The sequence below is a fragment of the Calliopsis andreniformis genome, unplaced genomic scaffold, assembly GCF_051401765.1.
Source record: "Calliopsis andreniformis isolate RMS-2024a unplaced genomic scaffold, iyCalAndr_principal scaffold0017, whole genome shotgun sequence".
In the NCBI taxonomy this organism is placed as follows: domain Eukaryota; kingdom Metazoa; phylum Arthropoda; class Insecta; order Hymenoptera; family Andrenidae; genus Calliopsis; species Calliopsis andreniformis.
Window position 1 is genome coordinate 5,483,513 of NW_027480429.1, and position 144,179 is coordinate 5,627,691.

A 144,179-nucleotide genomic window follows, 5' to 3' on the forward strand; every position below is an offset into this window, starting at 1 on the left:
CATTTTATGGTTCGGGCGTTGACTTCTAAGGCCCTAACTATTCAATCTGTTGGAGCAACGCCCTAGGGTGAAGCCTAGGTTGCTCGGAAAGTAGAAATGACCATAAGTTTCATACTGGTTGCAATTCTTCGTTTTACACGATGGAAGAGCTGTTGTATTTATATTGTATTTTATGCTTCTGGCGTTGACTTCTAAGGCACTAACTATTCGATCTGGTGGAGCAACGCACTAGAGTGAAGCCTAGGTTGCCCGGAACGTAGAATTGGCCATCACTTTCAAACTGGTTGCAATTATTCCTGTTATATGGTGTAAACACTGTTGTATTTTTATTGCATTTTATGCTACGGGCGTTGACTTCTAAGGCCCAAACTATTCAATCTGCTGGAGCAACGCCCTAGGGTGAAGCCTAGGTTGCGCGGAACGTAGAAATGACCATAACTTTTACACTGGTAGCAATTATTCGTTTTATACAATGGAAAAACTGTTCTATTTATTTTGCATTTTATGCTTCGGGCGTTGACTTCTAAGGCCCTAACTGATTGACCTGGTGGAGCAACGCCCTAGAGTGAAGCCTAGGTTGCCCGGAACGTAGAAATGACCATAACGTTCACACTGGTAGCAATTATTCGTTTTATACGATGGGAAAACTGTTATATTTATATTGTATTTTATGCTTCTGGCGTTGACGTCTTAGGCCCTAACTGTTCGATCTGGTGGAACAACGCCCTAGGGTGAAGCCTAGGATGCCTGGAAAGTAGAAATGACCATAACTATCACACTGGTTGCAATTATTCGTTGTATACGATGGAAAAGCTGTGGCACCTTTATTGTATTTTATTCATCTGCGGTTGACTTCTAAGGCCGTAGCTATTAGATGTGGTGGAGCAACGCCCTAGAGTAACGCCTAGGATGGCCGGAACGTAGAAATGACCATTACTTTCACAATGTTTGCAATTATTCATTTTATACGATGGAAAAGCTTTTGTACTTATATTGTATTTTATTCTTCTGGCGTTGACTTCTTAGGCCCTAACTATTCGATCTGGTGGAACAACGCCCTAGAGTGAAGACTTGGTTGCCCGGAACATGGAAATGACCATTACTTTAACACTGTTTGCAGTTATTCCTTTTATACGATGGAAAAACTTTCGCATCTTTATTGTATTTTATGCCTCTGGCGTTGACTTCTAAGGCCCTAGCTATTCGATTTGGTGGAGCAACACCCGAGAGTGGAGCCTAGGTTGCCCTGTACGTAGAAATGACCATTACCTTCACACTGTTTGCAAATATACATTATATACGATGGAAAATCTGTTGTATTTATGTTGTATTTTATGCTTCTAGCGTTGACTTCTCAGGCCCTAGCTATTTGATCTGGTGGTGCAACGCCCAACGGTGAAGCCTATGTTGCCCCGAAAGTAGAAATTACGTTAACTTTCATACTGGTTGCAATTATTCGTTTTATACGATGGAAAAGCTGTGGCATCTTTATTGTATTTTATTCACCTGGGGTTGACTTCTAAGGGCGTAGCTATTAGATGTGGCGGAGCAACGCCACAGAGTGACGCCTAGGTTGCCCGGAACGTAGAAATGACCATTACTTTCACAGTGTTTGCAATTATTCATTTTATACGATGGAAAAGCTTTTGTACTTATATTGCATTTTATTCTTCTGGCGTTGACTTCTTAGGCCCTAACTATTCGATCTGGTGGAACAACGCCCTAGAGTGAAGACTAGGTTGCCCGGAACATAGAAATGATCATAACTTTCACACTGGTAGCAATTATTCGTTTTATACGATGGAAAAACTGTTTTATTTATTTTGTATTTTATGCTTCTGGCTTTGACTTCTAAGGCCCTAACTATTCGATCTGTTGGTGCAACGCCCTAGAGTGAAACCTAGGTTGCCAGGAACGGAGAAATGACCATAACTTTCACACCGGTGGCAATTATTCGTTTTATACGATGGAAAAACTGTTCTGTTTATTTTGTATTTTATGCTTCGGACGTTGACTTCTAAGGCCCTAACTATTCAATCTATTGGTGCAACGCCCTAGGTTGAAGCCTAGGTTGCGCGGAACGTAGAAATGACCATAACTTTTACACTGGTAGCAATTATTCGTTTTAAACAATGGAAAAACTGTTCTATTTATTTTGCATTTTATGCTTCGGGCGTTGACTTCTAAGGCCCTAACTGATTGACCTGGTGGAGCAACGCCCTACAGTGAAGCCTATATTGCCCGGAACGTTGAAATGACCATAACTTTCACACTGGTTGTTATTATTCGTTTTATACAATGGAAAAACTGTTATATTTATATTGTATTTTATTCTTATGGCGTTGAATTCTAAGTCACTAGCTATTCGATCTGGTGGAGCAACGCCCTAAAGTGATACCTAGATTGCCCGGAACGTAGAAATGACCATTACTTTCACAGTGTTTGCAATTATTCATTTTATACGATGGAAAAGCTTTTGTACTTATATTGCATTTTATTCTTCTGGCGTTGACTTCTTAGGCCCTAACTATTCGATCTGGTGGAACAACGCCCTAGAGTGAAGACTAGGTTGCCCGGAACATGGAAATGACCATAACTTTCACACTGGTAGCAATTATTCGTTTTATACGGTGGAAAAACTGTTTTATTTATTTTGTATTTTATGCTTCTGGCTTTGACTTCTAAGGCCCTAACTATTCGATCTGTTGGAGCAACGCCCTAGAGTGAAGCCTAGGTTGCCCGGAACGGAGAAATGACCATAACTTTCACACCGGTGGCAATTATTCGATTTATACGATGGAAAAACTGTTCTGTTTATTTTGTATTTTATGCTTCGGGTAGTTGACTTCTAAGGCCCTAACTATTCAATCTATTGGTGCAACTCCCCAGGGTGAAGCCTCGGTTGCCCGGAAAGTAGAAATGACGTTAGCTTTCATACTGGTTGCAATTATTCGTTTTATACGATGGAAAAACTGTTGTATTTATATTGTATTTTATGCTTCGGGCATTGACTTCTAAGGCCCTAACTATTCCATCCGTTGGAGCAACGCCCTAGGTTGAAGCCTAGGTTGCCCGGAAAGTAGAAATGACCATAACTTTCATCCTGGTTGCAATTATTCGTTTTATATGATGGAAAAACTGTTGTATTTACATAGTTTTTTATGCTTCTGGCGTTGACTTCTTAGGCCCTACCTATTCCATCTGGTGGAACAACGCCCTCGGGTTAAGCCTAGGTTTTGCGGAACGTAGAAATGACCATAACTTTCACACTGGCAGCAATTATTCGTTTTATACGATGGTAAAACTGTTTTATTTATTTTGTATTTTATGCATCCTGCGTTGACTTCTAAGGCCCTATCTATTTGATCTGGTGGAACAACGCCCTAGAGTGAAGCCTAGGATGCCCGGAAAGAAGAAATGACCATAACTTTCACACTGGTTGCAATTATTCGTTTTATACGATGGAAAAGCTGTGGCATCTTTTATGTATTTTATTCATCTGGGGTTGACTTCTAAGGCCGTTGCTATTATATGTGGTGGAGCAACGCCCTAGAGTGACGCCTAAGTTGCCCGGAACGAAGAAAGGACCATTACCTTCACACTGGTTGCAATTATTCGTTTTATACGATGGAAAAACTGTTCTATTTATTTTGTAGTTTATGCTTCGGGCGTTGACTTCTAAGGCCCTAACCATTCCATCTGGTGGAACAACGCCCTAGGGTGAAGCCCAGGTTGCCTCGAACGTAGAAATGACCGTCAGTTTCACACGGGTTGCAATTATTCCTGTTATAGGATGGAAAGACTGTTGTATTTTTATTGTATTTTATACTTCAGGCGTTGACTTCTAAGGCCCTAGCTATTCCATCTGGTCGAGCAACGTCCTAGAGTGAAGCCTAGGTTGCCCGGAACGTAGAAATGACAATAACTTCCACACTGGTTGCAATTATTCGTTTTATACGATGGAAATGCTGTTGTATATATATCGCATTTTATGCTTCTGGCGTTGACTTCTTAGGCCCTAACTATTCCATCTGGTGGAACAACGCCCTAGGGTGAAGCCTAGGTTGCGCTTAACGTAGAAATGACCATAACTTTCACACTGGTAGCTATTATTCGTTTTATACGATGGAAAAACTGTTTTATTTATTTTGTATTTTATGCTTCTGGCGTTGACTTCTTAGGCCCTAACTATTCCCTCTGGCGGATCAACGCCCTAGAGTGAAACCTACGTTGCCCGGAACTTAGAAATGACTATTACTTTCACACTGGTTGCAATTATTCGTTTTATACGATGGAAAAACTGTTCCATTTATTTTGTATTTTATGCTTCGGGCGTTGACTTCTAAGGCCCTAACTATTCGATCTGGTGGTGCAACGCCCTAGGGTGAAGCCTAGGTTGCTCGGAACGTAGAAACGACCATAACTTTTACACTGGTAGCAATTATTCGTTTTATACAATGGAAAAACTGTTCTATTTATTTTGCATTTTATGCTTCGGGCGTTGACTTCTAAGGCCCTAACTGATTGACCTGGTGGAGCAACGCCCTACAGTGAAGCCTAGATTGCCCGGAACGTTGAAATGACCATAACTTTCACACTGGTTGTTATTATTCGTTTTATACAATGGAAAAACTGTTATATTTATATTCTATTTTATTCTTATGGCGTTGAATTCTAAGTCACTAGCTATTCGATCTGGTGGAGCAACGCCCTAAAGTGATACCTAGGTTACACGGAACGTAGAAATGACAAGTACTTTCACACTGTTTGCAGTTATTCCTGTTATACGATGGAAAATCTTTTGCAACTTTATTGTATTTTATGCTTCTGGCGTGGACTTCTAAGTCCCTAGCTATTCGATTTGGTGGAGCAACGCCCTATAGTGGAGCCTAGGTTGCCCGGAACGTAGAAATGACCATCACTTTCAAACTGGTTGGAATTATTCCTGTTATACGATCGAAAAACTGTTGTATTTTTATTGCATTTTATGCTTCGGGCGTTGACTTCTCAGGCCCTAACTATTCAGTGTGGTGGAGCAACGCCCTAGAGTGAAGCCTAGGTTGCCCGGAAAGTAGAAATAACCATAACTTTCACCATGTTTGCAATTATTCATTTTATACGATGAAAACACTGTTGTACTTATATTGTATTTTATCCTTCTGGCGTTGAATTCTAAGTCCCTAGCCATTCGATCTATTGGAGCGACGCCCTAGAGTGAAACCTAGGTTGCCAGGAACGTAGAAATGACCATCACTTTCAAACTGGCTGGAATCATTCCTGTTATACGATGGAAAAACTGTTGTACTTTTTTTGCATTTTATGCTCCTGGCGTTGACTCCTTAGGGCCTAACTATTCGATCTGGTGGAACAACGCCCTAGAGTGAAGCCCAGGTTGCCTGGAACGTAGAAATAACCATTACATTCACACCGTTTGCAGTTATTCCTGTTATACGATGGAAAATCTTTTGCATCTTTATTGTATTTTATGCTTCTGGCGTTGACTTCGAAGGCCCGAGCTATTCGATTGGTGGAGCAACGCCCTAGAGTGAAGCCTAGGTTGCCCGGAACGTAGAATTGGCCATCACTTTCAAACTGGTTGCAATTATTCCTGTTATATGGTGTAAACACTGTTGTATTTTTATTGCATTTTATGCTACGGGCGTTGACTTCTAAGGCCCAAACTATTCAATCTGCTGGAGCAACGCCCTAGGGTGAAGCCTAGGTTGCGCGGAACGTAGAAATGACCATAACTTTTACACTGGTAGCAATTATTCGTTTTATACAATGGAAAAACTGTTCTATTTATTTTGCATTTTATGCTTCGGGCGTTGACTTCTAAGGCCCTAACTGATTGACCTGGTGGAGCAACGCCCTAGAGTGAAGCCTAGGTTGCCCGGAACGTAGAAATGACCATAACGTTCACACTGGTAGCAATTATTCGTTTTATACGATGGGAAAACTGTTATATTTATATTGTATTTTATGCTTCTGGCGTTGACGTCTTAGGCCCTAACTGTTCGATCTGGTGGAACAACGCCCTAGGGTGAAGCCAAGGATGCCTGGAAAGTAGAAATGACCATAACTATCACACTGGTTGCAATTATACGTTGTATACGATGGAAAAGCTGTGGCACCTTTATTGTATTTTATTCATCTGCGGTTGACTTCTAAGGCCGTAGCTATTAGATGTGGTGGAGCAACGCCCTAGAGTAACGCCTAGGATGGCCGGAACGTAGAAATGACCATTACTTTCACAATGTTTGCAATTATTCATTTTATACGATGGAAAAGCTTTTGTACTTATATTGTATTTTATTCTTCTGGCGTTGACTTCTTAGGCCCTAACTATTCGATCTGGTGGAACAACGCCCTAGAGTGAAGACTTGGTTGCCCGGAACATGGAAATGACCATTACTTTAACACTGTTTGCAGTTATTCCTTTTATACGATGAAAAAACTTTCGCATCTTTATTGTATTTTATGCCTCTGGCGTTGACTTCTAAGGCCCTAGCTATTCGATTTGGTGGAGCAACACCCGAGAGTGGAGCCTAGGTTGCCCTGTACGTAGAAATGACCATTACCTTCACACTGTTTGCAAATATACATTATATACGATGGAAAATCTGTTGTATTTATGTTGTATTTTATGCTTCTAGCGTTGACTTCTCAGGCCCTAGCTATTTGATCTGGTGGTGCAACGCCCAACGGTGAAGCCTATGTTGCCCCGAAAGTAGAAATTACGTTAACTTTCATACTGGTTGCAATTATTCGTTTTATACGATGGAAAAGCTGTGGCATCTTTATTGTATTTTATTCACCTGGTGTTGACTTCTAAGGGCGTAGCTATTAGATGTGGCGGAGCAACGCCATAGAGTGACGCCTAGGTTGCCCGGAACGTAGAAATGACCATTACTTTCACAGTGTTTGCAATTATTCATTTTATACGATGGAAAAGCTTTTGTACTTATATTGCATTTTATTCTTCTGGCGTTGACTTCTTAGGCCCTAACTATTCGATCTGGTGGAACAACGCCCTAGAGTGAAGACTAGGTTGCCCGGAACATAGAAATGACCATAACTTTCACACTGGTAGCAATTATTCGTTTTATACGATGGAAAAACTGTTTTATTTATTTTGTATTTTATGCTTCTGGCTTTGACTTCTAAGGCCCTAACTATTCGATCTGTTGGTGCAACGCCCTAGAGTGAAACCTAGGTTGCCAGGAACGGAGAAATGACCATAACTTTCACACCGGTGGCAATTATTCGTTTTATACGATGGAAAAACTGTTCTGTTTATTTTGTATTTTATGCTTCGGGCGTTGACTTCTAAGGCCCTAACTATTCAATCTATTGGTGCAACGCCCTAGGTTGAAGCCTAGGTTGCGCGGAACGTAGAAATGACCATAACTTTTACACTGGTAGCAATTATTCGTTTTATACAATGGAAAAACTGTTCTATTTATTTTGCATTTTATGCTTCGGGCGTTGACTTCTAAGGCCCTAACTGATTGACCTGGTGGAGCAACGCCCTACAGTGAAGCCTAGGATGCCCGGAAAGAAGAAATGACCATAACTTTCACACTGGTTGCAATTATTCGTTTTATACGATGGAAAAGCTGTGGCATCTTTTATGTATTTTATTCATCTGGGGTTGACTTCTAAGGCCGTTGCTATTATATGTGGTGGAGCAACGCCCTAGAGTGACGCCTAAGTTGCCCGGAACGAAGAAAGGACCATTACCTTCACACTGGTTGCAATTATTCGTTTTATACGATGGAAAAACTGTTCTATTTATTTTGTAGTTTATGCTTCGGGCGTTGACTTCTAAGGCCCTAACCATTCCATCTGGTGGAACAACGCCCTAGGGTGAAGCCCAGGTTGCCTCGAACGTAGAAATGACCGTCAGTTTCACACGGGTTGCAATTATTCCTGTTATAGGATGGAAAGACTGTTGTATTTTTATTGTATTTTATACTTCAGGCGTTGACTTCTAAGGCCCTAGCTATTCCATCTGGTCGAGCAACGTCCTAGAGTGAAGCCTAGGTTGCCCGGAACGTAGAAATGACAATAACTTCCACACTGGTTGCAATTATTCGTTTTATACGATGGAAATGCTGTTGTATATATATCGCATTTTATGCTTCTGGCGTTGACTTCTTAGGCCCTAACTATTCCATCTGGTGGAACAACGCCCTAGGGTGAAGCCTAGGTTGCGCTTAACGTAGAAATGACCATAACTTTCACACTGGTAGCTATTATTCGTTTTATACGATGGAAAAACTGTTTTATTTATTTTGTATTTTATGCTTCTGGCGTTGACTTCTTAGGCCCTAACTATTCCCTCTGGCGGATCAACGCCCTCGAGTGAAACCTACGTTGCCCGGAACTTAGAAATGACTATTACTTTCACACTGGTTGCAATTATTCGTTTTATACGATGGAAAAACTGTTCCATTTATTTTGTATTTTATGCTTCGGGCGTTGACTTCTAAGGCCCTAACTATTCGATCTGGTGGTGCAACGCCCGAGGGTGAAGCCTAGGTTGCTCGGAACGTAGAAACGACCATAACTTTTACACTGGTAGCAATTATTCGTTTTATACAATGGAAAAACTGTTCTATTTATTTTGCATTTTATGCTTCGGGCGTTGACTTCTAAGGCCCTAACTGATTGACCTGGTGGAGCAACGCCCTACAGTGAAGCCTAGATTGCCCGGAACGTTGAAATGACCATAACTTTCACACTGGTTGTTATTATTCGTTTTATACAATGGAAAAACTGTTATATTTATATTCTATTTTATTCTTATGGCGTTGAATTCTAAGTCACTAGCTATTCGATCTGGTGGAGCAACGCCCTAAAGTGATACCTAGGTTACACGGAACGTAGAAATGACAAGTACTTTCACACTGTTTGCAGTTATTCCTGTTATACGATGGAAAATCTTTTGCAACTTTATTGTATTTTATGCTTCTGGCGTGGACTTCTAAGTCCCTAGCTATTCGATTTGGTGGAGCAACGCCCTAGAGTGAAGCCTAGGTTGCCCGGAAAGTAGAAATAACCATAACTTTCACCATGTTTGCAATTATTCATTTTATACGATGAAAACACTGTTGTACTTATATTGTATTTTATCCTTCTGGCGTTGAATTCTAAGTCCCTAGCCATTCGATCTATTGGAGCGACGCCCTAGAGTGAAACCTAGGTTGCCAGGAACGTAGAAATGACCATCACTTTCAAACTGGCTGGAATCATTCCTGTTATACGATGGAAAAACTGTTGTACTTTTTTTGCATTTTATGCTCCTGGCGTTGACTCCTTAGGGCCTAACTATTCGATCTGGTGGAACAACGCTCTAGAGTGAAGCCCAGGTTGCCTGGAACGTAGAAATAACCATTACATTCACACCGTTTGCAGTTATTCCTGTTATACGATGGAAAATCTTTTGCATCTTTATTGTATTTTATGCTTCTGGCGTTGACTTCGAAGGCCCGAGCTATTCGATTGGTGGAGCAACGCCCTAGAGTGAAACCTAGGTTGCCGGAACGTAGAAATGACAATTCCATTCACACTGGTTGCAATTATTCCAGTTATACGATGGAAAAACTGTTGTATTTTTATTGTATTCTATGCTTCTGGCGTTTAATTCTAAGTCGCTAGCTATTTGATCTGGTGGAGCAACGACCTAGAGTGAAGCCTAGGTTGCCCGGAACGTAGACATGACCATTACTTTCACACTGTTTGCAGTTATTCCTGTTACACGATGGAAAAACTTTTGCATCTTTACTGTATTTTATGCTTCTGGCGTTGACTTCTAAGGCCCTAACTATTCGATCTGGTGCAGCAACGCCCTAGTGTGAAGCCTAGGTTGGCCGGAATGTAGAAATGTCCATAACTTTCACACTGGTTGCAATTATTCGTTTTATACGATGGAAAAACTGTTCTATTTGTTTTGTATTTTATGCTTCTGGCGTTGATTTCTTAGGCCCTAACTATTCAATCTGGTGGAACAACACCCTAGAGTGATGCCTAGGTTGCCCGGAACGTAGAAATGACCATCACTTCCATACTGGTAGCAATTATTCGTTTTATACGATGGAAAAACTGTTGCATTTATATTGTATTTTATGCTACTGGCGTTGACTTCTAAGGCACTAACTATTCGATCTGGTGGAGCAACGCCCTAGAGTGAAGCCTAGGTTGCCCGGAACGGAGAAATGACCATAACTTTCACACCGGTGGCAATTATTCGTTTTATACGATGGAAAAACTGTTGTGTTTATTTTGTATTTTATGCTTCGGGCGTTGACTTCTAAGGCCCTAACTATTCAATCTATTGGTGCAACGCCCTAGGGTGAAGCCTAGGTTGCGCGGAACGTAGAAATGACCATAACTTTTACACTGGTAGCAATTATTCGTTTTATACAATGGAAAAACTGTACTATTTATTTTGCATTTTATGCTTCGGGCGTCGACTTCTAAGGCCCTAACTGATTGACCTGGTGGAGCAACGCCCTACAGTGAAGCCTAGATTGCCCGGAACGTTGAAATGACCATAACTTTCACACTGGTTGTTATTATTCGTTATATACAATGGAAAAACTGTTATATTTATATTGTATTTTATTCTTATGGCGTTGAATTCTAAGTCACTAGCTATTCGATCTGGTGGAGCAGCGCCCTAAAGTGATACCTAGGTTGCCCGGAACGTAGAAATGACCATTACTTTCACAGTGTTTGCAATTATTCATTTTATACGATGGAAAAGCTTTTGTACTTATATTGCATTTTATTCTTCTGGCGTTGACTTCTTAGGCCCTAACTATTCGATCTGGTGGAACAACGCCCTAGAGTGAAGACTAGGTTGCCCGGAACATGGAAATGACCATAACTTTCACACTGGTAGCAATTATTCGTTTTATACGATGGAAAAACTGTTTTATTTATTTTGTATTTTATGCTTCTGGCTTTGACTTCTAAGGCCCTAACTATTCGATCTGTTGGAGCAACGCCCTAGAGTGAAGCCTAGGTTGCCCGGAACGGAGAAATGACCATAACTTTCACACCGGTGGCAATTATTCGATTTATACGATGGAAAAACTGTTCTGTTTATTTTGTATTTTATGCTTCGGGCGTTGACTTCTAAGGCCCTAACTATTCCATCTATTGGTGCAACGCCCCAGGGTGAAGCCTCGGTTGCCCGGAAAGTAGAAATGACGTTAGCTTTCATACTGGTTGCAATTATTCGTTTTATACGATGGAAAAACTGTTGTATTTATATTGTATTTTATGCTTCGGGCATTGACTTCTAAGGCCCTAACTATTCAATCTGTTGGAGCAACGCCCTAGGTTGAAGCCTAGGTTGCCCGGAAAGTAGAAATGACCATAACTTTCATCCTGGTTGCAATTATTCGTTTTATATGATGGAAAAACTGTTGTATTTATATAGTTTTTTATGCTTCTGGCGTTGACTTCTGATGCCCTACCTATTCCATCTGGTGGAACAACGCCCTCGGGTTAAGCCTAGGTTGGGCGGAACGTAGAAATGACCATAACTTTCACACTGGCAGCAATTATTCGTTTTATACGATGGTAAAACTGTTTTATTTATTTTGTATTTTATGCTTCCTGCGTTGACTTCTAAGGCCCTAACTATTTGATCTGGTAGAACAACGCCCTAGAGTGAAGCCTAGGATGCCCGGAAAGTAGAAATGACCATAACTTTCACACTGGTTGCAATTATTCGTTTTATACGATGGAAAAGCTGTGGCATCTTTTATGTATTTTATTCATCTGGGGTTGACTTCTAAGGCCCTTGCTATTAGATGTGGTGGAGCAACGCCCTAGAGTGACGCCTAAGTTGCCCGGAACGAAGAAAGGACCATTACCTTCATACTGGTTGCAATTATTCGTTTTATACGATGGAAAAACTGTTCTATTTATTTTGTAGTTTATGCTTCGGGCGTTGACTTCTAAGGCCCTAACCATTCCATCTGGTGGAACAACGCCCTAGGGTGAAGCCCAGGTTGCCTGGAACGTAGAAATGACCGTCAGTTTCACACGGGTTGCAATTATTCCTGTTATAGGATGGAAAGACTGTTGTATTTTTATTGTATTTTATACTTCAGGCGTTGACTTCTAAGGCCCTAGCTATTCCATCTGGTCGAGCAACGTCCTAGAGTGAAGCCTAGGTTGCCCGGAACGTAGAAATGACCATAACTTCCACACTGGTTGCAATTATTCGTTTTATACGATGGAAATGCTGTTGTATATATATCGCATTTTATGCTTCTGGCGTTGACTTCTTAGGCCCTAACTATTCCATCTGGTGGAACAACGCCCTAGGGTGAAGCCTAGGTTGCGCTTAACGTAGAAATGACCATAACTTTCACACTGGTAGCTATTATTCGTTTTATACTATGGAAAAACTGTTTTATTTATTTTGTATTTTATGCTTCTGGCGTTGACTTCTTAGGCCCTACCTATTCCCTCTGGCGGATCAACGCCCTAGAGTGAAACCTACGTTGCCCGGAACTTAGAAATGACTATTACTTTCACACTGGTTGCAATTATTCGTTTTATACGATGGAAAAACTGTTCCATTTATTTTGTATTTTATGCTTCGGGCGTTGACTTCTAAGGCCCTAACTATTCGATCTGGTGGTGCAACGCCCTAGGGTGAAGCCTAGGTTGCTCGGAACGTAGAAACGACCATAACTTTTACACTGGTAGCAATTATTCGTTTTATACAATGGAAAAACTGTTCTATTTATTTTGCATTTTATGCTTCAGGCGTTGACTTCTAAGGCCCTAACTGATTGACCTGGTGGAGCAACGCCCTACAGTGAAGCCTAGATTGCCCGGAACGTTGAAATGACCATAACTTTCACACTGGTTGTTATTATTCGTTTATACAATGGAAAAACTGTTATATTTATATTCTATTTTATTCTTATGGCGTTGCATTCTAAGTCACTAGCTATTCGATCTGGTGGAGCAACGCCCTAAAGTGATACCTAGGTTACACGGAACGTAGAAATGACAAGTACTTTCACACTGTTTGCAGTTATTCCTGTTATACGATGGCAAATCTTTTGCAACTTTATTGTATTTTATGCTTCTGGCGTGGACTTCTAAGTCCCTAGCTATTCGATTTGGTGGAGCAACGCCCTAGAGTGGAGCCTAGGTTGCCCGGAACGTAGAAATGACCATCACTTTCAAACTGGTTGGAATTATTCCTGTTATACGATCGATAAACTGTTGTATTTTTATTGCATTTTATGCTTCGGGCGTTGACTTCTCAGGCCCTAACTATTCAGTGTGGTGGAGCAACGCCCTAGAGTGAAGCCTAGGTTGCCCGGAAAGTAGAAATAACCATAACTTTCACCATGTTTGCAATTATTCATTTTATACGATGAAAACACTGTTGTACTTATATTGTATTTTATCCTTCTGGCGTTGAATTCTAAGTCCCTAGCCATTCGATCTATTGGAGCGACGCCCTAGAGTGAAACCTAGGTTGCCAGGAACGTAGAAATGACCATCACTTTCAAACTGGCTGGAATCATTCCTGTTATACGATGGAAAAACTGTTGTACTTTTTTTGCATTTTATGCTCCTGGCGTTGACTCCTTAGGGCCTAACTATTCGATCAGGTGGAACAACGCCCTAGAGTGAAGCCCAGGTTGCCTGGAACGTAGAAATAACCATTACATTCACACCGTTTGCAGTTATTCCTGTTATACGATGGAAAATCTTTTGCATCTTTATTGTATTTTATGCTTCTGGCGTTGACTTCGAAGGCCCGAGCTATTCGATTGGTGGAGCAACGCCCTAGAGTGAAACCTAGGTTGCCGGAACGTAGAAATGACAATTCCATTCACACTGGTTGCAATTATTCCAGTTATACGATGGAAAAACTGTTGTATTTTTATTGTATTCCATGCTTCTGGCGTTTAATTCTAAGTCGCTAGCTATTTGATCTGGTGGAGCAACGACCTAGAGTGAAGCCTAGGTTGCCCGGAACGTAGAAATGACCATTACTTTCACACTGTTTGCAGTTATTCCTGTTACACGATGGAAAAACTTTTGCATCTTTACTGTATTTTATGCTTCTGGCGTTGACTTCTAAGGCCCTAACTATTCGATCTGGTGCAGCAACGCCCTAGTGTGAAGCCTAGGTTGGCCGGAATGTAGAAATGTCCATAACTTTCACACTGGTTGCAATTATTCGTTTTATACGATGGAAAAACTGTTCTATTTGTTTTGTATTTTATGCTTCTGGCGTTGATTTCTTAGGCCCTAACTATTCAATCTGGTGGCACAACACCCTAGAGTGATGCCTAGGTTGCCCGGAACGTAGAAATGACCATCACTTCCATACTGGTAGCAATTATTCGTTTTATACGATGGAAAAACTGTTGTATTTATATTGTATTTTATGCTACTGGCGTTGACTTCTAAGGCACTAACTATTCGATCTGGTGGAGCAACGCCCTAGAGTGAAGCCTAGGTTGCCCGGAACGTAGAAATGTCCATTACTTTCACACTGTTTGCGAATACACATTATATACGATGGAAAAGCTGTCGTATTTATATTGTATTTTATGCTTCGGGTGTTGACTTCTATTGCCCTACCTATTCGATCTGGTGGAGCATCACTCTACACTGAAGCCTAGGTTGCCCGGAACGTAGAAATGACCATAACTTTCACACTGGTAGCAATTATTCATTTTATACGATGGAAGAGCTGTTGTATTTATATTGTACTTTATGCTTCTGGCGTTGACTTCTAAGGCCGTAGCGATTAGATGTGGTGGAGCAACGCCCTAGAGTGACGCCTAGGTTGCCCGGAACGTAGAAATGACCATTACTTTCACAATGTTTGCAATTATTCATTTGATACGATGGAAAAACTCTTGGACTTATATTGCATTTTATTCTTCTGGCGTTGAATTCTAAGTCCCTAGCTACTCGATCTGGTGGAGCAGCGCCCTAGAGTGAAACGTAGGTTACCCGGAACGTAGAAATGACTAGTACTTTCACTCTGTTTGCAGTTATTCCGGTTATACGATGGAAAGCTGTTGCATCTTTATCGTATTTTATGCTTCTGGCGTTGACTTCTAAGGCCGTAACTATTCGATCTGGTGGAGCAACGCCCTAGAGTGACGCCTAGGGTGCTCGGAACGTAGAAATGACCATAACTTTCATACTGGTTGCAATTATTCGTTTTATATGATGGAAAAACTGTTGTATTTATATTGTATTTTATGCTTCTGGCGTTCACTTCTTAGGCCCTAACTATTCCATCTGGTGGAACAACGCCCTAGGGTGAAGCCTAGGTTGCGCTTAACGTAGAAATGACCATAACTTTCACACTGGTAGCTATTATTCGTTTTATACGATGGAAAAACTGTTTTATTTATTTTGTATTTTATGCTTCTGGCGTTGACTTCTTAGGCCCTAACTATTCCCTCTGGCGGATCAACGCCCTCGAGTGAAACCTACGTTGCCCGGAACTTAGAAATGACTATTACTTTCACACTGGTTGCAATTATTCGTTTTATACGATGGAAAAACTGTTCCATTTATTTTGTATTTTATGCTTCGGGCGTTGACTTCGAAGGCCCTAACTATTCAATCTGTTGGAGCAACGCCCTAGGTTGAAGCCTAGGTTGCCCGGAAAGTAGAAATGACCATAACTTTCATCCTGGTTGCAATTATTCGTTTTATATGATGGAAAAACTGTTGTATTTATATAGTTTTTTATGCTTCTGGCGTTGACTTCTGATGCCCTACCTATTCCATCTGGTGGAACAACGCCCTCGGGTTAAGCCTAGGTTGGGCGGAACGTAGAAATGGCCATAACTTTCACACTGGCAGCAATTATTCGTTTTATACGATGGTAAAACTGTTTTATTTATTTTGTATTTTATGCTTCCTGCGTTGACTTCTAAGGCCCTAACTATTTGATCTGGTAGAACAACGCCCTAGAGTGAAGCCTAGGATGCCCGGAAAGTAGAAATGACCATAACTTTCACACTGGTTGCAATTATTCGTTTTATACGATGGAAAAGCTGTGGCATCTTTTATGTATTTTATTCATCTGGGGTCGACTTCTAAGGCCCTTGCTATTAGATGTGGTGGAGCAACGCCCTAGAGTGACGCCTAAGTTGCCCGGAACGAAGAAAGGACCATTACCTTCATACTGGTTGCAATTATTCGTTTTATACGATGGAAAAACTGTTCTATTTATTTTGTAGTTTATGCTTCGGGCGTTGACTTCTAAGGCCCTAACCATTCCATCTGGTGGAACAACGCCCTAGGGTGAAGCCCAGGTTGCCTGGAACGTAGAAATGACCGTCAGTTTCACACGGGTTGCAATTATTCCTGTTATAGGATGGAAAGACTGTTGTATTTTTATTGTATTTTATACTTCAGGCGTTGACTTCTAAGGCCCTAGCTATTCCATCTGGTCGAGCAACGTCCTAGAGTGAAGCCTAGGTTGCCCGGAACGTAGAAATGACCATAACTTCCACACTGGTTGCAATTATTCGTTTTATACGATGGAAATGCTGTTGTATATATATCGCATTTTATGCTTCTGGCGTTGACTTCTTAGGCCCTAACTATTCCATCTGGTGGAACAACGCCCTAGGGTGAAGCCTAGGTTGCGCTTAACGTAGAAATGACCATAACTTTCACACTGGTAGCTATTATTCGTTTTATACTATGGAAAAACTGTTTTATTTATTTTGTATTTTATGCTTCTGGCGTTGACTTCTTAGGCCCTACCTATTCCCTCTGGCGGATCAACGCCCTAGAGTGAAACCTACGTTGCCCGGAACTTAGAAATGACTATTACTTTCACACTGGTTGCAATTATTCGTTTTATACGATGGAAAAACTGTTCCATTTATTTTGTATTTTATGCTTCGGGCGTTGACTTCTAAGGCCCTAACTATTCGATCTGGTGGTGCAACGCCCTAGGGTGAAGCCTAGGTTGCTCGGAACGTAGAAACGACCATAACTTTTACACTGGTAGCAATTATTCGTTTTATACAATGGAAAAACTGTTCTATTTATTTTGCATTTTATGCTTCAGGCGTTGACTTCTAAGGCCCTAACTGATTGACCTGGTGGAGCAACGCCCTACAGTGAAGCCTAGATTGCCCGGAACGTTGAAATGACCATAACTTTCACACTGGTTGTTATTATTCGTTTTATACAATGGAAAAACTGTTATATTTATATTCTATTTTATTCTTATGGCGTTGCATTCTAAGTCACTAGCTATTCGATCTGGTGGAGCAACGCCCTAAAGTGATACCTAGGTTACACGGAACGTAGAAATGACAAGTACTTTCACACTGTTTGCAGTTATTCCTGTTATACGATGGCAAATCTTTTGCAACTTTATTGTATTTTATGCTTCTGGCGTGGACCTCTAAGTCCCTAGCTATTCGATTTGGTGGAGCAACGCCCTAGAGTGGAGCCTAGGTTGCCCGGAACGTAGAAATGACCATCACTTTCAAACTGGTTGGAATTATTCCTGTTATACGATCGATAAACTGTTGTATTTTTATTGCATTTTATGCTTCGGGCGTTGACTTCTCAGGCCCTAACTATTCAGTGTGGTGGAGCAACGCCCTAGAGTGAAGCCTAGGTTGCCCGGAAAGTAGAAATAACCATAACTTTCACCATGTTTGCAATTATTCATTTTATACGATGAAAACACTGTTGTACTTATATTGTATTTTATCCTTCTGGCGTTGAATTCTAAGTCCCTAGCCATTCGATCTATTGGAGCGACGCCCTAGAGTGAAACCTAGGTTGCCAGGAACGTAGAAATGACCATCACTTTCAAACTGGCTGGAATCATTCCTGTTATACGATGGAAAAACTGTTGTACTTTTTTTGCATTTTATGCTCCTGGCGTTGACTCCTTAGGGCCTAACTATTCGATCAGGTGGAACAACGCCCTAGAGTGAAGCCCAGGTTGCCTGGAACGTAGAAATAACCATTACATTCACACCGTTTGCAGTTATTCCTGTTATACGATGGAAAATCTTTTGCATCTTTATTGTATTTTATGCTTCTGGCGTTGACTTCGAAGGTCCGAGCTATTCGATTGGTGGAGCAACGCCCTAGAGTGAAACCTAGGTTGCCGGAACGTAGAAATGACAATTCCATTCACACTGGTTGCAATTATTCCAGTTATACGATGGAAAAACTGTTGTATTTTTATTGTATTCCATGCTTCTGGCGTTTAATTCTAAGTCGCTAGCTATTTGATCTGGTGGAGCAACGACCTAGAGTGAAGCCTAGGTTGCCCGGAACGTAGAAATGACCATTACTTTCACACTGTTTGCAGTTATTCCTGTTACACGATGGAAAAACTTTTGCATCTTTACTGTATTTTATGCTTCTGGCGTTGACTTCTAAGGCCCTAACTATTCGATCTGGTGCAGCAACGCCCTAGTGTGAAGCCTAGGTTGGCCGGAATGTAGAAATGTCCATAACTTTCACACTGGTTGCAATTATTCGTTTTATACGATGGAAAAACTGTTCTATTTGTTTTGTATTTTATGCTTCTGGCGTTGATTTCTTGGGCCCTAACTATTCAATCTGGTGGCACAACACCCTAGAGTGATGCCTAGGTTGCCCGGAACGTAGAAATGACCATCACTTCCATACTGGTAGCAATTATTCGTTTTATACGATGGAAAAACTGTTGTATTTATATTGTATTTTATGCTACTGGCGTTGACTTCTAAGGCACTAACTATTCGATCTGGTGGAGCAACGCCCTAGAGTGAAGCCTAGGTTGCCCGGAACGTAGAAATGTCCATTACTTTCACACTGTTTGCGAATACACATTATATACGATGGAAAAGCTGTCGTATTTATATTGTATTTTATGCTTCGGGTGTTGACTTCTATTGCCCTACCTATTCGATCTGGTGGAGCATCACTCTACACTGAAGCCTAGGTTGCCCGGAACGTAGAAATGACCATAACTTTCACACTGGTAGCAATTATTCATTTTATACGATGGAAGAGCTGTTGTATTTATATTGTACTTTATGCTTCTGGCGTTGACTTCTAAGGCCGTAGCGATTAGATGTGGTGGAGCAACGCCCTAGAGTGACGCCTAGGTTGCCCGGAACGTAGAAATGACCATTACTTTCACAATGTTTGCAATTATTCATTTGATACGATGGAAAAACTGTTGGACTTATATTGCATTTTATTCTTCTGGCGTTGAATTCTAAGTCCCTAGCTACTCGATCTGGTGGAGCAGCGCCCTAGAGTGAAACGTAGGTTACCCGGAACGTAGAAATGACTAGTACTTTCACTCTGTTTGCAGTTATTCCGGTTATACGATGGAAAGCTGTTGCATCTTTATCGTATTTTATGCTTCTGGCGTTGACTTGTAAGGCCCTTACTATTCGATCTGGTGGAGCAACGCGCTAGAGTGAAGCGTAGGTTGCCCGGAACGTAGAAATGACCATAACATTCACACTGCTTTCAATTATTCGTTTTATACGAGGGAGAAGCTGTTGTATTTATATCGTATTTTATGCTTCTGGCGTTGACTTCTTGGGCCCTAACTATTCCATCAGGTGGAACAACGCCCTAGGGTGAAGCCTAGGTTGCCCGGAAAGTAGAAATGACCATAACTTTCACACTGGTAGCAATTATTCGTTTTATACGATGGAAAAGCTGTTGTATTTATATCGTATTTTATGCTTCTGGCGTTGACTTCTAAGGCCGTAACTATTCGATCTGGTGGAGCAACGCCCTAGAGTGACGCCTAGGGTGCTCGGAACGTAGAAATGACCATAACTTTCATACTGGTTGCAATTATTCGTTTTATATGATGGAAAAACTGTTGTATTTATATTGTATTTTATGCTTCTGGCGTTCACTTCTTAGGCCCTAACTATTCGATCTGATGGAACAACGGCCTAGGGTGAAGCCTAGGTTGCCCGGAACGTAGAAATGACCATAACTTTTACACTGGTAGCAATTATTCGTTTTATAAAATGGAAAAACTGTTCTATTTATTTTGTATTTAATGCTTCGGGCGTTGGCTCCTAAGGCCCTAACTGTTTGATCTGGTGGAGCGACGCCCTAGAGTGAAGCCTAGGTTGCCCGGAACGTAGAAATGACCACAACTTTCACACTGGTTGCTATTATTCGTTTTATACGATGGAAAAACGGTTCTATTTATCTTGTATTTTATGCTACGGGAGTTGACTTCTAAGGCCCTAACTGTTTGATCTGGTGGAGCAACGCCCTAGAGTGAAGGCTAGGTTGCCCGGTACGTAGAAATGACCATCACTTTCAAACTGGTTGCAATTATTCGTTTTATACGATGGACACGCTGTTGTATTTATATCGTATTTTATGCTTCTGGCGTTGACTTCTTAGGCCCTAACTATTCCATCAGGCGGAACAACGCCCTAGGGTGAAGCCTAGGTTGCCCGGCAAGTAGAAATGACCATAACTTTCACACTGGCAGCAATTATTCGTTTTATACGATGGAAAAACTGTTCTATTTATCTTGTATTTTATGCTACGGGAGTTGACTTCTAAGGCCCTAACTATTCGATCTGGTGGAGCAACGCCCTCGAGTGAAGCGTAGGTTGCCCGGTACGTATAAATGACCATCACTTTCAAATTCGTTGCAATTATTCCTGTTATATGATGGAAATACTGTTGTATTTTTATTGCATTATATGCTTCGGGCATTGACTTCTAAGGCCCTAACTATACAATCTGTTGGAGCAGCGCCCTAGGGTGAAGCCTAGGTTGCCCGGAAAGTAGAAATGACCATAACTTTCATACTGGTTGCAATTATTCGTTTTATATGATGGAAAAACTGTTGTATTTATATTGTATTTTATGCTTCTGGCGTTCACTTCTTAGGCCCTAGCTATTCGATCTGGTGGAACAACGGCCTAGGGTGAAGCCTATGTCGCCCGGAACGTAGAAATGACCATAACTTATACACTGGTAGCAATTATTCGTTTTATACAATGGAAAAACTGTTCTATTTATTTTGTATTTAATGCTTCGGGAGTTGGCTTCTAAGGCCCTAACTGTTTGACCTGGTGGAGCAACGCCCTACAGTGAAGCCTAGATTGCCCGGAACGTTGAAATGACCATAACTTTCACACTGGTTGTTATTATTCGTTTTATACAATGGAAAAACTGTTATATTTATATTCTATTTTATTCTTATGGCGTTCACTTCTTAGGCCCTAACTATTCGATCTGGTGGAACAACGGCCTAGGGTGAAGCCTAGGTTGCCCGGAACGTAGAAATGACCATAACTTTTACACTGGTAGCAATTACTCATTTTATAAAATGGAAAAACTGTTCTATTTATTTTGTATTTAATGCTTCGGGCGTTGGCTCCTAAGGCCCTAACTGTTTGATCTGGTGGAGCGACGCCCTAGAGTGAAGCCTAGGTTGCCCGGAACGTAGAAATGACCACAACTTTCACACTGGTTGCTATTATTCGTTTTATACGATGGAAAAACGGTTCTATTTATCTTGTATTTTATGCTACGGGAGTTGACTTCTAAGGCCCTAACTGTTTGATCTGGTGGAGCAACGCCCTACAGTGAAGGCTAGGTTGCCCGGTACGTAGAAATGACCATCACTTTCAAACTGGTTGCAATTATTCGTTTTATACGATGGAAACGCTGTTGTATTTATATCGTATTTTATGCTTCTGGCGTTGACTTCTTAGGCCCTAACTATTCCATCAGGCGGAACAACGCCCTAGGGTGAAGCCTAGGTTGCCCGGCAAGTAGAAATGACCATAACTTTCACACTGGCAGCAATTATTCGTTTTATACGATGGAAAAACTGTTCTATTTATCTTGTATTTTATGCTACGGGAGTTGACTTCTAAGGCCCTAACTATTCGATCTGGTGGAGCAACGCCCTCGAGTGAAGCGTAGGTTGCCCGGTACGTATAAATGACCATCACTTTCAAATTGGTTGCAATTATTCCTGTTATATGATGGAAATACTGTTGTATTTTTATTGCATTATATGCTTCGGGCATTGACTTCTAAGGCCCTAACTATACAATCTGTTGGAGCAGCGCCCTAGGGTGAAGCCTAGGTTGCCCGGAAAGTAGAAATGACCATAACTTTCATACTGGTTGCAATTATTCGTTTTATATGATGGAAAAACTGTTGTATTTATATTGTATTTTATGCTTCTGGCGTTCACTTCTTAGGCCCTAACTATTCGATCTGGTGGAACAACGGCCTAGGGTGAAGCCTATGTCGCCCGGAACGTAGAAATGACCATAACTTATACACTGGTAGCAATTATTCGTTTTATACAATGGAAAAACTGTTCTATTTATTTTGTATTTAATGATTCGGGAGTTGGCTTCTAAGGCCCTAACTGTTTGACCTGGTGGAGCAACGCCCTATAGTGAAGCCTAGGTTGCGCGGTACGTAGAAATGACCATCACTTTCATACTGGTTGCAATTAATCCTGTTATACGATGGAAAAACTGTTGTATTTTTATTGCATTTTATGATTCGGGCATTGACTTCTAAGGCCGAAACTAATCAATCTGTTGGCGCAACGCCCCAGGGTGAAGCCTAGGTTACCCGGAAAGTAGAAATGACCATAACTTTCATACTGGTTGCAATTATTCGTTTTATATGATGGAAAAACTGTTGTTTTTATATTGTATTTTATGCTTCTGGCGTTCACTCCTTAGGCCCTAACTATTCGATCTGGTGGAACAACGGCCTAGGGTGAAGCCTAGGTAGCCCGGAACGTAGAAATGACCATAACTTTTACACTGTTAGCAATTATTCGTTTTATACAATGGAAAAACTGTTCTACTTATTTTGTATTTAATGCTTCGGGCGTTGGCTTCTAAGGCCCTAACTGTTTGATCTGGTGGAGCAACGCCCTAGAGTGAAAGCTAGGTTGCCCGGAACGTAGAAATGACCCTTACTTTCACACTGTTTGCAATTATTCATTTTATACGATGGCAAAGCTGTTGTATTTGTATTGTATTTTATGCTCCTGGCGTTGACTTCTAAGGCCGTAGTTATTAGATGTCGTGGAGAAACGCCCTAGAGTGAAACCTAGCTTGCACGGAACGTAGAAATGACCATAACTTTCACAATGTATGCAATTATTCATTTTATGCGATGGTAAAACTGTTGTACTTATATTGTATTTTACGCTTCTAGCGTTGACTCCATTGGCCCTAACTATTCGGTCTGGTGGAAAAACGCCCTAGAGTGAATCCTAGGTTGCTCGGAATGTAGTAATGACCATAACTTTCACACTGGTTGCAATCATTCATTTTATACGATGGAAGAACTGTTGTATTTATATCGTATTTTATGCTTCGGTCGTTGACTTCTTAGGCCCTAACATTTCGATCTAGTGGAGCAACGCCCTACAGTGAAGCCTAGGTTGCCCGGGACGTAGATATAACCATAACCTTCACACAGGTTGCAATTATCCGTTTTATATAGTGTAAAGCCTGTTGTATTTATTTTGCATTTTATTCTTCTGGTGTTGACTTCTTAGGCCCTAACTACTCGATCTAGTGGAGCAACGCCCTACAGTGAAGCCTAGGTTGCCCGGAACGTAGAAATGACCACTACTATCACACTGGTTGCATATTATTCCTGCTACACGATGGAAAAACTGTTGTATTTTTATTGCATTTTATGCTCCTGGCGTTCACTTCTTAGGCCCTAACTATTCGATCTGGCGGAACAACGCCCTAGAGTGAGGCCTAGGGTGCTCGGAACGTAGAAATGACCATTACCTTCACACTGGTTGCAATTATTCGTTTTATACGATGGAAAAGCTGTTGTATTTATATCGTTTTATATGATTCTGGCGTTGACTTCTTAGGCCGTAACTATTCGGTCTGGTGGAGCAACGCCCTGGAGTGAAACCTAGGTTGCCCGGAACGTAGAATTGGCCATCACTTTCAAACTGGTTGCAATTATTCCTGTTATATGATGGAAACACTGTTGTATTTTTTTTGCATTTTATGGTTCGGGCGTTGACTTCCAAGGCCCTAACTATTCAATCTGTTGGAGCAACGCCCTAGGGTGAAGCATAGGTTGCTCGGAAAGTAGAAATGACCATAAGTTTCACTCTGGTTGCTATTATTCGTTTTATATGATGGAAAAACTGTTGTATTTATATTGTATTTTATGCTTCTGGCGTTCACTTCTTAGGCCCTAACTATTCGATCTGGTTGAACAACGGCCTAGGGTGAAGCCTAGGTCGCCCGGAACGTAGAAATGACCATATCTTTTACACTGGTAGCAATTATTCGTTTTATACAATGGAAAAACTGTTCTATTTATTTTGTATTTAATGCTTCGGGCGTTGGCTTCTAAGGCCCTAACTGTTTGACCTGGTGGAGCAACGCCCTCGAGTGACGCCTAGGGTGCTCGGAACGTAGAAGTGACAATAACTTCCATACAGGTTGCAATTATTCGTTTTATATGATGGAAAAACTGTTGTATTTATATTGTATTTTATGCTTCTGGCGTTCACTTCTTAGGCCCTAACTATTCGATCTGGTGGAACAACGGCCTAGGGTGAAGCCTAGGTTGCCCGGAACGTAGAAATGACCATAACTTTTACACTGGTAGCAATTACTCATTTTATAAAATGGAAAAACTGTTCTATTTATTTTGTATTTAATGATTCGGGCGTTGGCTCCTAAGGCCCTAACTGTTTGATCTGGTGGAGCGACGCCCTAGAGTGAAGCCTAGGTTGCCCGGAACGTAGAAATGACCACAACTTTCACACTGGTTGCTATTATTCGTTTTATACGATGGAAAAACGGTTCTATTTATCTTGTATTTTATGCTACGGGAGTTGACTTCTAAGGCCCTAACTGTTTGATCTGGTGGAGCAACGCCCTAGAGTGAAGGCTAGGTTGCCCGGTACGTAGAAATGACCATCACTTTCAAACTGGTTGCAATTATTCGTTTTATACGATGGAAACGCTGTTGTATTTATATCGTATTTTATGCTTCTGGCGTTGACTTCTTAGGCCCTAACTATTCCATCAGGCGGAACAACGCCCTAGGGTGAAGCCTAGGTTGCCCGGCAAGTAGAAATGACCATAACTTTCACACTGGCAGCAATTATTCGTTTTATACGATGGAAAAACTGTTCTATTTATCTTGTATTTTATGCTACGGGAGTTGACTTCTAAGGCCCTAACTATTCGATCTGGTGGAGCAACGCCCTCGAGTGAAGCGTAGGTTGCCCGGTACGTATAAATGACCATCACTTTCAAATTGGTTGCAATTATTCCTGTTATATGATGGAAATACTGTTGTATTTTTATTGCATTATATGCTTCGGGCATTGACTTCTAAGGCCCTAACTATACAATCTGTTGGAGCAGCGCCCTAGGGTGAAGCCTAGGTTGCCCGGAAAGTAGAAATGACCATAACTTTCATACTGGTTGCAATTATTCGTTTTATATGATGGAAAAACTGTTGTATTTATATTGTATTTTATGCTTCTGGCGTTCACTTCTTAGGCCCTAACTATTCGATCTGGTGGAACAACGGCCTAGGGTGAAGCCTATGTCGCCCGGAACGTAGAAATGACCATAACTTATACACTGGTAGCAATTATTCCTTTTATACAATGGAAAAACTGTTCTATTTATTTTGTATTTAATGCTTCGGGAGTTGGCTTCTAAGGCCCTAACTGTTTGACCTGGTGGAGCAACGCCCTATAGTGAAGCCTAGGTTGCGCGGTACGTAGAAATGACCATCACTTTCAAACTGGTTGCAATTAATCCTGTTATACGATGGAAAAACTGTTGTATTTTTATTGCATTTTATGATTCGGGCATTGACTTCTAAGGCCGAAACTAATCAATCTGTTGGCGCAACGCCCCAGGGTGAAGCCTAGGTTGCCCGGAAAGTAGAAATGACCATAACTTTCATACTGGTTGCAATTATTCGTTTTATATGATGGAAAAACTGTTGTTTTTATATTGTATTTTATGCTTCTGGCGTTCACTCCTTAGGCCCTAACTATTCGATCTGGTGGAACAACGGCCTAGGGTGAAGCCTAGGTAGCCCGGAACGTAGAAATGACCATAACTTTTACACTGTTAGCAATTATTCGTTTTATACAATGGAAAAACTGTTCTACTTATTTTGTATTTAATGCTTCGGGCGTTGGCTTCTAAGGCCCTAACTGTTTGATCTGGTGGAGCAACGCCCTAGAGTGAAAGCTAGGTTGCCCGGAACGTAGAAATGACCATAACTTTCACACTGGTTGCTATTATTCGTTTTATACGATGGAAAAACTGTTATATTTATATCGTATTTTATTCTTCTGGCGTTCACATCTTAGGCCCGAACTATTCGATCTGGTGGAACAACGCCCTTGGGTGAAGCCTAGGTTGCCCGGAACGTAGAAATGACCATAACTTTTACACTGGTAGCAATTATCCGTTTTATACAATGGAATAGCTGTTCTATTTATTTTGTATTTTATGCTTCGGGCGTTGACTTCTAAGGCCCTAACTGTTTCGTCTGGTGTAGCAACGCCCTAGAGTGAAGCCTAGGTTGCCCGGTACGTAGAAATGACCATCACCTTCAAACCTGTTGCAATTATTCGTTTTATACGATGGAAAAGTTGTTGTATTTATATCGTATTTTATGCTACTGGCGTTGACTTCTTAGGCCCTAACTATTCGATCTGGTGGAACAACGCCCTAGAGTGAAGCCTAGGTTGCCCGGCAAGTAGAAATGACCATAACTTTCACACTGGCAGCAATTATTCGTTTTATACGATGGAAAAACTGTTCTATTTATCTTGTATTTTATGCTACGGGAGTTGACTTCTAAGGCCCTAACTATTCGATCTGGTGGAGCAACGCCCTCGAGTGAAGCGTAGGTTGCCCGGTACGTATAAATGACCATTACTTTCAAATTGGTTGCAATTATTCCTGTTATATGATGGAAATACTGTTGTATTTTTATTGCATTATATGCTTCGGGCATTGACTTCTAAGGCCCTAACTATACAATCTGTTGGAGCAGCGCCCTAGGGTGAAGCCTAGGTTGCCCGGAAAGTAGAAATGACCATAACTTTCATACTGGTTGCAATTATTCGTTTTATATGACGGAAAAACTGTTGTATTTATATTGTATTTTATGCTTCTGGCGTTCACTTCTTAGGCCCTAACTATTCGATCTGGTGGAACAACGGCCTAGGGTGAAGCCTATGTCGCCCGGAACGTAGAAATGACCATAACTTATACACTGGTAGCAATTATTCGTTTTATACAATGGAAAAACTGTTCTATTTATTTTGTATTTAATGCTTCGGGAGTTGGCTTCTAAGGCCCTAACTGTTTGATCTGGTGGAGCAACGCCCTAGAGTGAAAGCTAGGTTGCCCGGAACGTAGAAATGACCATAACTTTCACACTGGTTGCTATTATTCGTTTTATACGATGGAAAAACTGTTATATTTATATCGTATTTTATTCTTCTGGCGTTCACATCTTAGGCCCGAACTATTCGATCTGGTGGAACAACGCCCTTGGGTGAAGCCTAGGTTGCCCGGAACGTAGAAATGACCATAACTTTTACACTGGTAGCAATTATCCGTTTTATACAATGGAATAGCTGTTCTATTTATTTTGTATTTTATGCTTCGGGCGTTGACTTCTAAGGCCCTAACTGTTTCGTCTGGTGTAGCAACGCCCTAGAGTGAAGCCTAGGTTGCCCGGTACGTAGAAATGACCATCACCTTCAAACCTGTTGCAATTATTCGTTTTATACGATGGAAAAGTTGTTGTATTTATATCGTATTTTATGCTACTGGCGTTGACTTCTTAGGCCCTAACTATTCGATCTGGTGGAACAACGCCCTAGAGTAAAGCCTAGGTTGCCCGGCAAGTAGAAATGACCATAACTTTCACACTGGCAGCAATTATTCGTTTTATACGATGGAAAAACTGTTCTATTTATCTTGTATTTTATGCTACGGGAGTTGACTTCTAAGGCCCTAACTATTCGATCTGGTGGAGCAACGCCCTCGAGTGAAGCGTAGGTTGCCCGGTACGTATAAATGACCATTACTTTCAAATTGGTTGCAATTATTCCTGTTATATGATGGAAATACTGTTGTATTTTTATTGCATTATATGCTTCGGGCATTGACTTCTAAGGCCCTAACTATACAATCTGTTGGAGCAGCGCCCTAGGGTGAAGCCTAGGTTGCCCGGAAAGTAGAAATGACCATAACTTTCATACTGGTTGCAATTATTCGTTTTATATGATGGAAAAACTGTTGTATTTATATTGTATTTTATGCTTCTGGCGTTCACTTCTTAGGCCCTAACTATTCGATCTGGTGGAACAACGGCCTAGGGTGAAGCCTATGTCGCCCGGAACGTAGAAATGACCATAACTTATACACTGGTAGCAATTATTCGTTTTATACAATGGAAAAACTGTTCTATTTATTTTGTATTTAATGCTTCGGGAGTTGGCTTCTAAGGCCCTAACTGTTTGATCTGGTGGAGCAACGCCCTAGAGTGAAAGCTAGGTTGCCCGGAACGTAGAAATGACCATAACTTTCACACTGGTTGCTATTATTCGTTTTATACGATGGAAAAACTGTTATATTTATATCGTATTTTATTCTTCTGGCGTTCACATCTTAGGCCCGAACTATTCGATCTGGTGGAACAACGCCCTTGGGTGAAGCCTAGGTTGCCCGGAACGTAGAAATGACCATAACTTTTACACTGGTAGCAATTATCCGTTTTATACAATGGAATAGCTGTTCTATTTATTTTGTATTTTATGCTTCGGGCGTTGACTTCTAAGGCCCTAACTGTTTCGTCTGGTGTAGCAACGCCCTAGAGTGAAGCCTAGGTTGCCCGGTACGTAGAAATGACCATCACCTTCAAACCTGTTGCAATTATTCGTTTTATACAATGGAAAAACTGTTCTATTTATTTTGCATTTTATGCTTCGGGCGTTGACTTCTAAGGCCCTAACTGATTGACCTGGTGGAGCAACGCCCTACAGTGAAGCCTAGATTGCCCGGAACGTTGAAATGACCATAACTTTCACACTGGTTGTTATTATTCGTTTTATACAATGGAAAAACTGTTATATTTATATTCTATTTTATTCTTATGGCGTTGAATTCTAAGTCACTAGCTATTCGATCTGGTGGAGCAACGCCCTAAAGTGATACCTGGGTTACACGGAACGTAGAAATGACAAGTACTTTCACACTGTTTGCAGTTATTCCTGTTATACGATGGAAAATCTTTTGCAACTTTATTGTATTTTATGCTTCTGGCGTGGACTTCTAAGTCCCTAGCTATTCGATTTGGTGGAGCAACGCCCTAGAGTGGAGCCTAGGTTGCCCGGAACGTAGAAATGACCATCACTTTCAAACTGGTTGGAATTATTCCTGTTATACGATCGATAAACTGTTGTATTTTTATTGCATTTTATGCTTCGGGCGTTGACTTCTCAGGCCCTAACTATTCAGTGTGGTGGAGCAACGCCCTAGAGTGAAGCCTAGGTTGGCCGGAATGTAGAAATGTCCATAACTTTCACACTGGTTGCAATTATTCGTTTTATACGATGGAAAAACTGTTCTATTTGGTTTGTATTTTATGCTTCTGGCGTTGATTTCTTAGGCCCTAACTATTCAATCTGGTGGCACAACACCCTAGAGTGATGCCTAGGTTGCCCGGAACGTAGAAATGACCATCACTTCCATACTGGTAGCAATTATTCGTTTTATACGATGGAAAAACTGTTGTATTTATACTGTATTTTATGCTACTGGCGTTGACTTCTAAGGCACTAACTATTCGATCTGGTGGAGCAACGCCCTAGAGTGAAGCCTAGGTTGCCCGGAACGTAGAAATGTCCATTACTTTCACACTGTTTGCAAATACACATTATATACGATGGAAAAGCTGTTGTATTTATATTGTATTTTATGCTTCGGGTGTTGACTTCTATTGCCCTACCTATTCGATCTGGTGGAGCATCACTCTACACTGAAGCCTAGGTTGCCCGGAACGTAGAAATGACCATAACTTTCACACTGGTAGCAATTATTCATTTTATACGATGGAAGAGCTGTTGTATTTATATTGTATTTTATGCTTCTGGCGTTGACTTCTAAGGCCGTAGCGTTTAGATGTGGTGGAGCAACGCCCTAGAGTGACGCCTAGGTTGCCCGGAACGTAGAAATGACCATTACTTTCACAATGTTTGCAATTATTCATTTGATACGATGGAAAAACTGTTGGACTTATATTGCATTTTATTCTTCTGGCGTTGAATTCTAAGTCCCTAGCTACTCGATCTGGTGGAGCAGCGCCCTAGAGTGAAACGTAGGTTACCCGGAACGTAGAAATGACCAGTACTTTCACTCTGTTTGCAGTTGTTCCGGTTATACGATGGAAAGCTGTTGCATCTTTATCGTATTTTATGCTTCTGGCGTTGACTTGTAAGGCCCTTACTATTCGATCTGGTGGAGCAACGCGCTAGAGTGAAGCGTAGGTTGCCCGGAACGTAGAAATGACCATAACATTCACACTGCTTGCAATTATTCGTTTTATACGAGGGAGAAGCTGTTGTATTTATATAGTATTTTATGCTTACGGCGTTGACTTCTTAGGCCCTAACTATTCGATCTGGTGGAGCAATGCCTCAGAGTTAGGTCTAGGATGCCCGAAACGCCGAAATAATCATTACATTCACACTGGTTGCAATTATCCATGCTATACAATGGAAAAACTCTTGTATTTATATTGTATTTTATGCTTCTGGCGTTGACTTCTAAGGCTCCCAACTATTCGATCTGGTGGAGCAACGCCCTAGAGTGAAGCCTAGGTTGCCCGGAACGTAGAAATGACCATTACTTTCACACTGTCTGCAATTATTCATTTTATACGTTGGAAAATCTGTTGTATTTATATTGTATTTTATTCTTCTGGCGTTGACTTTTAAGGCCGTAGCTATTAGATGTGGTGGAGCAACGCCCTAGAGTGCCGCATAGGTTGCCCGGAACGTACAAAAGACCATTACTTTCACAATGTTTGCAATTATTCATTTTATACGATATAAAAACTGATGTACTTATTTTGTATTTTATTCTTCTGGCGTTGAATTCTAAGTCCCTAGCCATTCGATCTGGTGGAGCAACGCACTAGAGTGAAACCTAGGTTACGCGGAACGTAAAAATGACCAGAACCTTCACACTGTTTGCAGTTATTCCTGTTATTCGATGGAAAAACTGTTGCATCTTTATTGTATTTTATACTTCTGGCGTTGACTTCTAAGGCCCTAACTATTCAATCTGTTGGATCAACGCCCTAGGGTGAAGCCTAGGTTGACCGGAAAGTAGAAATGACCCTTACTTTCACACTGTTTGCAATTATTCATTTTATACGATGGTAAAGCTGTTGTATTTGTATTGTATTTTATGCTCCTGGCGTTGACTTCTAAGGCCGTAGTTATTAGATGTCGTGGAGAAACGCCCTAGAGTGAAACCTAGCTTGCACGGAACGTAGAAATGACCATAACTTTAACAATGTATGCAATTATTCATTTTATGCGATGGTAAAACTATTGTACTTATATTGTATTTTACGCTTCTAGCGTTGACTCCATTGGCCCTAACTATTCGGTCTGGTGGAAAAACGCCCTAGAGTGAATCCTAGGTTGCTCGGAATGTAGTAATGACCATAACTTTCACACTGGTTGCAATCATTCATTTTATACGATGGAAGAACTGTTGTATTTATATCGTATTTTATGCTTCGGGCGTTGACTTCTTAGGCCCTAACATTTCGATCTAGTGGAGCAACGCCCTACAGTGAAGCCTAGGTTGCCCGGGACGTAGATATGACCATAACCTTCACACAGGTTGCAATTATTCGTTTTATACAGTGTAAAGCCTGTTGTGTTTATTTTGCATTTTATTCTTCTGGTGTTGACTTCTTAGGCCCTAACTACTCGATCTAGTGGAGCAACGCCCTACAGTGAAGCCTAGGTTGCCCGGAACGTAGAAATGACCACTACTATCACACTGGTTGCATATTATTCCTGGTACACGATGGAAAAACTGTTGTATTTTTATTGCATTTTATGCTCCTGGCGTTCACTTCTTAGGCCCTAACTATTCGATCTGGTGGAACAACGCCCTAGAGTGAGGCCCAGGGTGCTCGGAACGTAGAAATGACCATAACTTTCATACTGGTTGCAATTATTCGTTTTATATGATGGAAAAACTGTTGTATTTATATTGTATTTTATGCTTCTGGCGTTCACTTCTTAGGCCCTAACTATTCGATCTGGTTGAAGAACGGCCTAGGGTGAAGCCTAGGTCGCCCGGAACGTAGAAATGACAATAACTTTCACACTGGTAGCAATTATTCGTTTTATACAATGGAAAAACTGTTCTATTTATTTTGTATTTAATGCTTCGGGCGTTGGCTTCTAAGGCCCTAACTGTTTGACCTGGTGGAGCAACGCCCTATAGTGAAGCCTAGGCTGCCCGGTACGTAGAAATGAACATCACTTTCAAACTGGTTGCAATTATTCGTTTTATACGATGGAAAAGCTGTTCTATTTATATCGTATTTTATGCTTCTGGCGTTGACTTCTTGGGCCCTAACTATTCCATCAGGTGGAACAACGCCCTAGGGTGAAGCCTAGGTTGCCCGGAAAGTAGAAATGACCATAACTTTCACACTGGTAGCAATTATTCGTTTTATACGATGGAAAAGCTGTTGTATTTATATCGTATTTTATGCTTCTGGCGTTGACTTCTTAGGCCCTAACTATTCGATCTGGTGGAACAACGCCCTAGAGTGAAGACTAGGTTGCCCGGAACATGGAAATGACCATAACTTTCACACTGGTAGCAATTATTCGTTTTATACGATGGAAAAACTGTTTTATTTATTTTGTATTTTATGCTTCTGGCTTTGACTTCTAAGGCCCTAACTATTCGATCTGTTGGAGCAACGCCCTAGAGTGAAGCCTAGGTTGCCCGGAACGGAGAAATGACCATAACTTTCACACCGGTGGCAATTATTCGATTTATACGATGGAAAAACTGTTCTGTTTATTTTGTATTTTATGCTTCGGGCGTTGACTTCTAAGGCCCTAACTATTCAATCTATTGGTGCAACGCCCCAGGGTGAAGCCTCGGTTGCCCGGAAAGTAGAAATGACGTTAGCTTTCATACTGGTTGCAATTATTCGTTTTATACGATGGAAAAACTGTTGTATTTCTATTGTATTTTATGCTTCGGGCATTGACTTCTAAGGCCCTAACTATTCAATCTGTTGGAGCAACGCCCTAGGTTGAAGCCTAGATTGCGCGGAAAGTAGAAATGACCATAACTTTCATCCTGGTTGCAATTATTCGTTTTATATGATGGAAAAACTGTTGTATTTATATAGTTTTTTATGCTTCTGGCGTTGACTTCTTATGCCCTACCTATTCCATCTGGTGGAACAACGCCCTCGGGTTAAGCCTAGGTTGCTCGGAACGTAGAAACGACCATAACTTTTACACTGGTAGCAATTATTCGTTTTATACAATGGAAAAACTGTTCTATTTATTTTGCATTTTATGCTTCGGGCGTTGACTTCTAAGGCCCTAACTGATTGACCTGGTGGAGCAACGCCCTACAGTGAAGCCTAGATTGCCCGGAACGTTGAAATGACCATAACTTTCACACTGGTTGTTATTATTCGTTTTATACAATGGAAAAACTGTTATATTTATATTCTATTTTATTCTTATGGCGTTGAATTCTAAGTCACTAGCTATTCGATCTGGTGGAGCAACGCCCTAAAGTGATACCTGGGTTACACGGAACGTAGAAATGACAAGTACTTTCACACTGTTTGCAGTTATTCCTGTTATACGATGGAAAATCTTTTGCAACTTTATTGTATTTTATGCTTCTGGCGTGGACTTCTAAGTCCCTAGCTATTCGATTTGGTGGAGCAACGCCCTAGAGTGGAGCCTAGGTTGCCCGGAACGTAGAAATGACCATCACTTTCAAACTGGTTGGAATTATTCCTGTTATACGATCGATAAACTGTTGTATTTTTATTGCATTTTATGCTTCGGGCGTTGACTTCTCAGGCCCTAACTATTCAGTGTGGTGGAGCAACGCCCTAGAGTGAAGCCTAGGTTGGCCGGAATGTAGAAATGTCCATAACTTTCACACTGGTTGCAATTATTCGTTTTATACGATGGAAAAACTGTTCTATTTGGTTTGTATTTTATGCTTCTGGCGTTGATTTCTTAGGCCCTAACTATTCAATCTGGTGGCACAACACCCTAGAGTGATGCCTAGGTTGCCCGGAACGTAGAAATGACCATCACTTCCATACTGGTAGCAATTATTCGTTTTATACGATGGAAAAACTGTTGTATTTATACTGTATTTTATGCTACTGGCGTTGACTTCTAAGGCACTAACTATTCGATCTGGTGGAGCAACGCCCTAGAGTGAAGCCTAGGTTGCCCGGAACGTAGAAATGTCCATTACTTTCACACTGTTTGCAAATACACATTATATACGATGGAAAAGCTGTTGTATTTATATTGTATTTTATGCTTCGGGTGTTGACTTCTATTGCCCTACCTATTCGATCTGGTGGAGCATCACTCTACACTGAAGCCTAGGTTGCCCGGAACGTAGAAATGACCATAACTTTCACACTGGTAGCAATTATTCATTTTATACGATGGAAGAGCTGTTGTATTTATATTGTATTTTATGCTTCTGGCGTTGACTTCTAAGGCCGTAGCGTTTAGATGTGGTGGAGCAACGCCCTAGAGTGACGCCTAGGTTGCCCGGAACGTAGAAATGACCATTACTTTCACAATGTTTGCAATTATTCATTTGATACGATGGAAAAACTGTTGGACTTATATTGCATTTTATTCTTCTGGCGTTGAATTCTAAGTCCCTAGCTACTCGATCTGGTGGAGCAGCGCCCTAGAGTGAAACGTAGGTTACCCGGAACGTAGAAATGACCAGTACTTTCACTCTGTTTGCAGTTATTCCGGTTATACGATGGAAAGCTGTTGCATCTTTATCGTATTTTATGCTTCTGGCGTTGACTTGTAAGGCCCTTACTATTCGATCTGGTGGAGCAACGCGCTAGAGTGAAGCGTAGGTTGCCCGGAACGTAGAAATGACCATAACATTCACACTGCTTGCAATTATTCGTTTTATACGAGGGAGAAGCTGTTGTATTTATATAGTATTTTATGCTTACGGCGTTGACTTCTTAGGCCCTAACTATTCGATCTGGTGGAGCAATGCCTCAGAGTTAGGTCTAGGATGCCCGAAACGCCGAAATAATCATTACATTCACACTGGTTGCAATTATCCATGCTATACAATGGAAAAACTCTTGTATTTATATTGTATTTTATGCTTCTGGCGTTGACTTCTAAGGCTCCCAACTATTCGATCTGGTGGAGCAACGCCCTAGAGTGAAGCCTAGGTTGCCCGGAACGTAGAAATGACCATTACTTTCACACTGTCTGCAATTATTCATTTTATACGTTGGAAAATCTGTTGTATTTATATTGTATTTTATTCTTCTGGCGTTGACTTTTAAGGCCGTAGCTATTAGATGTGGTGGAGCAACGCCCTAGAGTGCCGCATAGGTTGCCCGGAACGTACAAAAGACCATTACTTTCACAATGTTTGCAATTATTCATTTTATACGATATAAAAACTGATGTACTTATTTTGTATTTTATTCTTCTGGCGTTGAATTCTAAGTCCCTAGCCATTCGATCTGGTGGAGCAACGCACTAGAGTGAAACCTAGGTTACGCGGAACGTAAAAATGACCAGAACCTTCACACTGTTTGCAGTTATTCCTGTTATTCGATGGAAAAACTGTTGCATCTTTATTGTATTTTATACTTCTGGCGTTGACTTCTAAGGCCCTAACTATTCAATCTGTTGGATCAACGCCCTAGGGTGAAGCCTAGGTTGACCGGAAAGTAGAAATGACCCTTACTTTCACACTGTTTGCAATTATTCATTTTATACGATGGTAAAGCTGTTGTATTTGTATTGTATTTTATGCTCCTGGCGTTGACTTCTAAGGCCGTAGTTATTAGATGTCGTGGAGAAACGCCCTAGAGTGAAACCTAGCTTGCACGGAACGTAGAAATGACCATAACTTTAACAATGTATGCAATTATTCATTTTATGCGATGGTAAAACTATTGTACTTATATTGTATTTTACGCTTCTAGCGTTGACTCCATTGGCCCTAACTATTCGGTCTGGTGGAAAAACGCCCTAGAGTGAATCCTAGGTTGCTCGGAATGTAGTAATGACCATAACTTTCACACTGGTTGCAATCATTCATTTTATACGATGGAAGAACTGTTGTATTTATATCGTATTTTATGCTTCGGGCGTTGACTTCTTAGGCCCTAACATTTCGATCTAGTGGAGCAACGCCCTACAGTGAAGCCTAGGTTGCCCGGGACGTAGATATGACCATAACCTTCACACAGGTTGCAATTATTCGTTTTATACAGTGTAAAGCCTGTTGTGTTTATTTTGCATTTTATTCTTCTGGTGTTGACTTCTTAGGCCCTAACTACTCGATCTAGTGGAGCAACGCCCTACAGTGAAGCCTAGGTTGCCCGGAACGTAGAAATGACCACTACTATCACACTGGTTGCATATTATTCCTGCTACACGATGGAAAAACTGTTGTATTTTTATTGCATTTTATGCTCCTGGCGTTCACTTCTTAGGCCCTAACTATTCGATCTGGTGGAACAACGCCCTAGAGTGAGGCCCAGGGTGCTCGGAACGTAGAAATGACCATAACTTTCATACTGGTTGCAATTATTCGTTTTATATGATGGAAAAACTGTTGTATTTATATTGTATTTTATGCTTCTGGCGTTCACTTCTTAGGCCCTAACTATTCGATCTGGTTGAAGAACGGCCTAGGGTGAAGCCTAGGTCGCCCGGAACGTAGAAATGACAATAACTTTCACACTGGTAGCAATTATTCGTTTTATACAATGGAAAAACTGTTCTATTTATTTTGTATTTAATGCTTCGGGCGTTGGCTTCTAAGGCCCTAACTGTTTGACCTGGTGGAGCAACGCCCTATAGTGAAGCCTAGGCTGCCCGGTACGTAGAAATGAACATCACTTTCAAACTGGTTGCAATTATTCGTTTTATACGATGGAAAAGCTGTTCTATTTATATCGTATTTTATGCTTCTGGCGTTGACTTCTTGGGCCCTAACTATTCCATCAGGTGGAACAACGCCCTAGGGTGAAGCCTAGGTTGCCCGGAAAGTAGAAATGACCATAACTTTCACACTGGTAGCAATTATTCGTTTTATACGATGGAAAAGCTGTTGTATTTATATCGTATTTTATGCTTCTGGCGTTGACTTCTTAGGCCCTAACTATTCGATCTGGTGGAACAACGCCCTAGAGTGAAGACTAGGTTGCCCGGAACATGGAAATGACCATAACTTTCACACTGGTAGCAATTATTCGTTTTATACGATGGAAAAACTGTTTTATTTATTTTGTATTTTATGCTTCTGGCTTTGACTTCTAAGGCCCTAACTATTCGATCTGTTGGAGCAACGCCCTAGAGTGAAGCCTAGGTTGCCCGGAACGGAGAAATGACCATAACTTTCACACCGGTGGCAATTATTCGATTTATACGATGGAAAAACTGTTCTGTTTATTTTGTATTTTATGCTTCGGGCGTTGACTTCTAAGGCCCTAACTATTCAATCTATTGGTGCAACGCCCCAGGGTGAAGCCTCGGTTGCCCGGAAAGTAGAAATGACGTTAGCTTTCATACTGGTTGCAATTATTCGTTTTATACGATGGAAAAACTGTTGTATTTCTATTGTATTTTATGCTTCGGGCATTGACTTCTAAGGCCCTAACTATTCAATCTGTTGGAGCAACGCCCTAGGTTGAAGCCTAGATTGCGCGGAAAGTAGAAATGACCATAACTTTCATCCTGGTTGCAATTATTCGTTTTATATGATGGAAAAACTGTTGTATTTATATAGTTTTTTATGCTTCTGGCGTTGACTTCTTATGCCCTACCTATTCCATCTGGTGGAACAACGCCCTCGGGTTAAGCCTAGGTTGCTCGGAACGTAGAAACGACCATAACTTTTACACTGGTAGCAATTATTCGTTTTATACAATGGAAAAACTGTTCTATTTATTTTGCATTTTATGCTTCGGGCGTTGACTTCTAAGGCCCTAACTGATTGACCTGGTGGAGCAACGCCCTACAGTGAAGCCTAGATTGCCCGGAACGTTGAAATGACCATAACTGTCACACTGGTTGTTATTATTCGTTTTATACAATGGAAAAACTGTTATATTTATATTCTATTTTATTCTTATGGCGTTGAATTCTAAGTCACTAGCTATTCGATCTGGTGGAGCAACGCCCTAAAGTGATACCTGGGTTACACGGAACGTAGAAATGACAAGTACTTTCACACTGTTTGCAGTTATTCCTGTTATACGATGGAAAATCTTTTGCAACTTTATTGTATTTTATGCTTCTGGCGTGGACTTCTAAGTCCCTAGCTATTCGATTTGGTGGAGCAACGCCCTAGAGTGGAGCCTAGGTTGCCCGGAACGTAGAAATGACCATCACTTTCAAACTGGTTGGAATTATTCCTGTTATACGATCGATAAACTGTTGTATTTTTATTGCATTTTATGCTTCGGGCGTTGACTTCTCAGGCCCTAACTATTCAGTGTGGTGGAGCAACGCCCTAGAGTGAAGCCTAGGTTGGCCGGAATGTAGAAATGTCCATAACTTTCACACTGGTTGCAATTATTCGTTTTATACGATGGAAAAACTGTTCTATTTGGTTTGTATTTTATGCTTCTGGCGTTGATTTCTTAGGCCCTAACTATTCAATCTGGTGGCACAACACCCTAGAGTGATGCCTAGGTTGCCCGGAACGTAGAAATGACCATCACTTCCATACTGGTAGCAATTATTCGTTTTATACGATGGAAAAACTGTTGTATTTATACTGTATTTTATGCTACTGGCGTTGACTTCTAAGGCACTAACTATTCGATCTGGTGGAGCAACGCCCTAGAGTGAAGCCTAGGTTGCCCGGAACGTAGAAATGTCCATTACTTTCACACTGTTTGCAAATACACATTATATACGATGGAAAAGCTGTTGTATTTATATTGTATTTTATGCTTCGGGTGTTGACTTCTATTGCCCTACCTATTCGATCTGGTGGAGCATCACTCTACACTGAAGCCTAGGTTGCCCGGAACGTAGAAATGACCATAACTTTCACACTGGTAGCAATTATTCATTTTATACGATGGAAGAGCTGTTGTATTTATATTGTATTTTATGCTTCTGGCGTTGACTTCTAAGGCCGTAGCGTTTAGATGTGGTGGAGCAACGCCCTAGAGTGACGCCTAGGTTGCCCGGAACGTAGAAATGACCATTACTTTCACAATGTTTGCAATTATTCATTTGATACGATGGAAAAACTGTTGGACTTATATTGCATTTTATTCTTCTGGCGTTGAATTCTAAGTCCCTAGCTACTCGATCTGGTGGAGCAGCGCCCTAGAGTGAAACGTAGGTTACCCGGAACGTAGAAATGACCAGTACTTTCACTCTGTTTGCAGTTATTCCGGTTATACGATGGAAAGCTGTTGCATCTTTATCGTATTTTATGCTTCTGGCGTTGACTTGTAAGGCCCTTACTATTCGATCTGGTGGAGCAACGCGCTAGAGTGAAGCGTAGGTTGCCCGGAACGTAGAAATGACCATAACATTCACACTGCTTGCAATTATTCGTTTTATACGAGGGAGAAGCTGTTGTATTTATATAGTATTTTATGCTTACGGCGTTGACTTCTTAGGCCCTAACTATTCGATCTGGTGGAGCAATGCCTCAGAGTTAGGTCTAGGATGCCCGAAACGCCGAAATAATCATTACATTCACACTGGTTGCAATTATCCATGCTATACAATGGAAAAACTCTTGTATTTATATTGTATTTTATGCTTCTGGCGTTGACTTCTAAGGCTCCCAACTATTCGATCTGGTGGAGCAACGCCCTAGAGTGAAGCCTAGGTTGCCCGGAACGTAGAAATGACCATTACTTTCACACTGTCTGCAATTATTCATTTTATACGTTGGAAAATCTGTTGTATTTATATTGTATTTTATTCTTCTGGCGTTGACTTTTAAGGCCGTAGCTATTAGATGTGGTGGAGCAACGCCCTAGAGTGCCGCATAGGTTGCCCGGAACGTACAAAAGACCATTACTTTCACAATGTTTGCAATTATTCATTTTATACGATATAAAAACTGATGTACTTATTTTGTATTTTATTCTTCTGGCGTTGAATTCTAAGTCCCTAGCCATTCGATCTGGTGGAGCAACGCACTAGAGTGAAACCTAGGTTACGCGGAACGTAAAAATGACCAGAACCTTCACACTGTTTGCAGTTATTCCTGTTATTCGATGGAAAAACTGTTGCATCTTTATTGTATTTTATACTTCTGGCGTTGACTTCTAAGGCCCTAACTATTCAATCTGTTGGATCAACGCCCTAGGGTGAAGCCTAGGTTGACCGGAAAGTAGAAATGACCCTTACTTTCACACTGTTTGCAATTATTCATTTTATACGATGGTAAAGCTGTTGTATTTGTATTGTATTTTATGCTCCTGGCGTTGACTTCTAAGGCCGTAGTTATTAGATGTCGTGGAGAAACGCCCTAGAGTGAAACCTAGCTTGCACGGAACGTAGAAATGACCATAACTTTAACAATGTATGCAATTATTCATTTTATGCGATGGTAAAACTATTGTACTTATATTGTATTTTACGCTTCTAGCGTTGACTCCATTGGCCCTAACTATTCGGTCTGGTGGAAAAACGCCCTAGAGTGAATCCTAGGTTGCTCGGAATGTAGTAATGACCATAACTTTCACACTGGTTGCAATCATTCATTTTATACGATGGAAGAACTGTTGTATTTATATCGTATTTTATGCTTCGGGCGTTGACTTCTTAGGCCCTAACATTTCGATCTAGTGGAGCAACGCCCTACAGTGAAGCCTAGGTTGCCCGGGACGTAGATATGACCATAACCTTCACACAGGTTGCAATTATTCGTTTTATACAGTGTAAAGCCTGTTGTGTTTATTTTGCATTTTATTCTTCTGGTGTTGACTTCTTAGGCCCTAACTACTCGATCTAGTGGAGCAACGCCCTACAGTGAAGCCTAGGTTGCCCGGAACGTAGAAATGACCACTACTATCACACTGGTTGCATATTATTCCTGCTACACGATGGAAAAACTGTTGTATTTTTATTGCATTTTATGCTCCTGGCGTTCACTTCTTAGGCCCTAACTATTCGATCTGGTGGAACAACGCCCTAGAGTGAGGCCCAGGGTGCTCGGAACGTAGAAATGACCATAACTTTCATACTGGTTGCAATTATTCGTTTTATATGATGGAAAAACTGTTGTATTTATATTGTATTTTATGCTTCTGGCGTTCACTTCTTAGGCCCTAACTATTCGATCTGGTTGAAGAACGGCCTAGGGTGAAGCCTAGGTCGCCCGGAACGTAGAAATGACAATAACTTTCACACTGGTAGCAATTATTCGTTTTATACAATGGAAAAACTGTTCTATTTATTTTGTATTTAATGCTTCGGGCGTTGGCTTCTAAGGCCCTAACTGTTTGACCTGGTGGAGCAACGCCCTATAGTGAAGCCTAGGCTGCCCGGTACGTAGAAATGAACATCACTTTCAAACTGGTTGCAATTATTCGTTTTATACGATGGAAAAGCTGTTCTATTTATATCGTATTTTATGCTTCTGGCGTTGACTTCTTGGGCCCTAACTATTCCATCAGGTGGAACAACGCCCTAGGGTGAAGCCTAGGTTGCCCGGAAAGTAGAAATGACCATAACTTTCACACTGGTAGCAATTATTCGTTTTATACGATGGAAAAGCTGTTGTATTTATATCGTATTTTATGCTTCTGGCGTTGACTTCTTAGGCCCTAACTATTCGATCTGGTGGAACAACGCCCTAGAGTGAAGACTAGGTTGCCCGGAACATGGAAATGACCATAACTTTCACACTGGTAGCAATTATTCGTTTTATACGATGGAAAAACTGTTTTATTTATTTTGTATTTTATGCTTCTGGCTTTGACTTCTAAGGCCCTAACTATTCGATCTGTTGGAGCAACGCCCTAGAGTGAAGCCTAGGTTGCCCGGAACGGAGAAATGACCATAACTTTCACACCGGTGGCAATTATTCGATTTATACGATGGAAAAACTGTTCTGTTTATTTTGTATTTTATGCTTCGGGCGTTGACTTCTAAGGCCCTAACTATTCAATCTATTGGTGCAACGCCCCAGGGTGAAGCCTCGGTTGCCCGGAAAGTAGAAATGACGTTAGCTTTCATACTGGTTGCAATTATTCGTTTTATACGATGGAAAAACTGTTGTATTTCTATTGTATTTTATGCTTCGGGCATTGACTTCTAAGGCCCTAACTATTCAATCTGTTGGAGCAACGCCCTAGGTTGAAGCCTAGATTGCGCGGAAAGTAGAAATGACCATAACTTTCATCCTGGTTGCAATTATTCGTTTTATATGATGGAAAAACTGTTGTATTTATATAGTTTTTTATGCTTCTGGCGTTGACTTCTTATGCCCTACCTATTCCATCTGGTGGAACAACGCCCTCGGGTTAAGCCTAGGTTGCTCGGAACGTAGAAACGACCATAACTTTTACACTGGTAGCAATTATTCGTTTTATACAATGGAAAAACTGTTCTATTTATTTTGCATTTTATGCTTCGGGCGTTGACTTCTAAGGCCCTAACTGATTGACCTGGTGGAGCAACGCCCTACAGTGAAGCCTAGATTGCCCGGAACGTTGAAATGACCATAACTTTCACACTGGTTGTTATTATTCGTTTTATACAATGGAAAAACTGTTATATTTATATTCTATTTTATTCTTATGGCGTTGAATTCTAAGTCACTAGCTATTCGATCTGGTGGAGCAACGCCCTAAAGTGATACCTGGGTTACACGGAACGTAGAAATGACAAGTACTTTCACACTGTTTGCAGTTATTCCTGTTATACGATGGAAAATCTTTTGCAACTTTATTGTATTTTATGCTTCTGGCGTGGACTTCTAAGTCCCTAGCTATTCGATTTGGTGGAGCAACGCCCTAGAGTGGAGCCTAGGTTGCCCGGAACGTAGAAATGACCATCACTTTCAAACTGGTTGGAATTATTCCTGTTATACGATCGATAAACTGTTGTATTTTTATTGCATTTTATGCTTCGGGCGTTGACTTCTCAGGCCCTAACTATTCAGTGTGGTGGAGCAACGCCCTAGAGTGAAGCCTAGGTTGGCCGGAATGTAGAAATGTCCATAACTTTCACACTGGTTGCAATTATTCGTTTTATACGATGGAAAAACTGTTCTATTTGGTTTGTATTTTATGCTTCTGGCGTTGATTTCTTAGGCCCTAACTATTCAATCTGGTGGCACAACACCCTAGAGTGATGCCTAGGTTGCCCGGAACGTAGAAATGACCATCACTTCCATACTGGTAGCAATTATTCGTTTTATACGATGGAAAAGCTGTTGTATTTATATCGTATTTTATGCTTCTGGCGTTGACTTCTTAGGCCCTAACTATTCGATCTGGTGGAACAACGCCCTAGAGTGAAGACTAGGTTGCCCGGAACATGGAAATGACCATAACTTTCACACTGGTAGCAATTATTCGTTTTATACGATGGAAAAACTGTTTTATTTATTTTGTATTTTATGCTTCTGGCTTTGACTTCTAAGGCCCTAACTATTCGATCTGTTGGAGCAACGCCCTAGAGTGAAGCCTAGGTTGCCCGGAACGGAGAAATGACCATAACTTTCACACCGGTGGCAATTATTCGATTTATACGATGGAAAAACTGTTCTGTTTATTTTGTATTTTATGCTTCGGGCGTTGACTTCTAAGGCCCTAACTATTCAATCTATTGGTGCAACGCCCCAGGGTGAAGCCTCGGTTGCCCGGAAAGTAGAAATGACGTTAGCTTTCATACTGGTTGCAATTATTCGTTTTATACGATGGAAAAACTGTTGTATTTATATTGTATTTTATGCTTCGGGCATTGACTTCTAAGGCCCTAACTATTCAATCTGTTGGAGCAACGCCCTAGGTTGAAGCCTAGATTGCGCGGAAAGTAGAAATGACCATAACTTTCATCCTGGTTGCAATTATTCGTTTTATATGATGGAAAAACTGTTGTATTTATATAGTTTTTTATGCTTCTGGCGTTGACTTCTTATGCCCTACCTATTCCATCTGGTGGAACAACGCCCTCGGGTTAAGCCTAGGTTGGGCGGAACGTAGAAGTGACCATAACTTTCACACTGGCAGCAATTATTCGTTTTATACGATGGTAAAACTGTTTTATTTATTTTGTATTTTATGCTTCCTGCGTTGACTTCTAAGGCCCTAACTATTTGATCTGGTGGAACAACGCCCTAGATTGAAGCCTAGGATGCCCGGAAAGTAGAAATGACCATAACTTTCACACTGGTTGCAATTATTCGTTTTATACGATGGAAAAGCTGTGGCATCTTTTATGTATTTTATTCATCTGGGGTTGACTTCTAAGACCGTTGCTATTAGATGTGGTGGATCAACGCCCTAGAGTGAAACCTACGTTGCCCGGAACTTAGAAATGACTATTACTTTCACACTGGTTGCAATTATTCGTTTTATACGATGGAAAAACTGTTGTACTTTTTTTGCATTTTATGCTCCTGGCGTTGACTCCTTAGGGCCTAACTATTCGATCTGGTGGAACAACGCCCTAGAGTGAAGCCCAGGTTGCCTGGAACGTAGAAATGACCATTACATTCACACCGTTTGCAGTTATTCCTGTTATACGATGGAAAATCTTTTGGATCTTTATTGTATTTTATGCTTCTGGCGTTGACTTCGAAGGCCCTAGCTATTCGATTGGTGGAGCAACGCCCTAGAGTGAAACCTAGGTTGCCGGAACGTAGAAATGACAATTCCATTCACACTGGTTGCAATTATTCCAGTTATACGATGGAAAAACTGTTGTATTTTTATTGTATTCTATGCTTCTGGTGTTTAATTCTAAGTCGCTAGCTATTTGATCTGGTGGAGCAACGACCTAGAGTGAAGCCTAGGTTGCCCGGAACGTAGAAATGACCATTACTTTCACACTGTTTGCAGTTATTCCTGTTACACGATGGAAAAACTTTTGCATCTTTACTGTATTTTATGCTTCTGGCGTTGACTTCTAAGGCCCTAACTATCCGATCTGGTGCAGCAACGCCCTAGTGTGAAGCCTAGGTTGGCCGGAATGTAGAAATGTCCATAACTTTCACACTGGTTGCAATTATTCGTTTTATACGATGGAAAAACTGTTCTATTTGTTTTGTATTTTATGCTTCTGGCGTTGATTTCTTAGGCCCTAACTATTCAATCTGGTGGAACAACACCCTAGAGTGATGCCTAGGTTGCCCGGAACGTAGAAATGACCATCACTTCCATACTGGTAGCAATTATTCGTTTTATACGATGGAAAAACTGTTGTATTTATATTGTATTTTATGCTACTGGCGTTGACTTCTAAGGCACTAACTATTCGATCTGGTGGAGCAACGCCCTAGAGTGAAGCCTAGGTTGCCCGGAACGGAGAAATGACCATAACTTTCACACCGGTGGCAATTATTCGTTTTATACGATGGAAAAACTGTTCTGTTTATTTTGTATTTTATGCTTCGGGCGTTGACTTCTAAGGCCCTAACTATTCAATCTATTGGTGCAACGCCCTAGGGTGAAGCCTAGGTTGCGCGGAACGTAGAAATGACCATAACTTTTACACTGGTAGCAATTATTCGTTTTATACAATGGAAAAACTGTAATATTTATTTTGCATTTTATGCTTCGGGCGTTGACTTCTAAGGCCCTAACTGATTGACCTGGTGGAGCAACGCACTACAGTGAAGCCTAGATTGCCCGGAACGTTGAAATGACCATAACTTTCACACTGGTTGTTATTATTCGTTTTATACAATGGAAAAACTGTTATATTTATATTGTATTTTATTCTTATGGCGTTCAATTCTAAGTCACTAGCTATTCGATCTGGTGGAGCAACGCGCTAGAGTGAAGCGTAGGTTGCCCGGAACGTAGAAATGACCATAACATTCACACTGCTTGCAATTATTCGTTTTATACGAGGGAGAAGCTGTTGTATTTATATAGTATTTTATGCTTACGGCGTTGACTTCTTAGGCCCTAACTATTCGATCTGGTGGAGCAATGCCTCAGAGTTAGGTCTAGGATGCCCGAAACGCCGAAATAATCATTACATTCACACTGGTTGCAATTATCCATGCTATACAATGGAAAAACTGTTGTATTTATATTGTATTTTATGCTTCTGGCGTTGACTTCTAAGGCTCCCAACTATTCGATCTGGTGGAGCAACGCCCTAGAGTGAAGCCTAGGTTGCCCGGAACGGAGAAATGACCATAACTTTCACACCGGTGGCAATTATTCGATTTATACGATGGAAAAACTGTTCTGTTTATTTTGTTTTTTATGCTTCGGGCGTTGACTTCTAAGGCCCTAACTATTCAATCTATTGGTGCAACGCCCCAGGGTGAAGCCTCGGTTGCCCGGAAAGTAGAAATGACGTTAGCTTTCATACTGGTTGCAATTATTCGTTTTATACGATGGAAAAACTGTTGTATTTATATTGTATTTTATGCTTCGGGCATTGACTTCTAAGGCCCTAACTATTCAATCTGTTGGAGCAACGCCCTAGGTTGAAGCCTAGGTTGCCCGGAAAGTAGAAATGACCATAACTTTCATCCTGGTTGCAATTATTCGTTTTATATGATGGAAAAACTGTTGTATTTATATAGTTTTTTATGCTTCTGGCGTTGACTTCTTATGCCCTACCTATTCCATCTGGTGGAACAACGCCCTCGGGTTAAGCCTAGGTTGGGCGGAACGTAGAAGTGACCATAACTTTCACACTGGCAGCAATTATTCGTTTTATACGATGGTAAAACTGTTTTATTTATTTTGTATTTTATGCTTCCTGCGTTGACTTCTAAGGCCCTAACTATTTGATCTGGTGGAACAACGCCCTAGATTGAAGCCTAGGATGCCCGGAAAGTAGAAATGACCATAACTTTCACACTGGTTGCAATTATTCGTTTTATACGATGGAAAAGCTGTGGCATCTTTTATGTATTTTATTCATCTGGGGTTGACTTCTAAGGCCGTTGCTATTAGATGTGGTGGAGCAACGCCCTAGAGTGACGCCTAAGTTGCCCGGAACGAAGAAAGGACCATTACCTTCACACTGGTTGCAATTATTCGTTTTATACGATGGAAAAACTGTTCTATTTATTTTGTAGTTTATGCTTCGGGCGTTGACTTCTAAGGCCCTAACCATTCCATCTGGTGGAACAACGCCCTAGGGTGAAGCCCAGGTTGCCTGGAACGTAGAAATGACCGTCAGTTTCACACGGGTTGCAATTATTCCTGTTATAGGATGGAAAGACTGTTGTATTTTTATTGTATTTTATACTTCAGGCGTTGACTTCTAAGGCCCTAGCTATTCCATCTGGTCGAGCAACGTCCTAGAGTGAAGCCTAGGTTGCCCGGAACGTAGAAATGACCATAACTTCCACACTGGTTGCAATTATTCGTTTTATACGATGGAAATACTGTTGTATATATATCGCATTTTATGCTTCTGGCGTTGACTTCTTAGGCCCTAACTATTCCATCTGGTGGAACAACGCCCTAGGGTGAAGCCTAGGTTGCGCTTAACGTAGAAATGACCATAACTTTCACACTGGTAGCTATTATTCGTTTTATACGATGGAAAAACTGTTTTATTTATTTTGTATTTTATGCTTCTGGCGTTGACTTCTTAGGCCCTAACTATTCCCTCTGGCGGATCAACGCCCTAGAGTGAAACCTACGTTGCCCGGAACTTAGAAATGACTATTACTTTCACACTGGTTGCAATTATTCGTTTTATACGATGGAAAAACTGTTCCATTTATTTTGTATTTTATGCTTCGGGCGTTGACTTCTAAGGCCCTAACTATTCGATCTGGTGGTGCAACGCCCTAGGGTGAAGCCTAGGTTGCTCGGAACGTAGAAACGACCATAACTTTTACACTGGTAGCAATTATTCGTGTTATACAATGGAAAAACTGTTCTATTTATTTTGCATTTTATGCTTCGGGCGTTGACTTCTAAGGCCCTAACTGATTCACCTGGTGGAGCAACGCCCTATAGTGAAGCCTAGGTTGCGCGGTACGTTGAAATGACCATCACCTTCAAACTGGTTGCAATTATTCGTTTTATACGATGGAAAAGTTGTTGTATTTATATCGTATTTTATGCTTCTGGCGTTCACTTCTTAGGCCCTAACTATTCGATCTGGTTGAACAACGGCCTAGGGTGAAGCCTAGGTCGCCCGGAACGTAGAAATGACCATAACTTTCACAGTGGTAGCAATTATTCGTTTTATACAATGGAAAAACTGTTCTATTTATTTTGCATTTTATGATTCGGGCATTGACTTCTAAGGCCGAAACTAATCAATCTGTTGGTGCAACGCCCCAGGGTGAAGCCTAGGTTGCCCGGAAAGTAGAAATGACCATAACTTTCATACTGGTTGCAATTATTCGTTTTATATGATGGAAAAACTGTTGTATTTATATTGTATTTTATGCTTCTGGCGTTCACTCCTTAGGCCCTAACTATTCGATCTGGTGGAACAACGGCCTAGGGTGAAGCCTAGGTAGCCCGGAACGTAGAAATGACCATAACTTTTACACTGTTAGCAATTATTCGTTTTATACAATGGAAAAACTGTTCTACTTATTTTGTATTTAATGCTTCGGGCGTTGGCTTCTAAGGCCCTAACTGTTTGATCTGGTGGAGCAACGCCCTAGAGTGAAAGCTAGGTTGCCCGGAACGTAGAAATGACCATAACTTTCACACTGGTTGCTATTATTCGTTTTATACGATGGAAAAACTGTTATATCTATATTGTATTTTATTCTTCTGGCGTTCACATCTTAGGCCCGAACTATTCGATCTGGTGGAACAACGCCCTTGGGTGAAGCCTAGGTTGCCCGGAACGTAGAAATGACCATAACTTTTACACTGGTAGCAATTATCCGTTTTATACAATGGAATAGCTGTTGTATTTATTTTGTATTTTATGCTTCGGGCGTTGACTTCTAAGGCCCTAACTATTCGATCTGGTGGAGCAACGCCCTCGAGTGAAGCGTAGGTTGCCCGGTACGTATAAATGACCATCACTTTCAAATTGGTTGCAATTATTCCTGTTATATGATGGAAATACTGTTGTATTTTTATTGCATTATATGCTTCGGGCATTGACTTCTAAGGCCCTAACTATACAATCTGTTGGAGCAGCGCCCTAGGGTGAAGCCTAGGTTGCCCGGAAAGTAGAAATGACCATAACTTTCATACTGGTTGCATTTATTCGTTTTATATGATGGAAAAACTGTTGTATTTATATTGCATTTTATGCTTCTGGCGTTCACTTCTTAGGCCCTAACTATTCGATCTGGTGGAACAACGCCCTTGGGTGAAGCCTAGGTTGCCCGGAACGTAGAAATGACCATAACTTTTACACTGGTAGCAATTATCCGTTTTATACAATGGAATAGCTGTTCTATTTATTTTGTATTTGATGCTTCGGGCGTTGACTTCTAAGGTCCTAACTGTTTCGTCTGGTGGAGCAACGCCCTAGAGTGAAGCCTAGGTTGCCCGGTACGTAGAAATGACCATCACCTTCAAACTGGTTGCAATTATTCGTTTTATACGATGGAAAAGTTGTTGTATTTATATCGTATTTTATGCTACTGGCGTTGACTTCTTAGGCCCTAACTATTCGATCTGGTGGAACAACGCCCTAGAGTGAAGCCTAGGTTGCCCGGCAAGTAGAAATGACCATAACTTTCACACTGGCAGCAATTATTCGTTTTATACGATGGAAAAACTGTTCTATTTATCTTGTATTTTATGCTACGGGAGTTGACTTCTAAGGCCCTAACTATTCGATCTGGTGGAGCAACGCCCTCGAGTGAAGCGTAGGTTGCCCGGTACGTATAAATGACCATTACTTTCAAATTGGTTGCAATTATTCCTGTTATATGATGGAAATACTGTTGTATTTTTATTGCATTATATGCTTCGGGCATTGACTTCTAAGGCCCTAACTATACAATCTGTTGGAGCAGCGCCCTAGGGTGAAGCCTAGGTTGCCCGGAAAGTAGAAATGACCATAACTTTCATACTGGTTGCAATTATTCGTTTTATATGATGGAAAAACTGTTGTATTTATATTGTATTTTATGCTTCTGGCGTTCACTTCTTAGGCCCTAACTATTCCATCTGGTGGAACAACGGCCTAGGGTGAAGCCTATGTCGCCCGGAACGTAGAAATGACCATAACTTATACACTGGTAGCAATTATTCGTTTTATACAATGGAAAAACTGTTCTACTTATTTTGTATTTAATGCTTCGGGAGTTGGCTTCTAAGGCCCTAACTGTTTGACCTGGTGTAGCAACGCCCTATAGTGAAGCCTAGGTTGCGCGGTACGTAGAAATGACCATCACTTTCAAACTGGTTGCAATTATTCGTTTTATACGATGGAAAAGTTGTTGTATTTATATCGTATTTTATGCTACTGGCGTTGACTTCTTAGGCCCTAACTATTCGACCTGGTGGAACAACGCCCTAGAGTGAAGCCTAGGTTGCCTGGAACGCAGAAATGGCCATCACCTTCACACGGGTTGCAATTATTCCTGTCATAGGATGGAAAGACTGTTGTATTTTTATTGTATTTTAGACTTCAGGTGTTGACTTCTGAGGCCGTAGCTATTCGATGTGGTGGAACAACGCCATAGAGTGAAACCTAGGTTGCCCGGAACGTAGAAATGACCATAACTTTTACACTGGTAGCAATTATTCGTTTTACACAATGGAAAAACTCATCTATTTATCTTGTATTTTATGCTTCGGGCGTTGACTTCTGAGGCCCTAAATGTTTGATCTGGTGGAGCCACGCCCTGGAGTGAAGCCTAGGTTGCCCGGAAAGTAGAAATGACCATAACTTTCACACTGGTAGCAATGATTCGTTTTATACGATGGAAAAGCTGTTGTATTTATATCGTATTTTATGCTTCTGGCGCTGACTTCTAAGGCCGTAACTATTCGATCTGGTGGAGCAACGCCTAGAGTGACGCCTAGGGTGCTCGGAACGTAGAAATGACCATAACTTTCATACTGATTGCAATTATTCGTTTTATATGATGGAAAAACTGTTGTATTTATATTGTGTTTTATGCTTCTGGCGTTCACTTCTTAGGCCCTAACTATTCGATCTGGTGGAACAACAGCCTAGGGTGTAGCCTAGGTTGCCCGGAACGTAGAAATGAACATGACTTTTACACTGGTAGCAATTATTCGTTTTATACAATGGAAAAACTGTTCTATTTATTTTGTATTTAATGCTTCGGGCGTTGGCTCCTAAGGCCCTAACTGTTTGATCTGGTGGAGCAACGCCCTCGAGTGACGCCTAGGGTGCTCGGAACGTAGAAGTGACCATAACTTCCATACTGGTTGCAATTATTCGTTTTATATGATGGAAAAACTGTTGTATTTATATTGTATTTTATGCTTCTGGCGTTCACTTCTTAGGCCCTAACTATTCGATCTGGTGGAACAACGGCCTAGGGTGAAGCCTAGGTTGCCCGGAACGTAGAAATGACCATAACTTTTACACTGGTAGCAATTATTCATTTTATAAAATGGAAAAACTGTTCTATTTATTTTGTATTTAATGCTTCGGGCGTTGGCTCCTAAGGCCCTAACTGTTTGATCTGGTGGAGCGACGCCCTAGAGTGAAACCTAGGTTGCCCGGAACGTAGAAATGACCACAACTTTCACACTGGTTGCTATTATTCGTTTTATACGATGGAAAAACGGTTCTATTTATCTTGTATTTTATGCTACGGGAGTTGACTTCTAAGGCCCTAACTGTTTGATCTGGTGGAGCAACGCCCTAGAGTGAAGGCTAGGTTGCCCGGTACGTAGAAATGACCATCACTTTCAAACTGGTTGCAATTATTCGTTTTATACGATGGAAACGCTGTTGTATTTATATCGTATTTTATGCTTCTGGCGTTGACTTCTTAGGCCCTAACTATTCCATCAGGCGGAACAACGCCCTAGGGTGAAGCCTAGGTTGCCCGGCAAGTAGAAATGACCATAACTTTCATACTGGCAGCAATTATTCGTTTTATACGATGGAAAAACTGTTCTATTTATCTTGTATTTTATGCTACGGGAGTTGACTTCTAAGGCCCTAACTATTCGATCTGGTGGAGCAACGCCCTCGAGTGAAGCGTAGGTTGCCCGGTACGTATAAATGACCATCACTTTCAAATTGGTTGCAATTATTCCTGTTATATGATGGAAATACTGTTGTATTTTTATTGCATTATATGCTTCGGGCATTGACTTCTAAGGCCCTAACTATACAATCTGTTGGAGCAGCGCCCTAGGCTGAAGCCTAGGTTGCCCGGAAAGTAGAAATGACCATAACTTTCACACTGGTAGCAATTATTCGTTTTATACGATGGAAAAGCTGTTGTATTTATATTGTATTTTATGCTTCTGGCGTTGACTTCTAAGGCCCTAGCTTTTCGATCTAGTGGAGCAACGCCCTAGAGTGAAGCCTAGGTTGCCCGGGACGTAGAAATGACCATCACTTTCAAACTGGTTGCAATTATTCGTTTTATATGATGGAAAAACTGTTGTATTTATATTGTATTTTATGCTTCTGGCGTTCACTCCTTAGGCCCTAACTATTCGATCTGGTGGAGCAACGCCCTAGAGTGAAAGCTAGGTTGCCCGGAACGTAGAAATGACCATAACTTTCACACTGGTTGTTATTATTCGTTTTATACGATGGAAAAACTGTTATATTTATATTGTATTTTATTCTTCTGGCGTTCACATCTTAGGCCCGAACTATTCGATCTGGTGGAACAACGCCCTTGGGTGAAGCCTAGGTTGCCCGGAACGTAGAAATGACCATAACTTTTACACTGGTAGCAATTATGCGTTTTATACAATGGAATAACTGTTCTATTTATTTTGTATTTTATGCTTCGGGCGTTGACTTCTAAGGCCCTAACTGTTTCGTCTGGTGGAGCAACGCCCTAGAGTGAAGCCTAGGTTGCCCGGTACGTAGAAATGACCATCACCTTCAAACTGGTTGCAATTATTCGTTTTATACGATGGAAAAGTTGTTGTATTTATATCGTATTTTATGCTACTGGCGTTGACTTCTTAGGCCCTAACTATTGGATCTGGTGGAATAACGCCCTAGAGTGAATCCTAGGTTGCCTGGAACGCAGAAATGACCATCACCTTCACACGGGTTGCAATTATTCCTGTCATAGGATGGAAAGACTGTTGTATTTTTATTGTATTTTAGACTTCAGGTGTTGACTTCTGAGGCCGTAGCTATTCGATGTGGTGGAACAACGCCATAGAGTGAAACCTAGGTTGCCCGGAACGTAGAAATGACCATAACTTTTACACTGGTAGCAATTATTCGTTTTACACAATGGAAAAACTCTTCTATTTATCTTGTATTTAATGCTTCGGGCGTTGGCTCCTAAGGCCCTAACTGTTTGATCTGGTGGAGCAACGCCCTCGAGTGACGCCTAGGGTGCTCGGAACGTAGAAGTGACCATAACTTCCATACAGGTTGCAATTATTCGTTTTATATGATGGAAAAACTGTTGTATTTATATTGTATTTTATGCTTCTGGCGTTCACTTCTTAGGCCCTAACTATTCGATCTGGTGGAACAACGGCCTAGGGTGAAGCCTAGGTTGCCCGGCAAGTAGAAATGACCATTACTTTCACACTGGCAGCAATTATTCGTTTTATACGATGGAAAAACTGTTCTATTTATCTTGTATTTTATGCTACGGGAGTTGACTTCTAAGGCCCTAACTATTCGATCTGGTGGAGCAACGCCCTCGAGTGAAGCGTAGGTTGCCCGGTACGTATAAATGACCATCACTTTCAAATTGGTTGCAATTATTCCTGTTATATGATGGAAATACTGTTGTATTTTTATTGCATTATATGCTTCGGGCATTGACTTCTAAGGCCCTAACTATACAGTCTGTTGGAGCAGCGCCCTAGGGTGAAGCCTAGGTTGCCCGGAAAGTAGAAATGACCATAACTTTCATACTGGTTGCAATTATTCGTTTTATATGATGGAAAAACTGTTGTATTTATATTGTATTTTATGCTTCTGGCGTTCACTTCTTAGGCCCTAACTATTCGATCTGGTGGAACAACGGCCTAGGGTGAAGCCTATGTCGCCCGGAACGTAGAAATGACCATAACTTATACACTGGTAGCAATTATTCGTTTTATACAATGGAAAAGCTGTTCTATTTATTTTGTATTTAATGCTTCGGGAGTTGGCTTCTAAGGCCCTAACTGTTTGACCTGGTGTAGCAACGCCCTATAGTGAAGCCTAGGTTGCGCGGTACGTAGAAATGACCATCACTTTCAAACTGGTTGCAATTATTTGTTTTATACGATGGAAAAGCTGTTGTATTTATATCGTATTTTATGCTTCTGGCGTTGACGTCTGAGGCCCTAACTATTCGATCTGGTGGAGCAACGCCCTCGAGTGAAGCGTAGGTTGCCCGGTACGTATAAATGACCATAACTTTCACACTGGTAGCAATTATTCGTTTTATACGATGGAAAAGCTGTTGTATTTATATTGTATTTTATGCTTCTGGCGTTGACTTCTAAGGCCCTAGCTTTTCGATCTAGTGGAGCAACGCCCTAGAGTGAAGCCTAGGTTGCCCGGGACGTAGAAATGACCATCACTTTCAAACTGGTTGCAATTATTCGTTTTATATGATGGAAAAACTGTTGTATTTATATTGTATTTTATGCTTCTGGCGTTCACTCCTTAGGCCCTAACTATTCGATCTGGTGGAGCAACGCCCTAGAGTGAAAGCTAGGTTGCCCGGAACGTAGAAATGACCATAACTTTCACACTGGTTGCTATTATTCGTTTTATACGATGGAAAAACTGTTATATTTATATTGTATTTTATTCTTCTGGCGTTCACATCTTAGGCCCGAAGTATTCGACCTGGTGGAACAACGCCCTTGGGTGAAGCCTAGGTTGCCCGGAACGTAGAAATGACCATAACTTTTACACTGGTAGCAATTATTCGTTTTACACAATGGAAAAACTCTTCTATTTATCTTGTATTTTATGCTTCGGGCGTTGACTTCTGACGCCCTAAATGTTTGATCTGGTGGAGCAACGACCTGGAGTGAAGCCTAGGTTGCCCGGAAAGTAGAAATGACCATAACTTTCACACTGGTAGCAATTATTCGTTTTATACGATGGAAAAGCTGTTGTATTTATATCGTATTTTATGCTTCTGGCGCTGACTTCTAAGGCCCTAACTATACAATCTGTTGGAGCAGCGCCCTATGGTGAAGCCTAGGTTGCCCGGAAAGTAGAAATGACCATAACTTTCATACTGGTTGCAATTATTCGTTTTATATGATGGAAAAACTGTTGTATTTATATTGTATTTTATGCTTCTGGCGTTCACTTCTTAGGCTCTAACTATCCGATCTGGTGGAACAACGGCCTAGGGTGAAGCCTATGTCGCCCGGAACGTAGAAATGGCCATAACTTATACACTGGTAGCAATTATTCGTTTTATACAATGGAAAATCTGTTCTATTTATTTTGTATTTAATGCTTCGGGAGTTGGCTTCTAAGGCCCTAACTGTTTGACCTGGTGGAGCAACGCCCTATAGTGAAGCCTAGGTTGCGCGGTACGTAGAAATGACCATCACTTTCAAACTGGTTGCAATTAATCCTGTTATACGATGGAAAAACTGTTGTATTTTTATTGCATTTTATGAATCGGGCATTGACTTCTAAGGCCGAAAGTAATCAATCTGTTGGCGCAACGCCCCAGGGTGAAGCCTAGGTTGCCCGGAAAGTAGAAATGACCATAACTTTCATAGTGGTTGCAATTATTCGTTTTATATGATGGAAAAACTGTTGTATTTATATTGTATTTTATGCTTCTGGCGTTCACTCCTTAGGCCCTAACTATTCGATCTGGTGGAACAACGGCCTAGGGTGAAGCCTAGGTAGCCCGGAACGTAGAAATGACCATAACTTTTACACTGTTGGCAATTATTCGTTTTATACAATGGAAAAACTGTTCTATTTATTTTGTATTTAATGCTTCGGGCGTTGGCTTCTAAGGCCCTAGCTTTTCGATCTAGTGGAGCAACGCCCTAGAGTGAAGCCTAGGTTGCCCGGGACGTAGAAATGACCATCACTTTCAAACTGGTTGCAATTATTCGTTTTATATGATGGAAAAACTGTTGTATTTATATTGTATTTTATGCTTCTGGCGTTCACTCCTTAGGCCCTAACTATTCGATCTGGTGGAGCAACGCCCTAGAGTGAAAGCTAGGTTGCCCGGAACGTAGAAATGACCATAACTTTCACACTGGTTGCTATTATTCGTTTTATACGATGGAAAAACTGTTATATTTATATTGTATTTTATTCTTCTGGCGTTCACATCTTAGGCCCGAAGTATTCGACCTGGTGGAACAACGCCCTTGGGTGAAGCCTAGGTTGCCCGGAACGTAGAAATGACCATAACTTTTACACTGGTAGCAATTATTCGTTTTACACAATGGAAAAACTCTTCTATTTATCTTGTATTTTATGCTTCGGGCGTTGACTTCTGACGCCCTAAATGTTTGATCTGGTGGAGCAACGACCTGGAGTGAAGCCTAGGTTGCCCGGAAAGTAGAAATGACCATAACTTTCACACTGGTAGCAATTATTCGTTTTATACGATGGAAAAGCTGTTGTATTTATATCGTATTTTATGCTTCTGGCGCTGACTTCTAAGGCCCTAACTATACAATCTGTTGGAGCAGCGCCCTATGGTGAAGCCTAGGTTGCCCGGAAAGTAGAAATGACCATAACTTTCATACTGGTTGCAATTATTCGTTTTATATGATGGAAAAACTGTTGTATTTATATTGTATTTTATGCTTCTGGCGTTCACTTCTTAGGCTCTAACTATCCGATCTGGTGGAACAACGGCCTAGGGTGAAGCCTATGTCGCCCGGAACGTAGAAATGGCCATAACTTATACACTGGTAGCAATTATTCGTTTTATACAATGGAAAATCTGTTCTATTTATTTTGTATTTAATGCTTCGGGAGTTGGCTTCTAAGGCCCTAACTGTTTGACCTGGTGGAGCAACGCCCTATAGTGAAGCCTAGGTTGCGCGGTACGTAGAAATGACCATCACTTTCAAACTGGTTGCAATTAATCCTGTTATACGATGGAAAAACTGTTGTATTTTTATTGCATTTTATGAATCGGGCATTGACTTCTAAGGCCGAAAGTAATCTATCTGTTGGCGCAACGCCCCAGGGTGAAGCCTAGGTTGCCCGGAAAGTAGAAATGACCATAACTTTCATAGTGGTTGCAATTATTCGTTTTATATGATGGAAAAACTGTTGTATTTATATTGTATTTTATGCTTCTGGCGTTCACTCCTTAGGCCCTAACTATTCGATCTGGTGGAACAACGGCCTAGGGTGAAGCCTAGGTAGCCCGGAACGTAGAAATGACCATAACTTTTACACTGTTGGCAATTATTCGTTTTATACAATGGAAAAACTGTTCTATTTATTTTGTATTTAATGCTTCGGGCGTTGGCTTCTAAGGCCCTAACTGTTTGATCTTGTGGATCAACGCCCTAGAGTGAAAGCTGGGTTGCCCGGAACGTAGAAATGACCATAACTTTCACACTGGCTGCTATTATTCGTTTTATACGATGGAAAAACTGTTATATTTATATTGTATTTTATTCTTCTGGCGTTCACATCTTAGGCCCGAACTATTCGATCTGGTGGAACAACGCCCTTGGGTGAAGCCTAGGTTGCCCGGAACGTAGAAATGACCATAACTTTTACACTGGTAGCAATTATCCGTTTTATACAATGGAATAGCTGTTCTATTTATTTTGTATTTTATGCTTCGGGCGTTGACTTCTAGGGCCCTAACTGTTTCGTCTGGTGGAGCAACGCCCTAGAGTGAAGCCTAGGTTGCCCGGTACGTAGAAATGACCATCACCTTCAAACTGGTTGCAATTATTCGTTTTATACGATGGAAAAGTTGTTGTATTTATATCGTATTTTATGCTACTGGCGTTGACTTCTTAGGCCCTAACTATTCGATCTGGTGGAACAACGCCCTAGAGTGAAGCCTAGGTTGCCTGGAACGCAGAAATGACCATCACCTTCACACGGGTTGCAATTATTCCTGTCATAGGATGGAAAGACTGTTGTATTTTTATTGTATTTTAGACTTCAGGTGTTGACTTCTGAGGCCGTAGCTATTCGATGTGGTGGAAGAACGCCATAGAGTGAAGCCTAGGTTGCCCGGAACGTAGAAATGACCATAACTTTTACACTCGTAGCAATTATTCGTTTTACACAATGGAAAAACTCTTCTATTAATCTTGTATTTTATGCTTCGGGCGTTGACTTCTAAGGCCCTAACTGATTGATCTGGTGGAGCAACGCCCTAGAGTGAAGGCTAGGTTGCCCGGTACGTAGAAATGACCATCACTTTCAAACTGGTTGCAACTATTCGTTTTATGCGATGGAAACGCTGTTGTATTTATATCGTATTTTATGCTTCTGGCGTTGACTTCTTAGGCCCTAACTATTCCATCAGGCGGAACAACGCCCTAGGGTGAAGCCCAGGTTGCCCGGCAAGTAGAAATGACCATAACTTTCACACTGGCAGCAATTATTCGTTTTATACGATGGAAAAACTGTTCTATTTATCTTGTATTTTATGCTACGGGAGTTGACTTCTAAGGCCCTAACTATTCGATCTGGTGGAGCAACGCCCTCGAGTGAAGCGTAGGTTGCCCGGTACGTATAAATGACCATCACTTTCAAATTGGTTGCAATTATTCCTGTTATATGATGGAAATACTGTTGTATTTTTATTGCATTATATGCTTCGGGCATTGACTTCTAAGGCCCTAACTATACAGTCTGTTGGAGCAGCGCCCTAGGGTGAAGCCTAGGTTGCCCGGAAAGTAGAAATGACCATAGCTTTCATACTGGTTGCAATTATTCGTTTTATATGATGGAAAAACTGTTGTATTTATATTGTATTTTATGCTTCTGGCGTTCACTTCTTAGGCCCTATCTATTCGATCTGGTGGAACAACAGCCTAGGGTGAAGCCTAGGTTGCCCGGAACGTAGAAATGACCATAACTTTTACACTGGTAGCAATAATTCGTTTTATACAATGGAAAAACTGTTCTATTTATTTTGTATTTAATGCTTCGGGCGTTGGCTCCTAAGGCCCTAACTGTTTGATCTGGTGGAGCAACGCCCTCGAGTGACGCCTAGGGTGCTCGGAACGTAGAAGTGACCATAACTTTCATACAGGTTGCAATTATTCGTTTTATATGATGGAAAAACTGTTGTATTTATATTGTATTTTATGCTTCTGGCGTTCACTTCTTAGGCCCTAACTATTCGATCTGGAGGAACAACGGCCTAGGGTGAAGCCTAGGTTGCCCGGAACGTAGAAATGACCATAACTTTTACACTGGTAGCAATTATTCATTTTATAAAATGGAAAAACTGTTCTATTTATTTTGTATTTAATGCTTCGGGCGTTGGCTCCTAAGGCCCTAACTGTTTGATCTGGTGGAGCGACGCCCTAGAGTGAAACCTAGGTTGCCCGGAACGTAGAAATGACAACAACTTTCACACTGGTTGCTATTATTCGTTTTATACGATGAAAAAACTGTTATATTTATATTGTATTTTATTCTTCTGGCGTTCACATCTTAGGCCCGAACTATTCGATCTGGTGGAACAACGCCCTTGGGTGAAGCCTAGGTTGCCCGGAACGTAGAAATGACCATAACTTTTACACTGGTAGCAATTATGCGTTTTATACAATGAAATAACTGTTCTATTTATTTTGTATTTTATGCTTCGGGCGTTGACTTCTAAGGCCCTAACTGTTTCGTCTGGTGGAGCAACGCCCTAGAGTGAAGCCCAGGTTGCCCGGTACGTAGAAATGACCATCACCTTCACACGGGTTGCAATTATTCCTGTCATAGGATGGAAAGACTGTTGTATTTTTATTGTATTTTAGACTTCTGGTGTTGACTTCTGAGGCCGTAGCTATTCTATGTGGTGGAAGAACGCCATAGAGTGAAGCCTAGGTTGCCCGGAACGTAGAAATGACCATAACTTTTACACTGGTAGCAATTATTCGTTTTACACAATGGAAAAACTCTTCTATTTATCTTGTATTTTATGCTTCGGGCGTTGACTTCTGAGGCCCTAACTGTTTGATCTGGTGGAGCAACGCCCTAGAGTGAAGCCTAGGTTGCCCGGAAAGTAGAAATGACCATAACTTTCACACTGGTAGCAATTATTCGTTCTTTACGATGGAAAAGCTGTTGTATTTATATCGTATTTTATGCTTCTGGCGCTGACTTCTAAGGCCGTAACTATTCGATCTGGTGGAGCAACGCCTAGAGTGACGCCTAGGGTGCTCGGAACGTAGAAATGACCATAACTTTCATACTGGTTGCAATTATTCGTTTTATATGATGGAAGAACTGTTGTATTTATATTGTATTTTATGCTTCTTGCGTTCACTTCTTAGGCCCTAACTATTCGATCTGGTGGAACAACAGCCTAGGGTGAAGCCTAGGTTGCCCGGAACGTAGAAATGACCATAGCTTTTACACTGGTAGCAATTATTCGTTTTATACGATGGAAAAGCTGTTGTATTTATATTGTATTTTATGCTTCTGGCGTTGACTTCTAAGGCCCTAGCTTTTCGATCTAGTGGAGCAACGCCCTAGAGTGAAGCCTAGGTTGCCCGGAACGTAGAAATGACCATCACTTTCAAACTGGTTGCAATTAATCCTGTTATACGATGGAAAAACTGTTGTACTTTTATTGCATTTTATGATTCGGGCATTGACTTCTAAGGCCCAAACTATTCAATCTGTTGGCGCAACGCCCCAGGGTGAAGCCTAGGTTGCCCGGAAAATAGAAATGACCATAACTTTCATATTGGTTGCAATTATTCGTTTTATATAATGGAAAAACTGTTGTATGTATATTGTATTTTATGCTTCTGGCGTTCATTCCTTAGGCCCTAACTATTCGATCTGGTGGAACAACGGCCTAGGGTGAAGCCTAGGTAGCCCGGAACGTAGAAATGACCATAACTTTTACACTGTTAGCAATTATTCGTTTTATACAATGGAAAAACTGTTCTATTTATTTTGTATTTAATGCCTCGGGCGTTGGCTTCTAAGGCCCTAACTGTTTGATCTGGTGGAGCAACGCCCTAGAGTGAAAGCTAGGTTGCCCGGATCGTAGAAATGACCATTACTTTCACACTGGTTGCTATTATTCGTTTTATACGATGGAAAAACTGTTATATTTATATTGTATTTTATTCTTCTGGCGTTCACATCTTAGGCCCGAACTATTCGATCTGGTGGAACAACGCCTTTGGCTGAAGCCTAGGTTGCCCGGAACGTAGAAATGACCATAACTTTTACACTGGTAGCAATTATGCGTTTTATACAATGGAGTAACTGTTCTATTTATTTTGTATTTTATGCTTCGGGCGTTGACTTCTAAGGCCCTAACTGTTTCGTCTGGTGGAGCAACGCCCTAGAGTGAAGCCTAGGTTGCCCGGTACGTAGAAATGACCATCACCTTCAAACTGGTTGCAATTATTCGTTTTATACGATGGAAAAGTTGTTGTATTTATATCGTATTTTATGCTACTGGCGTTGACTTCTTAGGCCCTAACTATTCGATCTGGTGGAACAACGGCCTAGGGTGAAGCCTAGGTTGCCTGGAACGCAGGAATGACCATCACCTTCACACGGGTTGCAATTATTCCTGTCATAGGATGGAAAGACTGTTGTATTTTTATTGTATTTTAGACTTCAGGTGTTGACTTCTGAGGCCGTAGCTATTCGATGTGGTGGAAGAACGCCATAGAGTGAAGCCTAGGTTGCCCGGAACGTAGAAATGACCATAACTTTTACACTGGTAGCAATTATTCGTTTTACACAATGGAAAAACTCTTCTATTTATCTTGTATTTTATGCTTCGGGCGTTGACTTCTAAGGCCCTAACTGATTGATCTGGTGGAGCAACGCCCTAGAGTGAAGGCAAGGTTGCCCGGTACGTAGAAATGACCATCACTTTCAAACTGGTTGCAACTATTCGTTTTATGCGATGGAAACGCTGTTGTATTTATATCGTATTTTATGCTTCTGGCGTTGACTTCTTAGGCCCTAACTATTCCATCAGGCGGAACAACGCCCTAGGGTGAAGCCTAGGTTGCCCGGCAAGTAGAAATGACCATAACTTTCACACTGGCAGCAATTATTCGTTTTATACGATGGAAAAACTGTTCTATTTATCTTGTATTTTATGCTACGGGAGTTGACTTCTAAGGCCCTAACTATTCGATCTGGTGGAGCAACGCCCTCGAGTGAAGCGTAGGTTGCCCGGTACGTATAAATGACCATCACTTTCAAATTGGTTGCAATTATTCCTGTTATATGATGGAAATACTATTGTATTTTTATTGCATTATATGCTTCGGGCATTGACTTCTAAGGCCCTAACTATACAGTCTGTTGGAGCAGCGCCCTAGGGTGAAGCCTAGGTTGCCCGGAAAGTAGAAGTGACCATAGCTTTCATACTGGTTGCAATTATTCGTTTTATATGATGGAAAAACTGTTGTATTTATATTGTATTTTATGCTTCTGGCGTTCACTTCTTAGGCCCTAACTATTCGATCTGGTGGAACAACAGCCTAGGGTGAAGCCTAGGTTGCCCGGAACGTAGAAATGACCATAACTTTTACACTGGTAGCAATTATTCGTTTTATACAATGGAAAAACTGTTCTATTTATTTTGTATTTAATGCTTCGGGCGTTGGCTCCTAAGGCCCTAACTGTTTGATCTGGTCGAGCAACGCCCTCGAGTGACGCCTAGGGTGCTCGGAACGTAGAAGTGACCATAACTTTCATACAGGTTGCAATTATTCGTTTTATATGATGGAAAAACTGTTGTATTTATATTGTATTTTATGCTTCTGGCGTTCACTTCTTAGGCCCTAACTATTCGATCTGGAGGAACAACAGCCTATGGTGAAGCCTAGGTTGCCCGGAACGTAGAAATGACCATAGCTTTTACACTGGTAGCAATTATTCGTTTTATACGATGGAAAAGCTGTTGTATTTATATTGTATTTTATGCTTCTGGCGTTGACTTCTAAGGCCCTAGCTTTTCGATCTAGTGGAGCAACGCCCTAGAGTGAAGCCTAGGTTGCCCGGAACGTAGAAATGACCATCACTTTCAAACTGGTTGCAATTAATCCTGTTATACGATGGAAAAACTGTTGTACTTTTATTGCATTTTATGATTCGGGCATTGACTTCTAAGGCCCAAACTATTCAATCTGTTGGCGCAACGCCCCAGGGTGAAGCCTAGGTTGCCCGGAAAGTAGAAATGACCATAACTTTCATACTGGTTGCAATTATTCGTTTTATATAATGGAAAAACTGTTGTATTTATATTGTATTTTATGCTTCTGGCGTTCATTCCTTAGGCCCTAACTATTCGATCTGGTGGAACAACGGCCTAGGGTGAAGCCTAGGTAGCCCGGAACGTAGAAATGACCATAACTTTTACACTGTTAGCAATTATTCGTTTTATACAATGGAAAAACTGTTCTATTTATTTTGTATTTAATGCCTCGGGCGTTGGATTCTAAGGCCCTAACTGTTTCATCTGGTGGAGCAACGCCCTAGAGTGAAAGCTAGGTTGCCCGGATCGTAGAAATGACCATAACTTTCACACTGGTTGCTATTATTCGCTTTATACGATGGAAAAACTGTTATATTTATATTGTATTTTATTCTTCTGGCGTTCACATCTTAGGCCCGAACTATTCGATCTGGTGGAACAACGCCCTTGGGTGAAGCCTAGGTTGCCCGGATCGTAGAAATGACCATAACTTTTACACTGGTAGCAATTATGCGTTTTATACAATGGAATAACTGTTCTATTTATTTTGTATTTTATGCTTCGGGCGTTTACTTCTAAGGCCCTAACTGTTTCGTCTGGTGGAGCAACGCCCTAGAGTGAAGCCTAGGTTGCCCGGTACGTAGAAATGACCATCACCTTCAAACTGGTTGCAATTATTCGTTTTATACGATGGAAAAGTTGTTGTATTTATATTGTATTTTATTCTACTGGCGTTGACTTCTTAGGCCCTAACTATTCGATCTGGTGGAACAACGGCCTAGGGTGAAGCCTAGGTTGCCCGGAACGTAGAAATGACCATAACTTTTACACTGGTAGCAATTATTCATTTTATAAAATGGAAAAACTGTTCTATTTATTTTGTATTTAATGCTTCGGGCGTTGGCTCCTAAGGCCCTAACTGTTTGATCTGGTGGAGCGACGCCCTAGAGTGAAACCTAGGTTGCCCGGAACGTAGAAATGACAACAACTTTCACACTGGTTGCTATTATTCGTTTTATACGATGGAAAAACTGTTATATTTATATTGTATTTTATTCTTCTGGCGTTCACATCTTAGGCCCGAACTATTCGATCTGGTGGAACAACGCCCTTGGGTGAAGCCTAGGTTGCCCGGAACGTAGAAATGACCATAACTTTTACACTGGTAGCAATTATGCGTTTTATACAATGGAATAACTGTTCTATTTATTTTGTATTTTATGCTTCGGGCGTTGACTTCTAAGGCCCTAACTGTTTCGTCTGGTGGAGCAACGCCCTAGAGTGAAGCCTAGGTTGCCTGGAACGCAGAAATGACCATCACCTTCACACGGGTTGCAATTATTCCTGTCATAGGATGGAAAGACTGTTGTATTTTTATTGTATTTTAGACTTCAGGTGTTGACTTCTGAGGCCGTAGCTATTCGATGTGGTGGAAGAACGCCATAGAGTGAAGCCTAGGTTGCCCGGAACGTAGAAATGACCATAACTTTTACACTGGTAGCAATTATTCGTTTTACACAATGGAAAAACTCTTCTATTTATCTTGTATTTTATGCTTCGGGCGTTGACTTCTGAGGCCCTAACTGTTTGATCTGGTGGAGCAACGCCCTAGAGTGAAGCCTAGGTTGCCCGGAAAGTAGAAATGACCATAACTTTCACACTGGTAGCAATTATTCGTTTTATACGATGGAAAAGCTGTTGTATTTATATCGTATTTTATGCTTCTGGCGCTGACTTCTAAGGCCGTAACTATTCGAACTGGTGGAGCAACGCCTAGAGTGACGCCTAGGGTGCTCGGAACGTAGAAATGACCATAACTTTCATACTGGTTGCAATTATTCGTTTTATATAATGGAAGAACTGTTGTATTTATATTGTATTTTATGCTTCTGGCGTTCACTTCTTAGGCCCTAACTATTCGATCTGGTGGAACAACAGCCTAGGGTGAAGCCTAGGTTGCACGGAACGTAGAAATGACCATAGCTTTTACACTGGTAGCAATTATTCGTTTTATACGATGGAAAAGCTGTTGTATTTATATTGTATTTTATGCTTCTGGCGTTGACTTCTAAGGCCCTAGCTTTTCGATCTAGTGGAGCAACGCCCTAGAGTGAAGCCTAGGTTGCCCGGAACGTAGAAATGACCATCACTTTCAAACTGGTTGCAATTAATCCTGTTATACGATGGAAAAACTGTTGTACTTTTATTGCATTTTATGATTCGGGCATTGACTTCTAAGGCCCAAACTATTCAATCTGTTGGCGCAACGCCCCAGGGTGAAGCCTAGGTTGCCCGGAAAGTAGAAATGACCATAACTTTCATACTGGTTGCAATTATTCGTTTTATATAATGGAAAAACTGTTTGATTTGTATTGTATTTTATGCTTCTGGCGTTCATTCCTTAGGCCCTAACTATTCGATCTGGTGGAACAACGGCCTAGGGTGAAGCCTAGGTAGCCCGGAACGTAGAAATGACCATTACTTTCACACTGTCTGCAATTATTCATTTTATACGTTGGAAAATCTGTTGTATTTATATTGTATTTTATTCTTCTGGCGTTGACTTTTAAGGCCGTAGCTATTAGATGTGGTGGAGCAACGCCCTAGAGTGTCGCATAGGTTGCCCGGAACGTACAAAAGACCATTACTTTCACAATGTTTGCAATTATTCATTCTATACGATGGAAAAACTGATGTACTTATATTGTATTTTATTCTTCTGGCGTTGAATTCTAAGTCCCTAGCCATTCGATCTGGTGGAGCAACGCACTAGAGTGAAACCTAGGTTACGCGGAACGTAAAAATGACCAGAACCTTCACACTGTTTGCAGTTATTCCTGTTATTCGATGGAAAAACTGTTGCATCTTTATTGTATTTTATACTTCTGGCGTTGACTTCTAAGGCCCAAACTATTCAATCTGTTGGATCAACGCCCTAGGGTGAAGCCTAGGTTGACCGGAAAGTAGAAATGACACTTACTTTCACACTGTTTGCAATTATTCATTTTATACGATGGCAAAGCTGTTGTATTTGTATTGTATTTTATGCTCCTGGCGTTGACTTCTAAGGCCGTAGTTATTAGATGTCGTGGAGAAACGCCCTAGAGTGAAACCTAGCTTGCTCGGAATGTAGTAATGACCATAACTTTCACACTGGTTGCAATCATTCATTTTATATGATGGAAGAACTGTTGTATTTATATCGTATTTTATGCTTCGGGCGTTGACTTCATAGGCCCTAACATTTCGATCTAGTGGAGCAACGCCCTACAGCGAAGCCTAGGTTGCCCGGGACGTAGATATGACCATAACCTTCACACAGGTTGCAATTATTCGTTTTATACAGTGTAAAGCCTGTTGTATTTATTTTGCATGTTATTCTTCTGGTGTTGACTTCTTAGGCCCTAACTACTCGATCTAGTGGAGCAACGCCCTACAGTGAAGCCTAGGTTGCCCGGAACGTAGAAATGACCACTACTATCACACTGGTTGCATATTATTCCTGCTACACGATGGAAAAGCTGTTGTATTTTTATTGCATTTTATGCTCCTGGCGTTCACTTCTTAGGCCCTAACTATTCGGTCTGGTGGAACAACGCCCTAGAGTGAGGCCCAGGGTGCTCGGAACGTAGAAATGACCATTACTTTCACACTGGTTGCAATTATTCGTTTTATACGATGGAAAAGCTGTTGTATTTATATCGTTTTATATGATTCTGGCGTTCACTTCTTAGGCCCTAACTATTCGATCTGGTGGAACAACAGCCTAGGGTGAAGCCTAGGTTGCCCGGAACGTAGAAATGACCATAACTTTTACACTGGTAGCAATTATTCGTTTTATACAATGGAAAAACTGTTCTATTTATTTTGTATTTAATGCTTCGGGCGTTGGCTCCTAAGGCCCTAACTGTTTGATCTGGTGGAGCAACGCCCTCGAGTGACGCCTAGGGTGCTCGGAACGTAGAAGTGACCATAACTTCCATACAGGTTGCAATTATTCGTTTTATATGATGGAAAAACTGTTGTATTTATATTGTATTTTATGCTTCTGGCGTTCACTTCTTAGGCCCTAACTATTCGATCTGGTGGAACAACGGCCTAGGGTGAAGCCTAGGTTGCCCGGAACGTAGAAATGACCATAACTTTTACACTGGTAGCAATTACTCATTTTATAAAATGGAAAAACTGTTCTATTTATTTTGTATTTAATGCTTCGGGCGTTGGCTCCTAAGGCCCTAACTGTTTGATCTGGTGGAGCGACGCCCTAGAGTGAAACCTAGGTTGCCCGGAACGTAGAAATGACCACAACTTTCACACTGGTTGCTATTATTCGTTTTATACGATGGAAAAACGGTTCTATTTATCTTGTATTTTATGCTACGGGAGTTGACTTCTAAGGCCCTAACTGTTTGATCTGGTGGAGCAACGCCCTAGAGTGAAGGCTAGGTTGCCCGGTACGTAGAAATGACCATCACTTTCAAACTGGTTGCAATTATTCGTTTTATACGATGGAAACGCTGTTGTATTTATATCGTATTTTATGCTTCTGGCGTTGACTTCTTAGGCCCTAACTATTCCATCAGGCGGAACAACGCCCTAGGGTGAAGCCTAGGTTGCCCGGCAAGTAGAAATGACCATAACTTTCACACTGGCAGCAATTATTCGTTTTATACGATGGAAAAACTGTTCTATTTATCTTGTATTTTATGCTACGGGAGTTGACTTCTAAGGCCCTAACTATTCGATCTGGTGGAGCAACGCCCTCGAGTGAAGCGTAGGTTGCCCGGTACGTATAAATGACCATCACTTTCAAATTGGTTGCAATTATTCCCGTTATATGATGGAAATACTGTTGTATTTTTATTGCATTATATGCTTCGGGCATTGACTTCTAAGGCCCTAACTATACAATCTGTTGGAGCAGCGCCCTAGGGTGAAGCCTAGGTTGCCCGGAAAGTAGAAATGACCATAACTTTCATACTGGTTGCAATTATTCGTTTTATATGATGGAAAAACTGTTGTATTTATATTGTATTTTATGCTTCTGGCGTTCACTTCTTAGGCCCTAACTATTCGATCTGGTGGAACAACGGCCTAGGGTGAAGCCTATGTCGCCCGGAACGTAGAAATGACCATAACTAATACACTGGTAGCAATTATTCGTTTTATACAATGGAAAAACTGTTCTATTTATTTTGTATTTAATGCTTCGGGAGTTGGCTTCTAAGGCCCTAACTGTTTGACCTGGTGGAGCAACGCCCTATAGTGAAGCCTAGGTTGCGCGGTACGTAGAAATGACCATCACTTTCAAACTGGTTGCAATTAATCCTGTTATACGATGGAAAAACTGTTGTATTTTTATTGCATTTTATGATTCGGGCATTGACTTCTAAGGCCGAAACTAATCAATCTGTTGGCGCAACGCCCCAGGGTGAAGCCTAGGTTGCCCGGAAAGTAGAAATGACCATAACTTTCATACTGGTTGCAATTATTCGTTTTATATGATGGAAAAACTGTTGTATTTATGTTGTATTTTATGCTTCTGGCGTTCACTCCTTAGGCCCTAACTATTCGATCTGGTGGAACAACGGCCTTGGGTGAAGCCTAGGTTGCCCGGAACGTAGAAATGACCATAACTTTTACACTGGTAGCAATTATCCGTTTTATACAATGGAATATCTGTTCTATTTATTTTGTATTTTATGCTTCGGGCGTTGACTTCTAAGGCCCTAACTGTTTCGTCTGGTGGAGCAACGCCCTAGAGTGAAGCCTAGGTTGCCCGGTACGTAGAAATGACCATCACCTTCAAACTGGTTGCAATTATTCGTTTTATACGATGGAAAAGTTGTTGTATTTATATCGTATTTTATGCTACTGGCGTCGACTTCTTAGGCCCTAACTATTCGATCTGGTGGAACAACGCCCTAGAGTGAAGCCTAGGTTGCCCGGCAAGCAGAAATGACCATAACTTTCACACTGGCAGCAATTATTCGTTTTATACGATGGAAAAACTGTTCTATTTATCTTGTATTTTATGCTACGGGAGTTGACTTCTAAGGCCCTAACTATTCGATCTGGTGGAGCAACGCCCTCGAGTGAAGCGTAGGTTGCCCGGTACGTATAAATGACCATTACTTTCAAATTGGTTGCAATTATTCCTGTTATATGATGGAAATACTGTTGTATTTTTATTGCATTATATGCTTCGGGCATTGACTTCTAAGGCCCTAACTATACAATCTGTTGGAGCAGCGCCCTAGGGTGAAGCCTAGGTTGCCCGGAAAGTAGAAATGAACATAACTTTCATACTGGTTGCAATTATTCGTTTTATATGATGGAAAAACTGTTGTATTTATATTGTATTTTATGCTTCTGGCGTTCACTTCTTAGGCCCTAACTATTCGATCTGGTGGAACAACGGCCTAGGGTGAAGCCTATGTCGCCCGGAACGTAGAAATGACCATAACTTATACACTGGTAGCAATTATTCGTTTTATACAATGGAAAAACTGTTCTATTTATTTTGTATTTAATGCTTCGGGAGTTGGCTTCTAAGGCCCTAACTGTTTGACCTGGTGTAGCAACGCCCTATAGTGAAGCCTAGGTTGCGCGGTACGTAGAAATGACCATCACTTTCAAACTGGTTGCAATTATTCGTTTTATACGATGGAAAAGCTGTTGTATTTATATCGTATTTTATGCTTCTGGCGTTGACTTCATGGGACCTAACTATTCCATCAGGTGGAACAACGCCCTAGGGTGAAGCCTAGGTTGCCGGGAAAGTAGAAATGACCATAACTTTCACACTGGTAGCAATTATTCGTTTTATACGATGGAAAAGCTGTTGTATTTATATTGTATTTTATGCTTCTGGCGTTGACTTCTAAGGCCCTAGCTTTTCGATCTAGTGGAGCAACGCCCTAGAGTGAAGCCTAGGTTGCCCGGGACGTAGAAATGACCATCACTTTCAAACTGGTTGCAATTATTCGTTTTATATGATGGAAAAACTGTTGTATTTATATTGTATTTTATGCTTCTGGCGTTCACTCCTTAGGCCCTAACTATTCGATCTGGTGGAGCGACGCCCTAGAGTGAAAGCTAGGTTGCCCGGAACGTAGAAATGACCATAACTTTCACACTGGTTGCTATTATTCGTTTTATACGATGGAAAAACTGTTATATTTATATTGTATTTTATTCTTCTGGCGTTCACATCTTAGGCCCGAACTATTCGATCTGGTGGAACAACGCCCTTGGGTGAAGCCTAGGTTGCCCGGAACGTAGAAATGACCATAACTTTTACACTGGTAGCAATTATGCGTTTTATACAATGGAATAACTGTTGTATTTATTTTGTATTTTATGCTTCGGGCGTTGACTTCTAAGGCCCTAACTGTTTCGTCTGGTGGAGCAACGCCCTAGAGTGAAGCCTAGGTTGCCCGGTACGTAGAAATGACCATCACTTTCAAACTGGTTGCAACTATTCGTTTTATGCGATGGAAACGCTGTTGTATTTATATCGTATTTTATGCTTCTGGCGTTGACTTCTTAGGCCCTAACTATTCCATCAGGCGGAACAACGCCCTAGGGTGAAGCCTAGGTTGCCCGGCAAGTAGAAATGACCATAACTTTCACACTGGCAGCAATTATTCGTTTTATACGATGGAAAAACTGTTCTATTTATCTTGTATTTTATGCTACGGGAGTTGACTTCTAAGGCCCTAACTATTCGATCTGGTGGAGCAACGCCCTCGAGTGAAGCGTAGGTTGCCCGGTACGTATAAATGACCATCACTTTCAAATTGGTTGCAATTATTCCCGTTATATGATGGAAATACTGTTGTATTTTTATTGCATTATATGCTTCGGGCATTGACTTCTAAGGCCCTAACTATACAATCTGTTGGAGCAGCGCCCTAGGGTGAAGCCTAGGTTGCCCGGAAAGTAGAAATGACCATAACTTTCATACTGGTTGCAATTATTCGTTTTATATGATGGAAAAACTGTTGTATTTATATTGTATTTTATGCTTCTGGCGTTCACTTCTTAGGCCCTAACTATTCGATCTGGTGGAACAACGGCCTAGGGTGAAGCCTATGTCGCCCGGAACGTAGAAATGACCATAACTAATACACTGGTAGCAATTATTCGTTTTATACAATGGAAAAACTGTTCTATTTATTTTGTATTTAATGCTTCGGGAGTTGGCTTCTAAGGCCCTAACTGTTTGACCTGGTGGAGCAACGCCCTATAGTGAAGCCTAGGTTGCGCGGTACGTAGAAATGACCATCACTTTCAAACTGGTTGCAATTAATCCTGTTATACGATGGAAAAACTGTTGTATTTTTATTGCATTTTATGATTCGGGCATTGACTTCTAAGGCCGAAACTAATCAATCTGTTGGCGCAACGCCCCAGGGTGAAGCCTAGGTTGCCCGGAAAGTAGAAATGACCATAACTTTCATACTGGTTGCAATTATTCGTTTTATATGATGGAAAAACTGTTGTATTTATGTTGTATTTTATGCTTCTGGCGTTCACTCCTTAGGCCCTAACTATTCGATCTGGTGGAACAACGGCCTTGGGTGAAGCCTAGGTTGCCCGGAACGTAGAAATGACCATAACTTTTACACTGGTAGCAATTATCCGTTTTATACAATGGAATATCTGTTCTATTTATTTTGTATTTTATGCTTCGGGCGTTGACTTCTAAGGCCCTAACTGTTTCGTCTGGTGGAGCAACGCCCTAGAGTGAAGCCTAGGTTGCCCGGTACGTAGAAATGACCATCACCTTCAAACTGGTTGCAATTATTCGTTTTATACGATGGAAAAGTTGTTGTATTTATATCGTATTTTATGCTTCTGGCGTTGACTTCATGGGACCTAACTATTCCATCAGGTGGAACAACGCCCTAGGGTGAAGCCTAGGTTGCCGGGAAAGTAGAAATGACCATAACTTTCACACTGGTAGCAATTATTCGTTTTATACGATGGAAAAGCTGTTGTATTTATATTGTATTTTATGCTTCTGGCGTTGACTTCTAAGGCCCTAGCTTTTCGATCTAGTGGAGCAACGCCCTAGAGTGAAGCCTAGGTTGCCCGGGACGTAGAAATGACCATCACTTTCAAACTGGTTGCAATTATTCGTTTTATATGATGGAAAAACTGTTGTATTTATATTGTATTTTATGCTTCTGGCGTTCACTCCTTAGGCCCTAACTATTCGATCTGGTGGAGCAACGCCCTAGAGTGAAAGCTAGGTTGCCCGGAACGTAGAAATGACCATAACTTTCACACTGGTTGCTATTATTCGTTTTATACGATGGAAAAACTGTTATATTTATATTGTATTTTATTCTTCTGGCGTTCACATCTTAGGCCCGAACTATTCGATCTGGTGGAACAACGCCCTTGGGTGAAGCCTAGGTTGCCCGGAACGTAGAAATGACCATAACTTTTACACTGGTAGCAATTATGCGTTTTATACAATGGAATAACTGTTGTATTTATTTTGTATTTTATGCTTCGGGCGTTGACTTCTAAGGCCCTAACTGTTTCGTCTGGTGGAGCAACGCCCTAGAGTGAAGCCTAGGTTGCCCGGTACGTAGAAATGACCATCACTTTCAAACTGGTTGCAACTATTCGTTTTATGCGATGGAAACGCTGTTGTACTTATATCGTATTTTATGCTTCTGGCGTTGACTTCTTAGGCCCTAACTATTCCATCAGGCGGAACAACGCCCTAGGGTGAAGCCTAGGTTGCCCGGCAAGTAGAAATGACCATAACTTTCACACTGGCAGCAATTATTCGTTTTATACGATGGAAAAACTGTTCTATTTATCTTGTATTTTATGCTACGGGAGTTGACTTCTAAGGCCCTAACTATTCGATCTGGTGGAGCAACGCCCTCGAGTGAAGCGTAGGTTGCCCGGTACGTATAAATGACCATCACTTTCAAATTGGTTGCAATTATTCCTGTTATATGATGGAAATACTGTTGTATTTTTATTGCATTATATGCTTCTGGCGTTGACTTCTAAGGCCCTAACTATTCAATCTGTTGGATCAACGCCCTAGGGTGAAGCCTAGGTTGACCGGAAAGTAGAAATGACACTTACTTTCACACTGTTTGCAATTATTCATTTTATACGATGGCAAAGCTGTTGTATTTGTATTGTATTTTATGCTCCTGGCGTTGACTTCTAAGGCCGTAGTTATTAGATGTCGTGGAGAAACGCCCTAGAGTGAAACCTAGCTTGCACGGAACGTAGAAATGACCATAACTTTCACAATGTATGCAATTATTCATTTTATGCGATGGTAAAACTGTTGTACTTATATTGTATTTTACGCTTCTAGCGTTGACTCCATTGGCCCTAACTATTCGGTCTGGTGGAAAAACGCCCTAGAGTGAATCCTAGGTTGCTCGGAATGTAGTAATGACCATAACTTTCACACTGGATGCAATCATTCATTTTATACGATGGAAGAACTGTTGTATTTATATCGTATTTTATGCTTCGGGCGTTGACTTCTTAGGCCCTAACATTTCGATCTAGTGGAGCAACGCCCTACAGTGAAGCCTAGGTTGCCCGGGACGTAGATATGACCATAACCTTCACACAGGTTGCAATTATTCGTTTTATACAGTGTAAAGCCTGTTGTATTTATTTTGCATTTTATTCTTCTGGTGTTGACTTCTTAGGCCCTAACTACTCGATCTAGTGGAGCAACGCCCTACAGTGAAGCCTAGGTTGCCCGAACGTAGAAATGACCACTACTATCACACTGGTTGCATATTATTCCTGCTACACGATGGAAAAACTGTTGTATTTTTATTGCATTTTATGCTCCTGGCGTTCACTTCTTAGGCCCTAACTATTCGATCTGGTGGAACAACGCCCTAGAGTGAGGCCTAGGGTGCTCGGAACGTAGAAATGACCATTACCTTCACACTGGTTGCGATTATTCGTTTTATATGATGGAAAAGCTGTTGTATTTATATCGTTTTATATGATTCTGGCGTTGACTTCTTAGGCCGTAACTATTCGGTGTGGTGGAGCAACGCCCTGGAGTGAAACCTAGGTTGCCCGGAACGTAGAATTGGCCATCACTTTCAAACTGGTTGCAATTATTCCTGTTATATGATGGAAACACTCTTGTATTTTTTTTGCATTTTATGGTTCGGGCGTTGACTTCTAAGGCCCTAACTATTCGATCTGGTGGAGCAACGCCCTCGAGTGAAGCGTAGGTTGCCCGGTACGTATAAATGACCATCACTTTCAAATTGGTTGCAATTACTCCTGTTATATGATGGAAATACTGTTGTATTTTTATTGCATTATATGCTTCTGGCGTTGACTTCTAAGGCCCTAACTATTCAATCTGTTGGATCAACGCCCTAGGGTGAAGCCTAGGTTGACCGGAAAGTAGAAATGACACTTACTTTCACACTGTTTGCAATTATTCATTTTATACGATGGCAAAGCTGTTGTATTTGTATTGTATTTTATGCTCCTGGCGTTGACTTCTAAGGCCGTAGTTATTAGATGTCGTGGAGAAACGCCCTAGAGTGAAACCTAGCTTGCACGGAACGTAGAAATGACCATAACTTTCACAATGTATGCAATTATTCATTTTATGCGATGGTAAAACAGTTGTACTTATATTGTATTTTACGCTTCTAGCGTTGACTCCATTGGCCCTAACTATTCGGTCTGGTGGAAAAACGCCCTAGAGTGAATCCTAGGTTGCTCGGAATGTAGTAATGACCATAACTTTCACACTGGTTGCAATCATTCATTTTATACGATGGAAGAACTGTTGTATTTATATCGTATTTTATGCTTCGGGCGTTGACTTCTTAGGCCCTAACATTTCGATCTAGTGGAGCAACGCCCTACAGTGAAGCCTAGGTTGCCCGGGACGTAGATATGACCATAACCTTCACACAGGTTGCAATTATTCGTTTTATACAGTGTAAAGCCTGTTGTATTTATTTTGCATTTTATTCTTCTGGTGTTGACTTCTTAGGCCCTAACTACTCGATCTAGTGGAGCAACGCCCTACAGTGAAGCCTAGGTTGCCCGGAACGTAGAAATGACCACTACTATCACACTGGTTGCATATTATTCCTGCTACACGATGGAAAAACTGTTGTATTTTTATTGCATTTTATGCTCCTGGCGTTCACTTCTTAGGCCCTAACTATTCGATCTGGTGGAACAACGCCCTAGAGTGAGGCCTAGGGTCCTCGGAACGTAGAAATGACCATTACCTTCACACTGGTTGCAATTATTCGTTTTATATGATGGAAAAGCTGTTGTATTTATATCGTTTTATATGATTCTGGCGTTGACTTCTTAGGCCGTAACTATTCGGTGTGGTGGAGCAACGCCCTGGAGTGAAACCTAGGTTGCCCGGAACGTAGAATTGGCCATCACTTTCAAACTGGTTGCAATTATTCCTGTTATATGATGGAAACACTCTTGTATTTTTTTTTGCATTTTATGGTTCGGGCGTTGACTTCTAAGGCCCTAACTATTCAATCTGTTGGAGCAACGCCCTAGGGTGAAGCATAGGTTGCTCGGAAAGTAGAAATGACCATAAGTTTCACTCTGGTTGCTATTATTCGTTTTATACGATGGAAAAGCTGTTCTATTTATTCTGTATTTTATGCTTCGAGCGTTGACTTCTAAGGCCCTAACTATTCGATCTGGTTGAGGAACGCCCTCGAGTGAAGCCTAGGTTGCCCGGTACGCATAAATGACCATCACTTTCAAATTGGTTGCAATTATTCCTGTTATATGATGGAAAAACTGTTGTATTTTTATTGTATTTTATGCTTCGGGTGTTGACTTCTATTGCCCTACCTATTCGATCTGGTGGAGCATCACTCTACACTGAAGCCTAGGTTGCCCGGAACGTAGAAATGACCATAACTTTCACACTGGTAGCAATTATTCATTTTATACGATGGATGAGCTGTTGTATTTATATTGTATTTTATGCTTCTGGCGTTGACTTCTAAGGCCGTAGCGATTAGATGTGGTGGAGCAACGCCCTAGAGTGACGCCTAGGTTGCCCGGAACGTAGAAATGACCATTACTTTCACAATGTTTGCAACTATTCATTTGATACGATGGAAAAACTGTTGGACTTATATTGCATTTTATTCTTCTGGCGTTGAATTCTAAATCCCTAGCTACTCGATCTGGTGGAGCAGCGCCCTAGAGTGAAACGTAGGTTACCCGGAACGTAGAAATGACCAGTACTTTCACTCTGTTTGCAGTTATTCCGGTTATACGATGGAAAGCTGTTGCATCTTTATCGTATTTTATGCTTCTGGCGTTGACTTGTAAGGCCCTTACTATTCGATCTGGTGGAGCAACGCGCTAGGGTGAAGCGTAGGTTGCCCGGAACGTAGAAATGACCATAACATTCACACTGCTTGCAATTATTCGTTTTATACGAGGGAGAAGCTGTTGTATTTATATAGTATTTTATGCTTACGGCGTTGACTTCTTAGGCCCTAACTATTCGATCTGGTGGAGCAATGCCTCAGAGTTAAGTCTAGGATGCCCGAAACGCCGAAATAATCATTACATTCACACTGGTTGCAATTATTCATGCTATACAATGGAAAAACTGTTGTATTTATATTGTATTTTATGCTTCTGGCGTTGACTTCTAAGGCTCTCAACTATTCGATCTGGTGGAGCAACGCCCTAGAGTGAAGCCTAGGTTGCCCGGAACGTAGAAATGACCATTACTTTCACACTGTTTGCAATTATTCATTTTATACGATGGAAAAGCTGTTGTATTTATATTGTATTTTATGCTCCTGGCGTTGACTTCTAAAGCCGTAGCTATCAGCTGTGGTGGAGCAACGACCTGGAGTGAAGCCGAGGTTGCCCGGAACGTAGAAATGACCATCACTTTCACACGGGTTGCAAATATTCCTGTTATAGGATGGAAAGACTGTTGTATTTTTATTGTATTTTATGCTCCTGGCGTTGACTTCTAAGGCCGTAGTTATTAGATGTCGTGGAGAAACGCCCTAGAGTGAAACCTAGCTTGCACGGAACGTAGAAATGACCATAACTTTCACAATGTATGCAATTATTCATTTTATGCGATGGTAAAACTGTTGTACTTATATTGTATTTTACGCTTCTAGCGTTGACTCCATTGGCCCTAACTATTCGGTCTGGTGGAAAAACGCCCTAGAGTGAATCCTAGGTTGCTCGGAATGTAGTAATGACCATAACTTTCACACTGGTTGCAATCATTCATTTTATACGATGGAAGAACTGTTGTATTTATATCGTATTTTATGCTTCGGGCGTTGACTTCTTAGGCCCTAACATTTCGATCTAGTGGAGCAACGCCCTACAGTGAAGCCTAGGTTGCCCGGGACGTAGATATGACCATAACCTTCACACAGGTTGCAATTATTCGTTTTATACAGTGTAAAGCCTGTTGTATTTATTTTGCATTTTATTCTTCTGGTGTTGACTTCTTAGGCCCTAACTACTCGATCTAGTGGAGCAACGCCCTACAGTGAAGCCTAGGTTGCCCGGAACGTAGAAATGACCACTACTATCACACTGGTTGCATATTATTCCTGCTACACGATGGAAAAACTGTTGTATTTTTATTGCATTTTATGCTCCTGGCGTTCACTTCTTAGGCCCTAACTATTCGATCTGGTGGAACAACGCCCTAGAGTGAGGCCTAGGGTCCTCGGAACGTAGAAATGACCATTACCTTCACACTGGTTGCAATTATTCGTTTTATATGATGGAAAAGCTGTTGTATTTATATCGTTTTATATGATTCTGGCGTTGACTTCTTAGGCCGTAACTATTCGGTGTGGTGGAGCAACGCCCTGGAGTGAAACCTAGGTTGCCCGGAACGTAGAATTGGCCATCACTTTCAAACTGGTTGCAATTATTCCTGTTATATGATGGAAACACTCTTGTATTTTTTTTTGCATTTTATGGTTCGGGCGTTGACTTCTAAGGCCCTAACTATTCAATCTGTTGGAGCAACGCCCTAGGGTGAAGCATAGGTTGCTCGGAAAGTAGAAATGACCATAAGTTTCACTCTGGTTGCTATTATTCGTTTTATACGATGGAAAAGCTGTTCTATTTATTCTGTATTTTATGCTTCGAGCGTTGACTTCTAAGGCCCTAACTATTCGATCTGGTTGAGGAACGCCCTCGAGTGAAGCCTAGGTTGCCCGGTACGCATAAATGACCATCACTTTCAAATTGGTTGCAATTATTCCTGTTATATGATGGAAAAACTGTTGTATTTTTATTGTATTTTATGCTTCGGGTGTTGACTTCTATTGCCCTACCTATTCGATCTGGTGGAGCATCACTCTACACTGAAGCCTAGGTTGCCCGGAACGTAGAAATGACCATAACTTTCACACTGGTAGCAATTATTCATTTTATACGATGGATGAGCTGTTGTATTTATATTGTATTTTATGCTTCTGGCGTTGACTTCTAAGGCCGTAGCGATTAGATGTGGTGGAGCAACGCCCTAGAGTGACGCCTAGGTTGCCCGGAACGTAGAAATGACCATTACTTTCACAATGTTTGCAACTATTCATTTGATACGATGGAAAAACTGTTGGACTTATATTGCATTTTATTCTTCTGGCGTTGAATTCTAAATCCCTAGCTACTCGATCTGGTGGAGCAGCGCCCTAGAGTGAAACGTAGGTTACCCGGAACGTAGAAATGACCAGTACTTTCACTCTGTTTGCAGTTATTCCGGTTATACGATGGAAAGCTGTTGCATCTTTATCGTATTTTATGCTTCTGGCGTTGACTTGTAAGGCCCTTACTATTCGATCTGGTGGAGCAACGCGCTAGGGTGAAGCGTAGGTTGCCCGGAACGTAGAAATGACCATAACATTCACACTGCTTGCAATTATTCGTTTTATACGAGGGAGAAGCTGTTGTATTTATATAGTATTTTATGCTTACGGCGTTGACTTCTTAGGCCCTAACTATTCGATCTGGTGGAGCAATGCCTCAGAGTTAAGTCTAGGATGCCCGAAACGCCGAAATAATCATTACATTCACACTGGTTGCAATTATTCATGCTATACAATGGAAAAACTGTTGTATTTATATTGTATTTTATGCTTCTGGCGTTGACTTCTAAGGCTCTCAACTATTCGATCTGGTGGAGCAACGCCCTAGAGTGAAGCCTAGGTTGCCCGGAACGTAGAAATGACCATTACTTTCACACTGTCTGCAATTATTCATTTTATACGTTGGAAAATCTGTTGTATTTATATCGCTTTATATGATTCTGGCGTTCACTTCTTAGGCCCTAACTATTCGATCTGGTGGAACAACAGCCTAGGGTGAAGCCTAGGTTGCCCGGAACGTAGAAATGACCATAACTTTTACACTGGTAGCAATTATTCGTTTTATACAATGGAAAAACTGTTCTATTTATTTTGTATTTAATGCTTCGGGCGTTGGCTCCTAAGGCCCTAACTGTTTGATCTGGTGGAGCAACGCCCTCGAGTGACGCCTAGGGTGCTCGGAACGTAGAAGTGACCATAACTTCCATACAGGTTGCAATTATTCGTTTTATATGATGGAAAAACTGTTGTATTTATATTGTATTTTATGCTTCTGGCGTTCACTTCTTAGGCCCTAACTATTCGATCTGGTGGAACAACGGCCTAGGGTGAAGCCTATGTCGCCCGGAACGTAGAAATGACCATAACTTATACACTGGTAGCAATTATTCGTTTTATACAATGGAAAAACTGTTCTATTTATTTTGTATTTAATGCTTCGGGAGTTGGCTTCTAAGGCCCTAACTGTTTGACCTGGTGGAGCAACGCCCTATAGTGAAGCCTAGGTTGCGCGGTACGTAGAAATGACCATCACTTTCAAACTGGTTGCAATTAATTCTGTTATACGATGGAAAAACTGTTGTATTTTTATTGCATTTTATGATTCGGGCATTGACTTCTAAGGCCGAAACTAATCAATCTGTTGGCGCAACGCCCCAGGGTGAAGCCTAGGTTGCCCGGAAAGTAGAAATGACCATAACTTTCATACTGGTTGCAATTATTCGTTTTATATGATGGAAAAACTGTTGTATTTATGTTGTATTTTATGCTTCTGGCGTTCACTCCTTAGGCCCTAACTATTCGATCTGGTGGAACAACGGCCTAGGGTGAAGCCTAGGTAGCCCGGAACGTAGAAATGACCATAACTTTTACACTGTTAGCAATTATTCGTTTTATACAATGGAAAAACTGTTCTATTTATTTTGTATTTAATGCTTCGGGAGTTGGCTTCTAAGGCCCTAACTGTTTGATCTGGTGGAGCAACGCCCTAGGGTGAAGCCTAGGTTGCCCGGAAAGTAGAAATGACCATAACTTTCATACTGGTTGCAATTAATCCTGTTATACGATGGAAAAACTGTTGTATTTTTATTGCATTTTATGATTCGGGCATTGACTTCTAAGGCCGAAACTAATCAATCTGTTGGCGCAACGCCCCAGGGTGAAGCCTAGGTTGCCCGGAAAGTAGAAATGACCATAACTTTCATACTGGTTGCAATTATTCGTTTTATATGATGGAAAAACTGTTGTATTTATGTTGTATTTTATGCTTCTGGCGTTCACTCCTTAGGCCCTAACTATTCGATCTGGTGGAACAACGGCCTAGGGTGAAGCCTAGGTAGCCCGGAACGTAGAAATGAGCATAACTTTTACACTGTTAGCAATTATTCGTTTTATACAATGGAAAAACTGTTCTACTTATTTTGTATTTAATGCTTCGGGCGTTGGCTTCTAAGGCCCTAACTGTTTGATCTGGTGGAGCAACGCCCTAGAGTGAAAGCTAGGTTGCCCGGAACGTAGAAATGACCATAACTTTCACACTGGTTGCTATTATTCGTTTTATACGATGGAAAAACTGTTATATTTATATTGTATTTTATTCTTCTGGCGTTCACATCTTAGGCCCGAACTATTCGATCTGGTGGAACAACGCCCTTGGGTGAAGCCTAGGTTGCCCGGAACGTAGAAATGACCATAACTTTTACACTGGTAGCAATTATCCGTTTTATACAATGGAATAGCTGTTCTATTTATTTTGTATTTTATGCTTCGGGCGTTGACTTCTAAGGCCCTAACTGTTTCGTCTGGTGGAGCAACGCCCTAGAGTGAAGCCTAGGTTGCCCGGTACGTAGAAATGACCATCACCTTCAAACTGGTTGCAATTATTCGTTTTATACGATGGAAAAGTTGTTGTATTTATATCGTATTTTATGCTACTGGCGTCGACTTCTTAGGCCCTAACTATTCGATCTGGTGGAACAACGCCCTAGAGTGAAGCCTAGGTTGCCCGGCAAGCAGAAATGACCATAACTTTCACACTGGCAGCAATTATTCGTTTTATACGATGGAAAAACTGTTCTATTTATCTTGTATTTTATGCTACGGGAGTTGACTTCTAAGGCCCTAACTATTCGATCTGGTGGAGCAACGCCCTCGAGTGAAGCGTAGGTTGCCCGGTACGTATAAATGACCATTACTTTCAAATTGGTTGCAATTATTCCTGTTATATGATGGAAATACTGTTGTATTTTTATTGCATTATATGCTTCGGGCATTGACTTCTAAGGCCCTAACTATACAATCTGTTGGAGCAGCGCCCTAGGGTGAAGCCTAGGTTGCCCGGAAAGTAGAAATGAACATAACTTTCATACTGGTTGCAATTATTCGTTTCATATGATGGAAAAACTGTTGTATTTATATTGTATTTTATGCTTCTGGCGTTCACTTCTTAGGCCCTAACTATTCGATCTGGTGGAACAACGGCCTAGGGTGAAGCCTATGTCGCCCGGAACGTAGAAATGACCATAACTTATACACTGGTAGCAATTATTCGTTTTATACAATGGAAAAACTGTTCTATTTATTTTGTATTTAATGCTTCGGGAGTTGGCTTCTAAGGCCCTAACTGTTTGACCTGGTGTAGCAACGCCCTATAGTGAAGCCTAGGTCGCGCGGTACGTAGAAATGACCATCACTTTCAAACTGGTTGCAATTATTCGTTTTATACGATGGAAAAGCTGTTGTATTTATATCGTATTTTATGCTTCTGGCGTTGACTTCATGGGACCTAACTATTCCATCAGGTGGAACAACGCCCTAGGGTGAAGCCTAGGTTGCCGGGAAAGTAGAAATGACCATAACTTTCACACTGGTAGCAATTATTCGTTTTATACGATGGAAAAGCTGTTGTATTTATATTGTATTTTATGCTTCTGGCGTTGACTTCTAAGGCCCTAGCTTTTCGATCTAGTGGAGCAACGCCCTAGAGTGAAGCCTAGGTTGCCCGGGACGTAGAAATGACCATCACTTTCAAACTGGTTGCAATTATTCGTTTTATATGATGGAAAAACTGTTGTATTTATATTGTATTTTATGCTTCTGGCGTTCACTCCTTAGGCCCTAACTATTCGATCTGGTGGAGCAACGCCCTAGAGTGAAAGCTAGGTTGCCCGGAACGTAGAAATGACCATAACTTTCACACTGGTTGCTATTATTCGTTTTACACGATGGAAAAACTGTTATATTTATATTGTATTTTATTCTTCTGGCGTTCACATCTTAGGCCCGAACTATTCGATCTGGTGGAACAACGCCCTTGGGTGAAGCCTAGGTTGCCCGGAACGTAGAAATGACCATAACTTTTACACTGGTAGCAATTATGCGTTTTATACAATGGAATAACTGTTCTATTTATTTTGTATTTTATGCTTCGGGCGTTGACTTCTAAGGCCCTAACTGTTTCGTCTGGTGGAGCAACGCCCTAGAGTGAAGCCTAGGTTGCCCGGTACGTAGAAATGACCATCACCTTCAAACTGGTTGCAATTATTCGTTTTATACGATGGAAAAGTTGTTGCATTTATATCGTATTTTATGCTACTGGCGTTGACTTCTTAGGCCCTAACTATTCGATCTGGTGGAACAACGCCCTAGAGTGAAGCCTAGGTTGCCTGGAACGCAGAAATGACCATCACCTTCACACGGGTTGCAATTATTCCTGTCACAGGATGGAAAGACTGTTGTATTTTTATTGTATTTTAGACTTCAGGTGTTGACTTCTGAGGCCGTAGCTACTCGATGTGGTGGAACAACGCCATAGAGTGAAACCTAGGTTGCCCGGAACGTAGAAATGACCATAACTTTTACACTGGTAGCAATTATTCGTTTTACACAATGGAAAAACTGTTCTATTTATTTTGTATTTAATGCTTCGGGCGTTGGCTCCTAAGGCCCTAACTGTTTGATCTGGTGGAGCAACGCCCTCGAGTGACGCCTAGGGTGCTCGGAACGTAGAAGTGACCATAACTTCCATACAGGTTGCAATTATTCGTTTTATATGATGGAAAAACTGTTGTATTTATATTGTATTTTATGCTTCTGGCGTTCACTTCTTAGGCCCTAACTGATCGATCTGGTGGAACAACGGCCTAGGGTGAAGCCTAGGTTGCCCGGAACGTAGAAATGACCATAACTTTTACACTGGTAGCAATTACTCATTTTATAAAATGGAAAAACTGTTCTATTTATTTTGTATTTAATGCTTCGGGCGTTGGCTCCTAAGGCCCTAACTGTTTGATCTGGTGGAGCGACGCCCTAGAGTGAAACCTAGGTTGCCCGGAACGTAGAAATGACCACAACTTTCACACTGGTTGCTATTATTCGTTTTATACGATGGAAAAACGGTTCTATTTACCTTGTATTTTATGCTACGGGAGTTGACTTCTAAGGCCCTAACTGTTTGATCTGGTGGAGCAACGCCCTAGAGTGAAGGCTAGGTTGCCCGGTACGTAGAAATGACCATCACTTTCAAACTGGTTGCAATTATTCGTTTTATACGATGGAAACGCTGTTGTATTTATATCGTATTTTATGCTTCTGGCGTTGACTTCTTAGGCCCTAACTATTCCATCAGGCGGAACAACGCCCTAGGGTGAAGCCTAGGTTGCCCGGCAAATAGAAATGACCATAACTTTCACACTGGCAGCAATTATTCGTTTTATACGATGGAAAAACTGTTCTATTTATCTTGTATTTTATGCTACGGGAGTTGACTTCTAAGGCCCTAACTATTCGATCTGGTGGAGCAACGCCCTCGAGTGAAGCGTAGGTTGCCCGGTACGTATAAATGACCATCACTTTCAAATTGGTTGCAATTATTCCCGTTATATGATGGAAATACTGTTGTATTTTTATTGCATTATATGCTTCGGGCATTGACTTCTAAGGCCCTAACTATACAATCTGTTGGAGCAGCGCCCTAGGGTGAAGCCTAGGTTGCCCGGAAAGTAGAAATGACCATAACTTTCATGCTGGTTGCAATTATTCGTTTTATATGATGGAAAAACTGTTGTATTTATATTGTATTTTATGCTTCTGGCGTTCACTTCTTAGGCCCTAACTATTCGATCTGGTGGAACAACGGCCTAGGGTGAAGCCTATGTCGCCCGGAACGTAGAAATGACCATAACTTATACACTGGTAGCAATTATTCGTTTTATACAATGGAAAAACTGTTCTATTTATTTTGTATTTAATGCTTCGGGAGTTGGCTTCTAAGGCCCTAACTGTTTGACCTGGTGGAGCAACGCCCTATAGTGAAGCCTAGGTTGCGCGGTACGTAGAAATGACCATCACTTTCAAACTGGTTGCAATTAATCCTGTTATACGATGGAAAAACTGTTGTATTTTTATTGCATTTTATGATTCGGGCATTGACTTCTAAGGCCGAAACTAATCAATCTGTTGGCGCAACGCCCCAGGGTGAAGCCTAGGTTGCCCGGAAAGTAGAAATGACCATAACTTTCATACTGGTTGCAATTATTCGTTTTATATGATGGAAAAACTGTTGTATTTATGTTGTATTTTATGCTTCTGGCGTTCACTCCTTAGGCCCTAACTATTCGATCTGGTGGAACAACGGCCTAGGGTGAAGCCTAGGTAGCCCGGAACGTAGAAATGACCATAACTTTTACACTGTTAGCAATTATTCGTTTTATACAATGGAAAAACTGTTCTACTTATTTTGTGTTTAATGCTTCGGGCGTTGGCTTCTAAGGCCCTAACTGTTTGATCTGGTGGAGCAACGCCCTCGAGTGACGCCTAGGGTGCTCGGAACGTAGAAGTGACCATAACTTCCATACAGGTTGCAATTATTCGTTTTATATGATGGAAAAACTGTTGTATTTATATTGTATTTTATGCTTCTGGCGTTCACTTCTTAGGCCCTAACTGATCGATCTGGTGGAACAACGGCCTAGGGTGAAGCCTAGGTTGCCCGGAACGTAGAAATGACCATAACTTTTACACTGGTAGCAATTACTCATTTTATAAAATGGAAAAACTGTTCTATTTATTTTGTATTTAATGCTTCGGGCGTTGGCTCCTAAGGCCCTAACTGTTTGATCTGGTGGAGCGACGCCCTAGAGTGAAACCTAGGTTGCCCGGAACGTAGAAATGACCACAACTTTCACACTGGTTGCTATTATTCGTTTTATACGATGGAAAAACGGTTCTATTTATCTTGTATTTTATGCTACGGGAGTTGACTTCTAAGGCCCTAACTGTTTGATCTGGTGGAGCAACGCCCTAGAGTGAAGGCTAGGTTGCCCGGTACGTAGAAATGACCATCACTTTCAAACTGGTTGCAATTATTCGTTTTATACGATGGAAACGCTGTTGTATTTATATCGTATTTTATGCTTCTGGCGTTGACTTCTTAGGCCCTAACTATTCCATCAGGCGGAACAACGCCCTAGGGTGAAGCCTAGGTTGCCCGGCAAGTAGAAATGACCATAACTTTCACACTGGCAGCAATTATTCGTTTTATACGATGGAAAAACTGTTCTATTTATCTTGTATTTTATGCTACGGGAGTTGACTTCTAAGGCCCTAACTATTCGATCTGGTGGAGCAACGCCCTCGAGTGAAGCGTAGGTTGCCCGGTACGTATAAATGACCATCACTTTCAAATTGGTTGCAATTATTCCCGTTATATGATGGAAATACTGTTGTATTTTTATTGCATTATATGCTTCGGGCATTGACTTCTAAGGCCCTAACTATACAATCTGTTGGAGCAGCGCCCTAGGGTGAAGCCTAGGTTGCCCGGAAAGTAGAAATGACCATAACTTTCATACTGGTTGCAATTATTCGTTTTATATGATGGAAAAACTGTTGTATTTATATTGTATTTTATGCTTCTGGCGTTCACTTCTTAGGCCCTAACTATTCGATCTGGTGGAACAACGGCCTAGGGTGAAGCCTATGTCGCCCGGAACGTAGAAATGACCATAACTTATACACTGGTAGCAATTATTCGTTTTATACAATGGAAAAACTGTTCTATTTATTTTGTATTTAATGCTTCGGGAGTTGGCTTCTAAGGCCCTAACTGTTTGACCTGGTGGAGCAACGCCCTATAGTGAAGCCTAGGTTGCGCGGTACGTAGAAATGACCATCACTTTCAAACTGGTTGCAATTAATCCTGTTATACGATGGAAAAACTGTTGTATTTTTATTGCATTTTATGATTCGGGCATTGACTTCTAAGGCCGAAACTAATCAATCTGTTGGCGCAACGCCCCAGGGTGAAGCCTAGGTTGCCCGGAAAGTAGAAATGACCATAACTTTCATACTGGTTGCAATTATTCGTTTTATATGATGGAAAAACTGTTGTATTTATGTTGTATTTTATGCTTCTGGCGTTCACTCCTTAGGCCCTAACTATTCGATCTGGTGGAACAACGGCCTAGGGTGAAGCCTAGGTAGCCCGGAACGTAGAAATGACCATAACTTTTACACTGTTAGCAATTATTCGTTTTATACAATGGAAAAACTGTTCTACTTATTTTGTATTTAATGCTTCGGGCGTTGGCTTCTAAGGCCCTAACTGTTTGATCTGGTGGAGCAACGCCCTAGAGTGAAAGCTAGGTTGCCCGGAACGTAGAAATGACCATAACTTTCACACTGGTTGCTATTATTCGTTTTATACGATGGAAAAACGGTTCTATTTATCTTGTATTTTATGCTACGGGAGTTGACTTCTAAGGCCCTAACTGTTTGATCTGGTGGAGCAACGCCCTAGAGTGAAGGCTAGGTTGCCCGGTACGTAGAAATGACCATCACTTTCAAACTGGTTGCAATTATTCGTTTTATACGATGGAAACGCTGTTGTATTTATATCGTATTTTATGCTTCTGGCGTTGACTTCTTAGGCCCTAACTATTCCATCAGGCGGAACAACGCCCTAGGGTGAAGCCTAGGTTGCCCGGCAAGTAGAAATGACCATAACTTTCACACTGGCAGCAATTATTCGTTTTATACGATGGAAAAACTGTTCTATTTATCTTGTATTTTATGCTACGGGAGTTGACTTCTAAGGCCCTAACTATTCGATCTGGTGGAGCAACGCCCTCGAGTGAAGCGTAGGTTGCCCGGTACGTATAAATGACCATCACTTTCAAATTGGTTGCAATTATTCCCGTTATATGATGGAAATACTGTTGTATTTTTATTGCATTATATGCTTCGGGCATTGACTTCTAAGGCCCTAACTATACAATCTGTTGGAGCAGCGCCCTAGGGTGAAGCCTAGGTTGCCCGGAAAGTAGAAATGACCATAACTTTCATACTGGTTGCAATTATTCGTTTTATATGATGGAAAAACTGTTGTATTTATATTGTATTTTATGCTTCTGGCGTTCACTTCTTAGGCCCTAACTATTCGATCTGGTGGAACAACGGCCTAGGGTGAAGCCTATGTCGCCCGGAACGTAGAAATGACCATAACTTATACACTGGTAGCAATTATTCGTTTTATACAATGGAAAAACTGTTCTATTTATTTTGTATTTAATGCTTCGGGAGTTGGCTTCTAAGGCCCTAACTGTTTGACCTGGTAGAGCAACGCCCTATAGTGAAGCCTAGGTTGCGCGGTACGTAGAAATGACCATCACTTTCAAACTGGTTGCAATTAATCCTGTTATACGATGGAAAAACTGTTGTATTTTTATTGCATTTTATGATTCGGGCATTGACTTCTAAGGCCGAAACTAATCAATCTGTTGGCGCAACGCCCCAGGGTGAAGCCTAGGTTGCCCGGAAAGTAGAAATGACCATAACTTTCATACTGGTTGCAATTATTCGTTTTATATGATGGAAAAACTGTTGTATTTATGTTGTATTTTATGCTTCTGGCGTTCACTCCTTAGGCCCTAACTATTCGATCTGGTGGAACAACGGCCTAGGGTGAAGCCTAGGTAGCCCGGAACGTAGAAATGACCATAACTTTTACACTGTTAGCAATTATTCGTTTTATACAATGGAAAAACTGTTCTACTTATTTTGTATTTAATGCTTCGGGCGTTGGCTTCTAAGGCCCTAACTGTTTGATCTGGTGGAGCAACGCCCTAGAGTGAAAGCTAGGTTGCCCGGAACGTAGAAATGACCATAACTTTCACACTGGTTGCTATTATTCGTTTTATACGATGGAAAAACTGTTATATTTATATTGTATTTTATTCTTCTGGCGTTCACATCTTAGGCCCGAACTATTCGATCTGGTGGAACAACGCCCTTGGGTGAAGCCTAGGTTGCCCGGAACGTAGAAATGACCATAACTTTTACACTGGTAGCAATTATCCGTTTTATACAATGGAATAGCTGTTCTATTTATTTTGTATTTTATGCTTCGGGCGTTGACTTCTAAGGCCCTAACTGTTTCGTCTGGTGGAGCAACGCCCTAGAGTGAAGCCTAGGTTGCCCGGTACGTAGAAATGACCATCACCTTCAAACTGGTTGCAATTATTCGTTTTATACGATGGAAAAGTTGTTGTATTTATATCGTATTTTATGCTACTGGCGTCGACTTCTTAGGCCCTAACTATTCGATCTGGTGGAACAACGCCCTAGAGTGAAGCCTAGGTTGCCCGGCAAGCAGAAATGACCATAACTTTCACACTGGCAGCAATTATTCGTTTTATACGATGGAAAAACTGTTCTATTTATCTTGTATTTTATGCTACGGGAGTTGACTTCTAAGGCCCTAACTATTCGATCTGGTGGAGCAACGCCCTCGAGTGAAGCGTAGGTTGCCCGGTACGTATAAATGACCATTACTTTCAAATTGGTTGCAATTATTCCTGTTATATGATGGAAATACTGTTGTATTTTTATTGCATTATATGCTTCGGGCATTGACTTCTAAGGCCCTAACTATACAATCTGTTGGAGCAGCGCCCTAGGGTGAAGCCTAGGTTGCCCGGAAATTAGAAATGAACATAACTTTCATACTGGTTGCAATTATTCGTTTTATATGATGGAAAAACTGTTGTATTTATATTGTATTTTATGCTTCTGGCGTTCACTTCTTAGGCCCTAACTATTCGATCTGGTGGAACAACGGCCTAGGGTGAAGCCTATGTCGCCCGGAACGTAGAAATGACCATAACTTATACACTGGTAGCAATTATTCGTTTTATACAATGGAAAAACTGTTCTATTTATTTTGTATTTAATGCTTCGGGAGTTGGCTTCTAAGGCCCTAACTGTTTGACCTGGTGTAGCAACGCCCTATAGTGAAGCCTAGGTTGCGCGGTACGTAGAAATGACCATCACTTTCAAACTGGTTGCAATTATTCGTTTTATACGATGGAAAAGCTGTTGTATTTATATCGTATTTTATGCTTCTGGCGTTGACTTCATGGGACCTAACTATTCCATCAGGTGGAACAACGCCCTAGGGTGAAGCCTAGGTTGCCGGGAAAGTGGAAATGACCATAACTTTCACACTGGTAGCAATTATTCGTTTTATACGATGGAAAAGCTGTTGTATTTATATTGTATTTTATGCTTCTGGCGTTGACTTCTAAGGCCCTAGCTTTTCGATCTAGTGGAGCAACGCCCTAGAGTGAAGCCTAGGTTGCCCGGGACGTAGAAATGACCATCACTTTCAAACTGGTTGCAATTATTCGTTTTATATGATGGAAAAACTGTTGTATTTATATTGTATTTTATGCTTCTGGCGTTCACTCCTTAGGCCCTAACTATTCGATCTGGTGGAGCAACGCCCTAGAGTGAAAGCTAGGATGCCCGGAACGTAGAAATGACCATAACTTTCACACTGGTTGCTATTATTCGTTTTATACGATGGAAAAACTGTTATATTTATATTGTATTTTATTCTTCTGGCGTTCACATCTTAGGCCCGAACTATTCGATCTGGTGGAACAACGCCCTTGGGTGAAGCCTAGGTTGCCCGGAACGTAGAAATGACCATAACTTTTACACTGGTAGCAATTATGCGTTTTATACAATGGAATAACTGTTCTATTTATTTTGTATTTTATGCTTCGGGCGTTGACTTCTAAGGCCCTAACTGTTTCGTCTGGTGGAGCAACGCCCTAGAGTGAAGCCTAGGTTGCCCGGTACGTAGAAATGACCATCACCTTCAAACTGGTTGCAATTATTCGTTTTATACGATGGAAAAGTTGTTGCATTTATATCGTATTTTATGCTACTGGCGTTGACTTCTTAGGCCCTAACTATTCGATCTGGTGGAACAACGCCCTAGAGTGAAGCCTAGGTTGCCTGGAACGCAGAAATGACCATCACCTTCACACGGGTTGCAATTATTCCTGTCATAGGATGGAAAGACTGTTGTATTTTTATTGTATTTTAGACTTCAGGTGTTGACTTCTGAGGCCGTAGCTACTCGATGTGGTGGAACAACGCCATAGAGTGAAACCTAGGTTGCCCGGAACGTAGAAATGACCATAACTTTTACACTGGTAGCAATTATTCGTTTTACACAATGGAAAAACTCTTCTATTTATCTTGTATTTTATGCTTCGGGCGTTGACTTCTGAGGCCCTAAATGTTTGATCTGGTGGAGCAACGCCCTGGAGTGAAGCCTAGGTTGCCCGGAAAGTAGAAATGACCATAACTTTCACACTGGTAGCAATTATTCGTTTTATACGATGGAAAAGCTGTTGTATTTATATCGTATTTTATGCTTCTGGCGCTGACTTCTAAGGCTGTAACTATTCGATCTGGTGGAGCAACGCCTAGAGTGACGCCTAGGGTGCTCGGAACGTAGAAATGACCATAACTTTCATACTGATTGCAATTATTCGTTTTATATGATGGAAAAACTGTTGTATTTATATTGTGTTTTATGCTTCTGGCGTTCACTTCTTAGGCCCTAACTATTCGATCTGGTGGAACAACAGCCTAGGGTGAAGCCTAGGTTGCCCGGAACGTAGAAATGACCATAACTTTTACACTGGTAGCAATTATTCGTTTTATACAATGGAAAAACTGTTCTATTTATTTTGTATTTAATGCTTCGGGCGTTGGCTCCTAAGGCCCTAACTGTTTGATCTGGTGGAGCAACGCCCTCGAGTGACGCCTAGGGTGCTCGGAACGTAGAAGTGACCATAACTTCCATACAGGATGCAATTATTCGTTTTATATGATGGAAAAACTGTTGTATTTATATTGTATTTTATGCTTCTGGCGTTCACTTCTTAGGCCCTAACTATTCGATCTGGTGGAACAACGGCCTAGGGTGAAGCCTAGGTTGCCCGGAACGTAGAAATGACCATAACTTTTACACTGGTAGCAATTATTCATTTTATAAAATGGAAAAACTGTTCTATTTATTTTGTATTTAATGCTTCGGGCGTTGGCTCCTAAGGCCCTAACTGTTTGATCTGGTGGAGCGACGCCCTAGAGTGAAACCTAGGTTGCCCGGAACGTAGAAATGACCACAACTTTCACACTGGTTGCTATTATTCGTTTTATACGATGGAAAAACGGTTCTATTTATCTTGTATTTTATGCTACGGGAGTTGACTTCTAAGGCCCTAACTGTTTGATCTGGTGGAGCAACGCCCTAGAGTGAAGGCTAGGTTGCCCGGTACGTAGAAATGACCATCACTTTCAAACTGGTTGCAATTATTCGTTTTATACGATGGAAACGCTGTTGTATCTATATCGTATTTTATGCTTCTGGCGTTGACTTCTTAGGCCCTAACTATTCCATCAGGCGGAACAACGCCCTAGGGAGAAGCCTAGGTTGCCCGGCAAGTAGAAATGACCATAACTTTCACACTGGCAGCAATTATTCGTTTTATACGATGGAAAAACTGTTCTATTTATCTTGTATTTTATGCTACGGGAGTTGACTTCTAAGGCCCTAACTATTCGATCTGGTGGAGCAACGCCCTAGAGTGAAGCCTAGGTTGCGCGGTACGTAGAAATGACCATCACTTTCAAACTGGTTGCAATTAATCCTGTTATACGATGGAAAAACTGTTGTATTTTTATTGCATTTTATGATTCGGGCATTGACTTCTAAGGCCGAAACTAATCAATCTGTTGGCGCAACGCCCCAGGGTGAAGCCTAGGTTGCCCGGAAAGTAGAAATGACCATAACTTTCATACTGGTTGCAATTATTCGTTTTATATGATGGAAAAACTGTTGTATTTATATTGTATTTTATGCTTCTGGCGTTCACTCCTTAGGCCCTAACTATTCGATCTGGTGGAACAACGGCCTAGGGTGAAGCCTAGGTAGCCCGGAACGTAGAAATGACCATAACTTTTACACTGTTAGCAATTATTCGTTTTATACAATGGAAAAACTGTTCTATTTATTTTGTATTTAATGCTTCGGGCGTTGGCTTCTAAGGCCCTAACTGTTTGATCTGGTGGATCAACGCCCTAGAGTGAAAGCTAGGTTGCCCGGAACGTAGAAATGACCATAACCTTCACACTGGTTGCTATTATTCGTTTTATACGATGGAAAAACTGTTATATTTATTTTGTATTTTATGCTTCGGGCGTTGACTTCTAAGGCCCTAACTGTTTCGTCTGGTGGAGCAACGCCCTAGAGTGAAGCCTAGGTTGCCCGGTACGTAGAAATGACCATCACCTTCAAACTGGTTGCAATTATTCCTGTCATAGGATGGAAAGACTGTTGTATTTTTATTGTATTTTAGACTTCAGGTGTTGACTTCTGAGGCCGTAGCTATTCGATGTGGTGGAAGAACGCCATAGAGTGAAGCCTAGGTTGCCCGGAACGTAGAAATGACCATAACTTTTACACTGGTAGCAATTATTCGTTTTACACAATGGAAAAACTCTTCTATTTATCTTGTATTTTATGCTTCGGGCGTTGACTTCTAAGGCCCTAACTGATTGATCTGGTGGAGCAACGCCCTAGAGTGAAGGCTAGGTTGCCCGGTACGTAGAAATGACCATCACTTTCAAACTGGTTGCAACTATTCGTTTTATGCGATGGAAACGCTGTTGTATTTATATCGTATTTTATGCTTCTGGCGTTGACTTCTTAGGCCCTAACTATTCCATCAGGCGGAACAACGCCCTAGGGTAAAGCCTAGGTTGCCCGGCAAGTAGAAATGACCATAACTTTCACACTGGCAGCAATTATTCGTTTTATACGATGGAAAAACTGTTCTATTTATCTTGTATTTTATGCTACGGGAGTTGACTTCTAAGGCCCTAACTATTCGATCTGGTGGAGCAACGCCCTCGAGTGAAGCGTAGGTTGCCCGGTACGTATAAATGACCATCACTTTCAAATTGGTTGCAATTATTCCTGTTATATGATGGAAATACTGTTGTATTTTTATTGCATTATATGCTTCTGGCGTTCACTTCTTAGGCCCTAGCTATTCGATCTGGTGGAACAACAGCCTAGGGTGAAGCCTAGGTTGCCCGGAACGTAGAAATGACCATAACTTTTACACTGGTAGCAATTATTCGTTTTATACAATGGAAAAACTGTTCTATTTATTTTGTATTTAATGCTTCGGGCGTTGGCTCCTAAGGCCCTAACTGTTTGATCTGGTGGAGCAACGCCCTCGAGTGACGCCTAGGGTGCTCGGAACGTAGAAGTGACCATAACTTTCATACAGGTTGCAATTATTCGTTTTATATGATGGAAAAACTGTTGTATTTATATTGTATTTTATGCTTCTGGCGTTCACTTCTTAGGCCCTAACTATTCGATCTGGAGGAACAACGGCCTAGGGTGAAGCCTAGGTTGCCCGGAACGTAGAAATGACCATAACTTTTACACTGGTAGCAATTATTCATTTTATAAAATGGAAAAACTGTTCTATTTATTTTGTATTTAATGCTTCGGGCGTTGGCTCCTAAGGCCCGAACTGTTTGATCTGGTGGAGCGACGCCCTAGAGTGAAACCTAGGTTGCCCGGAACGTAGAAATGACAACAACTTTCACACTGGTTGCTATTATTCGTTTTATACGATGGAAAAACTGTTATATTTATATTGTATTTTATTCTTCTGGCGTTCACATCTTAGGCCCGAACTATTCGATCTGGTGGAACAACGCCCTTGGGTGAAGCCTAGGTTGCCCGGAACGTAGAAATGACCATAACTTTTACACTGGTAGCAATTATGCGTATTATACAATGAAATAACTGTTCTATTTATTTTGTATTTTATGCTTCGGGCGTTGACTTCTAAGGCCCTAACTGTTTCGTCTGGTGGAGCAACGCCATAGAGTGAAGCCTAGGTTGCCCGGAACGTAGAAATGACCATAACTTTTACACTGGTAGCAATTATTCGTTTTACACAATGGAAAAACTCTTCTATTTATCTTGTATTTTATGCTTCGGTCGTTGACTTCTGAGGCCCTAACTGTTTGATCTGGTGGAGCAACGCCCTAGAGTGAAGCCTAGGTTGCCCGGAAAGTAGAAATGACCATAACTTTCACACCGGTAGCAATTATTCGTTTTATACGATGGAAAAGCTGTTGTATTTATATCGTATTTTATGCTTCTGGCGCTGACTTCTAAGGCCGTAACTATTCGATCTGGTGGAGCAACGCCTAGAGTGACGCCTAGGGTGCTCGGAACGTAGAAATGACCATAACTTTCATACTGGTTGCAATTATTCGTTTTATATGATGGAAGAACTGTTGTATTTATATTGTATTTTATGCTTCTGGCGTTCACTTCTTAGGCCCTCACTATTCGATCTGGTGGAACAACAGCCTAGGGTGAAGCCTAGGTTGCCCGGAACGTAGAAATGACCATAGCTTTTACACTGGTAGCAATTATTCGTTTTATACGATGGAAAAGCTGTTGTATTTATATTGTATTTTATGCTTCTGGCGTTGACTTCTAAGGCGCTAGCTTTTCGATCTAGTGGAGCAACGCCCTAGAGTGAAGCCTAGGTTGCCCGGAACGTAGAAATGACCATCACTTTCAAACTGGTTGCAATTAATCCTGTTATACGATGGAAAAACTGTTGTACTTTTATTGCATTTTATGATTCGGGCATTGACTTCTAAGGCCCAAACTATTCAATCTGTTGGCGCAACGCCCCAGGGTGAAGCCTAGGTTGCTCGGAACGTAGAAATGACCATAACTTTCATACTGGTTGCTATTATTCGTTTTATACGATGGAAAAGCTGTTATATTTATATTGTATTTTATTCTTCTGGCGTTCACATCTTAGGCCCGAACTATTCGATCTGGTGGAACAACGCCCTTGGGTGAAGCCTAGGTTGCCCGGAACGTAGAAATGACCATAACTTTTACACTGGTAGCAATTATGCGTATTATACAATGAAATAACTGTTCTATTTATTTTGTATTTTATGCTTCGGGCGTTGACTTCTAAGGCCCTAACTGTTTCGTCTGGTGGAGCAACGCCATAGAGTGAAGCCTAGGTTGCCCGGAACGTAGAAATGACCATAACTTTTACACTGGTAGCAATTATTCGTTTTACACAATGGAAAAACTCTTCTATTTATCTTGTATTTTATGCTTCGGGCGTTGACTTCTGAGGCCCTAACTGTTTGATCTGGTGGAGCAACGCCCTAGAGTGAAGCCTAGGTTGCCCGGAAAGTAGAAATGACCATAACTTTCACACTGGTAGCAATTATTCGTTTTATACGATGGAAAAGCTGTTGTATTTATATCGTATTTTATGCTTCTGGCGCTGACTTCTAAGGCCGTAACTATTCGATCTGGTGGAGCAACGCCTAGAGTGACGCCTAGGGTGCTCGGAACGTAGAAATGAAAATAACTTTCATACTGGTTGCAATTATTCGTTTTATATGATGGAAGAACTGTTGTATTTATATTGTATTTTATGCTTCTGGCGTTCACTTCTTAGGCCCTAACTATTCGATCTGGTGGAACAACAGCCTAGGGTGAAGCCTAGGTTGCCCGGAACGTAGAAATGACCATAGCTTTTACACTGGTAGCAATTATTCGTTTTATACGATGGAAAAGCTGTTGTATTTATATTGTATTTTATGCTTCTGGCGTTGACTTCTAAGGCGCTAGCTTTTCGATCTAGTGGAGCAACGCCCTAGAGTGAAGCCTAGGTTGCCCGGAACGTAGAAATGACCATCACTTTCAAACTGGTTGCAATTAATCCTGTTATACGATGGAAAAACTGTTGTACTTTTATTGCATTTTATGATTCGGGCATTGACTTCTAAGGCCCAAACTATTCAATCTGTTGGCGCAACGCCCCAGGGTGAAGCCTAGGTTGCCCGGAAAGTAGAAATGACCATAACTTTCATACTGGTTGCAATTATTCGTTTTATATAATGGAAAAACTGTTGTATTTATATTGTATTTTATGCTTCTGGCGTTCATTCCTTAGGCCCTAACTATTCGATCTGGTGGAACGACGGCCTAGGGTGAAGCCTAGGTAGCCCGGAACGTAGAACTGACCATAACTTTTACACTGTTAGCAATTATTCGTTTTATACAATGGAAAAACTGTTCTATTTATTTTGTATTTAATGCCTCGGGCGTTGGCTTCTAAGGCCCTAACTGTTTGATCTGGTGGAGCAACGCCCTAGAGTGAAAGCTAGGTTGCCCGGATCGTAGAAATGACCATAACTTTCACACTGGTTGCTATTATTCGTTTTATACGATGGAAAAACTGTTATATTTATATTGTATTTTATTCTTCTGGCGTTCACATCTTAGGCCCGAACTATTCGATCTGGTGGAACAACGCCCTTGGGTGAAGCCTAGGTTGCCCGGAACGTAGAAATGACCATCACCTTCAAACTGGTTGCAATTATTCGTTTTATACGATGGAAAAGTTGTTGTATTTATATCGTATTTTATGCTACTGGCGTTGACTTCTTAGGCCCTAACTATTCGATCTGGTGGAACAACGCCCTAGAGTGAAGCCTAGGTTGCCTGGAACGCAGAAATGACCATCACCTTCACACGGGTTGCAATTATTCCTGTCATAGGATGGAAAGACTGTTGTATTTTTATTGTATTTTAGACTTCAGGTGTTGACTTCTGAGGCCGTAGCTATTCGATGTGGTGGAAGAACGCCATAGAGTGAAGCCTAGGTTGCCCGGAACGTAGAAATGACCATAACTTTTACACTGGTAGCAATTATTCGTTTTACACAATGGAAAAACTCTTCTATTTATCTTGTATTTTATGATTCGGGCGTTGACTTCTGAGGCCCTAACTGTTTGATCTGGTGGAGCAACGCCCTAGAGTGAAGCCTAGGTTGCCCGGAAAGTAGAAATGACCATAACTTTCACACTGGTAGCAATTATTCGTTTTATACGATGGAAAAGCTGTTGTATTTATATCGTATTTAATGCTTCTGGCGCTGACTTCTAAGGCCGTAACTATTCGATCTGGTGGAGCAACGCCTAGAGTGACGCCTAGGGTGCTCGGAACGTAGAAATGACCATAACTTTCATACTGGTTGCAATTATTCGTTTTATATGATGGAAGAACTGTTGTATTTATATTGTATTTTATGCTTCTGGCGTTCACTTCTTAGGCCCTAACTATTCGATCTGGTGGAACAACAGCCTAGGGTGAAGCCTAGGTTGCTCGGAACGTAGAAATGACCATAGCTTTTACACTGGTAGCAATTATTCGTTTTATACGATGGAAAAGCTGTTGTATTTATATTGTATTTTATGCTTCTGGCGTTGACTTCTAAGGCCCTAGCTTTTCGATCTAGTGGAGCAACGCCCTAGAGTGAAGCCTAGGTTGCCCGGAACGTAGAAATGACCATCACTTTCAAACTGGTTGCAATTAATCCTGTTATACGATGGAAAAACTGTTGTACTTTTATTGCATTTTATGATTCGGGCATTGACTTCTAAGGCCCAAACTATTCAATCTGTTGGCGCAACGCCCCAGGGTGAAGCCTAGGTTGCCCGGAAAGTAGAAATGACCATAACTTTCATACTGGTTGCAATTATTCGTTTTATATAATGGAAAAACTGTTGTATTTATATTGTATTTTATGCTTCTGGCGTTCATTCCTTAGGCCCTAACTATTCGATCTGGTGGAACAACGGCCTAGGGTGAAGCCTAGGTAGCCCGGAACGTAGAAATAACCATAACTTTTACACTGTTAGCAATTATTCGCTTTATACAATGGAAAAACTGTTCTATTTATTTTGTATTTAATGCCTCGGGCGTTGGCTTCTAAGGCCCTAACTGTTTGATCTGGTGGAGCAACGCCCTAGAGTGAAAGCTAGGTTGCCCGGATCGTAGAAATGACCATAACTTTCACACTGGTTGCTATTATTCGTTTTATACGATGGAAAAACTGTTATATTTATATTGTATTTTATTCTTCTGGCGTTCACATCTTAGGCCTGAACTATTCGATCTGGTGGAACAACGCCCTTGGGTGAAGCCTAGGTTGCCCGGAACGTAGAAATGACCATAACTTTTACACTGGTAGCAATTATGCGTTTTATACAATGGAATAACTGTTCTATTTATTTTGTATTTTATGCTTCGGGCGTTGACTTCTAAGGCCCTAACTGTTTCGTCTGGTGGAGCAACGCCCTAGAGTGAAGCCTAGGTTGCCCGGTACGTAGAAATGACCATCACCTTCAAACTGGTTGCAATTATTCGTTTTATACGATGGAAAAGTTGTTGTATTTATATCGTATTTTATGCTACTGGCGTTGACTTCTTAGGCCCTAACTATTCGATCTGGTGGAGCAACGCCTAGAGTGACGTCTAGGGTGCTCGGAACGTAGAAATGACCATAACTTTCATACTGGTTGCAATTATTCGTTTTATATGATGGAAGAACTGTTGTATTTATATTGCATTTTATGCTTCTGGCGTTCACTTCTTAGGCCCTAACTATTCGATCTGGTGGAACAACAGCCTAGGGTGAAGCCCACGTTGCCCGGAACGTAGAAATGACCATAGCTTTTACACTGGTAGCAATTATGCGTTTTATACAATGGAATAACTGTTCTATTTATTTTGTATTTTATGCTTCGGGCGTTGACTTCTAAGGCCCTAACTGTTTCGTATGGTGGAGCAACGCCCTAGAGTGAAGCCTAGGTTGCCCGGTACGTACAAATGACCATCACCTTCAAACTGGTTGCAATTATTCGTTTTATACGATGGAAAAGTTGTTGTATTTATATCGTATTTTATGCTACTGGCGTTGACTTCTTAGGCCCTAACTATTCGATCTGGTGGAACAACGCCCTAGAGTGAAGCCTAGGTTGCCTGGAACGCAGAAATGACCATCACCTTCACACGGGTTGCAATTATTCCTGTTATAGGATGGAAAGATTGTTGTATTTTTATTGTATTTTAGACTTCAGGTGTTGACTTCTGAGGCCGTAGCTATTCGATGTGGTGGAAGGACGCCATAGAGTGAAGCCTAGGTTGCCCGGAACGTAGAAATGACCATAACTTTTACACTGGTAGCATTTATTCGTTTTACACAATGGAAAAACTCTTCTATTTATCTTGTATTTTATGCTTCGGGCGTTGACTTCTGAGGCCCTAACTGTTTGATCTGGTGGAGCAACGCCCTAGAGTGAAGTCTAGGTTGCCCGGAAAGTAGAAATGACCATAACTTTCACACTGGTAGCAATTATTCGTTTTATACAATGGAAAAACTGTTCTATTTATTTTGTATTTCATGCTTCGGGCGTTGGCTCCTAAGGCCCTAACTGTTTGATCTGGTGGAGCAACGCCCTAGAGTGAAAGCTAGGCTGCCCGGAACGTAGAAATGACCATAACTTTCACACTGGTTGTTATTATTCGTTTTATACGATTGAAAAACTGTTATATTTATATTGTATTTTATTCTTCTGGCGTTCACATCTTAGGCCCGAACTATTCGATCTGATGGAACAACGCCCTTGGGTGAAGCCTAGGTTGCCCGGAACGTAGAAATGACCATAACTTTTACACTGGTAGCAATTATGCGTTTTATACAATGGAATAACTGTTCTATTTATTTTGTATTTTATGCTTCGGGCGTTGACTTCTAAGGCCCTAACTGTTTCGTCTGGTGGAGCAACGCCCTAGAGTGAAGCCTAGGTTGCCCGGCACGTAGAAATGACCATCACCTTCAAACTGGTTGCAATTATACGTTTTATACGATGGAAAAGTTGTTGTATTTATATCGTATTTTATGCTACTGGCGTTGACTTCTTAGGCCCTAACTATTCGATCTGGTGGAACAACGCCCTAGAGTGAAGCCTAGGTTGCCTGGAACGCAGAAATGACCATCACCTTCACACGGGTTGCAATTATTCCTGTTATAGGATGGAAAGACTGTTGTATTTTTATTGTATTTTAGACTTCAGGTGTTGACTTCTGAGGCCGTAGCTATTCGATGTGGTGGAAGAACGCCATAGAGTGAAGCCTAGGTTGCCCGGAACGTAGAAATGACCATAACTTTTACACTGGTAGCAATTATTCGTTTTACACAATGGAAAAACTCTTCTATTTATCTTGTATTTTATGCTTCGGGCGTTGACTTCTGAGGCCCTAACTGTTTGATCAGGTGGAGCAACGCCCTAGAGTGAAGTCTAGGTTGCCCGGAAAGTAGAAATGACCATAACTTTCACACTGGTAGCAATTATTCGTTTTATACAATGGAAAAACTGTTCTATTTATTTTGTATTTAATGCTTCGGGCGTTGGCTCCTAAGGCCCTAACTGTTTGATCTGGTGGAGCAACGCCCTCGAGAGACGCCTAGGGTGCTCGGAACGTAGAAATGACCATAACTTTCATACAGGTTGCAATTATTCGTTTTATATGATGGAAAAACTGTTGTATTTATATTGTATTTTATGCTTCTGGCGTTCACTTCTTAGGCCCGAACTATTCGATCTGGTGGAACAACGCCCTTGGGTGAAGCCTAGGTTGCCCGGAACGTAGAAATGACCATAACTTTTACACTGGTAGCAATTATTCGTTTTATACAATGGAAAAACTGTTCTATTTATTTTGTATTTCATGCTTCGGGCGTTGGCTCCTAAGGCCCTAACTGTTTGATCTGGTGGAGCAACGCCCTAGAGTGAAAGCTAGGCTGCCCGGAACGTAGAAATGACCATAACTTTCACACTGGTTGTTATTATTCGTTTTATACGATTGAAAAACTGTTATATTTATATTGTATTTTATTCTTCTGGCGTTCACATCTTAGGCCCGAACTATTCGATCTGGTGGAACAACGCCCTTGGGTGAAGCCTAGGTTGCCCGGAACGTAGAAATGACCATAACTTTTACACTGGTAGCAATTATGCGTTTTATACAATGGAATAACTGTTCTATTTATTTTGTATTTTATGCTTCGGGCGTTGACTTCTAAGGCCCTAACTGTTTCGTCTGGTGGAGCAACGCCCTAGAGTGAAGCCTAGGTTGCCCGGCACGTAGAAATGACCATCACCTTCAAACTGGTTGCAATTATACGTTTTATACGATGGAAAAGTTGTTGTATTTATATCGTATTTTATGCTACTGGCGTTGACTTCTTAGGCCCTAACTATTCGATCTGGTGGAACAACGCCCTAGAGTGAAGCCTAGGTTGCCTGGAACGCAGAAATGACCATCACCTTCACACGGGTTGCAATTATTCCTGTTATAGGATGGAAAGACTGTTGTATTTTTATTGTATTTTAGACTTCAGGTGTTGACTTCTGAGGCCGTAGCTATTCGATGTGGTGGAAGAACGCCATAGAGTGAAGCCTAGGTTGCCCGGAACGTAGAAATGACCATAACTTTTACACTGGTAGCAATTATTCGTTTTACACAATGGAAAAACTCTTCTATTTATCTTGTATTTTATGCTTCGGGCGTTGACTTCTGAGGCCCTAACTGTTTGATCAGGTGGAGCAACGCCCTAGAGTGAAGTCTAGGTTGCCCGGAAAGTAGAAATGACCATAACTTTCACACTGGTAGCAATTATTCGTTTTATACAATGGAAAAACTGTTCTATTTATTTTGTATTTAATGCTTCGGGCGTTGGCTCCTAAGGCCCTAACTGTTTGATCTGGTGGAGCAACGCCCTCGAGAGACGCCTAGGGTGCTCGGAACGTAGAAATGACCATAATTTTCATACAGGTTGCAATTATTCGTTTTATATGATGGAAAAACTGTTGTATTTATATTGTATTTTATGCTTCTGGCGTTCACTTCTTAGGCCCTAACTATTCGATCTGGTGGAACAACGGCCTAGGGTGAAGCCTAGGTTGCCCGGAACGTAGAAATGACCATAAATTTTACACTGGTAGCAATTATTCGTTTTATACAATGAAAAACTGTTCTATTATTTTGTATTTTATGCTTCGGGCGTTGACTTCTAAGGCCCTAACTGTTTCGTATGGTGGAGCAACGCCCTAGAGTGAAGCCTAGGTTGCCCGGTACGTACAAATGACCATCACCTTCAAACTGGTTGCAATTATTCGTTTTATACGATGGAAAAGTTGTTGTATTTATATCGTATTTTATGCTACTGGCGTTGACTTCTTAGGCCCTAACTATTCGATCTGGTGGAACAACGCCCTAGAGTGAAGCCTAGGTTGCCTGGAACGCAGAAATGACCATCACCTTCACACGGGTTGCAATTATTCCTGTTATAGGATGGAAAGATTGTTGTATTTTTATTGTATTTTAGACTTCAGGTGTTGACTTCTGAGGCCGTAGCTATTCGATGTGGTGGAAGAACGCCATAGAGTGAAGCCTAGGTTGCCCGGAACGTAGAAATGACCATAACTTTTACACTGGTAGCATTTATTCGTTTTACACAATGGAAAAACTCTTCTATTTATCTTGTATTTTATGCTTCGGGCGTTGACTTCTGAGGCCCTAACTGTTTGATCTGGTGGAGCAACGCCCTAGAGTGAAGTCTAGGTTGCCCGGAAAGTAGAAATGACCATAACTTTCACACTGGTAGCAATTATTCGTTTTATACAATGGAAAAACTGTTCTATTTATTTTGTATTTCATGCTTCGGGCGTTGGCTCCTAAGGCCCTAACTGTTTGATCTGGTGGAGCAACGCCCTAGAGTGAACGCTAGGTTGCCCGGTACGTAGAAATGACCATCACTTTCAAACTGGTTGCAATTATTCGTTTTATACGATGGAAACGCTGTTGTATTTATATCGTATTTTATGCTTCTGGCGTCGACTTCTTAGGTCCTAACTATTCCATCAGGTGGAACAATGCCCTAGGGTGAAGCCTAGGTTGCCCGGCAAGTAGAAATTACCATAACTTTCACACTGGCAGCAATTATTCGTTTTATACGATGGAAAAACTGTTCTATTTATCTTGTATTTTATGGTTCGGGAGTTGACTTCTAAGGCCCTAACTATTCGATCTGGTGGAACAACGCCCTTGGGTGAAGCCTAGGTTGCCCGGAGCGTAGAAATGACCATAACTTTTACACTGGTAGCAATTATGCGTTTTATACAATGGAATAACTGTTCTATTTATTTTGTATTTTATGCTTCGGGCGTTGACTTCTAAGGCCCTAACTGTTTCGTCTGGAGGAGCAACGCCCTAGAGTGAAGCCTAGGTTGCCCGGTACGTAGAAATGACCATCACCTTCAAACTGGTTGCAATTATTCGTTTTATACGATGGAAAAGTTCTTGTATTTATATCGTATTTTATGCTACTGGCGTTGACTTCTTAGGCCCTAACTATTCGATCTGGTGGAACAACGCCCTAGAGTGAAGCCTAGGTTGCCTGGAACGCAGAAATGACCATCACCTTCACACGGGTTGCAATTATTCCTGTTATAGGATGGAAAGACTGTTGTATTTTTATTGTATTTTAGACTTCAGGTGTTGACTTCTGAGGCCGTAGCTATTCGATGTGGTGGAAGAACGCCATAGAGTGAAGCCTAGGTTGCCCGGAACGTAGAAATGACCATAACTTTTACACTGGTAGCAATTATTCGTTTTACACAATGGAAAAACTCTTCTATTTATCTTGTATTTTATGCTTCGGGCGTCGACTTCTGAGGCCCTAACTTTTTGATCTGGTGGAGCAACGCCCTAGAGTGAAGCCTAGGTTGCCCGGTACGTAGAAATGACCATCACTTTCAAACTGGTTGCAATTATTCGTTTTATACGATGGAGAAGCTGTTGTATTTATATCGTATTTTATGCTTCTGGCGTTGACTTCTTAGGCCCTAACTATTCCATCAGGTGGAACAACGCCCTAGGGTGTAGCCTAGGTTGGCCGGAAAGTAGAAATGACCATAACTTTCACACTGGTAGCAATAATTCGTTTTATACGATGGAAAAGCTGTTGTATCTATATCGTATTTTATGCTTCTGGCGTTGACTTCTTAGGCCCTAACTATTCCATCATGTGGAACAACGCCCTAGGGTGAAGCCTAGGATGCCCGGAAAGTTGAAATGACCATAACTTACACGGGTTGCAATTATTCCTGATATATGATGGAATGGCTGTTGTATTTTTACTGCAGTTTATGCTTTGGGCTTTGACTTCTAAGGCCCTAGCTATTCAATCTGTTGGAGGAACGCCCTAGGGTGATGCCTAGGTTGCCCGGAAAGTAGAAATGACCATAACATTCATACTAGTTGCAATTATTCGTTTTATATCATGGAAAAACTGTTGTATTTATAATGTATTTTATGCTTCGGGCATTGACTTCTAAGGCCCTAACTATTCAATCTGTTGGAGCAACGCCCTAGGGTGAAGCCTAAGTCGCCCGGAAAGTAGAAATGACCATAAATTTTATACTGGTTGCAATTATTCGTTTTATATGATGGAAAAACTGTTGTATTTATATTGTATTTTATGCTTCTGGCGTTCACTTCTTAGGCCCTAACTATTCGATCTGGTGGAACAACGCCCTAGAGTGAAGCCTAGGTTGCTCGAAATGTAGAAATGACCATAACTTTCACACTGGTTGCAATTATTCATTTCATACGATGGAAAAACTGTTGTACTTATACTGTTTTTATTCTTAAGGCGTTGACTTCATAGGCCCCAACTATTCGATCTGGTGGAACAACGCCCTAGAGTGAAGACTTGGTTGCCCGGAACATGGAAATGACCATTACTTTAACACTGTTTGTAGTTATTCCTGTTATACGATGGAAAAACTTTTGCATCTTTATTGTATTTTATGCTTCTGGCGTTGACTTCTAGGGACCTAGCTATTCGATTTGGTGGAGCAACGCCCTAGAGTGGAGCCTAGGTTGCCCGGTACGTAGAAATGACCATTAATTTGACACTGTTTGCAAATATACATTATACACGATGGAAAAGCTGTTGCACTTATATCGTATTTTATGCTTCTGGCGTTGACTTCTTCCAAACCCTAACTATTCCGTCTGGTGGAACATCGCCCTGGGGTAAAGCCCAGGTTGCGCGGAACGTAGAAATGACCATAACTTTCACACTGGTAGCAATTATTCGTTTTATACAATGGAAAAACTGTTTTATTTATATCGTATTTTATGCTTCTGGCATTGACTTCTAAGGCCCTAACTATTCAATCTGTTGGAGCAACGCCCTAGGGTGAAGCCTAGGTTGCCCGGAAAGTAGAAATGACCATAACTTTCACACTGGTTGCAATTATTCGTTTTATGCGATGGAAAAACTGTTCTACTTATTCTGTATTTTATGCTTCGGGCGTTGACTTCTAAGGCCCTAACTATTCGATCTGGTGGAACAACGCCCTAGAGTGAAGCCTAGGTTGCCTGGAACGCAGAAATGACCATCACCTTCACACGGGTTGCAATTATTCCTGTTATAGGATGGAAAGACTGTTGTATTTTTATTGTATTTTAGACTTCAGGTGTTGACTTCTGAGGCCGTAGCTATTCGATGTGGTGGAAGAACGCCATAGAGTGAAGCCTAGGTTGCCCGGAACGTAGAAATGACCATAACTTTTACACTGGTAGCAATTATTCGTTTTACACAATGGAAAAACTCTTCTATTTATCTTGTATTTTATGCTTCGGGCGTTGACTTCTGAGGCCCTAACTGTTTGATCAGGTGGAGCAACGCCCTAGAGTGAAGTCTAGGTTGCCCGGAAAGTAGAAATGACCATAACTTTCACACTGGTAGCAATTATTCGTTTTATACAATGGAAAAACTGTTCTATTTATTTTATATTTAATGCTTCGGGCGTTGGCTCCTAAGGCCCTAACTGTTTGATCTGGTGGAGCAACGCCCTCGAGAGACGCCTAGGGTGCTCGGAACGTAGAAATGACCATAACTTTCATACAGGTTGCAATTATTCGTTTTATATGATGGAAAAACTGTTGTGTTTATATTGTATTTTATGCTTCTGGCGTTCACTTCTTAGGCCCTAACTATTCGATCTGGTGGAACAACGGCCTAGGGTGAAGCCTAGGCTGCCCGGAACGTAGAAATGACCATAACTTTTACACTGGTAGAAATTATTCGTTTTATAAAATGGAAAAACTGTTCTATTTATTTTGTATTTAATGCTTCGGGCGTTGGCTCCTAAGGCCCTAACTGTTTGATCTGGTGGAGCAACGCCCTAGAGTGAACGCTAGATTGCCCGGTACGTAGAAATGACCATCACTTTCAAACTGGTTGCAATTATTCGTTTTATACGATGGAAACGCTGTTGTATTTATATCGTATTTTATGCTTCTGGCGTCGACTTCTTAGGTCCTAACTATTCCATCAGGTGGAACAATGCCCTAGGGTGAAGCCTAGGTTGCCCGGCAAGTAGAAATGACCATAACTTTCACACTGGCAGCAATTATTCGTTTTATACGATGGAAAAACTGTTCTATTTATCTTGTATTTTATGGTTCGGGAGTTGAATTCTAAGGCCCTAACTATTCGATCTGGTGGAGCAACGCCCTCGAGTGAAGCGTAGGTTGCCCGGTACGTATAAATGACCATCACTTTCAAATTTGTTGCAATTATTCCTGTTATATGATGGAAATACTGTTGTATTTTTATTGCATTATATGCGTCGGGCATTGACTTCTAAGGCCCTAACTATACAATCTGTTGGTGCAGCTCCCTAGGGTGAAGCCTAGGTTGCCCGGAAAGAAGAAATGATCATAACTTTCATACTGGTTGCAATTATTCGTTTTATATGATGGAAAAACTGTTGTATTTATATTGTATTTTATGATTCTGGCGTTCACTTCTTAGGCCCTAACTATTCGATCTGGTGGAACAACGCCCTTGGGTGAAGCCTAGGTTGCCCGGAGCGTAGAAATGTCCATAACTTTTACACTGGTAGCAATTATGCGTTTTATACAATGGAATAACTGTTCTATTTATTTTGTATTTTATGCTTCGGGCGTTGACTTCTAAGGCCCTAACTGTTTCGTCTGGTGGAGCAACGCCCTAGAGTGAAGCCTAGGTTGCCCGGTACGTAGAAATGACCATCACCTTCAAACTGGTTGCAATTATTCGTTTTATACGATGGAAAAGTTCTTGTATTTATATCGTATTTTATGCTACTGGCGTTGACTTCTTAGGCCCTAACTATTCGGTCTGGTGGAACAACGCCCTAGAGTGAAGCCTAGGTTGCCTGGAACGCAGAAATGACCATCACCTTCACACGGGTTGCAATTATTCCTGTTATAGGATGGAAAGACTGTTGTATTTTTATTGTATTTTAGACTTCAGGTGTTGACTTCTGAGGCCGTAGCTATTCGATGTGGTGGAAGAACGCCATAGAGTGAAGCCTAGGTTGCCCGGAACGTAGAAATGACCATAACTTTTACACTGGTAGCAATTATTCGTTTTACACAATGGAAAAACTCTTCTATTTATCTTGTATTTTATGCTTCGGGCGTTGACTTCTGAGGCCCTAACTGTTTGATCAGGTGGAGCAACGCCCTAGAGTGAAGTCTAGGTTGCCCGGAAAGTAGAAATGACCATAACTTTCACACTGGTAGCAACTATTCGTTTTATACAATGGAAAAACTGTTCTATTTATTTTGTATTTAATGCTTCGGGCCTTGGCTCCTAAGGCCCTAACTGTTTGATCTGGTGGAGCAACGCCCTCGAGAGACGCCTAGGGTGCTCGGAACGTAGAAATGACCATAACTTTCATACAGGTTGCAATTATTCGTTTTATATGATGGAAAAACTGTTGTATTTATATTGTATTTTATGCTTCTGGCGTTCACTTCTTAGGCCCTAACTATTCGATCTGGTGGAACAACGGCCTAGGGTGAAGCCTAGGTTGCCCGGAACGTAGAAATGACCATAACTTTTACACTGGTAGCAATTATTCGTTTTATAAAATGGAAAAACTGTTCTATTTATTTTGTATTTAATGTTTCGGGCGTTGGCTCCTAAGGCCCTAACTGCTTGATCTGGTGGAGCGACGCCCTAGAGTGAAACCAAGGTTGCCCGGAACGTAGAAATGACCTCAACTTTCACACTGGTTGCTATTATTCGTTTTATACGATGGAAACACTGTTATATTTATATTGTATTTTATTCTTCTGGCGTTCACTTCTTAGGCCCGAACTATTCGATCTGGTGGAACAACGCCCTAGGGTGAAGCCTAGGTTGCCCGGAACGTTGTATTGACCATAAATTTTACACTGGTAGCTATTATTCGTTTTATACAATGAAAAACTGTTCTATTATTTTGTATTTTATGCTTCGGGCGTTGACTTCTAAGGCCCTAACTGTTTGATCTGGTGGAGCAACGCCCTAGAGTGAACGCTAGGTTGCCCGGTACGTAGAAATGACCATCACTTTCAAACTGGTTGCAATTATTCGTTTTATACGATGGAAACGCTGTTGTATTTATATCGTATTTTATGCTTCTGGCGTCGACTTCTTAGGTCCTAACTATTCCATCAGGTGGAACAATGCCCTAGGGTGAAGCCTAGGTTTCCCGGCAAGTAGAAATGACCATAACTTTCACACTGGCAGCAATTATTCGTTTTATACGATGGAAAAACTGTTCTATTTATCTTGTATTTTATGGTTCGGGAGTTGACTTCTAAGGCCCTAACTATTCGATCTGGTGGAGCAACGCCCTCGAGTGAAGCGTAGGTTGCCCGGTACGTATAAATGACCATCACTTTCAAATTGGTTGCAATTATTCCTGTTATATGATGGAAATACTGTTGTATTTTTATTGCATTATATGCTTCGGGCATTGACTTCTAAGGCCCTAACTATACAATCTGTTGGTGCAGCTCCCTAGGGTGAAGCCTAGGTTGCCCGGAAAGAAGAAATGACCATCACCTTCAAACTGGTTGCAATTATTCGTTTTATACGATGGAAAAGTTCTTGTATTTATATCGTATTTTATGCTACTGGCGTTGACTTCTTAGGCCCTAACTATTCGATCTGGTGGAACAACGCCCTAGAGTGAAGCCTAGGTTGCCTGGAACGCAGAAATGACCATAACCTTTACACTGGTAGCTATTATTCGTTTTACACAATGGAAAAACTCTTCTATTTATCTTGTATTTTATGCTTCGGGCGTTGACTTCTTAGGCCCTAACTATTCCATCAGGTGGAACAACGCCCTAGGGTGTAGCCTAGGTTGCCCGGAAAGTAGAAATGACCATAACTTACACGGGTTGCAATTATTCCTGTTATATGATGGAAAGCCAGTTGTATTTTTATTGCATTTTATACTTCGGGCGTTGACTTCTAAGGCCCTAACTGTTTCGTGTGGTGGAGCAACGCCCTAGAGTGAAGCCTAGGTTGCCCGGTACGTAGAAATGACCATCACCTTCAAACTGGTTGCAATTATTCGTTTTGTACGATGGAAAAGTTGTTGTATTTATATCGTATTTTATGCTACTGGCGTTGACTTCTGAGGCCGTAGCTATTCGATGTGGTGGAAGAACGCGATAGAGTGAAGCCTAGGTTGCCCGGTACGTAGAAATGACCATCACTTTCAAACTGGTTGCTATTATTCGTTTTATACGATGGAAAAACTGTTATATTTATATTGTATTTTATTCTTCTGGCGTTCACATCTTAGGCCCGAACTATTCGATCTGGTGGAACAACGCCCTTGGGTGAAGCCTAGGTTGCCCGGAACGTAGATATGACCATAACTTTTACACTGGTAGCAATTATTCATTTAATACGATGGAAATGCTGTTGTATTTATATCGTATTTTATGCTTCTGGCGTTGACTTCTAAGGACCTAACTATTCGATCTGGTGGAGTAACGCCCTAGAGTGAAGCCTAGGTTGCCCGGAACGTAGAAATGACCATAACTTTCACACTGGTTGCAATTATTCATTTTATACGATGGAAAAACTGTTGTACTTATTTTGTATTTTATTCTTATGGCGTTGAATTCTAAGTCCCTAGCTATTCGATCCGGTGGAGCAACGCCCTAGCGTGAAACCTAGGTTACCCGGAACGTAGAAATGACTAGTACTTTCATACTGTTTGCAGTTATTCCTGTTATACGATGGAAAAACTTTTGCATCTTTATTTATTTTATGCTTCTGGCGTTGACTTCTAAGGCCCTAGCTATTCGGTTTGGTGGAGCAACGCCCTAGAGTAGAACCTAGGTTGCCCGGTACGTAGAAATGACCATTACTTTCACACTGTTTGCAAATATACATTATATATGATGGAAAATCTGTTGTATTTGTGTTGTATTTCGTGCTTCTGGCGTTGACTTCTTAGGCCCTAACTATTTGATCTTGTGGAGCATCTCCCTAGAGTGAAGCCTAGGTTGCCCGAAACGTAGAAATGACCATAACTTCCACACTGGTTGCAATTATTCGCTTTATACGATGGAAAAGCTGTGGGTATTTATATCGTATTTTATGCTTCTGGCGTTGACTTCTTAGGCCCTAACTGTTCCATCTGGTGGAACAACGCCCTAGGGTAAAGCCCAGGTTGCGCGGACCGTAGAAATGACCATAACTTTCACACTGGTAGCAATTATTAGTTTTATACGATGGAAAAACTGTTTTATTTATTTTGTATTTTATGCTTCAGGCGTTGCCTTCTAAGGCCCTAACTATTCGATCTGGTGGAGCAACTCTCTAGAGTGAAGCCTAGGTTGCCCGGAACGTAGAAATGACCATAACTTTCACACTGGTTGCCATCATTCGTTTCATACGATGGAAAAACTGTTATATTTATATTGTATTTTATGCTTCTGGCGTTGACTTCTTAGGGCCTAACTTTTCGATCTGGTGGAACAACGCCCTAGAGTGAAGCCTAGGTTACCCGGAACGTAGAAATGGTTATCACTTTCAAACTGTTTGCAGTTATTCCTGTTATATGATGGAAAAACTGTTGAGCTTTTATTGCATTTTATGCTTCGGTCATTGACTTTTAAGGACCTAACTATTCAATCTGTTGGAGCAACACTCTAGAGTGAATCCTAGGTTGCCCGGAATGTAGAACTGACCATTACATTCACACTGTTTGCTATTATTCCTGTTACACGATGGAAAAACTGTTGTATTTTTATTGTATTCTATGCTTCTGGCGTTGAGTTCTAAGGCCGTAGCTATTAGATGTGGTGGAGCAACGCCCTAGAGTGACGCCTAGGTTGCCCGGAACGTAGAAATGACCATTACTTTCACAATGTTTGCAACTACTCATTTTATACGATGGAATAACTGTTGTACTTATGTTGTGTTTTATCGTTCTGGCGTTGAATTCTAAGTCCCTAGCTACTCGATCTGGTAGAGCAACGCCCTAGAGTGAAACCTAGGTTATCCGGAACGTAGAAATGAGCAGTACATTCACACTGGTTGCTATTATTCGTTTTATACAATGGAAAAACTGTTATATTTATATTGCATTTTATGCTTCTGGCGTTGACTTCTTTGGCCCTAACTGTTCGATATAGTGGAACAACGCCCTAGAGTGAAGCCTAGGTTGCCCGGAACGAAGAAATGACCATCACTTTCAAACTGGTTGAAATTATTCCTGTTATATGATGGAAAAACTGTTGTATGTTTATTACATTTTATGCTTCGGGCATTGACTTCTAAGGTCCTAGCTATTCAATCTGTTGGAGCAACGACCTAGGGTGAAGCCTAGGTTGCCCGGAAAGTAGAAATGACCACAACTTTCACACTGGTTGCAATTATTCGTTTTATACGATTGCAAAGCTGTTGCAACTTTATTGTATTTTATTCCTCTGGCGTTGACTTCTAAGGCCGTAGCTATTAGATGTGGTGGAGCAACGCCCTAGAGTGATGCCTAGGTTGCCCGGAACGTAGAAATGACCATTACTTTCACAATGTTTGCAATTATTCATTTCATACGATGGAAAAACTGTTATATTTATATTGTATTTCATACTTCGGGCGTTGACTTCTAAGGCCCTAACTATGCAATCTGTTGGATCAACGCCCTAGAGTGAAGCCAAGGTTGCTCGGAATGTAGAAAAGACCATTACTTTCACAATGTTTGCAATTATCCGTTTTATACGATGGAAAGACTGTTGTACTTATTTTGTATTTTATTCTTATGGCGTTGAATTCTAAGTCCCTAGCTATTCGATCCGGTGGAGCAACGCCCTAACGTGAAACCTAGGTTACCCGGAACGTAGAAATGACCAGTACTTTCATACTGTTTGCAGTTATTCCTGTTATACGATGGAAAAACTTTTGCATCTTTATTTATTTTATGCTTCTGGCGTTGACTTCTAAGGCCCTAGCTATTCGGTTTGGTGGAGCAACGCCCTAGAGTAGAACCTAGGTTGCCCGGTACGTAGAAATGACCATTACTTTCACACTGTTTGCAAATATACATTATATATGATGGAAAATCTGTTGTATTTGTGTTGTATTTTGTACTTCTGGCGTTGACTTCTTAGGCCCTAACTATTTGGTCTTGTGGAGCATCTCCCTAGAGTGAAGCCTAGGTTGCCCAAAACGTAGAAATGACCATAACTTCCACACTGGTTGCAATTATTCGCTTTATACGATGGAAAAGCTGTTGTATTTATATCGTATTTTATGCTTCTGGCGTTGACTTCTTAGGCCCTAACTGTTCCATCAGGTGGAGCAACGCCCTAGGGTAAAGCCCAGGTTGCGCGGACCGTAGAAATGACCATAACTTTCACACTGGTAGCAATTATTAGTTTTATACGATGGAAAAACTGTTTTATTTATTTTGTATTTTATGCTTCAGGCGTTGACTTCTAAGGCCCTAACTATTCGATCTGGTGGAGCAACTCTCTAGAGTGAAGCCTAGGTTGCCCGGAACGTAGAAATGACCATAACTTTCACACTGGTTGCCATCATTCGTTTTATACGATGGAAAAACTGTTATATTTATATTGTTTTTTATGCTTCTGGCGTTGACTTCTTAGGGCCGAACTTTTCGATCTGGTGGAACAACGCCCTAGAGTGAAGCCTAGGTTACCCGGAACGTAGAAATGGCCATCACTTTCAAACTGTTTGCAGTTATTCCTGTTATATGATGGAAAAACTGTTGTGCTTTTATTGCATTTTATGCTTCGGTCATTGACTTTTAAGGACCTAACTATTCAATCTGTTGGAGCAACACTCTAGAGTGAATCCTAGGTTGCCCGGAACGTAGAAATGACCATTACATTCACACTGTTTGCTATTATTCCTGTTATACGATGGAAAAACTGTTGTATTTTTATTGTATTCTATGCTTCTGGCGTTTAATTCTAAGTCACTAGCTATTTGATCTGGTGGAGCAACGACCTAGAGTGAAGCCTAGGTTGCCCGGAACGTAGAAATGACCATTACTTTCACACTGTTTGCTATTATTCATTTTGTACGATCGAAAAGCTGTTGTATTTATATTGTATTTTATGCCTCTGGCGTTGACTTCTAAGGCCGTAGCTATTAGATGTGGTGGAGCAACGCCCTAGAGTGACGCCTAGGTTGCCCGGAACGTAGAAATGACCATTACTTTCACAATGTTTGCAACTACTCATTTTATACGATGGAATAACTGTTGTACTTATGTTGTGTTTTATCGTTCTGGCGTTGAATTCTAAGTCCCTAGCTACTCGATCTGGTAGAGCAACGCCCTAGAGTGAAACCTAGGTTATCCGGAACGTAGAAATGAGCAGTACATTCACACTGGTTGCTATTATTCGTTTTATACAATGGAAAAACTGTTATATTTATATTGTACTTTATCCTTCTGGCGTTGACTTCTTTGGCCCTAACTGTTCGATATAGTGGAAATACGCCCTAGAGTGAAGCCTAGGTTGCCCGGAACGAGGAAATGACCATCACTTTCAAACTGCTTGCAATTATTCCTGTTATATGATGGCAAAACTGTTGTATTTTTTTTGCATTTTATGCTTCGGGCATTGACTTCTAAGGTCCTAACTATTCAATCTGTTGGAGCAGCGACCTAGGGTGAAGCCTAGGTTGCCCGGAAAGTAGAAATGGCCAGTACTTTCACACCGTTTGCAGTTATTCCTGTTATACGATGGAAAAACTGTTGTATTTTTATTGTATTCTATGCTTCTGGCGTTTAATTCTAAGTCACTAGCTATTTGATCTGGTGGAGCAACGACCTAGAGTGAAGCCTAGGTTGCCCGGAACGTAGAAATGACCATTACTTTCACACTGGTTGCTATTATTCGTTTTATACAATGGAAAGACTGTTATATTTATATTGTATTTTATGCTTCTGGCGTTGACTTCTTTGGCCCAAACTGTTCGATATAGTGGAACAACGCCCTAGAGTGAAGCCTAGGTTGCCCGGAACGAAGAAATGACCATCACTTTCAAACTGGTTGAAATTATTCCTGTTATATGATGGAAAAACTGTTGTATGTTTATTGCATTTTATGCTTCGGGCATTGACTTCTAAGGTCCTAGCTATTCAATCTGTTGGAGCAACGACCTAGGGTGAAGCCTAGGTAGCCCGAAAAGTAGAAATGACCACAACTTTCACACTGGTTGCAATTATTCGTTTTATACGATTGCAAAGCTGTTGCAACTCTATTGTATTTTATTCCTCTGGCGTTGACTTCTAAGGCCGTAGCTATTAGATGTGGTGGAGCAACGCCCTAGAGTGATGCCTAGGTTGCCCAGAACGTAGAAATGACCATTACTTTCACAATGTTTGCAATTATTCATTTTATACGATGGAAAAACTGTTGTATTCATATTGTATTTTATGCCTCTGGCGTTGACTTCTAAGGTACTAACTATTCGATCTGGTGGAGCGACGCCCTAGAGTGAAGCCTAGGTTGCCCGGAACGAAGAAATGACCATCACTTTCCAACTGGTTGCAATTATTCGTTTTATACGATGGTAAAGCTGTTGTATTTATATCGTATTTTATGCTTCTGGCGTTGACTTCTTAGGACATAACTATTCAATCTGGTGTGCATCGCCCTGGATTGAAACCTAGGTTGCCCGGAACGTAGAAATGACCATTACTTTCACACTGGTTGCAATTATTCCTGTTATACGATGGAAAAACTGTTGTATTTTAATTGTATTTTATGCTTTTAGCGATGAATTATAAGTCCCTAGCTATTCGATCTGGTGGAGCAACGCCCTAGAGTGACGCCTAGGTTGCTCGGAACGTAGAAATGACCATAACTTTCACACTGGTAGCAATTACTGGTTTTATACGATGGAAAAACTGTTTTATTTATTTTGTATTTTATGCTTCAGGCGTTGAGTTCTAAGGCCCTAACTATTCGATCTGGTGGAGCAACTCTCTAGAGTGAAGCCTAGGTTGCCCGGAACGTAGAAATGACCATAACTTTCACACAGGTTGCTATCATCCGTTTTATACGATGGAAAAACTGTTATATTTATATTGTATTTTATGCTTCTGGCGTTGACTTCTTAGGGCCTAACTTTTCGATCTGGTGGAACAACGCCCTAGAGTGAAGCCTAGGTTACCCGGAACGTAGAAATGGCCATCACTTTCAAACTGTTTGCAGTTATTCCTGTTATATGATGGAAAAACTGTTGTGCTTTTATTGCATTTTATGCTTCGGTCATTGACTTTCAAGGACCTAACTATTCAATCTGTTGGAGCAACGCTCTAGAGTGAATCCTAGGTTGCCCGGAACGTAGAAATGACCATTACATTCACACTGTTTGCTATTATTCCTGTTATACGATGGAAAAACTGTTGTATTTTTATTGTATTCTATGCGTCTGGCGTTTAATTCTAAGTCACTAGCTATTTGATCTGGTGGAGCAACGACCTAGAGTGAAGCCTAGGTTGCCCGGAACGTAGAAATGACCATTACTTTCACACTGTTTGCTATTATTCATTCTGTACGATCGAAAAGCTGTTGTATTTATATTGTATTTTATGCTTCTGGCGTTCACTTCTTAGGTCCAAACTATTCGATCTGGTGGAACAACGCCCTAGGGTGAAGCCTAGGTTGCCCGGAACGTAGAAATGACCATGACTTTAACACTGTTTGCAATTATTCATTTTATACGATGGAAAAACTGTTGTACTTATTTTGTATTTTATTCTTATGGCGTTGAATTCTAAGTCCCTAGCTATTCGATCTGGTGGAGCAACGACCTAGCGTGAAACCTAGGTTATCCGGAACGTAGAAATGAGCAGTACATTCACACTGGTTGCTATTATTCGTTTTATACAATGGAAAAACTGTTATATTTATATTGTATTTTATGCTTCTGGCGTTGACTTCTTTGGCCCTAACTGTTCGATATAGTGGAACAACGCCCTAGAGTGAAGCCTAGGTTGCCCGGAACGAAGAAATGACCATCACCTTCAAACTGGTTGCAATTATTCCTGTTATACGATGGAAAAACTGTTGCATCTTTATTGTATTTTATGCATCTGGCGTTGACTTCTAAGGCCGTAACTATTCCATCTGGTGGAGCAACGCCCTAGAGTGAAGCCTAGCCTGCCCGGAACGTAGAAATGACCATAACTTCCACACTGGTAGCAATTATTCGTTTTATACGATGGAAAAACTATACTATTTATTTTGTGTTTTATGCTCCGGGCGTTGACCTCTCAGGCCCTAGCTATTCGATCTGGTGGAGCAACGCCCTAGAGTGAAGCCTAGGTTGCCCGGAACGTAGAAATGAACATCACTTTCAAACTGGTTGCAATTATTCCTGTTATATGATGTAAAAACTGTTGTACTTTGATTGCATTTTATGCTTCAGGCATTGACTTCTAGGGCCCTAACTATTCAATCAGTTGGAGCAACGACCTAGGGTGAATCCTAGGTTGCCCGGAAAGTAGAAATGAACATAACTTTCACACTGATTGCTATTATTCGTTTTATACAATGGAAAAACCGTTCCATTTATTTTGTATTTTATGCTTGGGGCGTTGACTTCTAAGGCCCTAACTGTTGAATCTGGTGGAGCAACGGCCTAGAGTGAAGCCTAGGTTGCCCGGAATGCAGAAATGACCATAACATTCGCACTGGTTGGAAATATTCCTGTTCTACGATGGACAAACTGTTGTATTTATATCGTATTTTATGCTTCTGGCGTTGACTTCTAAGGACCTAACTATTCGATCTGGTGGAGCAACGCTCTAGTGTGAAGTCTAGGTTGCTCGGAATGTAGGAATGACCATAAATTTCACACTGGTTGTTATTATTCGTTTTATACGATGGAGATACTGTTATATTTATATTGTATTTTATTCTTATGGCGTTGAATTCTAAGTCCCTAGCTATTCGATCTGGTGGAGCAACGCGCTAGAGTGATACCTAGGTTACCCGGAACATAGAAATGACCAGTACTTTCACACTGTTTGCATTTATTCCTGTTATACGATGGAAAAACTGTTGCATCTTTATTGTATTTTATGCTTCTGGCGTTGACTTCTAGGGCCCTCACTATTCGATCAGGTGGAGCAACGCCCTAGAGTGAAGCCTACGTTCCTCGGAATGTAGAAATGACCATAACTTTCACACTGGTTGCAATTATTCATTTTATACGATGGAAAAACTGTTGTACTTATTTTGTATTTTATTCTTATGGCGTTGAATTCTAAGTCCCTAGCTATTCGATCTGGTGGAGCAACACGCTAGAGTGAAACCTAGGTTACCCGTAACGGAGAAATGACCAGTACTTTCATACTGTTTGCAGTTATTCCTGTTACACGATGGAAAAACTTTTGCATCTTTATTGTATTTTATGCCTCGGGCATTGATTTGAGAGGCCCTAACTATTCAATCTGTTGGAGCAACGCCCTAGAGTGAATCCTAGGTTGCCCGGAACGTAGAAATGACCATTACATTCACACTGGTTGCAATTATTCCTGTTATACGATGGAAAAACTGTTGTATTTTTATTGTATTCTATGCTTCTGGCGTTTAATTCTAATTCGCTAGCTATTTGATCTGGCGGAGCAACGACCTAGAGTGAAGCCTAGGTTGCCCGGAACGTAGAAATGACCATTACTTACACACTGTTTGCTATTATTCGTTTTATACGATGGAAAAACTGTTTTATTTATTTTGTATTTTATGCTTCGGGCATTGACTTTTAAGGCCCTAACTATTCAATCTGTTGGAGCAACGCCCTAGAGTGAATCCTAGGTTGCCCGGAACGTAGAAATGACCATTACATTCGCACTGTTTGCTATTATTCCTGTTATACGAGGGAAAAACTGCTGTATTTTTATTGTATTCTATGCTTCTGGCGTTTAATTCTAAGTCGCTAGCTATTTGATCTGGTGGAGCAACGACCTAGAGTGAAGCCTAGGTTGCCCGGAACGTAGAAATGACCATTACTTTCACACTGTTTGCTATTATTCATTTTGTACGATGAAAAGCTGTTGTATTTATATTGTATTTTATGCCTCTGGTGTTGACTTCTAAGGCCGTAGCTATTAGATGTGGTGGAGCAACGCCCTAGAGTGACGCCTAGGTTGCCCGGAACGTAGAAATGACCATTACTTTCACAACGCTTGCAACTACTCGTTTTATACGATGGAATAACTGTTGTACTTATGTTGTGTTTTATCGTTCTGGCGTTGAATTCTTAGTCCCTAGCTACTCGATCTGGTAGAGCAACGCCCTAGAGTGAAACCTAGGTTATCCGGAACGTAGAAATCGCCAGTACATTCATACTGGTTGCAACTATTCATTTTATACGATGGAAAAACTGTTGTACTTAAATTGTATTTTATTCTTATGGCGTTGAATTCTAAGTCCCTAGCCATTCGATCTGGTGGAGCAACGCCCTAGAGTGAAACCTAGGTTACCCTGAACGTTGAAATGACCAGTACTTTCATACTATTTGCAGTTATTCCTGTTACACGATGGAAAAACTTTTGCATCTTTATTGTATTTTATGCTTCTGGCGTTGACTTCTAAGGCCCTAACTACTCGATCAGGTGGAGCAACGCCCTAGAGTGAAACCTAGGTTACCCGGAACGTTGAAATGACCAGTACTTTCATACTGTTTGCAGTTATTCCTGTTCCACGATGGAAAAACTTTTGCATCTTTATTGTATTTTATGCTTCTGGCGTTGACTTCTAAGGCCCTAGCTATTCGATTTGGTGGAGCAACGCCCTAGAGTGGAACCTAGGTTGCTCTGTACGTAGAAATGACCATTACTTTCACACTGTTTGCAAATATACATTATATAGGGTGGAAAATCTGTTGTATTTATGTTGTATTTTATGCTTCTGTCGTTGACTTCTTAGGCCCTAACTATTTGATCTTGTGGTGCACCGCGCTAGAGTGAAGCCTAGGTGGCCCGAAACGTAGAAATGACCATAACTTCCACACTGGTTGCAATTATTCGCTTTATACGATGGAAAAACTGTTTTATTTATTTTGTATTTTATGCTACGGGCGTTGACTTCCAAGGCCGTAACTATTCGATCTGGTGGAGCAACGCCCTAGAGTGAAGCCCAGGTTGCCCGGAAAGTAGAAACGAACATAACTTTCACACTGATTGCTATTATTCGTTTTATACAATGGAAAAACCGTTCCATTTATTTTGTATTTTATGCTTCGGGCGTTGACTTCTAAGACCCTAACTGTTGAATCTGGTGGAGCAATGCCCTAGAGTGAAGCCTAGGTTGCCCGGAAAGTAGAAATGACCACATCTTCAATACTGGTTGCAATTATTCGTTTTATACGATGAAAAAACTGTTATATTTATATTGTATTTTATGCTTCTGGCGTTCACCTCTTAGGCCCTAACTATTCGATCTGGTGGAACAACGCCCTAGGGTGAAGCCTAGGTTGCCCGGAACGTAGAAATGACCATAACTTTCACACTGGTTGCAATTATTCATTTTATACGATGGAAAAACTGTTGTACTTATTTTGTATTTTATTCTTATGGCGTTGAATTCTAAGTCCCTAGCTATTCGATCTGGTGGAGCAACACGCTAGAGTGAAACCTAGGTTACCCGTAACGGAGAAATGACCAGTACTTTCATACTGTTTGCAGTTATTCCTGTTACACGATGGAAAAACTTTTGCATCTTTATTGTATTTTATGCCTCGGGCATTGATTTGAGAGGCCCTAACTATTCAATCTGTTGGAGCAACGCGCTAGAGTGAATCCTAGGTTGCCCGGAACGTAGAAATGACCATTACATTCACACTGGTTGCAATTACTCCTGTTATACGATGGAAAAACTGTTGTATTTTTATTGTATTCTATGCTTCTGGCGTTTAATTCTAATTCGCTAGCTATTTGATCTGGTGGAGCAACGACCTAGAGTGAAGCCTAGGTTGCCCGGAACGTAGAAATGACCATTACTTACACACTGTTTGCTATTATTCGTTTTATACGATGGAAAAACTGTTTGATTTATTTTGTATTTTATGCTTCGGGCATTGACTTTTAAGGCCCTAACTATTCAATCTGTTGGAGCATCGCCCTAGAGTGAATCCTAGGTTGCCCGGAACGTAGAAATGACCATTACATTCACACTGTTTGCTATTATTCCTGTTATACGAGGGAAAAACTGCTGTGTTTTTATTGTATTCTATGCTTCTGGCGTTTAATTCTAAGTCGCTAGCTATTTGATCTGGTGGAGCAACGACCTAGAGTGAAGCCTAGGTTGCCCGGAACGTAGAAATGACCATTACTTTCACACTGTTTGCTATTATTCATTTTGTACGATGAAAAGCTGTTGTATTTATATTGTATTTTATGCCTCTGGTGTTGACTTCTAAGGCCGTAGCTATTAGATGTGGTGGAGCAACGCTCTAGAGTGACGCCTAGGTTGCCCGGAACGTAGAAATGACCATTACTTTCACAACGCTTGCAACTACTCATTTTATATGATGGAATAACTGTTGTACTTATGTTGTGTTTTATCGTACTGGCGTCGAATTCTAAGTCCCTAGCTACTCGATCTGGTAGAGCAACGCCCTAGAGTGAAACCTAGGTTATCCGGAACGTAGAAATCGCCAGTACATTCATGCTGGTTGCAACTATTCGTTTTATACGATGAAAAAACTGTTGTATTTATATTGTATTTTATGCTTCTGCGGTTCGCTTCTTAGGCCCTAACTATTCGATCTGGTGGATCAACGCCCTAGGGTGAAGCCTAGGTTGCCCGGAACGTGGAAATGACCATAACTTTTACACTGGTAGCAATTATTCGTTTTATACAATGGAAAAACCGTTCTATTTATTTTGCATTTTATGCTTCGGGCGTTGACGTCTAAGGCCCTAACTGATTGATCTGGTGGAGCAACGCCCTAGGGTGAAGCCTAGATTGCCCGGAACGTTGAAATGACCATAACTTTCACACTGGTTGTTATTATTCGTTTTATACGATGGAAATACTGTTATATTTATATTGTATTTTATTCTTATGGCGTTGAATTCTAAGTCCCTAGCTATTCGATCTGGTGGAGCAACGCCCGAGAGTGATACCTAGGTTACCCGGAACGTAGAAATGACCAGTACTTTCACACTGCTTGCAGGTATTCCTGTTATACGATGGAAAAACTGTTGCATCTTTATTGTATTTTATGCTTCTGGCGTTGACTTCTAAGGCCCTAACTACTCGATCAGGTGGAGCAACGCCCTAGAGTGAAGCCTACGTTCTTCGGAATGTAGAAATGACCATAACTTTCACACTGGTTGCAATTATTCATTTTATACGATGGAAAAACTGTTGTACTTATTTTGTATTTTATTCTTATGGCGTTGAATTCTAAGTCCCTAGCTATTCGATCTGGTGGAGCAACGCCCTAGAGTGAAACCTAGGTTACCCGGAACGTTGAAATGACCAGTACTTTCATACTGTTTGCAGTTATTCCTGTTACACGATGGAAAAACTTTTGCATCTTTATTGTATTTTATGCTTCTGGCGTTGACTTCTAAGGCCCTAGCTATTCGATTTGGTGGAGCAACGCCCTAGAGTGGAACCTAGGTTGCTCTGTACGTAGAAATGACCATTACTTTCACACTGTTTGCAAATATACATTATATAGGATGGAAAATCTGTTGTATTTATGTTGTATTTTATGCTTCTGTCGTTGACTTCTTAGGCCCTAACTATTTGATCTTGTGGTGCACCGCGCTAGAGTGAAGCCTAGGTGGCCCGAAACGTAGAAATGACCATAACTTCCACACTGGTTGCAATTATTCGCTTTATACGATGGAAAAACTGTTTTATTTATTTTGTATTTTATGCTTCAGGCGTTGACTTCTAAGTCCCTAGCTATTCGACCTGGTGGATCAACGCCCTAGAGTGATACCTAGGTTACCCGGAACATAGAAATGACCAGTACTTTCACACTGTTTGCAGTTATTCCTGTTATACGATGGAAAAACTGTTGCATCTTTATTGTATTTTATGCTTCTGGCGTTGACTTCTAGGGCCCTAACTATTCGATCAGGTGGAGCAACGCCCTAGAGTGAAGCCTACGTTCCTCGGAATGTAGAAATGACCATAACTTTCACACTGGTTGCGATTATTCATTTTATACGATGGAAAAACTGTTGTACTTATTTTGTATTTTATTCTTATGGCGTTGAATTCTAAGTCCCTAGCTATTCGATCTGGTGGAGCAACACGCTAGAGTGAAACCTAGGTTACCCGTAACGGAGAAATCACCAGTACTTTCATACTGTTTGCAGTTATTCCTGTTACACGATGGAAAAACTTTTGCATCTTTATTGTATTTTATGCCACGGCCATTGATTTGAAAGGCCCTAACTATTCCATCTGTTGGAGCAACGCCCTAGAGTGAATCCTAGGTTGCCCGGAACGTAGAAATGACCATTACATTCACACTGGTTGCAATTATTCCTGTTATACGATGGAAAAACTGTTGTATTTTTATTGTATTCTATGCTTCTGGCGTTTAATTCTAATTCGCTAGCTATTTGATCTGGTGGAGCAACGACCTAGAGTGAAGCCTAGGTTGCCCGGAACGTAGAAATGACCATTACTTACACACTGTTTGCTATTATTCGTTTTATACGATGGAAAAACTGTTTTATTTATTTTGTATTTTATGCTTCGGGCATTGACTTTTAAGGCCCTAACTATTCAATCTGTTGGAGCAACGCCCTAGAGTGAATCCTAGGTTGCCCGGAACGCAGAAATGACCATTACATTCACACTGGTTGCAATTATTCCTGTTATACGATGGAAAAACTGTTGTATTTTTATTGTATTCTATGCTTCTGGCGTTTAATTCTAATTCGCTAGCTATTTGATCTGGTGGAGCAACGACCTAGAGTGAAGCCTAGGTTGCCCGGAACGTAGAAATGACCATTACTTTCACACTGTTTGCTATTATTCATTTTGTACGATGAAAAGCTGTTGTATTTATATTGTATTTTATGCCTCTGGTGTTGACTTCTAAGGCCGTAGCTATTAGATGTGGTGGAGCAACGCCCTAGAGTGACGCCTAGGTTGCCCGGAACGTAGAAATGACCATTACTTTCACAACGCTTGCAACTACTCATTTTATACGATGGAATAACTGTTGTACTTATGTTGTGTTTTATCGTTCTGGCGTTGAATTCTAAGTCCCTAGCTACTCGATCTGGTAGAGCAACGCCCTAGAGTGAAACCTAGGTTATCCGGAACGTAGAAATCGCCAGTACATTCATACTGGTTGCAACTATTCGTTTTATACGATGAAAAAACTGTTGTATTTATATTGTATTTTATGCTTCTGCGGTTCACTTCTTAGGCCCTAACTATTCGATCTGGTGGAACAACGCCCTAGGGTGAAGCCTAGGATGCCCGGAACGTGGAAATGACCATAACTTTTACACTGGTAGCAATTATTCGTTTTATACAATGGAAAAACCGTTCTATTTATTTTGCATTTTATGCTTCTGGCGTTGACGTCTAAGGCCCTAACTGATTGATCTGGTGGAGCAACGCCCTAGAGTGAAGTCTAGACTGCCCGGAACGTTGAAATGACCATAACTTTCACACTGGTTGTTATTATTTGTTTTATACGATGGAAATACTGTTATATTTATATTGTATTTTATTCTTATGGTGTTGAATTCTAAGTCCCTAGCTATTCGATCTGGTGGAGCAACGCCCGAGAGTGATACCTAGGTTACCCGGAACGAAGAAATGACCATCACCTTCAAACTGGTTGCAATTATTCCTGTTATACGATGGAAAAACTGTTGCATCTTTATTGTATTTTATGCATCTGGCGTTGACTTCTAAGGCCGTAACCATTCCATCTGGTGGAGCAACGCCCTAGAGTGAAGCCTAGCCTGCCCGGAACGTAGAAATGAGCATAACTTCCACACTGGTTGCAATTATTCGCTTTATACGATGGAAAAACTGTTTTATTTATTTTGTATTTTATGCTACGGGCGTTGACTTCCAAGGCCGTAACTATTCGATCTGGTGGAGCAACGCCCTAGAGTGAAGCCCAGGTTGCCCGGAAAGTAGCAACGAACATAACTTTCACACTGATTGCTATTATTCGTTTTATACAATGGAAAAACCGTTCCATTTATTTTGTATTTTATGCTTCGGGCGTTGACTTCTAAGGCCCTAACTGTTGAATCTGGTGGAGCAATGCCCTAGAGTGAAGCCTAGGTTGCCCGGAAAGTAGAAATGACCACATCTTCAATACTGGTTGCAATTATTCGTTTTATACGATGAAAAAACTGTTATATTTATATTGTATTTTATGCTTCTGGCGTTGACTTCTAGGGCCCTAAATATTCGATCAGGTGGAGCAACGCCCTAGAGTGAAGCCTACGTTCCTCGGAATGTAGAAATGACCATAACTTTCACACTGGTTGCGATTATTCATTTTATACGATGGAAAAACTGTTGTACTTATTTTGTATTTTATTCTTATGGCGTTGAATTCTAAGTCCCTAGCTATTCGATCTGGTGGAGCAACACGCTAGAGTGAAACCTAGGTTACCCGTAACGGAGAAATCACCAGTACTTTCATACTGTTTGCAGTTATTCCTGTTACACGATGGAAAAACTTTTGCATCTTTATTGTATTTTATGCCACGGCCATTGATTTGAAAGGCCCTAACTATTCCATCTGTTGGAGCAACGCCCTAGAGTGAATCCTAGGTTGCCCGGAACGTAGAAATGACCATTACATTCACACTGGTTGCAATTATTCCTGTTATACGATGGAAAAACTGTTGTATTTTTATTGTATTCTATGCTTCTGGCGTTTAATTCTAATTCGCTAGCTATTTGATCTGGTGGAGCAACGACCTAGAGTGAAGCCTAGGTTGCCCGGAACGTAGAAATGACCATTACTTACACACTGTTTGCTATTATTCGTTTTATACGATGGAAAAACTGTTTTATTTATTTTGTATTTTATGCTTCGGGCATTGACTTTTAAGGCCCTAACTATTCAATCTGTTGGAGCAACGCCCTAGAGTGAATCCTAGGTTGCCCGGAACGCAGAAATGACCATTACATTCACACTGGTTGCAATTATTCCTGTTATACGATGGAAAAACTGTTGTATTTTTATTGTATTCTATGCTTCTGGCGTTTAATTCTAATTCGCTAGCTATTTGATCTGGTGGAGCAACGACCTAGAGTGAAGCCTAGGTTGCCCGGAACGTAGAAATGACCATTACTTTCACACTGTTTGCTATTATTCATTTTGTACGATGAAAAGCTGTTGTATTTATATTGTATTTTATGCCTCTGGTGTTGACTTCTAAGGCCGTAGCTATTAGATGTGGTGGAGCAACGCTCTAGAGTGACGCCTAGGTTGCCCGGAACGTAGAAATGACCATTACTTTCACAACGCTTGCAACTACTCATTTTATATGATGGAATAACTGTTGTACTTATGTTGTGTTTTATCGTTCTGGCGTTGAATTCTAAGTCCCTAGCTACTCGATCTGGTAGAGCAACGCCCTAGAGTGAAACCTAGGTTATCCGGAACGTAGAAATCGCCAGTACATTCATGCTGGTTGCAACTATTCGTTTTATACGTTGAAAAAACTGTTGTATTTATATTGTATTTTATGCTTCTGCGGTTCACTTCTTAGGCCCTAACTATTCGATCTGGTGGAACAACGCCCTAGGGTGAAGCCTAGGTTGCCCGGAACGTGGAAATGACCATAACTTTTACACTGGTAGCAATTATTCGTTTTATACAATGGAAAAACCGTTCTATTTATTCTGCATTTTATGCTTCGGGCGTTGACGTCTAAGGCCCTAACTGATTGATCTGGTGGAGCAACGCCCTAGAGTGAAGCCTAGATTGCCCGGAACGTTGAAATGACCATAACTTTCACACTGGTTGTTATTATTCGTTTTATACGATGGAAATACTGTTATATTTATATTGTATTTTATTCTTATGGCGTTGAATTCTAAGTCCCTAGCTATTCGATCTGGTGGAGCAACGCCCGAGAGTGATACCTAGGTTACCCGGAACGTAGAAATGACCAGTACTTTCACACTGCTTGCAGGTATTCCTGTTATACGATGGAAAAACTGTTGCATCTTTATTGTATTTTATGCTTCTGGCGTTGACTTCTAAGGCCCTAACTACTCGATCAGGTGGAGCAACGCCCTAGAGTGAAGCCAACGTTCCTCGGAATGTAGAAATGACCATAACTTTCACACTGGTTGCAATTATTCATTTTATACGATGGAAAAACTGTTGTACTTATTTTGTATTTTATTCTTATGGCGTTGAATTCTAAGTCCCTAGCTATTCGATCTGGTGGAGCAACGCCCTAGAGTGAAACCTAGGTTACCCGGAACGTTGAAATGACCAGTACTTTCATACTGTTTGCAGTTATTCCTGTTACACGATGGAAAAACTTTTGCATCTTTATTGTATTTTATGCTTCTGGCGTTGACTTCTAAGGCCCTAGCTATTCGATTTGGTGGAGCAACGCCCTAGAGTGGAACCTAGGTTGCTCTGTACGTAGAAATGACCATTACTTTCACACTGTTTGCAAATATACATTATATAGGATGGAAAATCTGTTGTATTTATGTTGTATTTTATGCTTCTGTCGTTGACTTCTTAGGCCCTAACTATTTGATCTTGTGGTGCACCGCGCTAGAGTGAAGCCTAGGTGGCCCGAAACGTAGAAATGACCATAACTTCCACACTGGTTGCAATTATTCGCTTTATACGATGGAAAAACTGTTTTATTTATTTTGTATTTTATGCTTCAGGCGTTGACTTCTAAGTCCCTAGCTATTCGACCTGGTGGAGCAACGCTCTAGAGTGATAGCTAGGTTACCCGGAACATAGAAATGACCAGTACTTTCACACTGTTTGCAGTTATTCCTGTTATACGATGGAAAAACTGTTGCATCTTTATTGTATTTTATGCTTCTGGCGTTGACTTCTAGGGCCCTAACTATTCGATCAGGTGGAGCAACGCCCTAGAGTGAAGCCTACGTTCCTCGGAATGTAGAAATGACCATAACTTTCACACTGGTTGCAATTATTCATTTTATACGATGGAAAAACTGTTGTACTTATTTTGTATTTTATTCTTATGGCGTTGAATTCTAAGTCCCTAGCTATTCGATCTGGTGGAGCAACACGCTAGAGTGAAACCTAGGTTACCCGTAACGGAGAAATCACCAGTACTTTCATACTGTTTGCAGTTATTCCTGTTACACGATGGAAAAACTTTTGCATCTTTATTGTATTTTATGCCTCGGCCATTGATTTGAAAGGCCCTAACTATTCAATCTGTTGGAGCAACGCCCTAGAGTGAATCCTAGGTTGCCCGGAACGTAGAAATGACCATTACATTCACACTGGTTGCAATTATTCCTGTTATACGATGGAAAAACTGTTGTATTTTTATTGTATTCTATGCTTCTGGCGTTTAATTCTAATTCGCTAGCTATTTGATCTGGTGGAGCAACGACCTAGAGTGAAGCCTAGGTTGCCCGGAACGTAGAAATGACCATTACTTACACACTGTTTGCTATTATTCGTTTTATACGATGGAAAAACTGTTTTATTTATTTTGTATTTTATGCTTCGGGCATTGACTTTTAAGGCCCTAACTATTCAATCTGTCGGAGCAACGCCCTAGAGTGAATCCTAGGTTGCCCGGAACGTAGAAATGACCATTACATTCACACTGTTTGCTATTATTCCTGTTATACGAGGGAAAAACTGCTGTATTTTTATTGTATTCTATGCTTCTGGCGTTTAATTCTAAGTCGCTAGCTATTCGATCTGGTGGAGCAACGACTTAGAGTGAAGCCTAGGTTGCCCGGAACGTAGAAATGACCATTACTTTCACACTGTTTGCTATTATTCATTTTGTACGATGAAAAGCTGTTGTATTTATATTGTATTTTATGCCTCTGGTGTTGACTTCTAAGGCCGTAGCTATTAGATGTGGTGGAGCAACGCCCTAGAGTGACGCCTAGGTTGCCCGGAACGTAGAAATGACCATTACTTTCACAACGCTTGCAACTACTCATTTTATACGATGGAATAACTGTTGTACTTATGTTGTGTTTTATCGTTCTGGCGTTGAATTCTAAGTCCCTAGCTACTCGATCTGGTAGAGCAACGCCCTAGAGTGAAACCTAGGTTATCCGGAACGTAGAAATCGCCAGTACATTCATACTGGTTGCAACTATTCGTTTTATACGATGAAAAAACTGTTGTATTTATATTGTATTTTATGCTTCTGCGGTTCACTTCTTAGGCCCTAACTATTCGATCTGGTGGAACAACGCCCTAGGGTGAAGCCTAGGATGCCCGGAACGTGGAAATGACCATAACTTTTACACTGGTAGCAATTATTCGTTTTATACAATGGAAAAACCGTTCTATTTATTTTGCATTTTATGCTTCTGGCGTTGACGTCTAAGGCCCTAACTGATTGATCTGGTGGAGCAACGCCCTAGAGTGAAGTCTAGACTGCCCGGAACGTTGAAATGACCATAACTTTCACACTGGTTGTTATTATTCGTTTTATACGATGGAAATACTGTTATATTTATATTGTATTTTATTCTTATGGCGTTGAATTCTAAGTCCCTAGCTATTCGATCTGGTGGAGCAACGCCCGAGAGTGATACCTAGGTTACCCGGAACGAAGAAATGACCATCACCTTCAAACTGGTTGCAATTATTCCTGTTATACGATGGAAAAACTGTTGCATCTTTATTGTATTTTATGCATCTGGCGTTGACTTCTAAGGCCGTAACCATTCCATCTGGTGGAGCAACGCCCTAGAGTGAAGCCTAGCCTGCCCGGAACGTAGAAATGAGCATAACTTCCACACTGGTAGCAATTATTCGTTTTATACGATGGAAAAACTGTACTATTTATTTTGTGTTTTATGCTCCGGGCGTTGACCTCTCAGGCCCTAGCTATTCGATCTGGTGGAGCAACGCCCTAGAGTGAAGCCTAGGTTGCCCGGAACGTAGAAATGAACATCACTTTCAAACTGGTTGCAATTATTCCTGTTATATGATGTAAAAACTGTTGTATTTTGATTGCATTTTATGCTTCAGGCATTGACGTCTAGGGCCCTAACTATTCAATCAGTTGGAGCAACGCCCTAGGGTGAATCCTAGGTTGCCCGGAAAGTAGAAATGAACATAACTTTCACACTGATTGCTATTATTCGTTTTATACAATGGAAAAACCGTTCCATTTATTTTGTATTTTATGCTTCGGGCGTTGACTTCTAAGGCCCTAACTGTTGAATCTGGTGGAGCAACGGCCTAGAGTGAAGCCTAGGTTGCCCGGAATGCAGAAATGACCATAACATTCGCACTGGTTGCAAATATTCCTGTTCTACGATGGACAAACTGTTGTATTTATATCGTATTTTATGTTTCTGGCGTTGACTTCTAAGGACCTAACTATTCGATCTGGTGGAGCAACGCTCTAGTGTGAAGTCTAGGTTGCTCGGAATGTAGGAATGACCATAAATTTCACACTGGTTGTTATTATTCGTTTTATACGATGGAGATACTGTTATATTTATATTGTATTTTATTCTTATGGCGTTGAATTCTAAGTCCCTAGCTATTCGATCTGCTGGAGCAACGCCCGAGAGTGATACCTAGGTTACCCGGAAGGTAGAAATGACCAGTACTTTCACACTGTTTGCAGTTGTTCCTGTTATACGATGGAAAAACTGTTGCATCTTTATTGTATTTCATGCTTCTGGCGGTGACTTCTAAGGCCCTAACTACTCGATCAGGTGGAGCAACGCGCTAGAGTGAAACCTAGGTTACCCGGAACGTAGAAATGACCAGTACTTTCATACTGTTTGCAGTTATTCCTGTTATACGATGGTAAAACTTTTGCATCTTTATTGTATTTTATGCTTCTGGCGTTGACTTCTAAGGCCCTAGCTATTCGATTTGGTGGAGCAACGCCCTAGAGTGGAACCTAGGTTGCTCTGTACGTAGAAATGACCATAACTTTTACACTGGTAGCAATTATTCGTTTTATACAATGGAAAAACTATTCTATTTGTTTTGTATTTAATGCTTCGGGCGTTGACTTCTAAGGCCCTAACTGTTTGATCTGGTGGAGCAACGCCCTAGAGTGAAGCCTATGTTGCCCGGAACGTAGAAATGACCATAACTTTCACACTGGTTGCTATTATTCGTTTTAGACGATGGAAAAACTGTTATATTTATATTGTAATTTATGCTTCTGGCGTTGCCTTCTAAGGCCCTAGCTATTGGATCTTGTGGACCAACGCCCTAGAGTGAAGCCTAGGTTGCCTGGAACGAAGAAATGGCCATCACTTTCAAACTGTTTGCAATTATTCCCGTTATATGATGGAAAAACTGTTGTATTTTTATTGCATTTTATGCTTCGGGCATTGATTTGAAAGGCCAAAACTATTCAATCTGTTGGAGCAACGCCCTAGAGTGAATCCTAGGTTGCCCGGAACGTAGAAATGACCATTACATTCACAATGGTTGCAATTATTCCTGTTATACGAAGGAAAAACTGTTGTATTTTTATTGTATTCTATGCTTCTGGCGTTTAATTCTAATTCGCGAGCTATTAGATCTGGTGGAGCAACGACCTAGAGTGAAGCCTAGGTTGCCCGGAACGTAGAAATGACCATTACTTTCACACTGTTTGCTATTATTCATTTTGTACGATGGAAAAGCTGTTGTATTTATATTGTATTTTATGCCTCTGGCGTTGACTTCTAAGGCCGTAGCTATTAGATGTGGTGGAGCAACGCCCTAGAGTGACGCCTAGGTTGCCCGGAACGTAGAAATGACCATCACATTCAAACTGGTTGCAATTACTCCTGTTATATGATGAAAAAACTGTTGTACTTTTATTGCATTTTATGCTTCGGGCATTGACTTCTAATGCCCTAACTATTCAATGTGTTGGAGCAACGCCCTAGGGTGAAGCCTAGGTTGCCCGGAAAGTAGAAAAGACCATAACTTTCATCCTGGTTGCAATTATTCGTTTTATATGATGGAAAAACTGTTGTATTTATATTGTATTTTATGCTTCTGGCGTTGACTTCTAAGGCCCTAACTATTCGATCTGGTGGACCAACGCCCTAGGGTGAAGCCCAGGTTGGCCGGAATGTAGAAATGTCCATAACTTTCACACTGGTTGCAATTATTCGTTTTATACGATTGAAAAGCTGTTGTATTTACATCGTATTTTATGCTTCTGGCGTTGACTTCTTAGGCCCTAACTATTCCCTCTGGTGGATCAACGCCCTCGAGTGAAACCTACGTTGCCGGGAACGTAGAAATGACCATTACTTTCACACTGGTAGCAATTATTAGTTTTATACGATGGAAAAACTGTTTTATTTATTTTGTATTTTATGCTTCAGGCGTTGACTTCTAAGGCCCTAACTATTCGATCTGGTGGAGCAACTCCCTAGAGTGAAGCCTAGGTTGCCCGGAACGTAGAAATGACCATAACTTTCACACTGGTTGCTATCATTCGTTTTATACGATGGAAAAACTGTTTTATTTATTTTGTATTTTATGCTTCAGGCGTTGACTTCTAAGTCCCTAGCTATTCGACCTGGTGGAGCAACGCCCTAGAGTGATACCTAGGTTACCCGGAACATAGAAATGACCAGTACTTTCACATTGTTTGCAGTTATTCCTGTTATACGATGGAAAAACTGTTGCATCTTTATTGTATTTTATGCTTCTGGCGTTGACTTCTAGGGCCCTCACCATTCGATCAGGTGGAGCAACGCCCTAGAGTGAAGCCTACGTTCCTCGGAATGTAGAAATGACCATAACTTTCACACTGGTTGCAATTATTCATTTTATACGATGGAAAAACTGTTGTACTTATTTTGTATTTTATTCTTATGGCGTTGAATTCTAAGTCCCTAGCTATTCGATCTGGTGGAGCAACACGCTAGAGTGAAACCTAGGTTACCCGTAACGGAGAAATGACCAGTACTTTCATACTGTTTGCAGTTATTCCTGTTACACGATGGAAAAACTGTTGTATTTTTATTGTATTCTATGCTTCTGGCGTTTAATTCAAATTCGCTAGCTATTTGATCTGGTGGAGCAACGACCTAGAGTGAAGCCTAGGTTGCCCGGAACGTAGAAATGACCATTACTTACACACTGTTTGCTATTATTCGTTTTATACGATGGAAAAACTGTTTTATTTATTTTGTATTTTATGCTTCGCGCATTGACTTTTAAGGCCCTAACTATTCAATCTGTTGGAGCAACGCCCTAGAGTGAATCCTAGGTTGCCCGGAACGTAGAAATGACCATTACATTCGCACTGTTTGCTATTATTCCTGTTATACGAGGGAAAAACTGCTGTATTTTTATTGTATTCTATGCTTCTGGCGTTTAATTCTAAGTCGCTAGCTCTTTGATCTGGTGGAGCAACGACCTAGAGTGAAGCCTAGGTTGCCCGGAACGTAGAAATGACCATTACTTTCACACTGTTTGCTATTATTCATTTTGTACGATGAAAAGCTGTTGTATTTATATTGTATTTTATGCCTCTGGTGTTGACTTCTAAGGCCGTAGCTATTAGATGTGGTGGAGCAACGCCCTAGAGTGACGCCTAGGTTGCCCGGAACGTAGAAATGACCATTACTTTCACAACGCTTGCAACTACTCATTTTATACGATGGAATAACTGTTGTACTTATGTTGTGTTTTATCGTTCTGGCGTTGAATTCTAAGTCCCTAGCTACTCGATCTGGTAGAGCAACGCCCTAGAGTGAAACCTAGGTTATCCGGAACGTAGAAATCGCCAGTACATTCATACTGGTTGCAACTATTCGTTTTATACGATGAAAAAACTGTTGTATTTATATTGTATTTTATGCTTCTGCGGTTCACTTCTTAGACCCTAACTATTCGATCTGGTGGAACAACGCCCTAGGGTGAAGCCTAGGTTGCCCGGAACGTGGAAATGACCATAACTTTCACACTGGTTGTTATTATTCGTTTTATACGATGGAAATACTGTTATATTTATATTGTATTTTATTCTTGTGGCGTTGAATTCTAAGTCCCTAGCTATTCGATCTGGTGGAGCAACGCCCGAGAGTGATACCTAGGTTACCCGGAACGTAGAAATGACCAGTACTTTCACACTGCTTGCAGGTATTCCTGTTATACGATGGAAAAACTGTTGCATCTTTATTGTATTTTATGCTTCTGGCGTTGACTTCTAAGGCCCTAACTACTCGATCAGGTGGAGCAACGCCCTAGAGTGAAGCCTACGTTCCTCGGAATGTAGAAATGACCATAACTTTCACACTGGTTGCAATTATTCATTTTATACGATGGAAAAACTGTTCTACTTATTTTGTATTTTATTCTTATGGCGTTGAATTCTAAGTCCCTAGCTATTCGATCTGGTGGAGCAACGCCCTAGAGTGAAACCTAGGTTACCCGGAACGTTGAAATGACCAGTACTTTCATACTGTTTGCAGTTATTCCTGTTACACGATGGAAAAGCTTTTGCATCTTTATTGTATTTTATGCTTCGGGCGTTGACTTCTAAGGCCCTAGCTATTCGATTTGGTGGAGCAACGCCCTAGAGTAGAACCTAGGTTGCTCTGTACGTAGAAATGACCATTACTTTCACACTGTTTGCAAATATACATTATATAGGATGGAAAATCTGTTGTATTTATGTTGTATTTTATATTTCTGTCGTTGACTTCTTAGGCCCTAACTATTTGATCTTGTGGTGCACCGCGCTAGAGTGAAGCCTAGGTGGCCCGAAACGTAGAAATGACCATAACTTCCACACTGGTTGCAATTATTCGCTTTATACGATGGAAAAACTGTTTTATTTATTTTGTATTTTATGTTACGGGCGTTGACTTCCAAGGCCGTAACTATTCGATCTGGTGGTGCAACGCCCTAGAGTGAAGCCCAGGTTGCCCGGAAAGTAGAAACGAACATAACTTTCACACTGATTGCTATTATTCGTTTTATACAATGGAAAAACCGTTCCATTTATTTTGTATTTTATGCTTCGGGCGTTGACTTCTAAGGCCCTAACTGTTGAATCTGGTGGAGCAATGCCCTAGAGTGAAGCCTAGGTTGCCCGGAAAGTAGAAATGACCACATCTTCAATACTGGTTGCAATTATTCGTTTTATACGATGAAAAAACTGTTGTATTTATATTGTATTTTATGCTTCTGGCGTTGACTTCTAAGGCCCTAACTACTCGATCAGGTGGAGCAACGCCCTAGAGTGAAGCCTACGTTCCTCGGAATGTAGAAATGACCATAACTTTCACACTGGTTGCAATTATTCATTTTATACGATGGAAAAACTGTTGTACTTATTTTGTATTTTATTCTTACGGCGTTGAATTCTAAGTCCCTAGCTATTCGATCTGGTGGAGCAACGCCCTAGAGTGAAACCTAGGTTACCCGGAACGTTGAAATGACCAGTACTTTCATACTGTTTGCAGTTATTCCTGTTACACGATGGAAAAACTTTTGCATCTTTATTGTATTTTATGCTTCTGGCGTTGACTTCAAAGGCCCTAGCTATTCGATTTGGTGGAGCAACGCCCTAGAGTGGAACCTAGGTTGCTCTGTACGTAGAAATGACCATTACTTTCACACTGTTTGCAAATATACATTATATATGATGGAAAATCTGTTGTATTTATGTTGTATTTTATGCTTCTGGCGTTCACTTCTTAGGCCCTAACTGTTCGATCTGGTGGATCAACGCCCTAGGGTGAAGCCTAGGTTGCCCGGAACGTAGAAATGACCATACCTTATACACTGGTAGCAATTATTCGTTTTATACAATGGAAAGACAGTTCTATTTATTTTGTGTTTTATGCGTCGCGCGTTGACTTCTAAGGCCCTAACTGTTTGATCTGGTGGAACAACGCCCTAGAGTGAAGCCTAGGTTGCTCGGTATGTAGAAATGACCATTACTTTCACACTGGTTGCAATCATTCGTCTAATACGATGGAAAAGCTGTTGTACTTATATTGTATTTTGTGCCTCTGGCGTTGACTTCTAAGGCCGTAGCTATTAGATGTGGTGGAGCAACGCCCTAGAGTGACGCCTAGGCTGCCCGGAATGTAGAAATGACCATTACTTTCACACTGGTTGCAATCATTCGTTTTATACGATGGAAAAGCTGTTGTATTTATATTGTATTTTATGCCTCTGGCGTTGACTTCTAAGGCCGTAGCTATTAGATGTGGTGGAGCAACGCCCTAGAGTGACGCCTAGGGTGCTCGGAACGTATAAATGACCATTACCTTCACACTGGTCGCAATTATTCGTTTTATACGATGGAAAAACTGTTGCATTTATATTGTATTTTATGCTTCTGGCGTTCACTTCTTAGGCCCTAACTATTCGATCTGGTGGAGCAACGCCCTAGAGCGAAGCCTAGGTGTTTCGGAACGTAGAAATGACCATCACTTTCAAACTGGTTGCAATTAACCCTGTTATACGATGGAAAAACTGTTGTATTTTTATTGCATTTTATGCTTCGGGCGTTGACTTCTAAGGCCCTAACTATTCAATCTGTTGGAGCAACGCCCTAGGGCGAAGCCTAGGTTGCCCGGAACGTAGAAATGACCATAACTTTAACACTGGTTTCTATTATTCGTTTTATACGATGGAAAAACTGTTATATTTATATTGTACTTTATGCTTCTGGCGTTCACTTCTTAGGCCCTAACTATTCGATCTGGTGGAACAACACCGTAGAGTGAAGCCTAGGTTGCCCGGAACGTAGAAATGACCATTACTTTCACACTGTTTGCAATTATGCCTTTTATACAATGGAAAAGCTGTTGTATTTTTATCGTATTTTATGCTTCTGGCGTTGACATCTAAGGACCTAATTATTCGATCTGGTGGAGCAGCACCCTAGAGTGAAGCCTAGGTTGCTCGGACTGTAGAAATGACCATTACTTTCACACTGGTTGCAATCATTCGTTTTATACGATGGAAAAGCTGTTGTACTTATATTGTATTTTGTGCCTCTGGCGTTGACTCCTAAGGCCGTAGCTATTAGATGTGGTGGAGCAACGCCCTAGAGTGACGCCTAGGGTGCTCGGAACGTAGAAATGACCATTACTTTCACACTGGTTGCAATTATTCGTTTTATACGATGGAAAAGCTGTTGTATTTATATCGCATTTTATGCTTCTGGCGTTGACTTCTTAGGCCCTAGCTATTCCATCAGGTGGAACAACGCCCTAGGGTGAAGCCTAGGTTGCCCGGCAAGTAGAAATGACCATAACTTTCATACTGGTTGCAATTATTCGTTTTATATGATGGAAAAACTGTTGTATTTATATTGTATTTTATGCTTCGGGCATTGCCTTCTAAGGCCCAAACTATTCAATCTGTTGGAGCTACGCCCCAGGGTGAAGCCTAGGTTGCCCGGAAAGTAGAAATGACCATAACTTTCATACTGGTTGCAATTATTCGTTTTATATGATGGAAAAACTGTTGTATTTATATTGTATTTTATGCTTCTGGCGTTCACTCCTTAGGCCCTAACTATTCGATCTGGTGGAACAACGGCCTAGGGTGAAGCCTAGGTAGCCAGGAACGTAGAAATGACCATAACCTTTACACTGCTAGCAATTATTCGTTTTATACAATGGAAAAACTATTCTATTTATTTTGTATTTAATGCTTCGGGCGTTGGCTTCTAAGGCCCTAACTGTTTGATCTGGTGGAGCAACGCCCTAGAGTGAAACCTAGGTTGCCCGGTACGTAGAAATGACCATCACCTGCAAACTGGTTGCAATTATTCGTTTTATACGATGGAAAAGTTGTTGTATTTATATCGTATTTTATGCATCTGGCGTTGACTTCTTAGGCCCTAACTATTCGATCTGGTGGAACAACGCCCTAGAGTGAAGCCTAGGTTGCTCGGAACGCAGGAATGACCATTACTTTCACACTGGTTGCAATTATTCCTGTTATACGATGGAAAAACTGTTGTATTTTTATTGCATTTTATGCTTCGGGCATTGACTTTTAAGGCCCTAACTATTCAATCTGTTGGAGCAACACCCTAGGGTGATGCCTAGGTTGCCCGGTACGTAGAAATGAGCGTAACTATCACGCTGGTTGCAATTATTCGTTTTATACGATGGAAAAGCTGCTGTATTTATATCGTATTTTATGCTTCTGGCGTTGACTTCTTAGGCCCTAACTATTCCATCCGGTGGAACAACGCCCTAGAGTGAAGCCTAGGTTGCCCGGAACGTAGAAATGACCATAGCATTCACACTGGTTGCTATTATTCGTCTTATACGATGGAAAAACTGTTATATTTATAATGTATTTTATGCTTCTGGCGTTGACTTCTGAGACCGTTGCTATTCGATGTGGTGGAAGAACGCCATAGAGCGAAGCCTAGGTTGCTCGGAACGTAGAAATGACCACTACTCTCACACTGTTTGCAATTATTCATTTAATACGCTGGAAATGCTGTTGTATTTACATCGTATTTTATGCTTCGGGCGTTGACTTCTTAGGCCCTAACATTTCGATCTGGTGGAGCAACGCCCTACAGTGAAGCCTAGGTTGTCCGGAACGTAGATATGACCCTAACCTTCACACAGGCTGCAATTATTCGTCTTATACGATGGAAAAACTGTTATATTTATATTGTATTTTACGCTTCTGGCGTTGACTTCTTAGGCCCTAACTGTTCGATCTGGTGGAACAACGCCCTAGGGTGAAGCCTAGGTGGCCCGGAAAGTAGAAATGACCATAACTTTCACACTGGTTGCAATTATTCGTCTTATACGATGGAAAAGCTGTTGTATTTATATCGTATTTTATGCTTCTGGCGTTGACTTCTTAGGCCCTAACTATTCCATCTGGTGGAACAACGCCCTTGGGTGAAGCCTAGGTTGCGCGGAACGTAGCATTGACCATAACTTTCACACTGGTAGCAATTATTCGTTTTATACAATGGAAAAACTGTTCTATTTATTTTGTATTTAATGCTTCGGGCGTTGACTTCTAAGGCCCTAACTGTTTGATCTGGTGGAGCAACGCCCTAGAGTGAAGCCTATGTTGGCCGGAACGTAGAAATGACCATAACTTTCATACTGGTTGCTATTATTCGTTTTAGACAATGGAAAAACTGTTATATTTATATTGTATTTAATGCTTCTGGCGTTGCCTTCTTAGGCCCTAACTATTCGACCTTGTGAAACAACGCCCTAGAGTGAAGCCTAGGTTGCCTGGGACGTAGAAATGACCATAACTTTCACACTGGTTGCTATTATTCGTTTTATACGATGGAAAAACTGTTGCATCTCTATTGTATTTTATGCTTCTGGCGTTGACTTCTAAGGCCCTAACTATTCGATCAGGTAGAGCAACGCCCTAGAGCGAAGCCTAGGTTGCTCGGAATGTAGAAATGACCATAACTTTCACACTGTTTGCAATCATTCCTTTTATACGATGGAAAAGCTGTTGTATTTATATTGTATTTTATGCTTTTGGCGTTGACTTCTAAGGACCTCACTATTCGATCTGGTGGAGCAACGCCCTAGAGTGACGCCTAGGTTGCTCGGAACGTAGAAATGACCATTACTTTCAAACTGGTTGCAATTATTCCTGTTATACGATGGAAAAACTGTTGTATTTTAATTGTATTTTATGCTTTTAGCGATGAATTATAAGTCCCTAGCTATTCGATCTGGTGGAGCAACGCCCAAGGGTGACGCCTAGGTTGCTCGGAACGCAGGAATGACCATTACTTTCACACTGGTTGCAATTATTCCTGTTATACGATGGAAAAACTGTTGTATTTTTATTGCATTTTATGCTTCGGGCATTGACTTTTAAGGCCCTAACTATTCAATCTGTTGGAGCAACACCCTAGGGTGATGCCTAGGTTGCCCGGTACGTAGAAATGAGCGTAACTATCACGCTGGTTGCAATTATTCGTTTTATACGATGGAAAAGCTGCTGTATTTATATCGTATTTTATGCTTCTGGCGTTGACTTCTTAGGCCCTAACTATTCCATCCGGTGGAACAACGCCCTAGAGTGAAGCCTAGGTTGCCCGGAACGTAGAAATGACCACTACTCTCACACTGTTTGCAATTATTCATTTAATACGATGGAAATGCTGTTGTATTTATATCGTATTTTATGCTTCGGGCGTTGACTTCTTAGGCCCTAACATTTCGATCTGGTGGAGCAACGCCCTACAGTGAAGCCTAGGTTGCCCGGAACGTAGATATGACCCTAACCTTCACACAGGCTGCAATTATTCGTCTTATACGATGGAAATGCTGTTGTATTTATATCGTATTTTATGCTTCTGGCGTTGACTTCTAAGGCCCTAACTACTCGATCAGGTGGAGCAACGCCCTAGAGTGAAGCCTACGTTCCTCGGAATGTAGAAATGACCATAACTTTCACACTGGTTGCAATTATTCATTTTATACGATGGAAAAACTGTTCTACTTATTTTGTATTTTATTCTTATGGCGTTGAATTCTAAGTCCCTAGCTATTCGATCTGGTGGAGCAACGCCCTAGAGTGAAACCTAGGTTACCCGGAACGTTGAAATGACCAGTACTTTCATACTGTTTGCAGTTATTCCTGTTACACGATGGAAAAGCTTTTGCATCTTTATTGTATTTTATGCTTCGGGCGTTGACTTCTAAGGCCCTAGCTATTCGATTTGGTGGAGCAACGCCCTAGAGTGGAACCTAGGTTGCTCTGTACGTAGAAATGACCATTACTTTCACACTGTTTGCAAATATACATTATATATGATGGAAAATCTGTTGTATTTATGTTGTATTTTATGCTTCTGGCGTTCACTTCTTAGGCCCTAACTGTTCGATCTGGTGGATCAACGCCCTAGGGTGAAGCCTAGGTTGCCCGGAACGTAGAAATGACCATACCTTATACACTGGTAGCAATTATTCGTTTTATACAATGGAAAGACAGTTCTATTTATTTTGTGTTTTATGCGTCGCGCGTTGACTTCTAAGGCCCTAACTGTTTGATCTGGTGGAACAACGCCCTAGAGTGAAGCCTAGGTTGCTCGGTATGTAGAAATGACCATTACTTTCACACTGGTTGCAATCATTCGTCTAATACGATGGAAAAGCTGTTGTACTTATATTGTATTTTGTGCCTCTGGCGTTGACTTCTAAGGCCGTAGCTATTAGATGTGGTGGAGCAACGCCCTAGAGTGACGCCTAGGCTGCCCGGAATGTAGAAATGACCATTACTTTCACACTGGTTGCAATCATTCGTTTTATACGATGGAAAAGCTGTTGTATTTATATTGTATTTTATGCCTCTGGCGTTGACTTCTAAGGCCGTAGCTATTAGATGTGGTGGAGCAACGCCCTAGAGTGACGCCTAGGGTGCTCGGAACGTATAAATGACCATTACCTTCACACTGGTCGCAATTATTCGTTTTATACGATGGAAAAACTGTTGCATTTATATTGTATTTTATGCTTCTGGCGTTCACTTCTTAGGCCCTAACTATTCGATCTGGTGGAGCAACGCCCTAGAGCGAAGCCTAGGTGTTTCGGAACGTAGAAATGACCATCACTTTCAAACTGGTTGCAATTAACCCTGTTATACGATGGAAAAACTGTTGTATTTTTATTGCATTTTATGCTTCGGGCGTTGACTTCTAAGGCCCTAACTATTCAATCTGTTGGAGCAACGCCCTAGGGCGAAGCCTAGGTTGCCCGGAACGTAGAAATGACCATAACTTTAACACTGGTTTCTATTATTCGTTTTATACGATGGAAAAACTGTTATATTTATATTGTACTTTATGCTTCTGGCGTTCACTTCTTAGGCCCTAACTATTCGATCTGGTGGAACAACACCGTAGAGTGAAGCCTAGGTTGCCCGGAACGTAGAAATGACCATTACTTTCACACTGTTTGCAATTATGCCTTTTATACAATGGAAAAGCTGTTGTATTTTTATCGTATTTTATGCTTCTGGCGTTGACATCTAAGGACCTAATTATTCGATCTGGTGGAGGAGCACCCTAGAGTGAAGCCTAGGTTGCTCGGACTGTAGAAATGACCATTACTTTCACACTGGTTGCAATCATTCGTTTTATACGATGGAAAAGCTGTTGTACTTATATTGTATTTTGTGCCTCTGGCGTTGACTCCTAAGGCCGTAGCTATTAGATGTGGTGGAGCAACGCCCTAGAGTGACGCCTAGGGTGCTCGGAACGTAGAAATGACCATTACTTTCACACTGGTTGCAATTATTCGTTTTATACGATGGAAAAGCTGTTGTATTTATATCGCATTTTATGCTTCTGGCGTTGACTTCTTAGGCCCTAGCTATTCCATCAGGTGGAACAACGCCCTAGGGTGAAGCCTAGGTTGCCCGGCAAGTAGAAATGACCATAACTTTCATACTGGTTGCAATTATTCGTTTTATATGATGGAAAAACTGTTGTATTTATATTGTATTTTATGCTTCGGGCATTGCCTTCTAAGGCCCAAACTATTCAATCTGTTGGAGCTACGCCCCAGGGTGAAGCCTAGGTTGCCCGGAAAGTAGAAATGACCATAACTTTCATACTGGTTGCAATTATTCGTTTTATATGATGGAAAAACTGTTGTATTTATATTGTATTTTATGCTTCTGGCGTTCACTCCTTAGGCCCTAACTATTCGATCTGGTGGAACAACGGCCTAGGGTGAAGCCTAGGTAGCCAGGAACGTAGAAATGACCATAACCTTTACACTGCTAGCAATTATTCGTTTTATACAATGGAAAAACTATTCTATTTATTTTGTATTTAATGCTTCGGGCGTTGGCTTCTAAGGCCCTAACTGTTTGATCTGGTGGAGCAACGCCCTAGAGTGAAACCTAGGTTGCCCGGTACGTAGAAATGACCATCACCTGCAAAC